Genomic DNA, 144,179 nt, shown 5'->3' on the forward strand with positions numbered 1-144,179 from the left:
TTAACTAAAAGTTCACTAAACTGAATATTCACTAGACCAACATAAGACATGGCATACAGAGTCAAAAGTTTGAAGTGCAATTCATGGAGCAAAAAACATGGCATCCATAGTTTTAGAAATGTGTGAAATATAATTTATACATATCAACAAGTACAAGGTTCATAACAGTTATAATGCTGCCTTTCTCACTTCGAAAAAAAAATTTAATCTTCTTCTGCCCTTGTACATTTAAAGCACAGGAAGAGACAAAACTGCCCAAAGTCAATGTTTTTCTACACTTCTTCTGGAAGTGTACAAACTGGAAGGCTGAACGGAGCCGATGAAAAACACATCATGTGGGTCGTTCGTGTGCATACGCGGAACCGACGAGACTGGAAAGAAAGAGACGACGACTATGCCACGACTAGCCGGTCGGAAAAAAACACACACCACGTGGTTTGTGGTGTGACAGATCGCTGCTTTGCTCTGGCGGCGTTGTAAGCGCCAGCGATGTTACTTTGTTCATGGCCTCCGAGATTACATGCTTGCTCGTTTTGTGCAGGCAATCTCGGAGGCCTCGGAGCGAGTTCGTTAAACTGAAATATTGACTGTTCCGAAATTCATTTAAGTGAAACATTCTTGCATAGAATCTATAAGAAAACTACCAGAGATTTTTAAAAAGTTTGTTATTCTGAAATATTCGATAAACCGGCGTTCGTACAACTGAGAGTTTACTGTATCACCTGATAGTGTCAGCTCTCGCTCGTGCTTGTTTGGTTTGCTTGGTCTGGTATAGTTAGCGCTTGTTTTGATTGTCTGGTTTGTGATTTTTGTAATCTGATTCTATGCGCAACGCAAATTGTTTAGTACTTACTGGAAGCCATGCGGGCACCAGCGATTACACTGGAACCTTCGACAAGTCATGTATAAAAGACTATGCGCTTGACCCACAGATCAGTTTTCCGACGATCGCTGACTCTGCTCACCGCTATCGTTGCGCTTGAGTGTTACTCGTTTTGCTGGGCACAAGGTCGCCCAATAAAGAGTTAAATTTGTAACTCACAGTTTTGACACTGTCATTCTTCACTCTCACTACCATGTGACAATATAATCAAAATACAAAGTAGTGTCCGCCAGTTCTTTCTGAACAGTTAGCGACGCAACCGGTGGAAGTGCTTTGTCTGCTGCACTTGCTAAACTAGCTGCTGGAGCAGAGGCACAGCGCCGCCGCTGAGAGAACCCTCTTATTGAGAACCAAATTCTTTGCCACGATATATCGCGAATTCAAAACAACTAAAGAGCTAGTGAGTGTCATAATCGTCTATGAATTTTTTTTTTTCGTTTTGTTTTTTCACTGGTAAGTTCTCTAACTCCATCCAGTACACTGTTGATAGTGTGTTGAAAAAGGTAAGGCCATATCATTGTCTTGGGCATTGTAGAATATGCAAATTGCTTTTGGGCATCTGCCAAAGCTAAAAATGAATATAGCTAAGGGAAAACAATTCTCAACGAACAGCAAGCCAAGAAATGGAGGGGAGGGGGGAGGGGAGGGACGAAGAAAAGGCAGAGAGAATCATGATGAAAACTACGCTAGTAGGAAAGGAAGATTTCAATATTTGTGATTTAAGTCTGTAAATAAAGCTTGTCTCATCAAATTTGGAGTTGTTCTAGGTGAAGCTTCTTTTGAAGTGAGATTGGGCTGAAAGGCTAGTCTGTTCACGATTACAGGAAAAAAAACTGCACTTCAAAAGGGGGGGGGGGGAGGAGGAAAGGATGCATGAAAGGAACCACAGACCCTGTGCTGTCTTATTTGCTGAACATTCTTTAGCATCCCAGCACTGTGTTGAAGTGCTCGGTGGATGTCGACTCAAAAACAGAAGTTAGCAGAAAAGAGATGAACAAGTGTAAAAGACAAGCCTCAGGGACAATACCTAAAAATAAACCTGCTTTGGTAAAAAGAAAAAAATGCAGTGTGCGTTTGACCACCAAAGCATGTTAACGTGAGCACATGGTATGCAAAACAGTTTCAGTATCGTTGTTCACATATCATTTGTAGTGTTTCACAACAACCGACCACCAAAGCATGTTCACGTGAGCACATGGTATGCAAAACAGTTTCAGTATCGTTGTTCACATATCATTTGTAGTGTTTCACAACAACCTTTTGGGTAGATAAAATTTTTTTTTTCAATTTTGCTTGTTTTTACCTTTTTGCCTGTATCGTATTTGCACATTTTGTTTGGTTGTCGATCCCTTTAAGTGAAGACTTTTCAGTGAAAGAAAGGAACAGAAACAAGGAAGTGCTTCTAAAGTAAAATGGTAGTTATGCTTTTTGTGCAATCTGCATCTTGAGGTGAGGGTGTCCTCTGCCTTTAAAGAAAGCATACTGTTAAACTGTTTGAATGCATCCTTAAGGCTTAGTTCAAGGTATGCTTAACCAGACAGCAGATAAAGGTCTTAGAGAGCTTGCACTGACCAGGTGTTGAATTCTAGTATCCTGTTTATAGTTGCCAATGCCAGCTGCTTAGGTTTAATTGGAAAAGAAACCAGTATAAACATGTTGCACAGCTGTTTCTTTCCTTGCCTGTGCTTGATGTGGCTACCTTCAATCAAACTTAAGGCACTAACTTGATTGAACATGGCAGTGCGAGCCCCTGCACATCTGTTTTGTCATGCCAGTTGTGTGCAGTTTTCTCATTATTACGCGGTACATTTGAGAGTTCGAAAATGCAGTGGCATTTCAAAGCTGGGTAAAACAGCTGCCTCTGTGCAGCATGCTGTGTGATGTGGCATTGCTGTTAGCATGGAAAGTTCCTTTGCAAATTACCAATGTTATGCATCACCTCTAAAATGATGAGCAGTGATTTGTTTGGCAAAGCTTTTTTGAAGATGTGCTCGTACTTATGCAATCTGTGCTGTACAAGAATGCTTGCAAGAGTGAATGACTATCATTTAATTATGTAATAAATTCAGTTCTCATAAAACTTTCACTATATGGTGTAAGTGCAACCGATAGGGTTACCTTTTAAAGCTGTTGTGCAAATTGGCAATCAACAGCAGCCAGAAGCTGTTCACTTAATTCAACTAGTTCTGTGTATTTTATGTATTTCTACTGACATATAGCAACTTTTATGTTTGGTAATCTCAATTATGCAAGTGTCCCTGAAATTTTCAGCACACCATATACAGGGAGTTTCATTTCAAATATATGCCAAACTTTAAATATATGCGTAGTGCGCGCCGATGGACGCGCCACTGGTGGTGGCCTTGCGCAGAACACGCGGGAGAGGAGCCAGGCGCGCGCGCTGTAGTTGTCATTCATTCATTGTCAATGTCAATCATTCCCCGCAAAGCCTCATCAGCGGGAGCAACGGTAGCAAAAATGGATTGTCGCTTCGGCGGGAAATTTGTTGTTCTCATCCTTTCCTGTGTCTCGTCGGTGTTTTTTTTTTTTTTTTTTTTTTTTTTTTCACTCGATCATAGTCAGACGCGTAAGCGACGAAGTTCGTCTGCAGTGCAGCATGCGGTTTAAAGGCATTTCGATAAAGTTCGGAATGCCGTTTGCCGCTTATATTGTTTTCCGCTTCTTTAACGCGTTGCGCTAGCTAGGCAGCACGACTGCACGAGCGCATTGTGTTGTATGTTAAAGCTACTCAAGACTCAAGTTTGCAAGAACTGAAATTTTTGGTTTTATGTGGCCCGGTAAATCCTCGCACCAGCTGTCGCGCACTTCATGTTTTTACATCTATTTTATGCGTGGCTTTGCACATGTTTAACTGTTGCTAGTTGCTCCATGCATAACTCTTGTCGATACTTTTGAGCTGCGAAGTTTTCACCCTGCCTTGTTTGTAAAGGGTATACCAAGATCGCAGTGCTTCTTTCCCGAGGGCATTTTCGATATTGTGTGTGTGTGTTTGGAAATGTGTTTAGAAAATAGGTAGTTCGGGGCGAGAATTGCTAATAGTTGCTGCATATGGTATTTTTGTTCCATTTTTCGCTGAAAACTTCGCGCCACGTTTGGGAAGTCATCACACCTCGATGCTGCTTGAGCAGACTTAACACGCCGAGCGATTTGTTTCACAACATAGTCCTTTCTTGCATGTGAACTTTGTACTCAACTGAATTCTTTCTTATTATGGTTACGCTCCAGAGGACTAAACCCTGCCTTTAAATATATCATGTGGCACCTCTCTCTATTAATATAAAAAAAAGGGTACTGAAAAGTTGGTCAGACTGTAGCTTTGTACGTTTCCAAGCAGCTCCCTTGGGGAATTTAAAATTGCAAAAACTGCAGCGGGAACGGCTGTTCATCAGCGTATGCAGCAGAATTGCATCGGCGGTACATCACTATAACACGCGCCCCTTTTATTAACCCATGCGTTTGGTGACTTTGCTGACTAGTGTACGCGTTTCCATCAATAAATTCGCAATTACTCTTCTTGAGGCGGCTTCGACTGGACTCATTCGGCGATGTCACGTGTATTCATCGGCAGAAAAATCACATTGGCATATGCAGACATCGCACCGTGCGGATTTGTTTGATAGAAGTCTGCACTGACGACGGGTGCTGATTATTGAGGTACAGAAGCAGCATTACGGCAAGGGTAGAATAAAAAAACAAACGCTCGAGAGATCGCATTACTCAACAAAATTTATCGGCTATAGTTAACATGAGCTCCACTTCATGTAAATGGGGTTCATGGCGTTTGGCTGCATGTGGGACGCACCTGGCACGTATGTGGACCATGTTGTCCCAAACACCGGTTACATCGTGTGCATACCCGCTCCCACAGAGGTCAGCGTCTTCCCTACAGCTGTCACCGCAAAAGCAGAAATCGCAGAGAAATCGCAGCCGCGAACTCCAGCCATCCTTGCTGCAAAGGGTTGTCGTCTGCTACTGCTCCTGCGCGTAGTGTTGGAAGCGCCCGCTAGGTGGCTATCAGTGGCGCCTCTATAGGCGCCACTGATAGTCACTTAGCGGCTTTTTTTATTGTTTTTTTTTTCATTGGTTAACCTAGGTAGGATATTAGGCAGCATAGTAGCAAGAGCTTGGTGGCGCAACCCATCGCCCCGTTCCAAAGGGGACGCTCATAACATCCATCCATCCATCCATCCATCCATAGGCGGTGCACGAAGCCTATATGCATGCCTATATGCAATATAGCTAATATGCAAATGTTACGTAGCTGGACGGAACCAAGGTAATGTTTGCCGTCTCTTGGAGATACTCGGATTATTTTTTTTTCATTCTGCCTAATTACATAATTAGTCTTATAATCAACTTCTCAATTATAATTAAATGAATAATGTCTAGAAAACTGTCGAGCAACATGGGGAAACTCCCGATACAGCTTTCTGTTGCTCAATACCTGCTACATAAAGGTGTTTTTCCCAGAAAGAAGCCCATGCCTCGAGTGGCCAGTTGCTCGTCAATTTTGCATGTTTTCGTGGGCTTCTTTGACGCTCGGAAAAACACTTCTGTAGCACATATTTAGCACATATTTTTAACGTTGCTCCACAATTTTCTCATTGACACTTTCCGTCTATATATAATAATTGAGAAGTTGATTAAGAATAATTATGTAATCAGGCAAAATGGAAAAAATAATCCATGCATCTCCAAGCGACAGCAAACAAGATAACCTTGGTTTGGTCCAGCTATGTGGCATTTGCATATTTTTAAAGTTTGGCTCAGGTTACGTGAAACGCCCTGTAGAATGATTTAGTGCACATGCAAAAAGATGCCTAAACTTGGTTTGTGGACAGCACCTTGAGACAATTACAGATTCCTTGTTTTATACATGGTTTACAAATGATTTACGCAGTCATACAACAGGGTAAGCACCATTTATTAACAATATAGGCAAAAGTTACATATTGTAAAGTTGTACATTGGGGTTGAGGTAAAAATCAGGTATATTAAAAGGATCTGCTCTGGAATTAGAGCAACATAGGAACATTTGTTGCTGGAAAACAAAAGTGTGACATATCCTTCATCATTGGAGAAAAAGTCTTTGCAAGTTACCGACATATTAGGGAAAGTTTGCAGCACTTTCCCAAGTAACCTCGGATAACCACGGGATGTACAATACACATTCCTTTAGGATATATAGCAGATTTATGAATGCCTGGCAAGACCATGGGAAATTCTGGTACAATGATGTTGAAATGTCAATTGGAAAAGTGTCGAGTGGAAACGTGCTGTTCGATTTGGTACTGTGACTATGTGATCCATAACCAGTCGTGTTTCAAAACCAGTACTTGCACACCCTTATCATATAGTGAGTAATGTGTCCTCCGGAACAATTAATTTTACACAGTTAAAAACAGTGCACAACATGACAAGAAACTGAGACAAACTCTCACTTTCTTGTCCTGTTATGTGTGCTGTTCCAGTGCCATGTATAAACTATAGATGTTGAGCGCAATTGTATGCACTTGTGCTCCACTATGTGTCCACTACGTAATGCAAGACCACTACGTGTGTCATGCATTAAGTGAGGCATTATATTTTTAAGAAAAGGATGTCAAAGCCATTATATTTTTGATACAAGGATTTGGTCACGGTGTCCACTCTTATGTGTTTTAAGATGAGGTATAAGACTGCCTTTATATGCCCAGAGAAGTATATATAGTTACGATTTAATGTGACGAAGTTTCCATTCCACAGTTTGTACTTGATGCGATGTATCCTTAGTGAGAATTTTCTTTTCCGGGTACAAAAGAAGATCCTCCAGACAAGCACGGTTCGCACTTTTCCTGAGCCTAGCCTATGTCCTGTACGTCTCGCAAAATGCACAGGATAAGTGTTTAGGAAGGGCAGAGTGAAGCTGCCATGACGCTCGAGGTCTGCTCGGAGCATTCACAAATCTGTCTAAATATTTTAAAAGACATTTATCGATGCCATTCACATATTCAGTTGAAGTTCAATGCAAATGTTCACTGATGGATAGCCCCATGCATTCTGTCTTGACACTGGATGTTTGGACTTTATAGAATATGCCGTGGATACCTGTGGTTACTTGGGTGTGAAAACTCCAAATCCCTGTACAAAATGTAAACATTTTCTATCCAATAGGCAAAATTAAGTTAGGTCAACCAAGCTGACATTGTGTGTTGGTAAACCTGCTGTTCAATGCATCATTGGCAACACATTTGTCATACATTGCTTACAGGTAGTAAGCTGCAAGACAAAATAGTTTTGGCAAACATGGTTTGTATGATCTGTAAACATGTTTCAATGAAAAAGGCCTGCAAGCCATTGTACTACTGTAAATGCAGAGATAATTCTGAGAATTCTTGTACAGACTAGGGATTTAGCTGCTGCAGTAGCAGGAGTCAAACATCTATAGTAACTTATGTTTTCAACAGCTTGTAAAAAAGTGTGATTGGCCATTTGGAACATTTTGGAAGAGTTCAAACTTATTAATATGCTAATAGTACATGCTATAGAAAAATATGAAGTTCAAGAAACGCTGCCAGCTAGTAAAGGCAAAGAAAACTATGCAAAGCAGCTAGGGCTACTCTTATGTCCGTATCGTCCAATTTCTGCAGTTTTCCAAATAGGACAGCCTTTAAATGAGCTCTGCACATTGGGCTGCATCACAGTGCCAGTCTGTTTTTGTGTGGTTCAATCACGTGAAAAATCCTTAGCAGTTGTAACCATATCTCATTAGCTACTGTAGCTCCCAGTTCTAATTTACTGCAATCAACTACTAGCTTTGTGGTCAGAGACCAGATGTTTAGTGTGCTCACACTGATTTATGAAAACCATGTGTGAACTGGTAGTGATTACTTAACAGATTTGTCAAACCTATAATAAACTTAATGTGAAAGCAGAAAAGTAAAATTATTAGAGCAGTACTGACTAGTTACTGTTTACTTAGTATATAAACAGATTAAAGTTATGTTTTTAATAAAAGACATTCAGGCAACAATCGCAATTATTTGGCATGTCAGCCAGGCTAGAGCTCTCGTTTTACCGAGATGCAAACGACACAATCCAGAATGGAAAGATGTTACCTGCAAGTTAAATATGACAAGAGCACTTTAGCGTTTTGCAGTATCGTTAGACCTGAACGCCCCTTAGCTTATTTAAAGCCATAACCAGCTGTTATATTATAAAACCAAGAGCAAGAAGATAGGCATTAAGAAAGGGATGATGCAATAGTCTGTCATTGCTAATTATAAATTTATAAAAGTGTTCAATAATCTAAGTGCAGCAATCGCTATACAGTGCTGTATCCTCTGTTTTATTTGCATTTAACAACAAAAAGAGGCAAAATAAGATTTTGTAGCAGCCTTCAACCACTGATACAATATTTTTCACACATTTAATTGTCATGTCAGATGGACACTATGGAAAATCAAAAACAATAATTATGCTAAATAAATATTCTCTTCTTCAAAGCCATGTAAAAGTGATTCCCCCACTTAGAACAACAGAAAGCCGAGCAAGTTAGTAGGGATTCGTGGTTCAGAAAGGCAGGCCTACAAAAAATGGACACATTGGTGCATTGTACTTTTAATGTTTCTCACGTCCCTGTTTTGCATCTGTGCCTATTTAAAAAAAAATAATAAATCCCCTCATTCTTAATGTCACAAAGAATTGAGATAACCATCCAGGAACATTTTTCATCGAGGCAGTGCTGAAGTTACATGCCTCTGAGGAATTTGCTCGACTTTTGATCTTCACTAACCCATCAACACAGCAGTGCTTACATAGCGAGTTTTCAGCGATGAATGTTTTCAGTTATTAAATTAGTACTGACATCACATTTTAGACTTTACATTTACATTTTTTTTTTGTGTTAAGTGAAGGTCCTGGGCCTTGAACCTGCAGAAAAAGTACAGGAAAGCCTGAACCCTAAATAACTTACTGTGCCAGGTGTTCCTGGGAATACATTATGCAATTGTTAAATATCGCCTGTTGCAGATAGCACAGTTCTAGTCCTTGAGCTGGTTTACTCTAAGAGGTGTACATTACTTGCACGAGAAATTGAAATGTGTAATCGACTAACAAAATTCACAAATAAAGCTTTTAACAAATTACCGTACGGCACATATTGCAATTTACAGATTGTAGCCGGTGCGACTGCTAGGCATATCCATTTAAAAAGAATTTTGTGGATGACACCATTTTCGAGATATGTGCCATCAAATTTGCAGCAAGAATACACTGTTGTTCCACCTACCATTTTACCAGAACACTATTTCATGCATTGAAGCAGAAAAGTAACAGGACTGCCAATTTATTTCTTTGCAAAGTTCAGGAATTAGTGTCTCGAAACTAGTGTAATCCTGAGAATTCATTCCAAGTGGCTCTGCCTTGTGAACCCCCCTGGCTACAATTTGTCAAATGCAAGATGTGCCTTGATATGTACCGGTAATTAGCTAAAAACTTAGTCAAATTTTGTTAATTAGTCCATTATCTATTTTGACTTCTTAGGCAAGTAATGTCTGCATTTTCTAGTAGACCAGCTCAAGAACTAGAGTTGTGCTGTTTGCCACAGGCAATTTTTTAAAAATTGCTTAAAGTCTTTGCATAAACACCTGGTATAATAGCTTTGTATGAACAAGTTTCAGTTTCCTTTCATAGGGGGTGTATGCATCATGATGCATATACACCTGATACCTTGGGCTGTGCATTGAGTAGCAGCATAACAGGCTGCTGAGTGAGCCGGTGCCAAAATGTTGTGATGTCACCCTTCCATGTGACCACATTCTGTGTCATGACATCATGATACAGTCGCCTCCTGGGAAAAGAAACTGAAAGTGGTTTTAGAAAACTATTATAGTGAATTATTTAGGTTGCTCTGAGGCTTGCCACTTTTCAGTTTAGTTTAGAGGTCAAAGACCTTCATTCAACAAAAGAAGTTGAAAATATTGTGTCAGTACTCCTTTTAAAAAATAGAGGATTGAACACAAAATTCCCAGAATTCCCAGCAGTGATGGACATTATAAAGTGTGCACTAATTGCCAGCAAGCTCTTTTGTTAAATTCCACTATCTGTTCATTACTAACTTTAGCACACATATTACAACTGTAAAATTGAAGCTGTTCAGTGCCACCTAGTAGGAATGCAAAGACCAGCACGAGTGTAAAGATTTTCATCTACAAACAGTGAAATGTGCTGGCAGTTTACATACTTTCCTACAAAGCCTTTCATAAGCACTGCGACACCAAGCTATGTTGAAAACCTATCAATTTCAAGGTTGGTTTTGGAGGGCAACATCTAGAAATCAGTGCAACGCCTTGTGCACTAAATGGCTGCAATTTCGTAAGTGCAACATATATGGCAAAGTTAGTAAAAGTAAAAGCAAGCTTTAGTTAATTCAAGAGCTTACAGGTCGTTATTGCATAATTTCTGATAACTGCCAGTGCTATGAATAATGACCAGTGATCATTACCACTCAGTCTCGAATTCACTATTTTTATTCATTAGAGACAGTTGCTGCTGAAACATCTGCTATGGCATTTGACTATGGGCCCACTGACAGTGGCATACATTGCCATGAAGCCACATCAAGCTGAAAATCCGCATATATCCTGTAATTACCACTGAAATTGTGTTTCTGGCATGGCTAATATGTGCAAAAATATGGCATTTGAATATGTTGTTGAAGATAATATGGTAGTTTTATAAATGAGTAAATGTGTTTTATGTAGTGGACCAACAATTTTAGCTTTAAGTATGCATTTGTATTTCATTTCTTCTTTCTTGGCCTTAGTGCTGTTCGGTTGTGGGGTAGGCTCTTCTAAATCTATCTTCAATCCCATGTGCTAAAATTCACTTACACAAGATTAATTATGCTTAGAAGTTCTGGCACAATGAAAAAATAGACATTCAAATAAAAATTCAGTCTCTGCTAGTGTCATACGAAACCAGTCTGGACTTGTAAGGTTTCAACAGGATAACAACAAGTGCAATCTTGAAATGGAAGGCATTGGTTTCTTTTGGCACAGGGTTATGCTACTGTTTAGTATTGTAATTGTAAAACTCTCACAGTTTCCACTCTCACAGTTTCCTCTATTAAGCTAGGTACTCTAAGCTTCTCTGCAGTGCTCTTATAATATGCTTCAAGCTTGACTATTACACTGAAGCTAAACATAAAAAAAAAGAAGTATTGGTATATAGTTTCCAGTAATAGGAAAGCTATGGCAATGATTGCAGTGACTTGAGCATGTTTTTTCAGATGATTGAAATGTAGGATATATGACAAAAATATGAAGGTGGGATATTTTAAAATTTTACATGGTTGCGTAGGTTATAACACCCTTCTAAAGATTGCAGTGATTCGTGTGTGTACAAATACAAAATTATACCTCATACAATGAAACTCATGCAAACTCTGTGTTCTGCAGGTACAGGCATAATGCATAATTTTGGGGAAGTAGATAGAAAAAAATACAACTACACAGCTAGAATTAGTTATACATGAGGTAATCTACATGGTGAAAACAAATGTGACTAGTGTATCTACAGGAATTAAAGGTAATCAACAATTCTAACAAACAATTTGCATAATTCATAAATATAAAAACAAAACAGCGGATGAACAGCAGCTTCCAATTAGTGTTCAGGATGATGTAGTCTCCTGTGGTTCAACAAAAAGAATATAGTAGTACAGGATGATATAGTTGTCACCTGTGGTTAAAAAAACACATTTTGAGAGCACGTGATTTCTCTGTAGTAGGGAATTAAAAAAAGAGAAAGAACTAACAATTCCACTAGGCAAACGGGAGCACTATTGCGGTGTTCAAAAACTTCCCTTGGAGGACATGTACCAGCCTGAGAAATGCTGCCATGACGTGTGTGTGCCCTAGGAGGAACACTTTTTTAACACTTAAATGTGATCCTGTTGACCCAGTGAAACTTTATGTTAGTCGCAACAGTACCGTTTGTAAAAAGAACATGTGCATTTGAGCGTCTGCACAAGAGCAATCGTTCATTGCTTCCGTGAGACCACCGCTGCAATTGGAGCACTACCACTCCTTATGAGACTTATGAGCACATTGTAGAGATGCAAGAACTTGTACACATGCAACATAACACTTGTAACTATTGAATACTTTTGTTTATACATTATGCTTGATCATAATTAAAGCCCATCATCTATGCCTGCACGTCCACTTGGACTAAGTTAAGGTAGCCGTAGTAGCTGTAATGTTGCATCATGCCTCAGTATTTTGGCACACTCATCTCAAGAAAATTGTACTAAACCATTAGCACAAATGCGGTACCGATGCATTCGAAAACAATTAGCGATGCTAACTGGTTGCTTACGGTAAACAGAACACACCTACCACTTTTTTTTTCATCTGCCAGCATTTTTGAAGAATCGGCCCTGACAAATAACACGAATCTTGCTTTTCAGATCGGTTATTCAAAAAGGTGGATGTTAATAGCACAGCAAATAACAATGTGCAGTTAACGGCTTACTTACACAACTGCTCTAATTACATTTTTGATCAGTGAGCTTAGGGCACACATTACAGTTGTGCAACTGAGACCAGTCAATTATCATGGCATGACCATTCAGTAGGAATCATCAGGACAGTACCACGTTTGAGATATAAACCCTCAATATGTAACAAAATATATTGGTGTGTCATGCAACTTTGTCTCGCAATGCATAACAAAGGCCTTGTAAGCAAATAACTGAAACGCTGGCACATTTCGCTGCAGTATTGGGAATTCACACCTCAACACTCTCGCTAGTCTCGAAATTCACATAAAACAGACAAGCTTTGAGCACTGGTTGGCTCAAATCCTGCAAATGTAATATGTGCATTAATGTAATTAAACATAAGTTGATTAGTAGAATTTGTTGATTAGCTTATTGCAGATTGTCAATTCAAGGGGCGTGCAAATATTCAAAATTCTAAATATAAATCAAATATCAATCAAATCTTTGCAGTTCAATTCATATTTAGATTTGTATTCAATTCGATTTGTATTCAAGAAATCACCATTCGAATTTGCCGAATATTCATTTCATTTAAATACTTTAAGGGACAACAACAGTTTTTGCAGTCTACAGGCAGAAAGACTGATAGAAATGGAGACTTGTCTGAATGATTCTGGTCCGTGAGAGCCACGGTTCTTTTGCAGATGATCCAGTTCCTGAACATGGAGGAGGTCACTTATGCACAACAGTTACCAGCCATTAAGTAAGCATGTCTCGCCTTAAGCAGTCTACGATTTTGCTGTCTCTACTTAGACAAAGCTATTTAATATTTGGCCAATTTCGCCATGCTTGGATTCCTTCAAAACAATACGCAGTGCAGTACTATTGTACTTTAATGAGCACTACACTCTACTGCATGCATCTGTGATGTACAGCTGCTTCCTTTCTTTTTTTTATTACTGTCATTGTCATCGTGCCCCAGATACAATCATACTTTCCTTTTTTTCCCATTTACAAGCTTTACAGGTGACCTGACATCCTGTTGTTAATGACATTAAACATCAAATAATGTAAGCAAGCCTTTTGTTGCCAAATAGACTCCATGGGACTTTTCATTCCACTTATTTTTTTAGAAATTTGGAATATTTGATATTTCAAGATCATTTTTCTCAAATATTTGTACTCGATTTGATTTGAAATTTTTGCTATTCAAACACCCCTAGTGAATTGTGGTACAACTAATTTCTGCCCCTTCAAGTAATGCAGCTGTGTAATATATTCAGAACTGTGTTATCTGCCGAAGGTGATTTCTTAAGATGTGTAAAAAACTGGTGGTATTTATTACTTTTGGCACTGGAGGCTATGAACCATGGGCATAAACAGCTACTATATTGCGCTCTTTAAACTGTATAATGAAGCTCTACTGTGATCAATCACACTACATAGGAAGACCTCATATATTAGTTACTGAGATAAAAAAAAATACTATGTTAATATCACCATTCAGTGAGATCTGTATAGTCATATATATATATATATATATATATATACAGGAATTGAAATATACACAATATTTCAAATAGCATGAATAAACCATTAAAATTAAAAGATTCTATGCCGGTACATTCACAGTTGTGGTGCCAACTTAGAACAACCTCTAGCTTCATATTCAGAACTATTTTCTAATTGGGAGAGTGGATTTGAGCTAAGCTGAATGCTGTAATCTACATTTCTTCTGTGTGAACAAATGTGCAAATGCCTATGTGCCTAGATGTACTTATTAGCTACATTGAACAATTAATACCTTAAGAACAGATACATTGCAATGTTATAAATTATCTTCACTATACAGAGCCAGTGTTTCTACATAATGGTAGAACAGCTCATTTTGTGCAGCTGTGGTTAGCTGCAGTGGCAGCATTCCAGTGCTTGGCAGGTATGTGGGAGTGGGACAGAGGCTATGGGGGTACGTGCCATCTACTAACAAACATATACACAGTTCTGAAATTCTCCAAGATATAAAGCAAGACCTTGCTGCATGCTACAGCTACAGTTTGAAATAACAGTCGCAGCTCAAAGACCAAGATTTTTGCAAAGCAAGAGCAAAGCTGCTGACAGCAGTCTTGTCTAAAATTAAAAGGACATGTGAACATAACTTTCTATCACACTGCTAGAAAATTGTTTCTAGTAAAACAGAAACAGTCCTACTAAGTATAAATGTAGACTAACATATGATATTAACTCCTTCCGTGCCTTGAACGAGCTGGCTTCATCCATGTATTTCTGGTAAAAACAGCCAAGGACGAGCTCAACTTCTCAGTGGTACTTTGCATTGTCTAGCAATGCCATGAGCAAGCCTAGTTTTGTCTCAGTGATTAGTCGTGCTTTTGTCAGATGGCAACATACAATTCGTGAGGTGGTGCAAGGAAAAGCAACATTATCTTTTCTGGGGGAATTAAAACATGTTGACAACTGGTTTTTTTTTAAATAATCTGGCCATCTTTGGTCAGAATTCGGGGCAATAACGTGGCATGGGAGGGGTTAATCCACTGTAATATTTCCTTTCTTGAAGATAACGCACACGTGGTTTATACAGAAAAAATTACACCCAATATGTAAATGGTATGTGAATAAAAGATGCCTTTTAATTATATTCATTGTTTATGTGCAGCACTGCAAGGTTTCCAGATTTGAACTACAGGAAAGAAACCTTGTGTATATGCATAAGTAAAAAAACCTGGAGATGAAACAAATTAAAAAATGAATGGCTGTGACAGGTTATAAAAACACCTACAAAAAATTACTCCGTGTTTTACCAGCATTACACGTAACTTTCGTGTAAGCACAAATTGGAAAACAATTTAGTTATAAATAGTTTCAGTACAATATTACCGATGAAATCAAATTTATTCAAGGCTTCATCATGTTCTGCACTGTATAACTGTTTTTTATTCTCCAGCTGCCAAAAAATTCCTTTTGAATTTATGCAAACTATGAGATCTCGGTGCCAAATCTGCATAACTACCATCCTTAAATAAACCTTTCCTACTATACTCCTATTTGCATTCGTGTACTTAATATTAATGCATATCTCTTTTCGTCACTGTGACATAGGCATTCTTACAAAGGATTTATGGGTGCAAACACAGCTACTTTGAAGATAGTATATTGCCATTGTGTATAGCACTGACAAAACTGCCTTTACCACTTTTCTTGCGACTTTACATAGGGCACTACCTCATACCTTTCTTGATCATTCCCTTGCGTAAAGTTTGAGGAATTAATTAGAAGTACCATACTTTTAACTTCTATATATGCAATGGTTAGGCTGCTGTAGGCACTATGAACTTCATCCAGAGAGCAACAGACCTGAAATCTCAATATCTAAGTATAATAGTTCCTAAATACTACAAGAAAAGAAAAATAGTGCTACATAAAAGAGAATGCCAATCTAGCATCACATTTCAAGGTTATGGTTAAATACTAGTGACTTGACAGCAGCTTAATGATAGCCAGGCACTGATAGTGCTTTCTGTATTTCCAACTGACAAAACACTGAATGGAGAGCTGGTGCAAAAATTTGCATAGTGCCACAAACCAGTTCCACAAATACAAGGACAACTCTGTAAAACTGCGACTGCAACTTTTTTTTTTTTTCAAAACAAATCGTGACAATTGAAGTGAACTTTGATAGATAACCTAAGCTTTCCTGTTTGTGAACATAACAGTGTAGCAGAACTCTGCTATAGTAAGATGGCTGGTACCACACATTTATTTTCCTAGATCAGTAATTTTGTTGCAACAGGAGTATCTTTAGATGCTCCTTACAACCTACCAAAATGAAAGAAGTGCGAAAAATGTTTGTAGAATTGAAAGTAGGAATTATTGGGGCTTTTTATCCCAAAGCTACACCTCGAATATGGACAGGCGTGTGGCAGTGCAGTGTTTATTTTTGCCAAATATCAGCAGATCTGTATCTCTTCAGAAATTAGGAAATTATGATGCAGTAATGAAACAAAATGTCAAATTACTCAAAAAGAGAAAACAAAGCTTTGAAGGTAGCCATTATGACTATATGGCACTCACAATGTACTGTGAACTGAATTTCTTATAGGAGATTGTTGCACACACAAGCCAAATATGCGTAGCATAACGTCTCATAAATAGCTAACAGAGCTGCATCAGTTAATTAAACATAATAAAACAAAATGCACGAGTGTTTCCTCCCACATTGCCTACCTGCAATGCAAAAGGTGCCCGAGATAGTGTAAGCTTTCGTGCTGCAACATCCTTTTCCAGCTCTCGTGAGCATGTTTGAGGGTGCTGCTTTCTAGTGTGAACGGGTGTGTAGCCACGGGGTATTTCTCATGTTTCACAAGCTTTCTTTTTCAGCCAGACAGAAATAAGCATTCAAATAGTATCTTGCTGAAAACATCCCAGCTTGATGTTACTTATAGTTTCCTATAACTCTTTTTAATTGACACCTTGGCAATTAGGATGGTAACTAATGAGCTAGATAATTTATAATGAAGTCATGGAACGTCAGGAACAATATTACTGGTGGCTGCTCAGCTCATCCGTGAACAATATCCAATTAGATTTGTTCATGCAAAGTGATCAATCTTTTTTTTAAAGCTCGGTGCATGATAGGGGATGCATGGTATCTATATTTTATTTTATCAGCTGTAAAAAGTATACTTCTTCACATTTATTTGTTCAGATAGGATGTTTTTTTTTTTGACCTGCAACTTATGCAGTTTTTCAGAGAACAGTAACTGAGGAGCCATAACAGTGGTTTACTTTGTCTTGATACCTGCTTTTCTCAAACAAACATTGATTTTCAGGCTAATTGTTCTGACGCATTGAGGGTGCAAAGAAGTAAGACTTTCATAGACAGGAAAGCAAAAATGTCATATCTAGCTGCCTTTCTTTTTCATCTCCATCATTTTGGCTCTTCAAACCCTCAGCCTGCTTCTGTAAAAGCATTGAATAAGCTATATTACATCTAAAGGTGCCCTGAAACACTTTTCTAATCAATCATAAAATGGCGTCACTGTTAAAGGACATTGCCTTACAAATGTCCTGCCGCAAAATTATTTTGAATCCTTCAAGTGTAAGCGGAGTTAGACGTACTTATCACACCGATGAGTGGCTTTCTCTCTCCTTTCGTCTCCACTAGGGCACTGGAAGCTACACAGGGGAGAAACCAAGGGGGTAAAGCCCCACCCAAAAGTTGGGCATCTTGGTGGCGAGAAGGCTCATTGTGGCATCCCATGGCAGCTGCGGTAAACTGCGCTGCACAGCATGCTGCTGCTACCTTGGAGGCCGCAGCAGCAGACGCAGCTACGTGCAAATGTCGTGTGTAGACTGGCAGTGCAAAGATGAAATGATATTCGTCTTTTTGAGATCGTAGACATACATATTTTTGATCTATTTAACTCAAAATTAGCAATATAGTATTACTGATAATGTTCTCACAATCATGAAGTCAGCCAATTGCTGTTGGTAGGCATCGCTGCTCGCAATGACACTGCATGATGACATTGTGGAGGCAAGAGAAAGTGATTTTTCACTGTTTTTGACACGAGGTTGAAAATTCGCTTCCGCATGCACTGTAATAATATTTGGCACACATTTCCTCAGGAGCCTATTCTACACATCGGCAATGCTTTCTTACTATCTTTAAAAAGCATTTCAGGGCACCTTTAAGAATCAGTCCTGCTACATGGAATCCAGATTTTAAGATTATGTGCAGCATTCAGTTGACAACTGCATAAAATGGAAACCTTTGAAACCTCCCTATGCACTGCACCTAAGCAATGATAAACATGGCAGTTCTGGTGACACAGAACTGCAGCATCAGAAGAGCTGCCAGTGAGAATTACCACCATACATTTATTTATTATTTTAGAAAATAATGCAAAGAATAATGTTAGACTATCAGATAACATGAAAGGTATTAGAAATAGAACTCCTTTCTGTAACATTTAGTTTATCCAGACCAGCATAAAGTGCTGTATGGCTCACGCTGTCACAATATTGTTCCTGTGGGGGAATGACAATTCAAATGAATCAGTGCCTTCTTGAACTGTAATGAGAGTTCAACTATGGGCACAGTTACAACAGTGTGGTTCTACTGCCTAACACTAATTACTATACAGTTACTAACCTTAAATATTTGTTAATGTCTAATTAGCCTACTTTGCATGTCATTTTCATTAATGACCTGTAACTACTACTACTGTACTTCATCTTTACACAGTAATACTAAAACTGTGCTGTACACTAATGAGCTGCTATACGCTGTTTGAACAAACAGATGACAGTCATGGGAAGTGAAACAATATCATAAAGAAGCCTCAAACGTAACTGACATGCCATTAGTGAATATGAGAGTGTTAAGTGGCAAATGTTCTTGGCATCTATATTTTCCATCCTGAAGTATCATGAAATAATGAAATCAAATTAACTAACTGCTCAAATGTCTGGCGTCCTAAATACAGTTGCTGTAGAGGTGACATTACAGAGCTAGTAAGCCCAAATCTCACATATGGCAAAATAAAGTGAGAGGCTCATCACCATTAGTATTGGCAATTTCCAGAATATGAAAACTCACCCATTATTCAGACATTCCTTCTTACCCTGCACTAATTCTTTTTGAAGAAGCTGTTCTATTGCATTCCTTTTGCTATTTCCTTTACACTCATTATCGCAAATGTGCTTGATCAGCCCCAGTGTAGCACACGCAACACCTGCAATACTCAGCCAGACATGCAAAACTACACGCATATTTTTTTAAACGTTATTATTTATGATCTACCTGTGAGTATGCTCGATTCCCCCTTTAGGTAAAACCTTCCAATGCAGATTTTCATATTCAACAAAGTGTCTGCATGCATTGTAGCACAAACGTAACAACAAATGATTATGGAGCAGTGAAATGCAGGAAAGGATGAACTGAGATACTGCTGAGAATCTTTAAAAGAGCTTTTTACAATACACCTTGCTCACTACAGTTAGTGTGGCTATCGACTTTTTTCACCCTCACATTTCATGCTGTACACATTTCCCAATAATGCCCTTTCCGGCTTCCTAGACTGGTTTAATTTCGTTTTAGCCATTTGTTTGTGCATTTATTTCAGTCACCAGCACAACAATTGTAAATTTCTGAATACTACATTGTTTATGAATTCCAGCAGGGCCGCTGTCACTGTCAGTTGGTAATTTCTGGAAGAGCATGTAAAAGTCAGCATTGCCATTTGTTGGGCATGTTGGTAAACTGACTTGGAAAGCATATTTAGCGTCAGCACTCCCAGCACGTTACGAATATGTTTACGTTTGGCAACTCAAGCCATTGTTCGCTGGCGCTAAATATGCTTTCTATGTAAAAGTGTGCTGTAATTCGTGCAGAATGTTAAACCAATTTTTAAGGCCTAACAGCAAGAAATATCTCATATGTAAATTATGCTTGCAATCTGTAAAACAGTGCATAATTCTGTAAAACATGAGCCACTCAGGCCTCTATGGCTACTTAAACAATGAAATTGCTGCATTTCTGTGTTGCATATTGCTATGTGAGCGCTGAACACAGTGCAAGAAGGACAGCTGCTCCAATGACACCGTGGCTCTCTAGAGAGATGTCTCTCACAAGCAATGGCATTTTGCATGAACACCACTGCATAACTGCACACATAAAGGGGCTGATGGTCGAGAACTTGAACATGCAAATGACCATAGTTGGATGTGAAATGTGTTGAAAGAAATAAAAGCAGTGATGTATCCTTCCTTTCCTGCACCGTAATTATTCAAGTCACTCAGGTGCCATAACAGATGATAATGCCGCCAACTGTGTGGTTATGGTGCTCGTTTGAGCAGATGGCATGTGACAATGCTTGAAAGGGGTTGCAAAAATGACAACCTGCTTTTAGAACTTTTGTTTTGCTGTTGAAAACTCAGTCATACTCATTCTTGATGACCATTCACTAACGCCCCTATCTACAACAAATGGTAAACAACGAAGATTCTAAAGTGCAAGTGAGAGAGAGGAAGAGAAGTTTTGCCATTCGCTCGAGTGGCGACACTGCCTGGCAGAGAGAGACTATGAACAAGAAGTTCTTCATACTGATGAGCAACAGGAGGTATGACTGATGCAAAAACAAATTTTCTATATTTGCTGTTTCTAAACAGAGGACCCAACTGCAAGTGTAGTGTGGCAGATTGCCATTGAAGTGCATATAAAGAAATGTGCAAGAGGCAAAAAAAAAAAAAAAAGAGGGGGAGGAAAACAAAAAAAAGCAGCAAGCAGAGTGACTCATGAGTGAGTTATCGCAGCTGGTAACTAATATTTCGGGAGAAAACAGCTATAAACATATCAAAATTGCCAACACTGAATGCACTTCATGTAATGGCAAGCACAAACTGAAGGCAGTGAACCACAAGAATAACAAAGTATTATACATTTGGTATGAAACTCTATGACAAGAACTTGCCCATAAATGATTCCATCATTCAATAAACAAAAACTCTTGAGACGTCTAAAGTAGCTGATGAAACAAAACAACAGCTCAGGTGCCTACCAGCAGCAATTAAACATCATTCCTGAAACTTTCATGAAATTAAATAACACAAGTGTGGCATTATAGACACTAGCAAGGGCTCTGAATAATGCAGGCTGTAATGCATGTCCAGTGTTTGCCTGCCCCAAAGCCTCCTAGTCATGTGTGCCATCCTACGGCACCCAGCATTAATGGGACATGCCAAGTGTCGTCATCGGAGCACCTGTCCTTACACCATGGTGCAGGTTTACTTATCCCATTGAAATCCTGTATAACAGTGCTGGATGTCTTGTACTTCCCGAGACTACAGCTTTTTCTCCAATTATCGGGCAGTTGTATTACTGGAAAAACATTTGTAGTATGCCAAACAAAACAGACACCATTTAATGAATGGGTACACACACAAAGCACTGTTCTGAAGTGCAGCCATACACATAAGACTGGTGAATCTTGGTAGTACAAGCTAATAAAATCAACAACTAGCAGCTGGTATTATGCTTAAGAATGAAGTTCATTTTATATATGTCTGAATCACCCATAATCCCATTTTACCAGCACTTTACAAATATATTTATGTTTGGCAGCTCAATGCTATGAAAGGGGCTGTCTCCCAGAAGATCATTGAGCAAGAAAACCAGGGGTTTCTCCTGGCAAAAAGACAATGAAAGCAAAACTTTTTTGAATTCATCAGTATAGTGTTGTTTAAATTAGTTGAATTCAATATATGCATCAAATGTGGTGGGCCAGCCAAAGTTACACAGGGTTTGAATTTAGAGCAAGTTAAAATCCTTGCAAGCCTACAGCATTCTGCAAACTGAAAAACAACCTTAAGTTTTTCACTGAGTTTACCAGATGTCCTGGCATTCAGTTCTATTTGTATAAAGTAAGGAATATCCTAGTTAGTAAAAATTATTACCCATTCTATTTTGCAACAGAATTCAAAAAGAGTGCCTTTGAAGGTTTCAGTTGGATAATATTACTGTCAAATAAATGTTCTAAGAACTGGACAGCTAAGTAAAGTGACTTGTCTGTTTTGTCTAATGGTCATGATGCACACAACAGCCAACTGCCATTAATTTGGCAGTTTTTCATTTTTTCATTGATTTGATTAGGTATGTTTAAAAGTTTGCAAACGTGCCCAGTGCTTCTTAGAAAAAGATTTCTTATTTCAAATTAGAATGCTGCAAAGTGATTGTCAGTTATCACTCTCTTGCCAAAAAAATTGAACTAGCTCGAGCAAGTGTGGAAATGCTCTCAAGCTGTCAAACTGTGAAACAGCAGCTATAACAGAAAGTGCAGCCTAACTCTTGCGAATGACAATGCCGACAAAGAAGGCATGATTCAGTTCTCAGCTGCAGAAATTAAGCCATTTCTGGGCACCATCAACATGGAAGCACGTATTAACAACGATAGTAGAGCAGAAGTGTGCAAGCCAGAAACCAATGAAGACAGTGCAAATTTCTGCCATGCCACACCATAGGTGAGGCTTCCACAAACTAGCAGGGGTGATAACAAAGAGGCCAAGAAGCTGTGACTGAAACATGCCTGAAGTGCAAATGCCAGGCTCTGCAGTTCATTGCAAGACTATTTATGCAACACTTGCTTGGTGCATGGAAAAAGTCTAACACACAAGACACCTCAGAAAATGAATGTTCACTTTGGTGCAACTTTTGAATATTTCAATTTGAATTTTGAGTATTATTCAAACTTCAGTAATTCAAACCAATTTTGCCTGTCATGCCAAGGCTGAATTAACATAAATTGAAAGTATACTTTAGCTGACAACCATAACTGTGCTCATGGTGTCAGAAAATCCATCTTGAGTAACCTAAGCAGCCAAATATGCATTTTGCTGTTTTGCAAAGCCAAACATACATGTTGACTAGTTTGCTCACAAGACAGAATAAAGTTCACCCTTTGTGGCACATCACGCATGTCATAAACAGAACATGCATGCTAGAGATATAAGTCTCATTTGAAGACTTGCATTATCGCTACTTCTAAATGCATACATTTTGCTTGGCATTGAAACATGAATTTCAATGTATACGTATGTGTAGTAGAACATTAAAACACTTGAAACCAACTTTTATGTAGCCGTTGAAATATTAAAACATACACAAAGATTTATACATATATTTTCACCTTTCTGCTGTGAGCTGCTAGGCATAAATAACTTCAGTGGCAATATTAAGCAGAGAAACAACATGAACAAAGGCACTGACTGGTGGGTTTATATATACAGCACTGTCTCCTCTAGTCTGTGCCTTTGTCCGTGCAGTATCCTTCATTAACATCTATGTGCATAACTAATTAGCCAAAAATCGTCACTTAGTTATCTAGTGGAGACTATCGTAGTGAACCTCGCATATTTGCTGCTTTCTATTCCAAGGCAAACATACTACCGTAGCCTTTTTTTTTCCTGTAGAGAGAATGCAGTGGTGCCGCAACATATGTTATATGGATGTTGCAATGGCCTTTGAATTTGTGTAAATTGGGAACTCAAAGCAAATCAGACACTTGAAGCAAGATGGCACCTCTCTGTAGAGTCCTGGAGGCAGTGGCACCAAGGGGCTGGTGGTTCGCTTGTACCGCTGGTACTCCTCCATGCTGGACAAAATAGCAATGTTACATGTTATGATACTTATCAGTGTTTTGAGAACAAGAAATCATTCGCTTTACAACAGCGAAAAGCTGGTGTTCAAAGGTAATGCTAAACTTTTTTGAGGAGGTATGAAAGTCCATAGCACACCTTTGCACAGTTATATGAAGATGGAAATAAGTCATTATTTTAAATGTTGTCTAAACGTAACAATTCAATGGCTACACAAATAACAAAATCAAGGTAGTAAGATACAGTGAAGAAATCAAACTGCATTACTCTGGAGGTAGATGCACTGCACTGCTGATGCAACTACCATACCACTTCTCACAATCTTTTCCTATGTTTCTAAGTGAATGCTTTTCAGCCAATAGTTCAGAAGGGCTCTGGGATGACATGCATATGTGTGTACCAATCTGCAAACACAAATTTCTTGACATTTCACTTTGAAAGCCTGATGAATCGTTAATGACTCACATGCCAACATAAAGGTATTGGCAGAGTAAAACAAAAGTAAAATTGTGAAAAGAACAAAATGTAAGCTGACTGAAAACAGCAAGCTGCGCTTATTTGTAGCCTTCAAGTAAAAAAAAAAAAAAGTCAGAGAAGCGCACACAGAAAATTTATATGCCCTTAAGGGGGGACATGGTGCGACATGGGCCAGAAAAGATTTGTTCCAAGTTTCTTGCAGTTTTGGGTTTCCCAATTATTCAAGAAAGTGCCAGCAAAATTTCAGCCACATTGGCACAATAATAAAGTGAGAATTTGTGGTGGTGCCTTGGATAAAAGAAATGTGCCCAGGATAACTGTTTTGGAAGCGCATTCGTAGTGAGAAGAAAAGGCATAGCACGAAATGGCTACTATCATTGTAAAGGCCTTTTCCTCTCTTTTTTTATAAGCTCAAGCAGCGGCATCAAGGTGCAATAAGATGAGTGCAAAAGCTGATGAATGAAGCCAAAACTAAAAAAATGTGGGCAGTAAATGCAAAGTAAGGAAAACTCGAATGGTGCCAACGGTGTCACTTCACTACAATTTGCCACTACATGAGGCTTCACACCATCACCCCAATTTCCTGGGACATGCATCTTCACACATATCAACCGTTTCGGTGCATGCTGTGCTTTTGGTCCCTTTGCCATTTGCACATTTGCATGTGTAAAATGGCCCTCAAGTTTGGCATATGCTACAGCTTTGGAAAGCTACATTGTTTCACAAAGCTGAACGAGACATCCTGAGGTGGCCGAGTGACAGTGTGGAAAATTAGCTTGTGTTCTGGGCTTTTTCAGGTCACAGTGAGAGATTGACGCAGCGGCTTCTTCTGCAACACTGTCCATGTCTGTTCTGGTGTTTCAAATGGCCACAGCCCTGACAGTCATAAAAATAAGTGCTGGACAAAACTGATTCAGAGAATGCTTGAGAAGTTGGGCACTATTTGTGGCATACACATGGCATAACATTTGGAAAAAAATTAAAAATTATGGGGTTTACATGCAGAAACCACTTTCTGATTATGAGGCACACCGTAGTGGGAGACTCCGGAAATTTCAACCACCTGGGCTTCTTTAACGTGCACCTAAATCCAAGTACATGGGTGTTTTCACATTTCGCCCCCATCGAAATGTGGCCGCCGTGGCCGGGATTCGATCCTGCGACCTCGTGCTTAGCAGCCCAACACCATAGCCACTAAGCAACCACGGTGGGTACATTCAGAAATGAGCTTCAAGTAATGTATGCCCAAGGTGACAGTGAAAGCAACAGTGTGTGCAAAAGTTGCAAAAAAAAAAAAATGGAAGTCATTTTCATACAAGATTGCAGAATACAAGAAGGCCTCACATATGTTCCAGAGGTTTCCTAGGTATACTTTGTGGCGCAAAATACATTTCTGGAATAGGGACAGAAGAAAGGGAGACAGTGAAGCGTCTCCCTTTCTTCTGTCCCTTTTCCAGAAATGTATTTTGTGCCACAAAGTATACCTAGGAAATCTAAGCACCAACTTGCCCAAGAAGAAGTCCTTTTGGAACATGTTCCAGAGGGTTTTATAGGCCACATGTGAAGTACAAATAAAATGGCACAATTCTGAATCTTTTAAGGCATTTTTCTCATTTTGCATTTTTTAGCTATGTTTGCATTTTCAAAAGTTGACAGTCACTTAAAGTATCCTTATATGATTTGAAGGCAAAAGCATGAGGTCATGTCCAAGTTATCACCTTAAATTAAAACTGCACCTTAATCCACCTTGCTCTAATTTGTACCAACTTTAATCCACCTTAATGCAATTTTGGGAGTGGGCCAGGTTGGACGCTGTGGCTGTTCATCGTGGAATTTTGCAGTGCGAGCTGCAGCAGGTCCAGCACCGGGAACGTGACGTCATCACTTGGTCTTGTGGGTTTTGGTACTGTCAGATGATAATGCCGGATGCCAAATTTTTCACTTCATGGCAAATATAAGGCTTTCACCTTAAAGGGCCCCGCACCAGGTCTGGCCATTTTGAGCTGACAAGCGCAGAGCATACATTGTGTGATAACGATCGTGTCTGCAAAGTATTACATCGCTACGCGCTGCGGAAAGATCTGAAATTTCAAACTGAATGCCCCTTTTCCTTCTCCTCGCGGCCGCCGCGCTCCAAGCGTGAGGATGACGTACTCGCGTCCCTGCGCCTATGTACTCAAGTCCGCAGTGTGACGTCGCTCATGGTGACACGTGACTTTGAGAATTATTCATGGCACCATCTGTTACTTGTGTGATCTGTTGCTTGAATTGACGAATTGAAGTTTAGAGAAATAATAAAACACACAAACGGAATGTCTGCATGTTTCTCGCTTTACTTCGCATCGAAGCAAGAGAGATGTACTTCCGCTTCGTCTGCTTGTTCCCACGGTTGTGCAGTCACGTGCGCAGGTACCGAAACTATGCCATTTTTCACCGTGTTCCAGCGCATGATCATGCTCCGAGATCCACTTGTTCTGCCTCAGTATTTGTGTAGCACTGAATTATACCGCTAGTCATGTTTCCTTGTGCACAGCACGCAAAATTGTGCACTGCGCGAATGAAGCAACAGCTTGCGCGCGACACCGGCAACGAAAATGTGCAGCACCAGAAAAAAGAAAAAAGATAGCGCGACGTATGCGTCACGCGATCCTCGAGGTCTGGTATGGGAGAACGCAGGGAAGGAATTTCGTTTGCGAAGGCTAGATGGGGCGAGTGGAAAGAGCGTCTTGCTTGGCAGTGGAGCCCGCCTACTGAAATCATGGGTTTGCGGCACTGAAATATTTCTATCTCGGCTATTAATGAGCCAATTTGAAAAATTTTTTGTGGCAGAATGCTCCCTAGAGGACACGTAACAACTTCCACCATATAACCAAAATCTTCTATGGGGCCTGGTGAGGGGCCCTTTAAGAACTCTAGTTTCTACATTACATTATACAGAGTAATTAGCTTCAGACAATTTTCTGGGGTTAAATTTTATGCAGAATGGTATACTGTGGATGTTTCGCCTTCCTTAAAATAGAGAAATTCAAATATTGAATGCAAGGTGAAAATGCAATTTTAGTGGTGCCAATGATATATATATATATATATATATATATATATTTCCAAGACAACTACTGGAATATAAAAAAAGTGGCTCCACATTAGAATAGTTTGGGTCTTCCTAATATTATATAAGGCACAAAAATACTGAACTTTCTTGTCATTTTAGAACAGTAGCTTTTGCAACTAACCATAATCATTTGGAACGTTTAAAGGGCCATAACATTGACAAAATATTCTAGAGCAATAAAATTTACCACCTGGTACTGTACTATTGCTCTAAACATGCCTTCCAATTTTTATTAAAATGAGCCAGCAATTCAAAAGTTTACTTTCCTGGGCTGTGTATCTCGTTACAACTGAGGCCTGTTTCTACACTTGTAATGTAGAAAAAGAAATTGAAAAGTCTGCATGGAAAATCACTTTCCTGATGGCGTAATGATGACAGCATTAGGTGGAGAGAGATTTGTGTTAGCTACAGATATCACCCTGTCCGCTCCTTTTGCTCACACAATGATAATTTTCACAATTCTTTTTAGAAGTGAGTGAGAAAACAAGGAAAAGCAAGGGAATGAGGAGTGTACTAATTGGCTTTGTTTAACCTGCATTTTTTAGAAACATTTAATCAGCATAGAACCAATGAAACACAGCAGGAGGAACCTGGATTGAAATTCTCAAAAGCAAATAAATGAAGTATAACATCATCTTTATGGTCCATTTAAGAAAGCATGGCACCCTGTTATATATGGCATCCATGCTACTGTTCTACTTGGGTGCACAGCATTCACTGTGCACCCAAGTTGAGTATGATAAACGCTGGCAAGCCACAAGCCATATCAAATATGCGGCACACACCAGCCATAGCGTATGTCGGCGCTGTTCTCCAGCAGGGGTACTCCACTGAGGAAAAGGATGATGGCTGTGATGAAAAGGGGGCTGAGTACAGCCACCCATTCGGCCCCCCTGAGCACATTGGTAGAGATCAGGAAGATTCCCCACCATAGCGTGATTTCCCCAAAGTAGTTGGGGTGCCGCGAGTACTTCCACAACCCTGCACCAAGCGTAATTTAAAAAAAATTCACTTAATTTTGTACATAAAACACAGCTTCAGATTTTTTTTTGGCAAATGGCAATAATGTAATGTGCCTAATAATAATAAATAATAAAGGTAGTATCTTGCACTGAGTGCAAGATACTTTTGCACTCAGTGAGACAAAAACACAGTAGAAACAGACTAATGAAACAGTAAATTGAACAGGCAACATAAGCATTAATTGACTGATTGCATGCACAGTATAACAAAATAATAAAAAGCATTGGTTACATCTATGCGGACACAGAAAAGCTGTATATTTATGCAACAGACATGTCACTGGAGTGACTTATTTGTTAACAGCTCGGCTTTTCAGCTGTGTTTCATACGTGCTCTGCACAGATTGTTCTGCAGTAGGTGAGAACAGCAGCAAAAGCACATAATTAAAGTTGCAGGGAGAGCAATTACTGAAAAATAACAGTGTGTGAAAAGTTACAGAGAAGCTGTATAACATACATGGTTGTGTGATACTAAAAAAACAGAAAAGCTGTCTGCTATAGAGAAATTAGCTAAGCTCCTTTGGATAAGAATTCAAAACAAAATATATCACTACGTACTCTTGTCTGCTTTGTACAAATATTGAAATGAAAAGCTCCCAATATAAACTTCAGAAAAACATTACACTGGCTTTTGTATCCTTCTGCAATGCTCAAAACATGGCAGTGTCATTAGAGAAGAATACTGAAGTGAAGTTTCTGTACTGACAAGTGCAGGCAAAGTTATTTCAAGTGCCACACAGACACACAGTACACAATTAATTTAAGAGAACAAACTGCACAGATAAACACAGCTGTATTAGTGTGTTTGCTGAGATAATTCAAGCAGTGATGCTTTGTGGAAAGCCTACTTAGCTATTCTAGAAAAGGTTCCTTTATCTAAGCATGGGCTTTGTCGAAAGTATACAGACCATACAGTGTTTGACCAAAGCTGTCTCTGGGCCATGCAATACAGGACAGTAATTGTCACCTCGGCACAATGACAAGGTCAAGTTGATGTACTGCCAATAACTTTAAAGCACCAAGAATAGCGCAGGAGCCTCACAACATAGCCCAGAGACAGCCTTTTTCACCTGCATGGTGGCCTTCATATTTTTGTTAACTCTGTGCATAACTGTCACATATAAACACACTAAGCTCTGCACATAGGTCAGCTGCTGCCACTGTACTCACCAACGTCGCACCAGTGCCTGGCATTGGACGTGTTTTGCCGGTAGCTGTACTTTTGGGCATCTGCCATGGCCTCACAGAGGAAGCCAATGACAAACACAATGGTACCGGCCATGTCAAGCCGGGTCATGGTGGCATCCGTCAGGGGCTCGGCCTTGCGCGGTGAGTTTACAAAGATGACAGGCAGGCTGACAGTGTACACCCACACCGCCTGCATGGCACCATGCATAAGCTCATACAGTGTTTGATGTTCCTATATATGCTCTTCAGACACACATGCACAATACCTTTCACATCTTCACTTCCACATTAAAGCATTTTCCAGGGTATCTACTAACTGGGAAAATCGAGAATTCTCAAGGATTTTGAGTAGTTTGGAAATACTCGGGGAAAACTCGGAGAATTTCGTGTTCCTATCAGGGAACATTTGCTGTAATTTTATTGAAAGGGAACAAAAGTTGCGGTGATGTTGGCTCGAGTAATAGAGCGGAATCGCAACGAATCTTCTTTGACGCCATGTCGCCGGCTGGAGGAGTTGCCAGTGTACAGTCAACGACCAACTTTCCGGATGCTTCGCGGCGCCACCACGTACCCCATAAAGTCAATGTATAAGAAAGTCTCTGAAAATGTATATGAAATTTCGGTCGCAGGAACCGTTCGCCGTCCCATTTTCTTGACCTTTCGCCGTGACCGCAGGTCCCACACGGCATTAATCAAAGCCACCACTGTTGCCGTTTTGATTATCTCGCCGCCTCGAACCGGCGCTCTCGCACGCAGATATGCTGGCAGCCGTAGCCACCGCTAGGCCTAACGCTAGGCCTAGCTGCTTCGACGTTCGCTATTATGCTTCTTGCCATTGGGGGCCGTGTTTTTCATTGAAAGAATTCGCCGCTGTCGGCAACTGCACAGACTCCGCCTTTGTGGTCCTTGCGATTGGCTTTGAAGCTCGGAAAGCACGTTGCTTTGCATAATGCCGGTTCCCGAAAGTCAGCTTCGCCTCCATACAGAAGTGTTAGGCTGTGAAGCATACTCGAAATTATTGCGGTGAAGCAGAACAAGCGTGGGAAGGGGCAATTGTCACGGGACCCAGTATGTATTCCTTAATTATACACGCGTGCACCCGCCATCTCCTGTCCCAGTACGAGCACCGATATGCCTAATAAGTGTATTGGCAGGCCTTCAGTGCTTCTTCAGATGTGCCTGTGGCGATTTGAACCTTTAAGAGCAGTAAAAGACACGCATTCATTTTTCCAAACTGCCCGATTTTTCGCATGTTTTCGCAGTCCCTAGGGAGTCCCAAAAATCGGACGAGAACACAAAGGACGTACGCATTGAGGAATAAACGGGAACGGAAGCACGCCGCCCGCTTCTTTGAAGGAGCTTGAGCTCCAAGAACAAAATGTTGGCTGAAGCCGAGATGCAGATATCCCTCATCCAAACCAAAGTAAACTCTTTAAAGCAGTGAAACGCAACACTGTGGCGGTTGTGCGCGGGCTTAGTATGTCAGGACAGTTGAGGTCGACTTACCAGCTCTTGCGAGAGAATCTCATTCGTGACAATTTAAGTTCCGGCCTCATACCTATGAGCTTGCTATCAGTTGATTTAAATATATAGCTCATATTCGAAAATATTTGCTTCTGTATGCATCTCCTTTTTATTCGTATTTGAGAATGTTCGACTCGATTTGCAATGAGTTATCATTTCTTTTGAAGATATTTTATTTGCTGTGAAATTTACTAGCCCCTCCCTTCTGTTTTCCTTTGGAATAAAATAAACGCTACTTATTACTATACAAACTCGATTATGTCGTTTATTTTTTTTTTAATGTTTTAACCTGCTTGCTTGAGAGTGACGTCATCAGGCGACATGGTGTCAACCCGTCTCGACATAGAACAAATTTTTGGGTCACTCAGGGAATTTTGCAAAGGCACCCAGGGAAAACCTGGAAAAATCAGGGAATTTGGAAATGTCAACTTGGTAGACACCCTGGTTTTCTGCACAGCCCTTAAGAAGCAGCTTACAACACTGGCAATAATAGAGGAATTTCTACTTACGCACACTGTACCATGTTGGACATAAAGTGCAATAAAATGGCATAAATTATGCACAAAACAATGACAGCAAGTAAATGTGGCAATTGTACATTTCCCTGGAAATCCTTAGACATAAGTTGTTCTAAGAACACTTAGAAACACAATAGCTGTTTTGGGGCCACACACTGGCATGTTATTTTTCCATAATGATCCCTATGTACAGACCTTGGGACCTTAACATGGACATAATTTGTAACAATTGTGATTTTCATAAGCAGCTTTCTGAAATTCACTGCATGCATTTAGTACACAATGGTTACTTTAGAATACGACTCAATAGCACTAAATAGACGAAAGCAGCCCACAGTAGTCAAGACTTAACAGTGAGTAGAGACCGGATCTTGAGGCATTAAAAAGATGTAGGTTATAGGCAGCTAAAACAGGCACTTAGAGCCTGACTTTAGGCACTGATAGGGGCCCGAAATAAGCACTGTAAACTCCTCGCAAACCATGGCCTGGTTTATGTATTGAATATATGCATAGTCAATTTTCATGGTAAGAAATTGACGTAGAGTTCATGTGTGAGGTCTGAAAGGCAGGAACCATATTGTGCAAGCCATCGCTTCACAGGGCTTAGCTGCCCCATGAGTTTTTTTTTTTTGTAAATCCACTTACTGTAGCCACACATTATAACACCAAGAGCAAGTAGTATGTATTTAATAGCCAATTCTCTTTTTTTTAGGAGTACACACACATACTGTATTCAAGAAACCAAAAGAAATGTACAGAACTCTGGACCAATATCTTAAAAGCTAGTAGCTGGTCCAATATAGACTATACATTCAGGTTATATGATGAGACAAGGAGAAAACGCTAAGCAAGATTCAGATTCAACATGTCTTCACTTGTAAACACGATGTACCACGTAAAAAGATACTAGAACAAATTTTGAAGAAAGGGGGTTAATCGAGGGGCCTGATTTTTTTATTAGTCATATCATAAGAAGCCAACAAACACTGACACCAAGGACAACACAGGGGAAATTACTTGTGCTTAATAAATGAAATAAAGAAACGCTAAATTAATGGAAATGAAAGTGGATGAAAAAACAACTTGCCGCAGGTGGGGAAAGATCCCACAACCTTCGCATTGATGTGGCAACATTGACCCGTTCAGGTAGCATGTATTGGTTTATTGACAGGCTGCCTTCACCCAAAAAGGTCACATTCTCGTGATGCCTGCGGCAAAAAGGATGTTCCACATCCGCCGCCAAGGTCTGTGAGTGGTGGCGCTGGCTAACACTCCTAGGGTTCTACTAGGAAACGTAAATACCCAAGAAAGTGGATGGGGAAATGGCGCCGCGGTAGCTCAATTGGTAGAGCATCGCACGCGAAATGCGAAGATTGTGGGAGCATTCCCCACCTGCGGCAAGTTCTTTTTTCATCCACTTTCATTTCCATTTATTTATCATTTATTTATTTCATTTATTAAGCACAAGTAATTTCCCCTATGTTGTCCTTGGTGTCAGTGTTTGCTGGCTTCTTACGATAGAACAAATTTTAAGTCTTGAGTTCATACCTGTTGCACTTGAATGTACAATACTCTGGCAACACAAAACATTCCTGCTTACAATGATGCATAAAGTGAAGCAAGCACAAAAACACAAAATACACCAGGAAAGCTGCTTCCTGACATGCAAGAAGAGATAAGCATTTGCCTATAATCCGGTCTCTAACAATGAAGCATGTTGTTAATAAGGTCTTGCTGACAGACTGTGTTGTTAACCAAGTCTGACACATGACAATACATGACAACACATGACGTGTGAGAACATGAACTTGCATATAGCAGGTTCGTGTTTCCACACGTCATGCCTGCCTGTGAGAGACACTGCTTTTAGAGATAGCAGTAACATCAGCACCGATTCAAGAGTGCGACATTAAAGAAAAAAATAATTTCACCTGTATTAGTAAATTACTCGACTACAATATCAAAAATGCCACTCTTACCGCTAGAAGCAGATCAGTAAGCCAGAAAAGCCATAAAGAAGAGAGACAGGCAGCGACACTACCTTGAAGTTCCCTCACCACCTACATGTGACATCATGAATTTTGACAGCGTCTGCTAGTGCCTAGTTAATTGTTTATCGGTAAAAATGGACTATATTATGTTTTAAAGCAGCCAAATATTAAACATGGCAATTTTCAGAATCTTGTACTGAGCCAACAAGGCCCAAATAAAAAAAAATACTTTGAAATCTGTTACATCACACTGACCTACCACCACTGGAGTTTTTGTGATAAATTAAAGAAATTGAGCTTTCATCTTCATTTTCTTTTCAACATTCAACCTATTATTGCAAAATAATGAAAATATAGTTTTCGAATAACTTTTTGTTGGCCGAAGCTGATTTAATGTTTCTCGTTACTGGTCCCTTTAAGAAAGAAAAAAAAATGAAAGGCATGCTTTAATGACATATTTGTTGATATGAATGGCTGAAACTTTAGTTTTGTTGAAGCTAACCTTAAAAATTTCATGCCATTCAAATTGCTTTCAGTGTTCTTCATGTGTTTTTGATATCATTCTGCTTCACAACTTTGGCAGTTTGCAATACAAGTGAATCAAATGCTACATCTCAGATAACTGAGAAATATAAAAAATAATACTCTAAATTACATCCCGCTGACATCACCAAAACTGAGCACCAGAATCATGGAACCTTAATTATATAGCATCATCAAATAAGCAGCCATGAACAGCTTATTAACCCTGCAACTTATCAATTCTTTCCAGAAAATTCTTTTTTACAAACTGCCCCAAATATTATTTATAATGTGTCAACAGTTTGTAGATAATACACAGACCTGAGTGATACATATCAACAGCTCTGTTAAAGATATTCATTTAAACAATTAAAAATGAAAAGAAGAAAAGCTGTTCTTAAAGAACAACAGGCTTTTGCTAATTGTGTATATAGATTTTTAGATGCAACATTCTGAACACATGATAATGAAAGAAATATAAACCGTCAAGTACAGCTAAACCTCGATATAACGATGTCGCTAAAATCGGCACTTTGCTTCGTTATATCAGAATTTCGTTGTATTGAAATTTGACCTTTTATACAAATAAGTACCGTCGCCGATAGATTTTTATTACACGGAAAGGGGCCGCAGAATTTCGAGAACTATCGGTGCAATCAAGAAAAAAGCAAATTTGAATGAGAAAACAATTCATTTCGACAAATTTGGGAGTCGGCAACGAATGATACGGTTTCATGTCACGTACGTCAATATCTTCTCGGCGCTGCGAAGTAAGCGAAGCCAGCCATCCTTTCGCGTGCACTGCGCCCCCGCGGCTGATAGCGTCGCCCGCACTGGGACGACGTTAACGGGAAAAGCGCCGGCAGCGAGGAGCAAATGCTTCGTCTGCCTCTCGCTCCAACCGGTCACCGAAACTCGAAATACTAAACGTGCGGTAAGACAGCTTACATGGTGCCACGCCGTCTCGGCACGAGCAGCAGATTACCTTTAAAGCAGGGTGCGCGGCTACGTACGCGCTCAGCCGCGCTTACAGACATGCGCAGCCACGGCCGAGTTGCATGCCACAAATCGAGACGCGCGTCAGCTACCTCCCACTCCGCCACTTCGCGCACGCTCTCCTCCCCCTCTTTCCCTGTGCTCGCGCGGGAAGGCGGCACTCGTGAAGCCACCATCTTTCTTGTCTCACCCTCGCACACTTTCAGTCGCACCTAAAGCACACAGCGCGCGGCGCACGATAGGATCTTATCGCACTTGGCCTTTAAGCGGAACATGATGCGGCTTCACTTCGGGGTCGCTCTTGATTTGAGAGGTGTTTGCAAGCAGCCGCTTGTGATTCAATCATTTGACCGTCTGCGTCCGCGGAAGTTTCCATTTATTGTTCCGGCATTCTTTTGCGGCGGCAGTGAAATTTCGTTATATTGAAATCGCATACAAACACACTTCGTTATATTGAGATTCTAAATACATGGTGTTCTATGGACAAGTGGTTATGAAAAGTAAAATACTTCGTTATATCGAGACTTTCGTTATATTTAAGTTCGTTATATCGAGGTTTAACTGTTTAATAAATGAGCACCCAAACTCAAACGGTTTGAAATGAGTTGATAAGTATGGTTTGTCTCTATTGAAGCATAAAGTAATGATTGGGAAGGGTTGGAAAAGGGAAACATTTCCTGTAACATATGTTGTGTCTGGCACACATGGGCACTATTCAGCAGCAAAGGCGGAGCCACAGGACTCGGTGGCTTTCCCATGTGGCCTCTTTCCCAAAGACCGAACAAGCGCAATAGTGCTTAACTCAAGTAAGAGTTAAAGCATCACATATTTGAATAAATACTCTGGTTATGTACAGATGTCCCGATGTCATATGTCTGTGGATCAAGTTAAACAAGAGCTTAGTGTAACAGCTGCTCAAGCAACTCAAGCCTCTAAAATGTGCAAACCATTCTCAATTCAGTTCAGCTTAAATAAAGTAAATAAACCATCAGTAAAAAAACTCTTTGTTAGTGTTTCACACAGAATTAATTGAACCAAACACCTAAGCAAAGCCTAATAACTGCAATTTTTGAACAACAAAATTTCAAAAATTAAGAGCACTCTGCTCCTTGGACCCATTATAAAAACAGCACAACAGCAAATGGAGGACTGAAAGAACAAATTAATGAACACAAGGGCACAGCCCACAGTGCTTGTGTTCATTGGTTTGTTCTTTGTGCCCTCCGTCCGCTGTTGCGCTGTTTCTTATAATGGATTACCAACTAGTCCGGTCACACACATTTGCTTCTTGTGACCGCTGGAGAAAGAAGCAGCGCAATGAATGCAAGGGAAGTAATGACAGTTTTACATAACCATATATGACAACGAAGTGGCTTGTTTATTGTTGCAGAAACACTACGAATTAGCCTAATTATAAATGAAGCCACTGCTGTTATCACAGCCTGCTAACATGCAAGAAATGCTGGAAAAGTCTGATTGCCATATGGAACAGCTCCCAGTCCGTGGCTTATGATACCCATGCTGCACTGACATAAATAAGGCTGCTCTGTTTTGAAAACTATGCAGCACTTTTCATTGCTATTGCTGAATTGTCAACCGACCTGAAAAGTCCAGAAGATGGCGAAACGTACAATATTCTTGCTAGCTTCTTGAAATCTCTCATCTCTACCAATTTTGATAATCCGGAAAAGGAGGAATGTTGATAGGCGCACACCCCACAAGCAGACAAGACCAGTGGTGAGGCACTGCCTTGGGCTATAAGTCTGAAAAAGACAATCATGACTTAGTATTAGTATTTCCAGCCAGCAATGTGTCTTGTGTTTAGGGTATTTATCATTTTTTCAGATAACAGTAAATACTTGTAGGCTGCTTAGATAACTTTATTTTACAGCAAGAAAAAATGTTTTTGTTTTCACATTGAATGATGAAAAGGAGGTCCAGTCCAGTCAAATGTGCCTTGTACAAAAAAAAGAAAGTTTTACAAAAAAGTTTAGAGCTATGTACACCACGCAGTGTGTTAATAACTTTAACAGTGGTATTTTTCATATTTTGCACCAAGGTTTAAATAAGCACTGACAGCATCTTTTTGTAACTTTAATACTTCAATGAATTTATCTGTGTCTAGTAATCATGGAATGAAAGCGTAATGTTCCACTGTGACAAATAATTAATTATAGCATTGTTAATTGTGATGCGCTCTGACGTCACTTGAGAACAAGTGATAATGACTGTAGATAGCTGAGGTGCCACACTGCAGCAGTTGCAACTGACTGGATGTGTGATCACATGGGCTCACACACTAGTGACGGTGAAGAATAGGTTTGAGAATTTTTGCACTACAGTCAAACCTCCTTTGTAACAACTTCAAACTCAAAAGTGAAATCCACCTGACAAGCATGGACAGCTGTATAATGATGGAGTTTTGTTGGCTTGCAAATTTCTTCAGTGAAGCTGCATATCTGATCTTGGAAAGGTATTAATTTTAGTCCCTCCCCCACTTCCTGATAAAGTTGAAGATAAGCAGGATAAGCAGATAAGCAGGAACATATGAAAAAAAAAAAAGAAGAAGAAGAGCCTGCCTGACCTATTTCACATGTTCCTCTTCCCAATATTACTGAACCCAAAAAACATCTAATGAACTATTCAGTTCCTCAGTAGTATTCATATAGCCCAGCACTTCTGCAATATTGAAACCACAGAATCACAGTCACAGCTATTAAGTAGGCTGCCTTGTGTACTGAGGCACTGTGTTTTGTTTTACAAAGGTGCATGCAATATTGCAGTCATGAAGCAGTCAATAGTTGTAAACTACTTCAAGCACGTCATTTGAACTGAATGAAACAGGATCTTGGTCCATGAGCCTTATAGAACCAGAGCACCACAAATAATTGCAGCACTTTTTATACAACTCGACCAAAATGTGCGCCAAGCACAGCACGGGTTCAGACGTGAAAAAGAAGATTTAACACATCACCGAAATCGGAGGTGGTGGTCATGCGGCATCCCAAACAACGCAAGAGCCTGTAAGTCAGCCTGGATTGGTGGCTGAAGGCCCAATGACTGTGTCGCTCAAAGCAGCCAAACTGGCCCTTACAACTGTTCACTTATCTTGTAAACGCAGGGGGACAGTCTAGTGATGAATGGACTCTGCTTCTGGCAGCACGGTCATAGTGTGCATGTGTACGCGTCAATGATATCTGGTACCACCAGACCGGCACAGCAGGTTTCAATGATGTGACATGTCTCCGTTTTCATGTCGAGAGGTGCACTGCACTTGGTGCGCATTTTTGACTGGTCACATTAAAAGGTAATGTAATTAATTATTTGTTATGCTCTCGGTGAATTGAGGCACTATAGCAAAATTACTGCTTTGATGGCTATCTTAAAGAAGCAATAAAAATGAGACAAACATTTTCTGTCAGTACTCCTTGAAGATGCTGCCCAAAGTAGCTCTGACGTATGCAGCACTGTTTAAAGCTGTGGGCCGGTGAAGGTTAACTTGGGTGTGTGCTCATGCAAGCTGTGTAAGATATAAATTTTTATATTGCAGGTGCAAGAAGCAGTGTGTTCCAACACAACTAGTGCAATTCTATATATCTAAACCTGCTATAAGCTCACTAAATGTGGAGATTTTAATTCAGTTACTACTGGTAATGGCCATTACATTGGTTTCGCATCACAACAATTTTTCACTAACTCTAAGAGAAAAAAATCTGAGGAAGATGTTGTGCATGTGTTTGGCTGCAATTAATAGTAATTGAACTGAAATTCTGCACTTTGTGTTCTTTTCATGGTTCTATTTTTAAATTGCAGCATTTGTTCTTCAATGATTTGTGCAGCAGTGATGATGAGTAGGTGCCGCAATACAAAGAATTCAGCGCTTTTTGTTTTGATTTATATAACACTGCTACAGGCATGGCTGCAGGAAACCTTACACAACCTGTTTGAATAGGCATGCAAGTTAGCCTCCTTGGCTGCAAGCTAGTTAAGCTATATGTCTAATAGCTTTGTGACCAGGAAACAAAATATATAAAGATACCTAAAGATTAGTGACTTAATCCAGAGAAGTTGCTCAGCAATGATGTTTCTACAATCTCACTACGATGACTCCTATACAAACTCATCTATAATGACTATTCGAGTATTCAAATAGCTGAAATGCGTCATGTATGAGGCATGTACTGTAGCCAGACTCCTCTCTCGCACTTCCCTCTGGGGCTGCTGCACCTTCCGGTGGTGTCACCGTGAAGTTCGCACATACCCAGTGGCACAGCACACAATGACCCAAGTTGGTGTCAAAGAGGTTCATTGAAGAGCAGCACATGCCCAGTGGCCCACATACCTAGTGACACACACCCAAGTTGGCTTCAAAGAGGGTTCATTGAAGAGTGACACATACCTAGTGCTACATACCCATGCGAACGGCTCATATTTATAGACTGCACTATCTTTAGTGGGCCAATCTTTAGAATTGGCCCACATTTTTGGTAGGAATAGCTAGCTAGGTGGAAAGAAAACTAGTCTGACAATGCCAGGAATGCTATCAACATTAAAAATTTAGTATAGTATGAGTAATGTGAACATGTTGCTATTTTACCGTGTTGAAAGCACTGCATTTTGAAAAAATTCTCATAAAATTTCTTCATGAAGTTCATTTCAGGCAGCTTTACCAGAACAACTTCCTGCGATTGGTTGACCTCTGCGTAAGATAAAAAATTCTATGGCTACCTTCTCATCAGTCAGAGACATTATTCGCAACTTCCACGGCCTACAGGTGTCGTGGCTGTACATCCAACATGACGGACGTTGAGATGATCGCGACATGCTGCTGGAATGGTACGTTTGGAGAAGAGCAGAGTTCTTTGTGCTGTAATGTATGTTATTGCACAGGTAGGGAAGCAGTAAGATTTTGTTATAACTGAAGAAAGGTTGGGTACACGAATGCACCCACATTAAGCACATAACTACACAAAATTGTAAATGCTGCAAATGCAGCAGCCTGTTGCATCAGTAGCATGAAATCATTGATGGGAGCTTGTCACTAAGCATAGAATGATTAAATATTTACCTCAGTAAAGTGAGGAAAATTCCCAGAGACGCAGTTTATATTGTTTTTATCTGCACTATACTCCACAGCATAACATTTGGTTCACTTCAGTTTCTGTCAAAGGCTGTCAAATTTGGCATGTTCTGCAACAGTGAACTGATGATGAAAAAGACGAAGTGGAGTTTGTGCTTGAGTGAGCAAACAAAGTAGCCAAAGAATTGTTTTTTGCACTGTGTGACCAAACAGGAAAAGCAACTCTGGAGGCATATCCAATTGCCAGTAATGTGCTTTTATTCCGTTCCCTTGATCAGCAAACAGTAGAGGATTCGGACAGGAAGTCAGCCAACAGTGAACAAATTTAGCATAAAGTAAAAATAGCCAATTTCGAGAAATATTGTGTCTCTTTTTGACTGTGTGTTTGCAATCTTTGAAAATGTGAGGAAAAATAAGAAGAAAAAAAGTGTGGGTGAAGGTTAAGAGTTGTTGGAAAAGTACTTTCTGGGAACTTGAGACTTGAAATAATCTGACAGACATATTGAATGCTGTCATTCTCTATCTCTTTTTCTCTTTTTTCCACACTTCTCCTACTTTGGAAAAGCATTGATAGGCAAGTTGCCTGTACTTCTTTCTGTGTCTGAAAATGCAGCAGTCACCTGTTCCACCAAGGTCAATCACTCCTTCACTGGTTCGCAAACAAACCACATGGTGCCACCACCACCTCTGAAAGTTGCGAATACCATTGGCTTTGACTGAATGTACTATTCATGAACAGTTATCTATGTCGCAAAGGGTGAGCAATCAATCCCTACTGTGATAACTGTGACAGTTTAGAGACAGTGGAAAATACAGTACTTGAATGGGGCCCCACTTATTGTTACGAGAGATTTTAGAATGACAAGAAGCTAGGCAAGTTGGAACAGATTCATTATAAATGCTGAGCAAAGGAACAAGGACAGAGACAAAAAAAAAAAAAAATCAGAGCTAGTGACCTTGTTGTTCTTTGCTTTGTGTCCTCATTCCTTTGCACACGGTTATAATATGAATGATATTTTGTGTTGAGCATGAAATGAACATGATCTGTCACGCTTTGCTGACATTATGTGACATATGACTTACATATACTATGCCCTGCCCTTCAAAACAGCAGTGGGTCTTAGATCTAGATTAATTGTTTAATTACCTTTCAGAAGTTGACCTTAGGATGCTTTCGCCAAAGTTCGCTTCGTGATAATGAAAGGCCTGAATTTTTTTGCGATCTTCTCACCCATAAATAAAATTATCAGGTTTACTGGCCTATTTTTACATTCACGCCCCCTCCCCCCCTTTTTTTTTCTTACACTCACCCACTGAACTCTTTGAATTCCTTTCACCGTCCCTATGCATGCAGAGTAGCATGTCAGTGGTCATATGTACGTCGGGGGGCGGGGGGAAGAAAGGAAAAAAAAAATGAAAAAGAAAACCTCTGCCTTTTAACAAGGAGCATACCCTTCTCCCGTTGCTACTTTGCATGGTGCACACATGAATGCATGCCGCGAGGATAATACAGCTGTTACAAATTAAAGAGAACAGTAGGAAGGGGGCAGAAAAAGCACACAAAAGATACCTACCTGGGATAAAACAAATACAGTCAAGGCCAGTATAATAAAGTTGGCACCACCAGCGAAATCTGTTAATTTGTCGAAATGAAATGTTGCTGCGATGACAAAGAAAATGAATTGCAGTCCAACGGTAACGATGGCAGATATGGCCAAATGGTCGGCGTCAAATATTTCTACTGCCATTCGTCAGTATCAATAAATTCTGAAAAAAAAGGAGAAGGAAACGGCAGTGGTGTGCCGCACTTAGCATATATAAAGAACCAACTATATCATTGTTAAAGTTTTAAATGCAATACTTAAAACCGAGGGGCTCGATTTTGTTAATCATGACCACATAAAGCCAACAGACAATACTTGGGTCATATAGCTTCCTAGCAGTGCTCTTCTGTAATGCAGGAAAGTAAGTACAAACGATTCTAGTTTAATTTAATCTTTTACGAGTAGTGATGGCTTACCTCTCAGTATTCATATCCGTGACAGTACGAAAACGTCATCATGTTCGTATGATGAAGCTACTCTGCTTCCAGAATGATGGTGCATAGTTTTCGGCCGAAAATAGCTTCTACTATCGGAAGACATGTCGTCTTACAATGCGCTGGAAATGTGCGCCGCAACTAACTCTATGGTGCGCCGTATGCGCAACGGTGCGCGCAAGCAATGCGCAAGGCGAATGAAGCATCCGCAGAACTGCATCGCAATAAATTTGATCGAATAGCATGCAAGAACTTTGATAGATAAATATTATTTTAAAAATTTGGTGTGTTAAAACCATTTTCCCGTTCTGTAGCGGCTGCGTTATACCCGATTAGTAATCAATATCATTCAAAGGAGAGGAACTCTGGCTCAATGCTGGGTCAACTGTCATCGTCATTGTAAGATTTTGGTTTCGTTATTCTGACACACGCAACTTATTCAGTTATCTGATCGTCAATCGCTTATACCACTACAATTAGCGGATACCTTTATTCGTACAGTACTTACACATGTCGAATAGCTTATGATATTTAACGGCATCTGTCAATTAGCTTCGATGCCCATTGGTCAACGACGACGACAGCGCCCTATCGTACACTGTGACAGCGCCAATGCCCCCAATTGATCAAAATTCGTTATAAAGACGGCAGTGTGGAGAGTCCGATACCGAGACAACAACTAGAATTTTCTCGGACTGTGAGACGACGGCAGTGAAACTCGCTGGGAGGTCGAACGGTTGTTTTTGGTAAATAATCATTGCACTCGTTGCTTGGTTGGCTGTGTCAGAGGCGTGTGCCCTTGCAGCTGCGCTGGCTGCGCCTCGCACAAGGCTGGCTGCGGTAGTAGTGACTGCGGAGGTGTCACGGTGATGATTTCAGATCGACGAGTTACCACGCGTGTTCGTAGTACTGTGTAGTTATGAGCTCCGAGGAACTGAACTCTTCTCTTTCTGATGACGTGGACGAACTGCGTTGTTCCCAAGTGGTGGGAACACTTTGCTTTTCTGACGCTGCAGATGACACGGGGGAGTGTTTCGTCTCGTCGACATCGAGAACCATTCGTGAGTTTTTCGCGTTCTTGTACTGACCTGTTTTGAATCGGGAGATCCGTAATACGTTGCCTTCAACGGTAAATAGTTAATTACGTAAGGGCTTGCGAAAGCCACTACGGACATATCAACACTATCAATGCACTCTCAACTTAAGCCATATATAAGCATGTGTTCTCGCCCTTAATATCTGCTCTGCTCGAGAATTCTTTTTGGTTAGCTAAGTAACCAATCCATTGTGCAAGCGAAAGGAAGCCGTTAAAGGAAGCCGACCTATCTACGTAACGAGCTGTCCTTCGTTTTCAATCCTTTCGTTCTCTTTAAGCTCGCCTTGACAGATGCAACTGCTTTCCCATACTTGCTCGCCTGCCTTTTTCTTTGCGCTTGCGTATGACTTGCACGGGCAAACTTTTTTTCTGTTATTTTATCTTTACGTCTGATCATTAACCAATAAGTACTTTTCACATGTTAATTCTTCGTAAACGTTTTTCAGCCAAGGAAATATCTTCTGTTGGGTTATGACGTGTGGTTGTTGCATAGATGGTCATTGTTCGACGTATATATACATTTGAGAAAATCTGCCTTCTTGATGTGCGCAAGCGTTTAACTTGTCAGAAAATTAATGTTTTTGTATGTGCGAATATAAATGCACTCATTTTTTCTTAGCATATTTGTGTGAAAACCATTCGAAAATAAGCTTAATAACAATAGTGATTTAAAAAATAAGCGCGAGGACGGGGGCACAGAGTGAAGGCGTGACACAACGAAGTACTTTGTGTCGTTCCTTCACTCTTGTGTCTTCGGGATTAGTGAGCCATGTACCAACCACGTCCTTGTTCAGTCGCGCTTACCCATTCTGTCACGGATTCAAACCAACTAGCCCGCCAACGTGTTTTGATCAACCCATGTAAACACAATCTTGTGAAGATGAGCGTTTGAAGGGAAATGAAAGTGATCCTGCTTTTACGAAGAAAAGCTCAAATGTAGAAACACACACACTCTCTGGCTGCAGTGTTTGTGTGTTTCTGAAAAAGTGCACTCCAATGCCTCTAATATTCAAGTTTATTTACTCATATGTTCTTTCATTGCCTATGTTGTCAGGTGGTCTCTCAAGAGCAGTGAAGTGCACAGATCTTGTGCTTTTATCTTTTTTTCCCATTTCGTTTAGTAATAAACATGTTCCTCGTCTGAAAGATAAGATAAACCAGCTGTTTCCAACTAATAAAAATTGCAACCTTTAAATTCGATAAATAGCAAACATAGAAAAAAAAAAGAATTTTTCGCTTAAGAAGTAGGGAAGCAGGGTGTCATAGATTAGTAAAAATTGTGTAAAATAAACAACAATTGTGCAAGAATAAACAGATTTAACTGACTCTGAAATTGTATATAGTGTCCATTAAAACATGATGCTTATTTTCAGAGGATTCTAGGATTGCATTGGTGTATTGTTTATCCTTTGTGTGTATTTGAATGATTGTCCAGAGAACATGTGCATGTTGCTCTCTTAGGTCTTCTGGTAATGATGTTGCACAAGTGGAAGTACTTTCTAGTTTATATCTTAGTACCAACAAAAAGCTGCCTGGTGTTTATAACCAGGGCTGGCTCATGCAGCTGAAGAGACCCTAGCTAACACAATATTTTTTTGTTGCATGTGCATGAGAGCCTCCAAAAAGTGCAAAGCCTTTGAGACAGATATTGCAGTGTTTGCTACACTTTTTCCTTGTGTGTGTTGTAAGAATGGAGAACTTGAACTGCACCTATGTTTTTAGATTTCAAATACTGCGATTATTTGTGCTATGTAGCATTATTTGCTGTAGTATCTTTCATTGTTATGTCTTGTAAGAGATATGTACGTCACTGACCAGATAAGGTTCTGTAGAAATGTTATGGTGTTTAGTGATGTAATAAATGTTTACTTATGCCATCAGTGGATGAAGCTAAGTGATCTTGCTTGAGAAGATTTCTTCTTCATTTGTGAAGCAGCTTTTTAACATAGCTCTGATTGTTATATTCCTGGGTGTGTGCATAACATATTGGATATTTGCATTTAGTGTGTTGCAGTTGTGTGACTGTTGTCCAAATGAGTTCTCTGAAAACGTGTTAAGTGGTGGTAAACCTTCCTAAGCTAGGACACATCTTTCATTGACAATGAAGCATTCTTTCCGAGGATCCGCTTTGGGTTTCCTTTGTAAAATTGAACTACAATCGCATAATTAGAGGACCATTTCCTAACATAGCAGTTTAATGCTTGCTAGTTAGGGTACTTTTTTACAAATATTCGTCAAGTGTATGGTAGACTAATAACATTAGTGTTAGATGCACTAATTCTTGAGCTGTGTTATTTACAAGTGTTGTGGTTGCTAAGTACAACCTTACAATACAATGGAGAGGCAGTTTTCTTTAATAGCTGTGCATATGGTCATGCAGGCTTTGGTTGCTTTCTAACTAAGCCTGTTCATTATGGCATGGTTCTCCTGTTTGCAATGACCTTGAAAATTAAGATTGTGGTGTGGCCTTAGAAGTATGAACCTTGTACTTGCAGTTTGATGTTTTTTTGGACTGTGCTCATTGGGCAAGCTCACAACTGCGATTATGCTTATTGATCTTGCTAGAAGCTTATAGCTGCAAAGGTACAAAACCATTTGCAAGTCTCCAAGTACATTTGGCCTGTGACCTGTAATTGTTACAAACTAGCAGATTATTAATCAGGACTGACCTGACCTTTCTTAAACATTCTAAATAATGGTACGAAAATTTCAGAGGTTGAAGTGCTCACAGTTGTCATTCCCCTTTTTGTATTTGCATTTCCCTTTCATTCTTGTCATAATTGCCTAGTAACATTTCAATAAAAATATCAAAACCAATGCTCATGTGCTTTAGGGCATTTGTTTGCTCACTGGAGTTAATGGAGAGAGGCACAATTGTGTAGGACCATTTTCTGCACAACTTGTGAGGCAGACCTGCCATGGTGTTGTGCTACCAAGCCTGAGGGCACGGGATCAAATCCCGGCCATGGAGGCCGCATTTGGTGGGGGTGAACTGTAAAAATGTCCGTGCAGTGTGCATTGTCAGCATGTTAAAGAACCCCAAGTGGTCAAAAAGGATCCAGAGTCTCTCACTACGGTGTGCCTCATAATCAAATCATAGTTTTGGCACATAAACCCCTAGAAATTAATTAATTTTATTTGGGAGGCAGGTGCTTTAATTAGTGCTAAGGGAACTCTTCATGCCAGTCTGCCATATAAAAGAAGCACTAATACAAAAAAGAAGTGCACCCTATAAGTCGCAGTGCATTCTAAAAGCACTGACACAAATTTTCAAAGTTGAAATATTCATGTTGCCCAGTTCCTGTGTAAGCACGGGCACCTGAGACCAGTTTTCAATGGTGGTTAGGTATTCAAATTACACATTGCAGTACGAAATGTTGCAATCAACATGCCATGAAGTGAGGCTTTGAAATATTGCTTTGCACGCTATAGTTGACCTTCGCGACATTTTCTAAGTGCTGCTTTTGTCATAAGCTGGCAGGGGCAGCAGACTGTTGGGAGTCCCATCCCAAATAGTCTATTTATGTGATTAGTCAACATAAGGAGGAATACAAGCCAAGCCGAAGGCAGCCCTATAATGTGGTTGTAATCATAAAGTTTCTCACTATAACACCTAAAGGGAAATCTGGTGCCACCGTCTATGGGAGCTTCCTAAGGGGCGCTGTGCCATCATGGGAATGACGCTATATGTGTCTGCGAGGCTTGTGTTGGCTGTTGTTGTAAGAGGCTTCGTCTAAAACGTGGATATGGCTACATAAATAACACATTCTTCAAGTAAAATCTTAAAATGTTTCCATTCACGTATATTACATCTTCCAGTGAAGTTTACTCACTTACAATGCATAACCAAGCGAAGAAAAGCAAGAACAGACGACAAACTGTTCCAAAGCGAGCACGAATCTTGTCATCTGTCCTCCAACTTTAGCGGCCCGCTGATACTTTTTACGTTTCATATACTTGTACATGCAATAACAAGTTTTCATAGTTAAACAGAACATGTTTATGTGTAATAATAAAGCTAAAGCAGCTTTTTACGTGCTGTTTTAGCAGAAAATTAATCATTGTGACAGACGGAATGGTGCTTGCCTGGCTCTCCGAGAACGATGCCTATCCGAAGTCGCAATATACCGGCATTCCCATGCATACCACAGCGCAGCAGCGCCAGATTTCCCTCTAGGTAATGTAGTGAGAAACTCTATGGTTGTAATCACTGTATTGAGTACTGCAAGCATTTTGCTCACATTTGACTTTTATCTCTAGGTCATTGGAAGTGGGAGAGTATAAACTGGCTTTTTTTTTTTCAACCCACTTCTAGAATTATGTTCAGAGCATAGAACCCACAGAATGTAGTACAGGGAATCTGAATTTGAATTTTCGAAAACAAATTAAGTATAAAATTGTCTTTAGTGACTTTTTAAACCTCCTTGATACTTATTTAAAAGGCCCCAGACCAGTCGTTAAAAATTTTGGCTTTGGCTCTACATTAGAAGTTGTAAAGAACTGTTTAAGGAGTGTTCTACTGCAAGAATGTTTAGTATAGAATTTCTTGTAATAGTGGAAGTACAAACAAGTGAAAGATTAGAGTTTCAAGCTGCCTTCCCCACAACATAGGCTCTCTCTCCTTGATGTGACTGTTGTTGCAAGCAACATTCCTTCCCTGCCTTCTCCTGATATGCTGCAGTTTTTTGTCAGTACTTCTTTAAAAGGACCCTGTTACTTTCCATGGTAGTTCAGCATCTATGGCGCTCTACTGCTGAGCACAAGATTGCAGGATTGATTCCTTGCCGTAGTATCGGCATTGAGATGAGAGACTACTGATAAGCTGAGATTTGGCAGCCAGCACATGTACTGCTTAGGAACTGCTTTGATCGGTAATGAAAGGAGAGCAATTTGATAACTCATTTGGTCTCATATCTGGGAAACTTGAGAACTGGATGTTTCACAAAAAGAGAAAAAAGGAAAAACGGGGAACCAAGTGATAAGTCCACACAGCCGAAGTTGGAAAAAAAGAAAACAGATTACCGTATTACTTGCTATATTCTGTGTACAAATAAAGAGCAGATTTCTGGTCTGAAGTAATTCTACAGTTATATAGATTTCATGAACTTTGTTTTATTGTATCAAGGGTCATTACTGCAAGTTTAGTAAATACTTAAGTAATGTATCCTGTGCTAAAGCAGTTGACAACATTCTTATTCCTGGGTGTACTTGTTAAGTGTCACCAATGTGGACTATATTGCTTGTCGGTGTGCAATATTGTTGGTTGAGTTATTGTATTATGGCATTTTAGATGTTTTGCTTATCATGTAGCATTTTTGCCTATTGTTCATTGCAAGAAAAGCAATGTTCTTTGCTGATACTATGTTTGAAAGGTGCATCACACCATGGGTTATGTCAAAATATTTTCTGTTTGAGAGGCGATTGGTGATTTCATTAATAAACACTGTTATTTGGTTTCTAGGCTCGTGGTCAAAGACTTCACAGCCAAACACCTTGATGGCCTCAGCAGGTGATCCTCCATCCAGAGTAGGACCTCAACAGGTGGTCTTTGAGATTGTGTCTGCCAAAACAGTCGTTGAAGGACGTAAGAAGTTTGTGGTGGGTATACCATTTTATTGTTGCTATGCTTTCATTTTACAGCAAAGCTCTATATGGCTAGCCAATTCGTTTGTCCATCCGTCTGTCCATCCGTCTGTTGGTCACCTGTATGCCAAAAACTCCTCCGGCGCAACTCCATGCGCATGCGCGAAAAAAAAAGAGAGAAAGTGAGGTGCGCGATGAGCCAGCACCACCTAGATAGCACAAGGTCTGTTTACTCCAATCCATGACGTCATGCTACCTGGCCCAAAATTTCCATTTACAAGGCTGGAGTGATGAAAGCGGTGACGTCAAATTGCCTACTCAGTAGCATCCTCATTCAATTCTATGGCAGTCATGCCAGGTAACATGGATCGGAGTGAAAAGGCCTTGTGCTATCTAGATTGTGTTGGATTAGCTGTGCCAGTAGTGACGTCGTTGCTCTCCGTCGCAGCCGAGTGCATGTGCAACAGTTTCTCCCCGGCTCCAAAATGGGTAGGCCAAGCGTCATATGTACTTCTGAGGAGCAGGCAGCTTTCGATCAGCAACGCTGCGAGCAGAAGCGGGAGCAAGCTAGTCTACGCCGTGCCGATGCTGCAGCTCTGACTCAATAACAGGCTCGTGCAGCTGAGCGCAAGCAGCAACTGCATACTGAGCCGTTCTTTAATGAGCCATTGGGATTAACCCAGTGATAAACACTGGGGCTGCACGTTTCAGCTTTGCTAGTTAACCATCTGTACGGAGTGCTTGGGTGGTGATATTTAAATTTTGTTTATCCATCACTGTGGCTATAAAACTACAATAACATTTCATTCAATATGCAACAGTACATAACCAAAACACATACTTCGTCAGTATGTTGTTATTTAGATTTTTTATACATAGTAGCACATGTGGATACAACACAGCAGATAAAGTGGTGCTGTGAAACTATGTTTATGGCCATTAAATTTTGAAGGATTTATGCTAACGCTGTTGCACAAATAGGTCCCTTAACTTTGTTAGTAGCAGTATAGTTTCCTGTGTTGCCAGAACTATGCCGATGACACAAGAACTTACAGGAACTTTCTCTACATGTTCATGCCAAGCCATTTACGCACGTCACACTCTAAATTTACGGCTGTTTGTTTTCATGTTTCGTGTTCTTAAAAGTTGGGTGTGATTGGGTGATATCTTTTTTTGCTGATAATTAAGAAGCTATTTAGCATTTCTTTCACATTATAGTACATTGGGATACAATGCAGCAAAAAGTAGTGCTTTGAAGATATTGTGAGTGCGACACATGCCTGACTTTCATCTTCGTCACCTCGGCATGTCATCCATTGTACATCTTCCTGATTTGTATATATCATCAGCTGCAAAGCTTCATCCTTGTGTGACAGCACGGGCTTGGCTGGAATAAAGCAGTTCCTTATAGGTGGTGGAAGGTGCTTTTCGTTCCCCAAGACCTCTCGCACGTCCTCACTGGAGCTTCGCTGGGGTCACTGCGTAATACCACCGGCCATGCTCGCTGACCAGCAAATGCAGGCACATCCAATGCCGCCGCTCCACTGCAGCCTTCGCCATCCTGACCAACAACAATCACCAGCGTGGCCCACAAGTCTTCGCTGGTCTACAAGGGGATGATGTTGAGGACTGTCTTCGAAACTACAACCTTGTAAGCGGCTTCGACAATTGGGACAGTTTACAGAAGTTGTGGAACGGCCCGTTCTACCTGTCTGTTGCCATGAAAACCTGGTTTTGGAACCATGAGCCAGATCTTCCTGACTGGGCGACGTTCACGCAGCATTTTTCACAGATTTTCGGCACTCCTGCTTTTCCCGCTAAGGTCGCCAAGAAGAAGCTCCGTGAGCACATCCACTTCCCTGGGGAATCGTAGACCTCATACATTAAGGATGTGCTTGCATTGTGCAGGCGTGTGAACGCCACTATGTCCCAGAGCGACCAAATACGCCACATCATTAAAGGAATAAACACCCTCGCCTTCAGCGCCCTTGCTACGCAAAATCCTGCTGTCATCCAGGATCTGATCACTGCCAGCAGCTTGAGAAATTCCAGTCCCTTCAGCTATGCACCGATACCTCGGACATTCGTCTTTCTTCGTCCATGGACTTGCGCATGCTGATCTGTGACATTGTTTGTTAAGAGCTTCATGGGCGGGGCTCTTCCTACGCTCCACAAAATACCCTCCCTTCTTCACCGACCGACTTGCGTGACATTATTAGTCAAGAGATCAGGTCCGCTTTGCGTCTACCGTGCTTTAACAGCCCCTGCACTCATCAGGTACCAAAGTATGCTGACGTTGCGGCGCACTCTTCAGCCTGTACGGCCCTTCTGCCTACACCAGGAGACCATGCTTCAGTGGCTTCATTGTCACCACTAATGCGTGTACAGCGTTACTACTCCGCTCCGTGTCTTGCCTGACTTATTTGCTATTACTGTGGCTATCAAGGGCACCTCTCCTAGTTTTGTCGAAAGCGTCAACAGGATGAGCAACGTAGCTATGCTCCTGAGGAACATACAGGCGTACATCCAGCAATGGGCTATCAGCGCACGTCATTACCGCTCTATCTACCACCTGTTACCTTCTCCTCCGTAGCCTACTCATATGCCTGTGAATTCTCGTGACTCTTGCCGCAGGTCTCCTTCTCCACATTGTCGTTCAGTCTCGCATGTCCAGCCCGCTTTTCACGTCACGAACGCCTACTCGGAAAACTCCCCGTTGCAGTTTTAGGAGGGAAAACTGCATCCACTTGACAGCCTACAATTCCCCCAGAGTGACGGCTGAACTTGTTGTCAGTGTTTGTAAAAGGTGTACGTGTCAAAGCTCTTGTTGACATAGGCCCTGCCATTTCAATTATTTGTGCCGACTTTTATTCCTGCCTCCGAAAAGTGACAACGCCTTACTCTGGCCCTTCTCTCTATGGAGTGACCAACACTATTATTCGTTCAATCGCACAGTGTATTGTTCATGTCTTCGTAGATGGAATTCGTCACCACATTGCTTTTGCAGTCTTTCTGGAGTGAATCCACGAACTCATTCTTGGGTGGGACTTCTTATCTTCTGCGTCCGCTGCTATTGTCATCAGCGCCTCATACAACTGGATGCCACCGGCTATTCTCTTCCTAACCATGAAGAATGCATTCGCCTCATCACCTCCCCAGATTAGGTTCTTTGGCCATCTAGAGAAGAGATAAGTGTCAACTCCAACAACATCATGAATGGCGATGTACTCATTCTACCCTACAGCCAGACCCTATCTCGAGGGATTCTGATTATCCCTGGCCTTATTCACTTCTCTCAGGGGTCTGCATTGCTTACTGCCTTAAATCAAACTCCCGAACCCCACCTGTTGTCCCGTGGATCAACTGTCACTTGTGCATTTGACACTGATCCAGTTGCAATTGTCGCTCTTTCAAGAGTGCCACCAGAGTAAAGATCGCTGCCAAGCAACGCCTCTTCCACACCATTGTTGGCAACCATAAGCCCTGAGCTGCCCCCTGCCCAGAGTCAAGGTCTCCTCACCCTATTGAACAAACACCGTTCCTTGTTCGACGTCAATTTGCCGTTCCTCAGTATGACTACTGCCACTACTCACTGCATACAGACTGACAGCTCCCGCATTGTTCATTGGCGCCCATATCACATGCCTCTTACAGAGCGCAAAATCATGGAGGAAAACGTATCGGACATGCTTCAGTGAAATATCATATGTCCTTCAAGTCCCTAGTCCTCCCCAGTTCTAGAGCAGAAGGAAAATGGTTCAGTGCGTTTTTGCATAGATTACCATGCACTGAACAAAATCACTCGCAAATATGTTTATCCCTTGCCATGGATCGACAATGCACAAGATTCGCTACATGGCGCCGAAAATTTTTCTAGCCTTGATCTTAGATCAGGCTATGGCAAATACCGATGTCTGAGTCCAACAAGGAAAAAACTGCATTAGCCACCCCAGATTGGCTCTACTAGTTTAATGGGATACCTTTTGGACTGCAATGCACTTGCCACCTTTGAACATGTGATTGATAATGTCTTTCATGGTTTGTAATGGAAAGCCTGTCTGTGCTATCTTGATCACATTGTAGTGTTTTCAACCACGTTCTCACAACATTTGCATCGTCTTGATGAAGTTCTCACCTGTCTTGAAAATGCTGGCTTGCAGTTCAATGCGAAAAAATAGTTTTGCCAGCAAGACCATCAAGGTTCTGGGGCACTTGGTCAGCAAAGAAGGTATTCGAACATACCCTGAGAAGCTTGCCGCTATCCTTGAATTTCGCTGTCAGCTGCGTCAAAAAGACCTGCGCAGTTTTCTTGTACTTGCTTCTTACTTCCGGCGCTTCATACGCAACTTCGCTGTGCTTGCGTTCCTGCTTCATCAACTCCTCGCAATTAATGTGCTCTTTGTTTGGCCTGACAAATGTGAACATGCTTTCCTGGCTTTGAAACATGCCCTGACGTCGGACCCGTTTCTGTGCCACTTTGATCCGAGTGCGCCCACCAGCCTTCACATTGACGCTAGCACTCATGGTCTCGGTGCCGTTCTACTGCAAGGTGACACCTTCTGCAAACGAGTAATTGCTTACGGTAGTCATACTCTAACTGGTGCAGAGAAGAATTAAACCATAACTGAGCAGAAGTGCCTTGCTGTTGTTTGGGCAGTGCAATAATTTACCCAATATTGCCACGGTTGCCATTTTACTGTCTTTGTCGACCATATTTCACTGTGCTGGCTGGCTTTCATCTCTAAAGAACTTTTCGGGTCGCCTTGGTCGCTGGGTGCTTCGCTCACAGGAGTACGATTGCGATGTCACCTACAGGTCTAGCAAGAAGCATCAGGACACTGATGCTCTGTCTCACTACCCTCCACTGAATTATGATGACTCACCATCGACTCTTCATACTAGTGTACATCCCGAGTCCTCTTCATCGGCTTTACCCATCGTAACGCTAGATTGGCTAAGACCTGACCGCCCATCTGTCCTTGTGTTCCAGCAACGTGCCGACCCATACTGCCAAACTATTCTGAAACGCATGGAAAGTTCATCTTCACCTCTGAACGCCCGACTTCGTCAAAAATTTAATCAATTCAAGCTGCACGGTGGGGCTTTACATAGTTATGTTTATCACGTTGATGGCAACAAATGGGTGCTAATGACACCACATTCTCTGCAATGTGAAGTGCTGGAAGCCTTTCATGAACATCCGACGGCCGGTCATCTAGGTTACTACAAGATTTGCGACAAAATACGAAGTCAATACTTCTAGCCTGGCCTCTGTTAGGCCGTTGCGAAGTACATCGCATCCAGTGTTCATTGTCAAAGCTGCAAAAAAACCAGCAACAGCTCCTTCTGGCTTTTTGCAATGTCTTTCTTGTCTTGCTTTGCCTTTTCAGGTTGTTGGAATAGGCTTGTACGGCCCTCTTCCCACGACTTCAAATGGCAATCGTTGAATTGTAATGGCCATTGACCATCTAACATGCTACGTGGAGACAGCCTCTCTACAATCGGGGACTGCTGCTGAAGTTGCCGATTTCTTTTTACGCAAAATTTTTTTACACTATGAAGCTTTGTGTGTACTCCTCGGCGACCACGGCAAAGTCTTCCTCTCTTCTATACTTAGCAAAGTTCTGCACGCCTCAAACACCATTCGCAAGACGACTTCAAGTTGCCATCCGTAGACCAGCGGCTTGACGGAGCGTTTTCATCGTACCCTCTCAGACATGATTGCAGTGTACATCAATCCGCCCCAACCACACGAACTGGGATGCAATCCTGCAGTTTGTGACATTCGCTTATAACACTGCTATGCTACGTACCACTGGCTTTTGTCCCTTTTTCCTCATCTATGGCCGTTCGCCAAGTTTCGTTCTGGATGCATGTTTCCTTTTGACTTTTATACTCCCAGCAGCTCCTTTCTCAGAACAATTTTTGTAGAACAATTTTTGTCTCGCCTCATGAACTGCGTCACCTCGCCTACATTAACGCCGGCATCTCCCAGGACGCTTGGAAGACTCTCTATGACTCGACTCGCCATGCTGTGACTTTTTCTCCTGGCGACAAAGTTCTTCTTTCAACTCCTGTGAGTGTTCCCGGCTTATGCGAAAAATTTCTCACTTGATTTATTGGACCTTACATGGTTATTGACCCGATATCCCCTGTTAATTACCGCTTCTTGCCCCTTAGGACGCCATCTGATCACCGTTGCTGTGGGACAGAGATAGTGCATGTCTCTCGTTTGAAAGCATGTACTTGTTGCATTTTATAATACTTTCACGGGGCCAGGCGGCCGCTTCCACAATGAAAGGGAATTAGTGTGAGCGCAACACATACCTGACTTTCATCTTCACCACCTCTACATATCATCATCCATTGTACATCTTCCTCATTTGTATATATCATCATCAGCAGCAAAGCTTCATCTTCGTGTGACAGCACGAGCATGGCTGGAATAAAGTGGTTCCTTATAATATTTTTTGGGCTATTCATTCTTTAAGAATATATCTTATTTCACTTGCACAAATAGGTCCCCAAGCTCTGTCAGTAGCAGTATAAATCTTGTGTTGAGAATTATGCTGCTGACAACAACTTCAGGAAGGGCTCTTTGTTTTCATGATCCATTTTTTCAGAGTTGGGCATGATTAGGTGATATTTTTTGTGCTGGTAATTAAGACATCAGATTTATTTTTGAATAACTCCTTCTAAAATTAATGTTTATAACAAATATTTTTACCCATGAAAATAGCAAACAGTAAGCATACATCTTTTACCAGGCATAATGTAGTTTGCTTTCACAAACACATTTTAAAAAGGTTCCCCCAGGAGAGGGTTCTTCCATGGAGTTCTTTTTGCGTAGGTAAATGATGCAAGTTGTGGAAGTTCTCACTAATTCTCACTAACCTATTTTAACGCGACAGCATTAAGGAGCCCGTGCTGCAGAAAATTCGGCGTCCCTCGTTGGCATCCCTCGGTGGCGGCCAGCATCTGTCATCAGATATCGCATCGGCAAAATGATTTTCAAACCACACATGCCCAGGCCGTTCATGTGATGCAAGGAATTCACTGAAATAATTGAATTTCTCAAGCTAAAATTTGTGGAAAAATCGTAAACTATGACTTGCACACAACCTACAGACATGATAGCTCTCTGATTGCAATTTGAATATATGAGAAAACATAATTTTGTTGCGCGAAAACTTAAACAAACCCCTTTTCCAGTGTTTCTACAATGCACAGACTGTAGACGGCATCCGCCATTTGCGCACGCCAGCGTGTAAATATCTCGGGAGTCCAAGGAGCAGCGCGCTTGCTTCCTTGAAAGACTTCCAGATGGCGCTCGCCTCCACCGCATTGCGGCCCCTGCAAGAGGCTGTGTTTCGACCAGAAAGCCCGCCTTTGTGCATAGTGTTCACCACGAGTGTGTCCCGGTAAACATTACGGTTACGTACACTGCAGTTGCATGGAAGTGCTCTGAGAAGCAGTCAGTGATCTTTTAATGCTATCGCATTCCACTCTTAAAGGCGAAGCTTAAGCATCCTCCAAATTTTTTGGAAGAGGGTTCAGAATTGTCCAAGGCTTGGAGATCTAGTTGACGTGAATTTAGGGTAGATTATTCATTGATGCCTGTGCTGTTCACCTAGTACATTTCTTTACAAAGTGGCAGCCACCTATCCGACAGAGGAGATAAAGTGTCATGACATGACCTTAGCCACTGACTGCAATGACTTGCATATTGTGACTTTTCTGATTGTATAGGTGGCAGCATGTATTCAGTGCTATAGAAAACATTGACTTCAGTGTTAACTTTAGTGGCATATTGATGGAAACAGCTGCATATGAGAACAGGGTTATAAGGGGTAGTTTATAAGGAGCAGTACTTTGGTATCTCATCCTGTATACTACAATTTTGTTTATAACATTGTGCTTCTAACAATCAACAGTTCTAAAATGTTGTTGTTGGCCCTGAAGTTTAGTGTGAAAAGCAGTGGAGTATGCATGGAGCTTTGACTGACATGGCGCTTTCATTTCATTTTTCATTCAGTATTGATGAACTTGGATGCTACATCTTGATAGAAATTGCTTGGCACATGTTCACTATGTTTACTCACATATTCCATTCTCATTCATGTCCCTCATGCAAGAACAGTGACTTGGGAGCAGCAAGTTGTACTTTTTGACTGAAGACACTTAAGCACAGCATGGGCAATAGTGAATGCACTGTTGTCATTGGCTAGCGATAATCTTTGACCCTGGTGGATGACTTGTGAGCTGTATGCTTGTCCCCACAGGAGCAATGGTAGCTGATGCATGAGTACATAGTGAGGCAGGAAGTTTTACCTCTGACCTCACGTGCGCAGTATTGTATTTATTTTTGCCAAGCTAGTGACGCTTTGCAGAGTTTATTCTCAGAAACCAAGTGGTTCTTAGCAAAGAAGAAAGACTAAAGGCATTCATGCATTCAGGCTTAAGAACCCATTTTTGGCATCTCTTCAAGCAGAATGGCCACTTCTTCTCGTGGCTCTTTGAAAATGTCATTTCTTATGACCCCTGCCATAATAGCAGTCTTCAACTTTTGTCTGTTAGCAGACATTCTTCATAGGACTTACTTCTTTGTGCTTTTTCCTTCCAGTGCTACACAGTGCTTGTGAAAAAGAGTCCTGGACTGGAGAGACTTCCAGGGGTCCTGGAGCGTCGCTACTCTGATTTTTCAGCCCTGTTTGCGGGTCTGCGTCGCCGTCACCCATCATGCGTGGCTCTGCGTGACTTCCCTTTCCCCCGCAAAGCCCTGCTGGGAAACTTTACTACTGAGGTGATAACAGAACGTAGTTTGGCCTTTCGCCACCTGCTGTCCCGTGTCCATGCATCGCCGGAGTTACGTCGGTCACCAGAGTTTGCAGAATTCACATGGCGCCGGGAAGTGTGCCGTGCTCATCGGCTGATGACTGCTGGCCAGTTTGAAGATGCCTCTGTCTTGCTTGAAAATGCTTACTCCGTGCAAGAGAAAGTTCTTGGTAAGTGGTACATAATTTTTAAATTGTTTTTCTTTTTGATGAGAAGTAAAAGTTCTACACTTGCTAATTTGAACCCTCAGCAGTTAGTATTTCTTTCAGGAGCATTGGATCATTGAGCTAAGATGAGTTGATTCTGCACATGTTTAGAAATGGGGTGTAAGCACTTACCATAAGAGTTATAACAAATTAAATATGTTACGAATATAGTGTAAGGCAGTGAATGAATTGCAGAAGGGTTAAAATTGATCTTGTTGGTACATTGGAACTTTTGGAGGAGTGCTATATGATGGGACAAAGAAAAACACATGGGTACACCCATGTGTTGTCTTTCTTTGTCCCATCATTAATGCTCCTCCAAAAGTTTCAGTGATGAAGTTTTTCTTATGGGTATTAGTAAAACAAATTTGAAGGCATAAATATGGGAAGGAAACACTGTCATTATGCTTTTGTAACAGAATTGCCCTGGGATGCAGTCATTATTCTATCGCACTATTGAGGAGGCATGTAGCCATATATTAGTTGCTGTGTATGGTTCCCTTTAGGGAGCCAGAGTTGCATTTGTTTTCCATTTGTCACTCACACCACCATCCGTCAAGTGCAGTCACATTCCAAAAGCAATCATGTGATATGGAGAAACCAACACTACGGCACTGATAAACAGTTTGCGATGGCAGTACCACAACAGTTCAGTGCTTTATTCGATGACCAACATCCAGACTACTGCATTAGAAATTAGTCTATCGCATTTTTCTTCTAAGTGCATAAATCATATGATAACTACTTTTTTTTCATGTTTTTACACTTGTTTAGGGTTGCTGGGTGGCATGTGTTTTGACAGATGGTGCCACTAGGCTGCGCAGAACAATCAATCCAGCGCTAGGCAATTTCTCGGCACCAGCAATAGCATATTTTTATTAATTCAGAAGAAATCAGACAACTACCATAGCTAATATGTGCAAGTTTGTAATAAGTGGTCCAAGATTGTCCCAGATAAAGCGGACAGACCATGCAGTAGTTGAGGTAGACGGCAGTTGTTCATGGCGCGACGAGCTTGGCTCCTGCAAATGTGATCTGTGGGTTTCCCTCAACACCTTGGTTCACCTTGCAGACAAGATGGTGAACCATTGCACAACTTTGTTCCTGTACGAAGTATATGTAGTAACTCTACTATATTTTAGCTTTGTGCGCATTCAGTGGTGCTCTAACATGCTTGAGAGCTTGTGCAGCATCATCGATGTTACAGTATACTATACTCAGTGCCAACCTAAGACTTCAGTAAAGTTTTGCCCCAAAGACTGCACTGCGCCTGCCCTTTATGCTTCTGCACTCGAAAACAGCTGGTTCCTAAGATACGTACACCAATACTGAAAGAAGTTTGTTTCCACTGTGACATCACGAAAATGAGTGAACATCGTAGGCCGGTGCACCTACACAAATTTTCTTTTGAGTTAGGCACCGGTGAATTTGCCATTGCATTCTTGGTTTGTCACGAGCTGTAGTATTTATGGAGTGCCATGAATTCGTGTAGTGCTATTAGGTTTAAGTCTCTTTGTGGAGTCTTGGTGATGTAGAATATAGGGTAACACAGACGTAGAGCAGGTTTCACAGCTCGCATGCATGATAAGATTATGTACATATGACCCTCTCATGTCATCAAATGACAATGTTGATGTTGGGCCCCAGTCAATCAGAATACTATCAGGCCATGTCATTCTAGCTTTATGACAAGTGCGTACTATTGCACTCAATATGAGCTACGATGCAAAAGCATGTGGCAATGTGGTCACGTGTTGCAGCTTATATCCAGCACAGTAGTGTATTGAATCTCATGCAGATGGTGCTTAACCTCTTCCCTTACCGCTAGAAATGTGCTCATTTTCAGTGCTTCCATGTTTTAACGTCTCATTTTAAGACAGTAGTTGCAATGTATACTGTGATGCATAAGATTGTTGCCTGTTCACTGGTATTTTGAATGGAAGTAAAGCAGAAATAATTGCTCTGAGAAGTTTTGAGAATTATGTGAAACTTCAAAGAAGCACCTCAAGAAACCTGAATGAAAGTAATAATTTGCTATTTTTAGTATAATTATTGAGTAGAAAAGAATTTGGAATGTACAAGATCTTCACCGGGCCCAACTTCTGTAAGTTGGATCAAGCAAAAAGCCATGTTATGCAGATTTGTTCGCGTGAATACTAGCCATAGTAATGCCCATGTTGTGCGTGAAAGCTGTGGCTTCACAAGTGTGAAAATGGGTAAGTGCCTATTGTGCAGAGAGCATTTGCTTTTACTGATTGCAGCAGGCACCTTTTTTTTTTACTACATTATTTAGGCTTGTGGGGCAGTGGTTGTCAGGTTGGGGAGCATGCAGAAGCCTCCTCATATTTGATTTTGTGTTCGATCAGCTTTTCTGTGCAAGCAAGCTTGTCTAGTGGTGTGCGTTCAAATGTGCTGGATTCTCTTCTCCACATATTTTGAATAGTACCTGTACAGTACTGTGCAGTAATGTGCAGTGTTACAAAATATTCTAGAGTAATCAATGAGGGGCTTGCGAAGGCTTGAAAAGTGAGAATTTAGCCTGATGGTAAAGCTGAGGTCCAAGGTCGATCTGAAATCGACTGTAGTGCTCTTGTGTGTATGAAAACCCCACATGATGGGAAGGATTGTTCATAATAATTCATACATACGCCGTTGAAACACTCATGGATAAAACCAAACCACGCGGGGAAAATCAAATGGCACTTGATATTAGTCGAACACAATTATGAAAGTAACATGCACTCATGAGCATCGATAAATCGATGCTCGTTAAAACAGCCTAGGCATTGGATTGGAAAATTGGACAACATTACCAAAGCTAATAAATCTTCACTGTCATTTAATCCTTTGAGGGTTGAATTTTTTTCTGAAAAACAGTGCCGTCGTGGTTAACTTTCTTTATTACAGTTTCCAGTGTTAGGAAATGATTGAAAACTCATGAATACAACAGAAATCTATTGCTAGTGTAATGAAGCAGACGCGCCCCTGCGTATGTGCCGTCTGAAGAGGAAGACGAAGGGCCATGCCGTGATCGCGAGCGAGCCCCGTGCTACGGACAGCCCTTGCAGGGCCTTGATTGATCTAGCGTTCCACACCGTTGTGAACGACAATAAACCTCATCGCATTTGGTGGAGGTTGCTGAGATCCTTCGCCTCGTCCTGGAGCTCCGCACTCGAACCCTGCCAACAAGATCGCCCAGCACAATGCCTGATCCCGCCACCTCGTTGCCTGCGCCCCCGGCTGCCACTGTCATCTGCGCCGGCGTCCCTCGTCAACGCGACCCACCCATTTTCAGTGGGACCGCCGAACACGACGTGGAAGACTGGCTGTCATCGTACGAACGTGTAAGTGCCCATAACAGATGGGATGACCAGTCTAAGCTGACCCACGTGCCTTTCTGCCTAGCTGACGTAGCCAAACTTTGGTTTTTCAACCACGAATCAGACTTTACGAGCTGGTCCGCGTTTAAGACTGTTTGCTGAAGTCTTTGATCGCCCAGCTGTGCGTAAGCTACGCGCTGAACAGCGTCTACGCCAGCGCGCACAACAGCCTGGAGAGACATTCCCCATCTACATCGAGGATGTTCTCGATTTGTGCAAGCTGGTAAATCCCAGCATGTCAGAGGATGACAAGATTAAACACATCCTCAAGGGCATCGAGGACAGCGCATTCCAGATGTTGCTGGCCAAAAGCCCAACTAGCGTATCAGTCCTCATTAACCTCTGCCAGAGCTTTGACGAGCTGCGCCGCCAACGTTCTATCGCCCGCCAGAACATTCAGCACGCCGATTCCGTCTCGAGCATCGCGGTTTCTACCGAAATAACCAACTCGACCCTCTCGCAGCATATTAAAGATTTTATTCGTGAAGAGGTGGCCAGGCAGCTCTCGTTGCTCCCTCACAGCGACGCACCTACGGCAGCTTTGCCTCCAACGCTGCAGCAAGCCATCCGAACTCAGATATCTGAAGCGCTTCCTGCAGCTCCTACAACACCCCTACCCAATCCTGTGAGTGTGCCGCTGGCCCATACCAACTTTGCCACTCACCCTACGTCGCTGCCGCTCAGTTATGCAGCCGTGGTTGCGCGGCCACCTGCACAGACAGCATCCTTTTCATCGCCCATGCACCCGGCTTCATTTCCAGTTGCCCGACCGTCGCCACAGTTTTTGCGTCCCACCGAGACGTGGCGCACTCAAGACAACCGGCCTATCTGCTTCGCCTGCGGCATTGCTGGTCATGTAGCGCGCTTCTGTCGCCGCCGCGCCCCAACTGAGCGTACCAGCTTTGACACGCCCAGCTACGCGCCGCAATACGCCGCCCCACCTCCATTTTCACCGCGACGTCTCGACACTGATCGCCGGTCGGAAACTCGGCGCTCTCCTTCCCCTCGTCGGCGTTCGATTTCGCCCCTGCATCGTCGAGTTCCCACTGAAGAGGGAAACTGACTACTGCAGTTCCTGAGGCAAGAACTGCAAATACATCGACGTTCTCAAGACCTCAATCTTTGCCGCAAAATGTTATTAGCGTTTTTGTAGAGGGAGTACCCGCAGTCGCACTAGTCAATACCGGAGCAGCCGTTTCCGTCATTCACGAGAGCCTTTGCCGCAAGCTACGAAAAGTGACTACAGTTCGCTCTGGTCTGGTGCTCGCCACTGCCAGCGCGCTGCGAATTTACCCTTCAGCTGTATGCACGGCCCGTGTCGTCATCAACGACGTTCTGTACATTATCGAGTGTTTCGTGCTATCATCTTGCTCTCACGACCTCATCCTTGGTTGCGATTTCCTGTCACGTCATCATGCTGTCATTGACTGTTCACGGGCAGAAGTGTCGCTTTTACCACTATGTGAATCACTGTCGACCAGCTCTCCTCACTTTGCCGACAAACTCACTGTTGATGCCGACACAACCATACCTCCTGAGTCGTCGATGGCTGTTGTCTTGTCGTCTGATGCCACATCTGATGCCACTGTGGTGTTCACGCCGTCTGATGTGTTTGCTCAACGCAAGTTCATTGTTCTTCCGTTTGCCGTCCTTACTGTAACATCTGGGTCAACTGTGATGCTGGTCACAAACTACTACCAGTACCCGATCAGCCTACTGCGTGGAGAGACCGTAGGATACTTCCAGGCGGTCGACTACGTCGACGACCTCGACGTTCCTACAGACTCCCTTCGTCATGTTGACGCCATCGCTTCGGTGTCCGGCTCATCACCTTCAGTGGTTTTTGACAATGCCATCGACCCTGCTCTTTCCCCACCTCATCGCCGCCAACTTCTCGCTCTCCTTCACCAGTTTGTCAACTCCTTCGACTGTAATCAGACGTCACTGGGCTGTGCCACCGATGTTTCTCACACCATCGAAACCGGTTCCCACTCCCCCTTGCGACGGCGCCCGTATCGTGTCTCCGCCGAAGAGCGCAGACTCATCACGGAGCAAGTGGACGACATGCTCAAACGTAGAGTCATCCGTCCCTCTCAAAGTCCTTGGTCTTCACCTGTCGTATTGGTGAGAAAAAAAGATGGCTCCATTCGCTTTTGTGTCGACTACAGACGCCTAAACAAGATAATGAGAAAAGACGTTTATCCACTGCCTCGAATCGATGACGCTCTCGATTGTTTACAAGGCGCAGAATACTTCAGTTCCTTGGATCTGCGCTCCCGGTACTGGCAAGTTCCAATGGCCGAGCCTGACCGTCCGAAAACCGCATTCGTTACACCCGATGGCCTCTACGAGTTTAACGTCATGCCCTTCGGGTTATGCAACGCGCCTGCTACTTTTGAGCGTATGATCGACACCATCCTTCGCGGTCACAAATGGAAGACCTGTTTATGTTACCTAGACGACATCGTCGTTTTCTCAACCGATTTTCCGACACACCTCGCTCGCCTGAATGACATTCTGACCTGTCTCGCATCTGCCGGCCTACAGCTTAACCTCAAGAAGTGCCGTTTTGCTGCAAGAAAACTAACCATATTGGGTCACGTTATCTCAAAAGACTGCGTCCTCCCGGACCCAGACAAGCTCCGCGCCGTTGCTGACTTTCCAACGCCCACGTCTATCAAAACCCTCAGAAGTTTTATTGGATTATGTTCCTATTTTCGTCGCTTCGTACGCAATTTCGCATCCATCATGTCACCTTTGACAAGTTTACTTTCCGCCAGTAACGGCATAGCAGCGTGGTCACCTGAATGTGATGCAGCGTTTCGGCAGTTACGCCACTTGTTGACCTCACCACCGATTCTTCGTCACTACGACCCTGATGCTCCCACGGAAGTCCATACTGACGCCAGCGGAGTTGGCCTTGGCGCTGTCTTAGCGCAACGGAAAGCTGGCTATGATGAATACGTTGTCACTTATGCGAGCCGTACTCTAAAGAAAGCAGAATTAAATTACTCCGTCACAGAAAAGGAGTGCCTAGCGATCATCTGGGCACTAAGCAAGTTTCACCCATACCTTTACGGCCGTTTTTTCGTAGTTGTTACTGACCACCATGCCCTTTGTTGGCTTTCTTCCTTGAAAGACCCGACTGGACGCTTGGGACGTTGGGCGCTTCGCTTGCAAGAGTACGACATCCGCGTCATGTACCGCTCCGGTCGCAAGCACTCCGACGCTGATGCGCTCTCTCGCTCTCCACTGACGCCTGATTTGGCGTCTTTGTCAGCTTCCTCGTCCAACCTGTCACCGTTCACCATCACTGACATGCTCACAGAGCAGCGCAAGGACCCAACCCTTGCAAAGTTACTTGACTACCTTGCCGCTCCGTCTGACGTCCCTTCAACACGAGCACTGCGTCGCCAAGCAACCCACTTTTCCGTGCGGGACAACATTCTATATCGTCGCAACTACATGCCCGACGGACGCAAATGGCTCCTCGCTATACCTCGTCATATGCGCTCTGACGTCTGCACGTCTTTTCACTCTGATCCCCTAAGCGCCCATGCCGGCGTCCTCAAAACTTACCCAAGGTTGCGTCAGCGTTATTATTGGAGAGGCATGTACAACTTGGTGCAAAAGTTCATTCAGTCTTTCACTACATGCCAACAAGGCAAGACACCTACCCAGCGTTTCACAGGACCGTTGCAGCCGCTACCATGCCCGTTTCGTCCGTTCGACCGCGTCGGCATCGACCTCTATGGCCCGTTTCCATGCAGCGGGCGTGGAAATCGGTGGATTATTGTCGGCGTAGATCACCTTACTCGCTACGCTGAGACTGCAGCTCTGCCAGCAGCGACCGCCCGTGACGTTGGTTTTTTCATTCTTCGCAATTTTGTTCTTCGCCACGGTGCTCCCCGAGAATTACTGAGTGATAGGGGCCGTGTCTTCCTGTCGGAGGGTATCCAAGCCCTTCTCGCTGAGTGCAGGATAATTCATCGCAAATCGACCGCGTACCATCCCCAGACCAACGGTCTGACCGAGCGCTTCAATCGCACACTTGGCGACATGTTGCGGATGTATGTTTCATCCGACCACTCCAACTGGGACACCGTACTTCCCTTTGTTACGTTCGCGTACAACACCGCGACGCAAGCGACCACCGGCTTTTCCCCCTTTTTCCTTGTGTATGGCCGTGAGCCATCATGCCCTTTGGACACCATACTGCCGTACCAACCTGACGCTACAGAGTATACTCCGCTTTCCGAAGTCGCCAAATATGCTGAAGATTGCCGTCAGCTGGCACGTACCCTGACTAGTGAAACTCAAGAATGTCAAAAGACAAGACATGACCGTGATCATCAACCACCGCACAACTTTGCTCCTGGTTCGTTTGTGTGGCTTTGGATACCAGCCCACATTCCTGGCCTTTCTTCCAAACTCCTGGCCCGTTATCACGGTCCGTACCGTATCGTCAAGGCCACTTCACCGGTAAACTACATCGTCGAGCCGCTCACCGTGTCACCAGACCTGCGTCGTCGTGGGCGCGAGACAGTACATGTCAACCGCCTGAAACCGTATTACGACCCGCTCATCTTTTCCGCGCCCTGAGTCGCCAGGATGGCTACGCTTCGCTCCCGGGGCATTGTAATGAAACAGACCGCGCCCCTGCGTATGTGCCGTCTGAAGAGGAAGACGAAGGGCCGTGCCGTAATCGCGAGCGAGCCCCGTGCTACGGACAGCCCTTGCAGTGCCTTGGTTGATCTAGCGTTCCACACCGTTGTGAACGACAATAAACCTCATCGCACTAGCAATATTTCGTCTCGAGACATTTTAGTTGTACCAACAGTATACATGCATATATGCTGTACAGTAAGAGATTGAGAAAAATACCTAGCAAAATTTATGGCTATCAATTTGTTGTCCCAAAAATACATTTAATCGCAAGAAGGAATGCATCAGAAATAAACGCTTGAGCAGTCGCTGTGTGAAGAGGCACAGTGCGTAGCCATACCGAAATCATGACTGCGCATACCCAGTGAACAAGAATACGCAAACTGCAATTTAAAGAGGAAATGCAACCGAAGACAAAAAAAAAAAAAAAAAACTTTTTAGTATCTCTGAATTGCGGCTGGGCAGAGCTATTAAGGTACCGCAAACACGATAGTGGCACCCATAAAAACAATAGCATCCCCTCCACACACTCCTTGGAAGTAGCAGACACGCGTGCAAGCGAATGCTTAAAGGTAAACAAGTTGAGTTGAGTGCCCCGGTGAGCAGAAACACAATTTCAAATTACTTTGGGCTACTCTATAGAGATGGCAGCGCCTCTCAAGAACCAGTGATGTCAAATACTCTCGAAATATCAAACATAATATCGGTGCAGTACATGTACAGCAAAAACATTTAAAGGGTTAAAAGTTATGTGGCCGAGTCGACCAAAGTGCGAATTTTGTCATTTGACTGAGCAGGTGCTAGGAGCACTGGAGGCTATTTTCCACGATCCCTCCAGTCGAAATTTGTTTTTCAGACTCTCCAATCTGCCAGAAAGTGTCGTTTCGTATGGTGCATGCTGTTGCTGGTGGAAGAATTCCAACGAAAATGTTTAATATGCCGAAAAACTGTTGATCAAATTTATTGGTTTCTTTGGGCCCAGGAAGGGGAAAGAGTTGGTGCCACAGTAACAGTGAAACTCAACCCCTTAACCATAGTGGATGACAGAAAACTCAAAACGGCCATGTGGGCCTTTCATGCAAGGGTTTCACTGGCTACATGTGGACTATGCACCCCTGCCAACTCTCAAATTTTATCTAAGGTTTTTAAATTTTGGCTTGTTCTACAATTTTACAAATGCTATGATGAGTTTTATGACAAATAATTTGTTCGCGAAAATGTTTTGCTTGTCGAGTTTCCAGCCCTACTGTTGGAAGTCTTCCGATTGGGAAAAGACGTCGGAGGGGTATTTGCTCTAAGCAAACTTATTTAAAGGCATTCCTGAAGCAGGCTAAATTGGAAACAGCAGTCACTGAAACAGTCACTAGGACGTAAAAATATTGTGTTCCTTGTCAATGTTTGCTGTTCTAAGTTTGCTGCTGCTTCTATGTTGTCTACAAGCAGTGTCACACAGTCACTTTCAGTAGTGGTCAAGCCCGATCCGGATTGAAATTCTCAACTGCAATTGATTCCCTCCTGTAGCTTGTGCAAAAAAGTCGGTTGCGACTGAGAAATTAAATCCCGATTGGGCTCTATTGCATTTGAAAGCATCCCGTGTGGCATCTGTGTAAAGGTTAATAATTATTAATAAATTGCTTATTTATCCTACAAAAGGCTGTGTGCTCAAGGCAAATGTGAAAAAGAAATGCATGCTATTCCCCTTTTCCACTTAGTCTGTGGGATTTCTAAGAATTTTAAAGCTTGCAGGATTGCAGCTATGCCTATGGGTAGTGTTTGAGTTTCCTAACCAGTAACAGCATTTTTGGTGGTGTTGTCCGAAGGGACAGTCATAGTTGTCGGTTTCTTGTCTAATTTATTAAAGGTACCCTGAAATGGTTTTGGCAATTCTGTACAAAAGTAATAAGTCAGTAAAGTAGGTCCTTCTGATCATTAAGAAACAGATTTAAGTGCTCCACATAAAGTGTGTAATTTATAACAAAGTGTTAAATATGTGCATTGCTACCGATTGCTGTGGCGCTGCTCCCCTGAGTTTTCAGCCTCCCCTTCCTATGCTACGTAGTGTGGGTGAGTGATGCTACTCGGGCAAACGATCTGATTGGCTACCCACACAATGTCACTGGGAATGCTAGAAACATGTCTCTTCATGAAGCTTATTTTTAATAGCATACGTATGCATAGAAATTTGCATGCTCTTGAAAATAAATATACAGATGCAATAAATGTACATGTTTCTTCAAACCAGTGGCCTAATTCCATCGTGAAGATCATCTGCTAAAGTCGTGGTGACGGCAGCTGATGGTGCGCAGAGGGGTTCTCATTGAACATAGGTGCAGCGATTTTGTCTTTGGTGTCAGGAACATGAATGGTACCAGCACTGTATTATGCTTGTACCACACTGAAGGTGTGTGCAGGGAGTAGCATCAAGCAGCAAGTAGCCATGACAAGAAATGTTTACTGCAGTATAACATATAGAATAATTTTGTTCCAGGAAAAAGAGTAACCTCTTCTAGCCTGTTGTCATGATTTCGTGACATACCAAATATGACCTCATAAATCCTAATGGGACACTTAAACGAGAGAAGTTCTGATTTTGATGTCGTGTGGTGATACAGCAAAAAAACATGTCACCGTGTTGCCATCTCTGACTTAAACATTGTGTGTATGGTGCTTCCAAGGGTGAACACTCCCAAGAAACTTGTGCGGTTGCATCCGTTCAGGTGCATAAATTGAAGTTGCCACTTCTACAATACCGACTGTTTTACTGACTGCCATAAGATGTGAAATGGTTCACTTACGAAGTTTTGGTTTGTTCAATGGGAAAACATGCAAATATAAAGGCATTGTTTTGGGCTGGATTCCCATTTCACTTCTTTTTAAGCGAGTTGACAAATCTCACTAGAGGTAGCAATTGGTGTGAGAGTAATTTTGGGTGTTTTTATCTCGCATACAATCATTTATATATGTAACTGTAATGTTCTTTGTTTTCCCAACAAAAATAATTCTGGCTGTGTCACAAAATTATTTTCATTCAATGTAATCTTGTTAAGGAAATGCTTGCTCAAATTTTGCTGCAATACTCTTCTAAGGTTGTTGGGTAAAGTTTACATGCCACACTGTAGCCTATCTTATCTGCGATTTGTTTTTTGAAAACTGTACTGTTCAAGATCCGCTGCCCCAAATATCATGCATGCTGCACATAACTTGGCTTAGTTAAAATCAGAGATAAAGAAATCCTGTGTGAAAAAATTTCCGACTGTTTCGATATTTTGGTGAGATGAAATTTGTAAAGTTGGTCCAGTGAGATCGTGGGATGCTGAAGGTAGTACTGAATAGGCATTCTATGAAATGCAAGCGATGTGGTGCAGGGCTTTCTCTTGTAGGAGGTTGTTGTAACATTTTTAGTATGATTAGCATACTCTGCAAACTTCACCCAGTTTTTGGTATGTCTGTCCATTTGCCTGCGTCGACCTCTTTTCTGCCAACTTTGGTCACTAGGTAGACCCTTGTCTAATGGGTAGAGCATCGGGCAGATTTGCTGAAGGAACTGTGTTCGAAACCAACTGTTGGACCAACTTTGGTCACTGAGTATGTGCTGCCCTTCAATGAAGCTCTTTCACGCCAACTGGTTCACTGGGTACATGCTATTGGGTATGTGTCGCCCTTCAGTGAACCTCTGTGACACGAGTTTGGGCCCTGGGTATCTGCCTCATTTCAATAGACCTCTGATGCTGACTTGGGTCACTGGATATGCGCCACTCTTCAAAGAAAAAAAAAAATGTTACAAGCGATTAGATACAAGCATGCATACATACAAACAAACATAGTAGATAGATAACCCCCGGAAAGTGTGAGAAGTACCCTAAGAATGCTAATGTGTTAAAATCTTAAAATTTCTCTGGTGCAGGGTGAAATCGAATCCACGTCGTATATATTCGGGCAAGCTTGTCTAAATATATATTCACATATGCACCATGCATGGACTTCGCAGCGGAGTTGCTAGATGGTGCAGCGTGTTCACAGGGATGCGTGAGAGCAGAGCCTGACGGCCTCGTACATGATGTGATTCAGTGCTAATTGCATAAATGTGTGCATTAATTGAGAGATGGGTTCTGCTAGAATTTTAATGCGTTTAGCATTCTTGGGGTACTTCACACACATTCCGGGGGCTATCTGTCTCTCCCTCTAACCATTTTCACATAAACCAAGGATGTCAGGTAGCCCATGGCCGAATGGGTATGGCATCGGGCTGCTGTGCTCAGGGAACAGGGTTCGAAACCAAGTGTCTGACCAACTTGGGCCACTGGGTATGAGGCACTGTGTACCTATGTGCCATTCTTCAACGAACCTTTTTGATGCCGACATAAATCACTGGCGTTGCGGCAGACTAGGTATGGGCCACTGACCCAAGATACCAACTTGGGTCGGTGACTGTGTGCCAGTAGATGTGTTCCGCTCTTCACTGACCATCTTTGATGCTAACTTAAATACCTAGGTAATTGCCACTGGGAATGTGCCACTCTGTAATGAAAAAAAAAACAAAAAAAAACAGACACTTTCCTGATCGGGGCTACTGGGTGCTGCTGCTGTCTTGCCAAATTACTTGCACATAAAAAAAAAATCGAATTACAGGTGTGATGCTGGTATCGAACCTTGCTCCCCCAGCACAGCAGCCTAATGCTGTGACCATTTGGCCACTATCGCAGACATACTTACATTGTGCTAAGGCCAACTAGCTCAACTAGAGATTATCACCACGTGTGTCGCATTGCATAGCACGAGTGCGTGAGAGCAGATGCATGCCCACCATCTCCCTTAACACTAAAGATGCAGGAATGGAATGGCCAAATTTATAGCATTTGGTTAACCGCCTTGGAAAAGCTTCGCTTCTCATAGATTTTAAGGTTTGCATTGGAATTGCATAATTTTTTTTACTTTTTGGAAGTTCTATCATTCTAGACCTAATAAAAAATGGTGAAATCATGAACTGATGTTTTTGTATTGGTGTTGAGAAAAATGCATTTGTGTTAAACAACTTGGGTTGCTAAAAAAGAAAAAGCTGCTTGATTAGCATGGTACAACTGGAAGAAAAGGCTGATGTCATATGTATATAAATGCCGATTTGATCTTGTTTGTTTGGGTAAACTGTGTATTGAAATTCAAGAGAAACAAGGGAGCCAGTAGTCGCCATAATAAGCAAGTTTACATGGTGCTGCGATTATAAAAGACAATAAATGCAGTGTGCAGCTGAGGAATCGCTTGCAGATTTTTTGCAAATAGTTATACCTTAAACATGATTTGAATAAAGAGAAAAGTTTGGTAATTGTCCTGCACTTGTTCATTACTGGACCTTTATTGTTGAATAAGTTGTGCTTTTTTGCCTTTAGAAACATAATACTGGTGCCACAAAAGCCATGAGTAGATGATTTTGATACAGCAAGAAATGCAGGAGAGTGACACTGAATTTAGCAGTGTCAGATATTTTTCACAAGACATATTGCACCATTATTGCTGGTGCACTGTAACAATTACTTAAGGGAAACATCTACCACTCATTCATGTTATTCTGGAGACTGTATGCAATCCTGGTATGAGTGAGGTTCTTCACTGGGGATTATTGTACTATGTATGCCTGGAATGCACAAGACATGTTCATGGCATTAAAAGTGATAATCCATGAAGAGTTATTCTCTAGTAAGAAAAACTTCAATCTGTCTTTCTTTTTTTAGTTTTAGTCTATGTATCGTGAAATGTTTTCTCTTCATCAGGGCTCAGTGAGTGCATGTTCAAAATTCCGGCAGAAACCATCTTACGATGAATGTCAACTTTAATGTAATTAGCAGTGAAGCAATGTAGTAACACACCGTATTGCCGTTGCTGAAATGCGTCATGTAGGAGGCATGCATGTAACTGTGCTCCTTTCTTGCGCATTCCTTTGGACATGCTGCACGATCTAGTGGTGCCGCCGCGAAGTTTGCATGTGGCGCATGCATCAATATATATTTAGACAAGATTGTCTGAATACATATGACGCTGTTTATATTCTGCCCAGCACTGGAGGAATTTCGAAGAATATTTTTTTTTTCATTAAAGAGCGGCACATACCCAGTGATTCAAGTTGGTGTTGAAGAGGTTCATCGAAATGCGCAACACACCCAGTGGCATATACCCAGTGACCCAAATTCACATCAAAGAGGTTCATTGTAGAGCGAGACATAGCCGATGTCACATGCTCAGTGACCCAAGTTGGTTCAACAGTTGGTTTTGAACACAGTTCCCTCAGTACAGCAGCTCGATGCTCTACCCATTAGGCCATGAAATACCCATTGACACATGTTGGCGTGAAGATAGTTAGGGTACAGGAGCTAACAAAATGGAAAGTGCATGAAGTATAATGAGAATGCTAAGTGCATCAGAAATGTTTTTGAGGAAGTTTTAGAGCTACACTGTTGTAGACTGGTGACATGGGTCATTGCTGGATGACCTCTTTTTTGCAGGAGATGGCGACCCAGACACGTTCACCACTTTGGCGGTGCTCACAGCTTGCCTGAATGCAGTGGACAATGTGGCTGAGGCACAGAAGTATGCCGAGCTGGCCCTGTCCAAGTGGCTGCCTGGCAGCACTGTGTCAAATCCCAGCGACCTAGAGGTGCCATTACTTGTGCTGGCAATTCGACTTTGGTGGGCGGTGGGAAAGGAGAAGCGTGAGCTGGAGGAGCGACTGCGCCAGGTGAAGGACACGGGAGTCAATGTGGATGCTCTGCCGACACTGCTTGAGCTGGTACTCAAGAAGGATAGTGCTACCTTGTATTCATCCTAACGTGATAGACTACCAGCACTTGCTCCTCGCAGGCTGTGTTGCCCACCACTCTGTGCGGCTGCAGGCCTTTGGGATGTTGCAGCTCTTCTTTTTTCGTCTGTGGATGAGGTCAGTAATTCATTTTCCGTGCGCAAAAGGTTTTGATGACAGTAGCTACAGTCTTTGTAGGCTAAGTAGATGCAACTGGACATCACTTACTTCATGTGACTTTTGTGACCTGGAATCTTGAAGCCTGCGACAATGGGAGGCTTTGGAACTTTTAACAGCCTTTAATTTTGCGGGAGTTTCAAGAAGCATCTGCAGTTACATCTTGTGTGAAAGTTAAAATGTGAAGTGTGAATTCAACAAGGATTTGTGAAGTTTGAATTATTGCTTCAATTTTCTCTCATTGAATCTTTCAGCTACATTTTTAGTCATTGCCTTGAAGGGGTTCTGCTGTACCTCTCAGTGGTACAGCTTTCCTTGCTTTTTTCTGCTCTCCTATTTTGTCATGGCATAATCGTGCCTGATGCAGCACATTACATGCCCGTTATACTTGGCCAGTTGTGCACAACTGTGCGACACCTTTTGTTTCATTCTGATTTGTCTGCATGTGAATGTTTTTTGCTCAACCATTCAAAGAAACCTTCGAGTGCTGGTGCCGTGGTGGTTGACTAAATCATGGATAAGGTGAATCGGGGTGTTTCAGAGCACTGTTAGGAGCACTAAATGCCATTGCATTTGCAAGAAGAATATGGCGCACTAAACAAGGCTTGGGTTGGAAAATTGGGATAGAGCAAATATCTGTGTCTCAGATGCACCTGTGTCCAGCTGACCTTCCATATGTGGCAGGTAAGTGCACTTTTAGTAGGCACTTAAATGCACGTCACAGGCTTTTCCTTATTGACAATCCTGAAATTGATTGTGCTATTGTTTTCAGATGGCCATTTGAATGTGAAATTTAAGGTGTCTTCAATGTTTTTAATTTCGAGGCTTACATGAAGTGCAAGTTCAGGCAGTATGCTTTATATTGGTATGCAATGCATATGTTGAGATGCAAATATTAAAAAATGCTTTTCCTGTTGGAGCAAGGTTATTCATTCAGTTATGAACATTGTTTCGTGCTGCAGTGAAGAAGCTGCAATGCTGTGCACATTACTTTCTGCTTCTCAAGCTGCACGTTTGCCAGATACATTTGTTATATAGTCTTGTGGTTGGCACATGCATGCACGGAAAAAAAGAAAGCACAGAAAGATGTCTCGCTAGTATGGTTGTTCACATGCGATGACACAGTGAAATAAATTAGAATTGTGTTGAAGGTAGTTGCAAAGTTTTGCAATATGTGTCTGTGGGGCACAACTTCACTGCTGAAGGCAAAATGTAGCTTTAGTTTGCTGAATGTTTAATTTTGCAGGCTCTCTTTAGAAGCATTCACTGTTAATCAGTATGAAGTAAATAATTCTTTTCTAGTGGGGTATGTGTCAGCAGTAAGATAAGGTTAATATTGTATGTCTACTTTAGGCACTTATATCATCCTCCTTAAATATATGTTTGGCCAAGTCGTGAGGTACAGACCCATTGTATATCTGGATGTGTAAGTTCACTGTGTTTGACAGAGTGTCTGAACTGCCTGATTTATAGCCTACCCTTTATACAGCTCGGGTCATTAATGCCAATGAATGAATTCTGCATTCTTTTTCTGAAGAGCAATTCCAATCATTCTATTTTTGCACATTTTATATTTATCTTATTTATATTATGTAGTTATATATAGGAATCATTCATAGCTTGGGCTTTCATAAAATGAAACCACTGGCACAGTGAACTATGTGTTTAATAAATGATGACCATAATGGGCAATGCAGTGATCACAAGTCACCAGCAACCTGCTTTCTTTCCTTGAGTTATGGTTAGCCTTCAGCACTTTTGGTTCAAACCTAAAAAAAAAAAAAAAAAAAAAAAAAAAAAAAAAAAAAAAATACTAATATCCATTTAGTGCAAATATGTACCAAATACCAAGTCCATTTTTAAACAAAAGAAAAAGAAAATTTTAGGTGAATAAAGTGTAAAGTGCAAACATGCTGGCATTTATGCATGAGAGTTGCCATTCAGCTTCTTCATATGGTAGGAATGCAGATCTAATGTAGAGTTGACATGTGTAATTTAGAAATATAGGTGAAAGAATTAGAACTTTTTTTCAAACTTAGTGATACCTCGTAAATGTAACAGTTCACTGCATTTTGTACATATATATTGTGGAAATTGGGTACACTTCTTTCCTTGTTTAGCTCTCCCTCTTTGCCATTGCATGTCACTGCATTTTTGGGTGAACTCTTAGTTGCATAGGCATTGCATTGTCAGTGCATGTGATGGTTGCAGCTGCCTCATAACTGCTGTGCAGCTGTTGGTGCATTGTTGACTTTTGAGCTATTGTTTACTAGTGAGAAGGAGCAAATGGGGCCCATAATGTATTAGGTATGCTAATTGGAAAAACAATGTTGATCACTTAGCAGCATGTTTTAATGGTGGGTTCTAATAGATTGTATGTGAAAGCTGTGTAAGATTGGCCCTCATACATAATGCACATTTACAAAAATTTGATTTTCAGGCATGCTAAGCACATTTCACTGTTTCCACATGCTAGCTAAAAATAACTAAACATATATGTAGCAAAACTTGTAGGCTTCCATGTGAATAAAATAGTGAGTGAAAAAGAAGAATGGTCGATAAAAATGAAAGGGCAGGCTCAAATTTTTAAAGATAAAAAACCATGAGCTGAACCTTGATGATAAAAGGACACTAGAGGCAAATGTGAAGCTTAGATAGAGTGATAAGATGGGGCTTAAAACCTCCAACATTTGTTAAGTACATGTTAAGCAAATCATGGTTGAAGATTGGTCATGGTTGAATCATGGTCTTTTCCTCAGTTTAAATCTCCTCAGCAAATGTGGACCTTGCTCATGTTTCTGTGTTGAAACTGTTTCTGTGTTGAAACTACATTGTGTTTGCAATGTGGGAGGTCAAATTCTGTTAAACGCTACACTTTTGGTGACTAAGAGGGCTGCACAGAGGGGGCACCAAATACTGCTTCCTGGTGTTAACAGCACAAAATGTAGACGGGGACAGAGACACGAGACGAGAAGATGACACCACAAGTATAGACTTTCAACATTTATTTGAAAGAAACACGGCTTCTTATACATTTGGCCACAGGAATCACACATGTTACAGACACGTCATTGTACATCACGTGATGCACACACTTCTGTGCACTCAAGAAAATGATTGCAAGTGCAAAAGCTGAAATTTCTTTTGTTAGCAACAAGGACGGCGTGCTAACACATTGGTCACGAAGTCTGGCAATGTCGTCTGCCTCAATAATCTCCCGAGCCAGCTGGTCGTGTTTTTCCAGCACAGTGTCTGCTGTTAATACCAGGATGGAAAACCAACAAGCTGTTCTAGCAAATACTGCTGTCAAGGCAGTGAAAAGAGTTAGCATGGATTAGCTGTTATGTGGAAAAATTCAACAAAATTGGACAAACTGCATTTTCTTTGATGACCAATTGCAGTGTAATTTCCTTTATGTTATCTGTCATTGACCACTCATGACACATTGTTGTCAGAATGATATACATAACTGGGAGCTGGTTGCGCATTTTAGTGCTAGCAGTCAGGAACAAATGGGAGACGTAGACAACACTATGTGCTTACTTCAACCATTTTGAAATTAGTGCATTGTGGTGTCTGCCTCCCTTTTGCATTGAATGTCCCTTTAAGAGCCTGAAACATCAGGCATTTTTGATTGCTGTTTATATTGCTGATGAGTTGTTTTGTCGTATTTTCTTGTTTGGTGTTTTGTAGCTCTTGTGAGCATTAGCCAATTTCTGCCCCATATTTTTGCAGAAGGAAAATCTTTCGATGACATCAATAGTTGATCATTCTCATTTTATTTTATTTGCTTTGTATGATTTAAGAGGACTGTAAGCTTCAAAAACCTTTTTAACAGCTATGTTTGGTACATGGCTGCAAAAATCATGTCAGACTTCGAATTAATTAAAATTGGCAGACATTTCGGGCATAGGAATCGGTAGATTTGTTAAGAACCTTAAGTAGCTCCTTGCTATGTTAGGTGCTTTGCTCCTTCTATAGAAGCTGCATGTCTCTCGTATTCCAGAGCAGAACTGTAGCACCACTGCCCTGGTGAAGCTGTGTGCTGGTGCAGGGTGCTGTGGGACACATTGCAATGTTAATGCTGCAGGAGGCAGGTTACATTGCTACAGCAGTGATGTATCTAGTAAGTTACTAATATGCTGTGATGCTCTTTCCTCTTCTTTTTTTTCTTTTTTCTTTTTTGCTTGCCTTGTCCAGCCGTGGCAAGGCTTGAGCATAGGACTTGCCGTGCTCTCTCGCTCAATTTACTTTCTTTGCTGCCCTTTGAGTATTGGTTTTGCTTTGCTTGTCTTTATTTGTTTTGGCTCCTGTCCTTTGTCACCTTGAAGGAGTCAAGACAGCAGCAATCATTAATTTCTTGAAATACCACAGAACATTCGTAGCCGCTGTTAGAAAACGGTCAGGTGAGGGCAGGGAATCAGTAGTGTGGGATCATTGTATGGATAGAGCAGCAATGTGTAGTTAAATTTTGTCCATGATTGCATGGCTGAATTATTGGGTGCATTTACTTACCCCTGAAAAAAAAAAAAAAAAAAGAAAGTGTTTCAAGGTCTCTTGTAAATCTGACTGTAAAAAAGCGAGTTTTGGAAACTTCGTGTAAAGCTGGTTTTAGTGTCCTATTCTAAGCTTGACTGGGAAAGACCTTTTTTTCGTATATATCTGTTGCAGACATTGAAATCTGAAGTAAGGACAGTCTATGCCAAAGCCTTCTGAGAAAATGCTGGCAGTTATGCTTCTGCTTGCCAATCTGTTTAACATAATTTGAAAGAAATTCATTCACGCTGCCACTGAGTAGAAAAAGACATTTAATTTCTGTATGCTTTATATCAGCTTAAGTTGCACTGTTGGAGCATTAAGTTGAGGATGGTCTTAGTAGTCATGAGGTACAATTTTCATTATGGGAAAATGTGACTGTGAAGGATGGCTTGTAAAACTTGGCTCATTATAGTGAGTACATTTAATTTTCAGAATTAGTCCATGGCAATGTGCTTTTTCACTTGCTGTTGTGGCTTAGTGGCTATGCCAAGCATAAGGCTGTGGTTTCAATTTCGGTTCATAATGGTTGCATGTAGGTGCCAGTGGAATTGAAGAATAGTTGTGTGCCAAGCAATCGGTATAGTTGGAAGCAAAAGTCTAGAGAAAACTGCATCAGCAAAAAATTCAAATGTTTTTGAGCACAGCTGTTTAATGTGGCATTGTCCGAGTGTCAAACCGAAACATTTTTTGTTCCTGTTTTCGTTCCAATTCAGTAAAGACAGTTCAGTTTCACTTCAACTTCTGAGTGAAAAAATAATGGTTCAAACCAGTTTGAGCACGTTCATGTTCAAATAGAAAAATAATTACAGGAAAACAGCATAAATTTATTTTGTAAAAAAGCTCGATGCTGCTGCTAAGCTGCACAAAAATATCACATATGTTGTTCTTCAAGCCACATGTAGTTAGTAGCTAAAAATTAAGCAGATCTAATGCCAGTGCTGGAATCTTATGTGAAGTGAAGCTATAGTGAGAAAGATATACATGTAGAGAGAGAGAGAAGGAATTGCAGTCCTCTAGCCAGTGACGCTTCTCTGCAGAGGGAAGGGAAAGAAAAAGAGCTAAGGGTATTTGGAGTGATAATAAAGATAAGCAGTAGGATGCGACTATATACGCATTCTTGTCTGGATGGCTCGTTCAGAGCCTTCGCTCTTAGTCGGCATTAACTGAAAATTCTGAAAAAGCCTTGATACCTTGCTTCATTGTTCTGTCCTGCCAAGGGCCCAGTGAAATCTTTTTGCTAACGAAGAGGCTTTGCGAATATAGCCTCTGGGCTCATATTCACAAAGGCTCTTATGCTTGAACTGTTTGTCAAAAAATTCCAGCCAATCCTGATGCTTGACATATTAGTGTTAGTGAGGACAGCCAGCCAATGGCAAAGAGCACTTATGAATGAAACACTTTGCGAATTCGGCCCCTGGATCCTCTTTGGCACGAACATGGACGGGCGGCCAAAATTTGCTTAAGGAGAGTAAGGACGAGCACGACTGTGACTTTTGCGGCTGCCACTCTTTTCCAAAGGGAAGGCTTGTTGTCATAGCCGACCAGACACATCTACAGATCGCTGTTTGAGGTGCAACATTGTAAAGCGTGCCAACGTCTTCCATCTTGTATAGGAGTCAGCACTGATGCAAGATTATAAAGTCTACTCGCAGCTCTCCATTGCGCAAGTTTTCAGCAATGGAAGAGGTCAAGAGGGGAGCCACAGCGCAGAAAGGGGATACTGGACTGTCGTAGAATTTTTGTGCGAGATGTCTTTGTCCACACAATTTTAACTTGCCCTATGCTAGTTCCCCTTCCCTCTCCCATTTTTCCCCAGATTGTCACCACCAAGAGGGCAGGTCATACCCGTTTATTATAATACATTTGCAACAACCCAAGGTAGCAGCCAAAGAAAGCTTTGTTTTAAAAATCGTGTTGGGGAAGCAGATGTAAAAGCATTATGTCATTTTTATTGCACCTGCTTCAACTTGTGTGATTAAAAGCAACCACCTGGTTAAGAAGTGCTTCTTTATTTCAACGATCATATGTAGGTCTCTGACTAACGGAAAGCTATTTAACAGTCACCAATTTCAAATGCTTACGAGTGTGCATTGCTAACATGTCTGCCTCCCTACGCGATACATTGAAAACTGTACTGATGGTGCTGCTACATTTAAAATCAAGGGGGGGGGGGGACATGGTGTGTATTTAAAAATGAGGTAGCATATTTGAGCTGCAAGTGCAGGCAGTGCATGGATAAAAAGCTCCAGAGAAGGTGGCCAGCCTGAACTGAAAACCATTATTTTTTCTTTTCTGTTTCACTCTGGAGGGAAAAAAATAACATTCAGATTCAGTTCAGTTCGGTACCCTGGTTTCAGTGCATTACATTTGAACAGACGCAAGTAAGCTGTACTACTTATTTTCAGCTAGCATGCCTAGGCTAGAAGAAACAATTTTCTTGTAGCATCTCTGCTTTTAGATTTTTGCTCGCTACTTTAAATGGTAAGGAACTGCAGGTAGTTGAGATGCATCTGGAACCCACCAGTATGGTATCTCACGTAGCCTGTGAGTTCACACCCAATCAATCAGTCAGTCAGTGTGCTTTCTAAAAGTTCAAATGAATCCTACAAGTGTAGGCTACCACATATGAACATATACTTAGTTGCTGGGTAACATATTCCTTGCAATTCTTTGTTTTTAGGCAGTTGTATGTTTTTGTCAAGAAATATTAGTGCAGCAGCTATTATGATTCTAGCTTATCTGTTGGCCTGTTGACAGAACAATGAAGAACACTGCAGAAATAATTATTGAAAAAGACTATACGCTTTCTGGGTTCTGCTGATATTCACTGTAATTAACACAACCTGAAATGTAAAAATGTGTGCAATGCCCATGGTTTTCACACTAGAAATATGTCTTCTGTTGATGAAGTTAGCCATTTTGGCACCTATGCTGTGCAGAGAAGCAATCCTCCATAAAGCAGAATGCAGTAGTGTCCTAGTCACAAATTTTTTTGACTGCATTGTAATTTATTCATTGCATGGGGTCTATTTTATTTTGTCATGGGTTTCTTTAGGCATGTGACAGCTGATAACTGTGCTGGAAAATGTGCATAGCTTGTCTTCATATTGATCTGCTGGTTAGCACTTCTCGGTGAAAGGAACCTGGTATAGTTGGACACTTGAAGCTGACTTTAGAGCTGAAAGATGATTGCTCTGGCATGCATAATGATGGGTAAGATGGTTGACTGCAGTGTCATGTTGGTGCAGTGAAATCATTAGTTAGCCACTACAAAAGGTGGAATTGTGATTCTGGCCAGGTTTTTGGGTTAGTGAAGGCTTCACATGCTTGTGTGCATTGTGCATAATATCTTGCATAATATCTTTAAGCCTGGAAAATTAATGTAATGATTGTGATTTTGCCAGATCTAGTCTCTGCTGTTGCTGCTGCTGGAAAAAACTGTTGGCAAAGCAGATAAAAGAGCATGATCTATGCCATTCATAAGATGAAGTGAATCACTCATTTTAGGATATGTTTGATAGTTCCGCTAGCTGAAGGTTTACTTCAGAATATGCATCAGAGTGCTGGAGGACTGCGGATATATCCTAATGAAAAAGTAGTCCTTAAGCAATGCAGTGGCCACTGATGCTTGTTGAAAAATGCTGAAATCCATGTTTGACAGTATATCCAAAATCTGTCTATGTTGATTGATTTCCTATGAGATGGTATTAACTGCTTGATGTGTGCTCAAAAATTCTGCCTAGTTTCCTGTTTCAATCTGTAAAGTAGAAGCCAGAAGTTAATAGATTTTTAAATGAGTGAGATCTGTTTACTAACTTGCACTCTGTACTGTCCTTCATACCAACTGCTTTTCTCTTAGCAGTAGCAAAGGTGAGATGAAAAATTGGGTCTATTAATGTATTTTATGTTTTGTATTATTTTATACTTCATACTTTGTCCCAAGGAGGCAGTAACAAAGCTTGAAATTGGGATATCTGAAGTTCCATCTTTCTTGCAGCAGCGTGAAAAAACAACTTGGACAAGGGCGAACGCAAAGGAATGGGACTGAAAACATGAAGTTCAAGCCTGTTCACTCCTGTTCCAAATTAAGTTTCAATCCTGTTCCAGGTTGGACGGGTTGCGCTTCACCTGTTCAATCCCATTCCTTTGTGTTTGTCCTTGTTGAGTTGTTCCCTCGTGCTAGCACTAAAAAGGCACCAACACTAAAATACTTCCTAACGACTTGAAATTACAGTAAGGCTACTACTAAACAATGTGAAATGAAAGGATCCCAGTGGTTTAGTGTGTCTATGATATGCTGTAAACCATTTAGATATCTTCATTTTCAGTGGTGTTTTCCTTACCCCTGTTCATTAGTTCACACTTTGATGACCATTTCACCACATATCATAAAATTTACTGCTCTTCTGCTCTTGTACATTGCTGCTTTAAAAAAAAAAAAAAAAACTGTCTTGATTTTGTTGTTATGGCTATGCAATTGCAGAGCTTCGAGTCTATAACATTCAGACAGCCTTGTTGTGTGCTGCAACTTATTGATCATGAACAAACTAATCCAACATTCTATTCTTGTGGGCTTTGTTGGAGTAACGTGAAAGTTTTCATGCATTGTTTCGTGTTGCCATTGCATTCTTTGAGGCACATGATTAGAACACACTCGTAATATCCAGAAATGTGTGCATATAACCATGTGGTCTGCACAATTTGAAAGTTGCACAGTGACAAGGTTTTGTTTGGGGTTGCTTGCACAACGTTTGGAGAACGAGAGTACACAATCCTTCTGCCACTTTTAAAACTGAACACGTCCCATAGGTGGTGGTTGTTACCTCACTGTTGTTTCATTGAGCACTTCGTGCAAATGACCCATCAATGTATATAACTTTTGTAAAAAAGGTTAATGGACTACAGTAGCAACTACAATGTTGTGCACTTGCTGTTAACACTGAAAACAGTGTTTCTTGGGAATACCACTATTTCGCATTTGGATAGGTGCCAGCCATACACTGCTGCTTGTATTTTTAATCATTTGATGCGTAAATACAGCCAATCCTAGACAACCTATTGTTTCCAGCTTTGCAGTTACAGCAGCCATTAGCTACTAAATAGATATTAAGGTATGCTTTTATCTATTGAGATGCACATGTGAACAATCCTTTTATTTATTTATTTTTTTCAATATAATGGATCGGGATTCTTTTCAACTCTGATCTTCGTTTCATGCAAACGGCAATCCAACACTCGGGACCCTGTACATTCCATGTGTTTCTTTTTTGTTGTTGCTGTTTTGTGTATTTCTTATGTCCTTGTCCATATATATTGTGAATGTTTATTTACTTTTGCTGAAATGCAGTAGAAGTCTTCAATGGCATTGTTAATGTTGCATATATATTTACACATCTGTATTTTAACGAACAGCTGTTGTGTAGTGCTGTTATCTGATACTTCAGAATAAGCAATCATAACTTGGCATTTTGACAGTGACACTTAAAAACACATTCTTGTCATTTGCTGTACCAAAAAATTTCTAACCAAAGTCTGATCTCTCATCTGTTATTTACCATAAAAGTGTGTTGAAATTGATCTTTATGTTATTATGAAATAATGTGCAGTAATCACCTGAGCACTATGCAGTGAATGGGACAGGTTAAACGAGTACTGACATGACATTATTGACTGTTCATCTTCTGTGTGAAATGGAGGTCTTAGACCATGAAACCCTAGAAAAAGCACTTCAAAGCCTCAGAGTGCCGTAAATAATTTATTATGGTAGCTTTAGAAGAACTTCTTGCTGGGCTAGTTCGTGCATTGCTTTGAAGAATCAAGTTGCGCATTAAAAAAGAAAGAAGCTTTTTTTACAGGCAGTTTTGTTTCCATTTCCCAAGAACTACTAACAGTGTCATGACATCACGATCACATGGTCACATGGGAGCAGGACATCCAAGATGCTTTGGTGCTTGCTCCAGCTTGCTCTGTCACCTCCTACGCTGCTGCTCATTGTAAGGCCCGATGTAGCAGCATAGCAGACGACAGAGCAAGCCGGAGTGAGTGCCAAATATTGAGGTGTCCTGCTTCCATGTGACCACCTTCTGCATCGTGATGTCAGAACACAGTTAACTTTTGGGAACTGAAACCGAAATTGGCTGTAGAAAAGCTCTTAAATTATATAGGGCCCTATGCATTTTTATAGGGTTTAGAAGTTCAGGACAATTAAAAAAAGCGAACAGTCGAAAGTGTTATGTCAGTGCACCATCAAATACCGTATTTACTTGCATAATGATCGCACTCGCGTAATGATCGTACCCCTGAATTTTGTCGTGAAAATTCAAATTTTTTTTCTTCCCTATGTAATGATCGCACCCAGAACTTGCTGCAGTGATATGTCGTGTGCCAAGTCTAGCTAATGATGATTGTGCTTACCATCTGTCGAATGCTGTCGAATGTTACACGAACGGCTCTTCAAGACATACCAAGCGGTTTGCACGCACCAAACATTCTTAAGCAGATGCCCCATTTCATTCCTTTCATCACTTTCCGCACTTTCACGAAAAAAAAAAAGCTACAACCAAAATTGCTTTGGTTTTATTATTTGTAGGCTTTATAATGGTTGTATAATGGTCATAATAATGTATAATCGACAACAACAACAAAAGGCTCCTTTCTTCTCATCTGCACTCGTGGGCAGGCAACAAATCGCGAGCGGCAATGATAGTAGCCACGTTTACACTCGTATGTTAGAAGTGTACCCTATTCATACGCTGACGCTTGTAACACAGCTAAGATATTTGTCCATCCTTAGCGGAAACGTGCCGTATTAGGATAGTAGTGAAGACAAATGCTGCAGTTTCCGCAGCATGCCCGCCGTGTGTTTCTATGTCACTGGCAGCTAAGCACGCCCATCTCTGTTTCTGTCCCCTCAAAGTGGACATGGCTACGTTATTGTCGCAAACTTGCCGATATTAATGATATTCGTTACTGATATGGAAAAAACTGTTTCAATGCGCGTAATGTACTCGCGAGAAGAAAAAAAAAAAAAAAAACGCGTTAGGCGCGTTTGGCTTGCTCGGCCAGCCGCCATTTTTGTTTTGGTGTCCCGCACTGTTGTAGCGGCAGCCGCCTGTTTGTTGACCTGTTGTCATCCTGCAGCAAATGCGGGATGACAAAAAAAAAAAAAAATCTTTTCGCAGGAAATTTAACCCGCGTAATGATCGCATCCCTGAATTTGCGTCAATTTTTTTGGCTAAAAAGTGATCTCATTATGCGAGTAAATACAGTACCCTTTGGTTGCTACAAGAGCAGTGACACATTGTTTTTTGAGGACTTTAAACAAGTCATCTACAGATTAAAATCAAACGGGACCAGATTACAATAATATTTTATGGTTTGAAATGCACTTGCAGGCATGGGCTAATATGTAGCCTAAAGAACTGGACAACATGTGAATAGGAAGCATGAGGAGCAAAGCCAGAATAAAGGTGTGGTGGGGACTGGGGCTAATATAGCTGCACTGCTTCAGACAGAGGGATTCTATGGGACCTGAAAGATCTATTCTAAACATTTGTTTTATATAACATCATCCATGTTGCTTTCATTCTTGTAGCTGTCTATTCAGTTTTCTAAGAATTTTTTCAGATAGATTTCTGTAAGAGGTGGGACCGAGGACTCTTATCCCTGAAGTTCCCACCTTAATTCATTGCTGTTAAGGGTAGGGAGATGAGTTAAGATGACACACCCAAAAGAAAGGTTTTCCTGAAAGTAGCCATGTATGAGAAGCCATCTTATTTGAAGTTCACTCATCCCTGTTTGTCATCACATTGCAGCATAAAAGCCGGTTCACTTCAATGACATGATGAAAGAAATTTTGGGCTGCAGGAGTCCTACATCCCAGTTGTGAATGTAGGACGGACTACAGAACTTCTTGTGAAAAGGTGTAATCAAAAGCTCCTGCACATGGCATATGGTTTTCAAGCAACAAGCACTAAAAGTTTGTCTAGTTCTTTCTCAACAGTGCATGCATTGAGCACCAATTGTCTGTGGCATATGTGCATTGTCTTTATATGATGATGTGGCACTGTTCAGCCAACATTCAGAAGAAAAAAAAACTTTAGGGTAGACTGAATGCATTGTTCTTGCAATACTGCAGAAAAATAGGAGGAACATGAGCAAGTGATGGAAAGCACTTCAAAATGTGTAATCACAGATCAGTGTTAGCTTGTAATGTGTCTGTGGCAAAGGTGGAAGGTGTCACGAGTTGCATTGTTGTACCTATATTCTTTCACAGATGATTAATAAAGCTCTTTAGACAAGAGAAACAATTTCTTGTATTAAATTTTTCTTGTTATAAGTGGCTTCCCCATATCTAAGTTAGGTCATGGCAAAAAAAAAAGATTGGCTGTTCTGAACTTTGTGCAATAGCTCAAAGGCAAGGAGATTTAGCATGAGGTGTCATGCCTTTGGTAATAAGTGCACTTTATTTTAACTTTTTGTTCTGTTTTGTTCTGTGAAACAGCCTCTTTTCTTTTTTTTGTGTGTGCCACATTTAAGTGTACTACATTTGTGTTCATTTCCTCTGACTTGACGAGGGAGGGGGGAGAGCACAAATGAGCCTCTTGATTCTATATAGTATATCTGTTTTGTGATAGAGAAAAATTTACAGTTTTTAAAGACGCATAAGAGAACCCCTTAAAGTTTTATTCCTAGCTCAAGGTTACTTGATATGAACAGGTTTTCCAGCACTTTTCCTGAGATTGTATTTAACATCTACCCACGTGCATCGGAGCATGTCTGGGCGAAAGCTAGCTACTGTGGCTGTGATCTATGACTTACATTTATCAATATTATGTGGAAGCAGCTATAAGACCTGACTTTGAATATAAGATTTTTTATCTTCACTTTTTATTTCTTATGATTTGTCACTCTTATGTGGCTGATCCCAGCAACAGCAGTGGTGTGGCAGGCTGTGAGCCAGTGATGTAGGGTCAAAAGAGTGAAAAAGAAGCAATGTTACAAAATATGACTCAATATACACAGATGGTGAGAAAGAAATAGTAAGTTCAATATAGTGATTGTTGAGCCTAAAGAGTACGCACTAATCAACTTAAGTGTTCCCAATCTAAAGCTTAGGCACTTACTCATTTACAGTATTGATGCATTTCATTTTGGGAAATTCATTGTGGCATTTTCCTATTTTGTATAATAAATGTGCAATAACTTTACGTTTACACACTAAGGAAGCTAATGTCTGTTATTCTTCATACATGCAATTCAGAAGGGCTCGTACACTTTCTACAGATACAGGGGGCAGGAAATAGTACTAGTGTTTAGAAAATTTGCATGTTTAAAATTGCATAAGGGTTAGCAGTCTTTGCACACAGATGTGAAACTTGTATTTATTAACATAGTTACATTTCTATAGTGCACCAACTAAATCGGTGAGATCGTTAGTGTTTATTCGTATATTTGTTGCACTGAGGCTCTGTTAACTCAGGTGCTCAGTGCACAATTACACTTGTGCATTGGCAAAATGTTTGTCTCTTCCCAAACAGATACAAAGTTCAAAGTTAAGGCTGGCAGTTGTGTTCATCTTATTTTATGTAAAAGCAGGTCGACCTGGCAATTCTTTAAAGGGCCCCTCAACAGATTTGAGCATTGAAAACAGGCAAACGTGGTGTCTAAGTCAAGCAGTGGTGATAATGTCGGCAAAGTATTACGTGGATTTGCACTGTGTAAAGAGTTAAAAATTAAATAAGAAAGCCAATGCACCCTTTCCTTGAAGGAGTGACTCAGCCCACCAATGAGAAGATGTCGCACTTCCGTGTCACATGCACTGTGCCAGCAGCAGCGTGAACAAAGTGGGGATTCCTGCTAAATGCAAGGTGTGCCAAAGTGTTTCTGAAGATGTGCTGCACGGCAAGAAAAAGGCGACAAAAGAAAGGAGACAGAGGACACAGGCTCAGGGTTTGTAACAAAAAAGGAAGTGGGACTTTGGCTTCAGTATGGGAGAAGGCAGGAGAGGAATGTTGCTTGTGGGTGCTGGTTGAGGCAATGGGAGCTAACTTCTGCTGTGGGGTGAGTAGCCCGCTTTGACACTCCATGGCCTTCCAAATTTTCACTTGCTTCTATCTCGGCTACTACTGAACCCTTGCCAAAAATTAATTCGGTAGAATGCTCGCTGGATGGTGCTTTACGACCAACAGTGTATAACCAAAATTTCTGACGGCATGGTGAGGGGGCCTCTAATGCAAAAATTTTTATTGCGATAGCAATTATATAGCTACTCCAGGTGCATTTCTGCCATCACCGTCGCCGTGAGGTACCGTATAAAGTACAAGGGCGATAGAATGGTCACCGCGCGCTGTATGCGGTATGTACGAATGAAATCGTGCGAGGGTGAGCCAGTGACCGGGGCTCTCTATCTCACGAGACGTTCATTTGAGGGATCGCCAGCTGTTTGTGTGCAGGCGCGAGTAAGAGCGGTCGCGAGAGAGTCTGGAGGCTTTTGTTCCTTGAATATATATTTCTTAAGCCCGTGTTGTATGCGTTTGTCCTCTAGACATGCCGGCATTGCTGAGTGCGGTCAAGTTTGTTCCGCCGCTGGCTGCCCGCGCGGTGAGGCAGTAGGCACGGACACAGGTTCTGACTGGTGTTGTATAAGTCACGGGTCGCTTTTTTTCGTCACGCTGATAGATTGGATTTTTTTACAATGCTCCAGGAGGGCACAAGTAAACGGCAAACAGAGGCCTCAGGAGAGCACCTGAGGTTATATTAAAGCAGGCGGCGCAGGATCTCCAGGGCACCCAAGGAGTAGCGGGGGGATCAAAGCTGGAAGCAGGGATGCCCGTGGGTTGGGGCACGCATAGGCCTCGGCGAGCCACAACCCACGGACCAGTCCGGGTTCTAGCTTTGGTGTCCTGGAGGCACCGCCACTAATGTGAAATAATGACACGTTGTTACAATTAGTAAAAAAGACGATTGAGTAAATATAATTACGTCCAGCCGCCAACTTGTGACGCTAAGTTCAGCACTACCGCGCCCTGCAACTTCTGCAACACCACTCAGAACTTGGCCTCTAAAGGTATGTCGGACAGACTAGAAAGTTTTAGAATAGGAGCCCCAAACGTTTTGGGGCCCCCAAAAAATAGCATCGAAGCCACTGCGCATGCGCGAGACGCAGACTGCGTTTGGGTTTTGTGTTGGGCATGCTATTTCACTGATATTGCAAGAGCCCCAAAAGTTTCCTCAAAAGATTTGCAAAACAAACATGGCAACACCCATCAAAGCGACGGCTCTAACCTAGCACCAAACTGGGTTCGATTCGTGGTAACACGCGAAGTTCGCAAGCTAGGAGAAGTGGCTGCGGTTGTCGCTTTCTCTCAACTAGCATGTGTTATGAAGACTGATTGATTAGACACCGCTGATTCCGAATTCAATTGTGGATTTTATGGCTCGTAGGCCTAACACGGCCTAGCTTGGCTGGTGAAGGCACGTAAAGTTGGTTATTCAAAACTAAGCGCAACTAATTGTTTGCTGCTTACAATATAACCTCTAAATTGTAATTAGACGCGAATACACGAAAGGCAAAATTGCTATTATCATAAAATGGTATATTTTATTTATTTCTAATAGCTTTTCTTTGACACCGTGGTGGCGCTGTCAGCTCAAGGCGCTATGGTATTTTGGAAGGGGAAGGCTTAGGTGACGATTGTCTGCAGCTTTTGAGAGATTTACCTAGAAAATACCGTTTGCGTTGAATGGGAAGGGATGAGGAGCGAGGAGGAAGTTCACATCAAGGGACTGAGGCAGGGGTGCCCTTTATCCCCACTGCTGTTTATGATGTACATGGTGAGGATGGAGAGGGCGCTAGAAGAAAGTAATATCGGGTTTAATCTCTCATACAAACAGGCAGGTACAGCAGTAGAGCAGCAGCTTCCAGGTTTATTTTATGCGGACGACATTGTGTTGCTAGATAACAAGCAAAGTGATTTGCAACGTCTGGCTTATATCTGTGGACAGGAACGCAAGAATTTAGGTTTGAAATTTAGTGTTAAAAAATCAGGTGTGATGGTAATTCAATGATAACAGTGAACACACAGTGGCGATGCAGGGCCAGGAAATACCTCAGGTAAGAGAATATAAATACCTTGGTATAAGGATAAACGAAGGCAATAGATATACGGAAACACAGGCAAAACAATAACAGTAAAGGAGAAGAGAAATGCAGCCATAATGAAGCACTGAGCGCTATAGGGATACAATAGGTACGAGGTGCTCCAGGGTATGTGGAAAGGTGTAATGGTTCCAGGACTTACTTTTGGAAATGCGGTTGTTTGCTTTAAATCAGGGGTACAATCGGGACTCGACGGGAACCAAAGGTCAATGAGTCGCCTCGCTGCGCTCACGGGAAGACTACGAATGAAGCTGTGCAGGGTGATTGGGCTGGACTAGTGTTGAAATGAGGGAAGCTCGCAGTAAAATTGAGTGTGAAGAACGGCTGAGGAATATGGAAGAAAGTAAATGAGCTGGTAGAGTGTTCAGGTATCTGTACAGGAAAAAACATTGATTCACAGTGGAGGAAAAGAACTAGGAAGCTTACCAGCAAGTGTGTGGCCTGTAGGGTGGGCAACACAGCAACAAACAAGGTCAAGCGGAAAGTCGGAGAGGCTGAAATAATCTCATGGGTGGCGGCAATGGAAAAGAAACCTGCCATGAGTAACTACTTAAGAGGAAAAAATGAAATCGGGAAAGAAACCATTTATGATAACGGGAAGCTCATTACTTTTCGAAGCGAGATCGGGATGCCTTAGAAACACGCACCTATAAAGCGAGATATAACAAGGAAGAAGAAGCATGTGCTTGCTGAAGTAAAGCTAGGGAAACTATGGAGCATGTTTTATTAGAATGGGAAGACTTCTACCCAGCGATCGATTTCGGCACCACTGGCCTCGGAGCCTTTCGGTTCAGCGGTAGCAGTGGTAAAGTAAACATGTCCGCAATAGGCATTAGTAAGAGGCGATTGGAGGATTGGTGGAAGAAAAGTAGGAAAACGACATAAGACGGAGACGTAAAAATGCACAGTTCGCAATAGGGGATCAGAAAATTTGGGTGTGGTAGTTCATAGTGTTGTTTTTTTATTGTTTAACCTAGGTAGGACATTAGGCAGTATAATAGCAAGAGCTTGGTGGCGCGACCCACCGCCCCGTTCCAAAGGGGACGCTGATAACATCCATCCAACTATCCTGAAACGCAAGGCCCTATTCTAAAACTTCACTCCTGCTTGCCCCAACGCTAACACCCGCAAAGCTCTTTGGGGCCCCTATTCTAAAACTCTCTACTTTATCGTGCCTGTGGCGCTGGTGCTGAGTCAATCATCGTCACCGGCGGCCTTTCAGCCACTTGCGTTCAACCGCGGTTGCAAAGCTCTTGCCTTCTAGATTGCTGTAAGGCGAGAGAAAGTTATGATCCGCCACCACTGACTTAGCACGAGTGCCGCAAGTGCGAGACAGTCTGTCCGACATAGCAGTCGCCAAATCGGGCGTCAGTGCGCACTGGTTCACCTGTTTCACCGCACTAGCAGCCAGCGTCCGAGCGTAAACAAACTCGACCCCACTCCGCAATGCCGGCACATAATACGCGCAAACAAACTTCTACACCGTAGTGCCTAGGCATAGCCGGATATTCAAGGGGCAAAGGCCCCCAGATTTTCTCTCTCGCACCCGCTTTCACTCGCGCCTGCGCAGAAATGTCGATCGCCTCGAGAAACGCCATACCCCGCTGCATGCACCCACTAGCAATTGTAATAATCTGCTCGGGCCGCTGTATCTTCAAAGCCATCTACGACGGGGACAGAGTCTGCTGTGTGCTGTGTTTTCGCGGCTTAATTCGCGTTGGTGTGAGAGGCAGCGCGAAGATAAATTTGCTCGCTGCTGCTGCCGCGCTTCCTCACTTCAGCATTTTGACAGCGAGTTTCCGCGGTCATCGAGTGAGATGTGTTCATGTTTGCTTGTGCGCGCGTGACACCATACTTGTTAATTTAGTTAGTATGCCTATATTTACAAGTTTATATGACCGGTAAAACTACTATCCTTACTTCGTATAGCTGTCCACTAATTTGCTATGGCAATCGATGCTTCGCCTTTCGGACGAAGCTGCGGCTTTCTTTAACGTAGTCATCTCCTGCCCAAACTACAGTATGGTTTCTTCATGCTGTGAGTGGCTACGTTGCCTTTGTGTTTCAACACATATCTAAAATTAGCAGGTGGACTTGATTTTCTGCATAATGAGCCAGACAAAATACGTATGCTATATTCACAGACATTTTACTGTGTCGTTGCTCTTTCTGTGGCCCTATACATAAGTCTTCCCTCAGTGTCATTGATTTATTTGGTTTAATGCCCCAGTGCAATGCGCAGGATATAAGAGAAGTTGTAATGGATGGTTCCAGGTTAATGTTGACCACCTGGAACTCTTTCCTGTCCCTTTTTTGTTTAGGGCGGTATTTAGCCTACCTGCTACTATGACAAGGTTGCCTCCGTGGACATTTTCCGCGAGCTTTGCTTTTGCTCGCTCCATGACAGAACAGTGTTCGCCTTGGAAATCTCCCTACCGCCACTCTTTTATCGCCTTTCACCTTCTCCACTATTGCGTCTGAGCACCTAGCGAGGTTTGAGTCGCCGGCGATAATCATCCTTTCACTCTCTCCTACTGCCGAGGCCTCTCCCCGCCTCCCTATGCGGGAACATGGCGCTTTTGAGGCCTTTGCATGGAGGGATGGATGGATGTTATGAGCGTCCCCTTTGGAACGGGGCGGTGGGTTGCGCCACCAAGCTCTTGCTATTTACTGACTAATGTCCTACCTAAGTTAAGAAAGAAAAAAAGAAAGAAAAAGAAACCACTATGAACTCCCACAAACAAATTTTATGACCCCTATTGTGAACTTTGCTTTTGTACGTCTCTGTTTTTTGTCGTTTCCCTACTTCCACCAATCTTCCAATCGCCTCATACTAATCTTTATTGCGGACATGTTTACTTTTCTCCTGCTCTCACTGAACCCAAGGGCTTCAAGGAGGCCAGTGGTGCCTAAATCGACCACTGGGAAGATGTCTTCACATTCTAATCAAACATTCTCCATCATTTCCCTAGCTTCACCGCAGCAAGCACATGCTTCTTCTTCCTTCTTATATCTCGCTTTATAGGTGCGTGTTCTAAGGCATCCTGATCTTGCTTCGAAAAGTAATGAGCTTCCCTTTGAGTTATCATAAATTGTTTCTTTCCTGATTTCGTTTTTTCCTCTTAAGTAGTTACTCATGACAGGTTTCTTTTCCATTGCCGCCACCCATGAGATTATTTCAGCCTCTCTGACTTTCCGCTTGACTTTCTTTGTTACTGTGTTGCCCACCTTACAGGCCACATACTTGCTGGTAAGCTCCCTGGTTCTTTTCCTCCACCGTGAATCAGTGTTTTTCCTGTACAGATACCTGAACACTCTCCCAGCCCATTTACTTTCTTCCATATTCCTCAGTCGTTCAGCATAATCAATTTTACTGCGAGCTTCCCTCACTTCAAAACTAGTCCAGCCGATATTACCCTGCATGGTTTCATTTGTAGTCTTCCCGTGAGCGCCCAATGCGAGGCGACCCACTGACCTTTGGTTCCCATCGAGTCCTGATTGTGCCCCTGATTTCAAGCAAACAACCACATTTCCAAAAGTAAGTCCTGGAACCATTACACCTTTCCACATACCCTGGAGCACCTCGTACCTATTGTATCCCTATAGCGCTCTGTGCTTCATTATGGCTGCATTTCTCTTCTCCTTTACTGTTATTGTTTTTCCTGTGTTTCCGTATATCTATTGCCTTCATTTATCCTTATACCAAGGTATTTATATTCTCTTACCTGAGGTATTTCCTGGCCCTGCATCGCCACTGTGTGTTCACTGTTATCACTGAATTACCATCACACCTGATTTTTTAACACTAAATTTCAAACCTAAATTCTTGCCTTCCTGTCCACAGATATAAGCCATACGTTGCAAATCACTTTGCTTGTTAGCTAGCAACACAATGTCGTCCGCATAAAATAAGCCTGGAAGCTGCTGCTCCAGTACTGTACCCGCCCGTCTGCATGAGAGATTAAACCCCATATTACTTCCTTCTAGCACCTTCTCCATCCTCGCCATGTACATCATAAACAGCAGTGGGGATAAAGGGCACCCCTGCCTCAGTCCCTTGATGTGAACTTCCTCCTCGCTCCTCATCCCTTCCCATTCAACGCAAACGGTACTTTCTAGGTAAATCTCTCTCAAAAGCTGTAGACAATCATCACCTTAGCCTTCCCCTTCCAGAATATCCCACAAAATGTTGCGGTCTACGTTGTCATAGGCTCCTGTAATGTCTGAAAAGGCCACATATGACGGTCTGCTTTCTACTATTGATATTGCAGTACACTGAGTAAGAACAGATAAGCTATCATCCATACGCCTACCTATTCCGAAGCCATTCTGAAGTACTCGCAAAATGTCATTATTCTCTGTCCATGCTTGAAGCTTTAATTTGATTGCCTGCATTGCTAGCCTGTATATTACCGATGTAGTGGTCAAAGGTCTATACGAGTCAATTCTGTTTCTCCCCCTTACCTTTATAAATTAAATTAATTCTACTTTGTCGCCAACTGTCTGTTATTCTTCTATCTCTTAATGTTTTTTGCACCGTTTTCACCAGAGCTTCCTTACTTTTTGGTCCTAGTTCATTAATCAGCCTAACGAGAACCTCATCTAGGCCTGTGGCTGTGCGCTTAGGAATTTTCTCTTCGGCTTCCTTCCAGTTGAAATTTGTCAGCACCAGATCCTTTTCCTTCTGGTTCTCTTTCATGCCCCCTTTTTCCTCAACTACAGCCTGGTGATTGCTTTGGAAAGATTCGGCTGTTATTTTTCGGATGTAATTTAATACTGTGTCCTCTTCCAGTTTGTTTCCATCTTCGTCTAGGATATGTTGTTGTATTGTTCCAGAATTCCTGCCTAATAATTTTATGTGGTTCCAAAATATTTTAGGTGGCCTTTTTCTCACGTATTTCAGACAACCAACGTTCACTTTCGCCTTTTATCTTTGCTTGCAACAGTATTTGAACCATATATTTTTTCGGCCCGTATATTTCCCATTTTCTGGCCACTTCATCCTGTGACAACTGCACCTTCTTTGCCTGCCTGTGCTCTCGGGATGCTTTCTGTTGTTTGGCGACCGCGTCCCGTATCTCCCGGTTCCACCAGCTTTTCGTTTTTTTTCCTTTCCAACAAACATGTTTCTCTTTCCGTATCTCTGTCATTATTACGCTTAGAAGCTCGCTATATTCACACTCTTTACTTGGCCATTTGCAAAGTTCTTTCTTGACTCTAGTGACTATATTTGTTACTTGTTCAGCGTTCAAATTTGGACTGGCCATTTTGCACTCCTTGCTTTCTTTCCCAACGACATATCCCAGTTTCAAAATGATACGTTTATGGTCACTCTCTATGCTGCTATACCCTTCCTCATCAATGACCATTTCTCTCAACTTATCATGAATTCTTTCTGTCATCAAACAGTAATCAATGGTTGATTGCCGGTTTCCCAATTCCCACGTGATCTGCCCTTCACACTTAAGCCCTGTATTCACGTTAACGACGTTATGTTGCTCACAAAGGTCTAGCATTGACTTCCCGTTGTTGTCGGTATAGCCATCTAAATCCTGTATGTGGCCATTCATGTCACCTAATAGGATAATTTCAGCATCATTCCTGAAACCCTTAATATCAGCACTTCTGAATTCCACTAACTCTTTATTCTTCTCTTCAGTTATTTCCGGTCCACAAATACGTAACGCCCAGCCAAGTTTTCTTCCCACTCTTTGTACCTGATAACCAAAGATGCTCTTGACAATTTGAATTTACTCTTTTCCATTTGGCTCCTTGATGGATGAGCATTCAGACTCCCCCTCCCTTTCTTTATGACTTAGTTCTGTTACACCCTTCCCAAACATAATTCTGAATCACTGGCAGCTCTTCCGAGTCTCTAAGGTGCGTTTCTGTAACCGCATACACCCCTACTTGTTCTCTATTTAACTACTCCTTAATCTCTGCCCACTTTTCCTTTCTGATCTGCCGCCTTGCATGTTTATGTAGCCTATTGCATGGCGAGCTCTCTTTGCTTTCCTCCTTTTTCTCTTATTGAGGGCGATGCTAGTCTGAGGTTCCCTTAGGGGACCTTCTTCATTACTACGTACTATGGCCTCCTGAGCGCCCGTGGGCCCCCTAAAAAAGTAACAGCGCGACCAGCAAGTCCCCAGCCCACTTCTCGTGCAAGCCTGTAATTGAACTGGATCCTGTCTCGTTGAAAACCACCGCACCCTCTCACTTCCGTTTACTTCGACAACCTCGAAGCCTTTCTTTCGGCTCATTTTCTATATTGCCTCATTAGCAGCCACTACGGCTCTTGGTACGTGACTGTCACGTACAGGCACCTCTGGCACCGTGCACACCACGATCTGCACCTGACGGGATAGCTCTCGCAAGTCGTCCACCCCCTTCATCAAGCGCTTGGCTAGTCCTGTCCCTTTCCTGTTTAGGACGTCATTTAGCCCACCTGCTATAGTGACAAGGTTGCGCACGCGGGAATTTTCCGCGAGCTTTCCTTTTGCTCGCTCCATGACAGAACCCAGTGTCCGCCCTGGAAATGTCCCTACCGCCACTCTTTTATCGCCTTTCACCGTCTCCACAATTGCTTCTGAGCACTTAGCCAGGTTTGAGTCGCCGGCGATAATCACCCTGTCACTCTCTCCTATCTCTCCCTGCTTCCCTTTGTCCTTTTCCGCATGATTCGGATTCGACAAGGGCGATTGACCCCTGCGCTCCTGTTTTTTTCCCGTGGCGGCCTCAAGGTAGGTGCCGCTCTTTCCAGCTAACCCCTTACCACGTTGCACGCATTCCAAGTACTTTGCTAGCACTCCCTCTTACGTCGGGCACGGGCGTAGCCGGGGGGGGGGTATAGGGCTCCAGCCCCCCCCCCCCGATATTTTCTCATGCTGTCATACTCCGCCGACCAAAACAACCCCGCCGCCGGAAATCACTAGATTTTGTCTAGAATGTATTTTTCAAGCTCGAAAAGACATTTCGGCGCGAAGATTGTGAACTCGGGTTGGATTTCGTGGCAACGCCTCTGCACCTGGAGTCACATAATGCAAAGAGCCCCATCCGAGCACAAAATTTCAAGGGCGTTTTGATGGCAATGGGGCTCGCTGCGGCATCTCGCGGAATCTACGGAGAGCATGGATTTCAATTCCGGACTTCATGGGTATGAAGGTCACTTAAACTTTTGATGTGAAAGGTGCACTGACATTTCCAAAGTGGTGCTTTAGATTTCATTAATTATTAAATTATGGGGTTTTACGTGCCAAAACTACTTTCTGATTATGAGGCAAGCCGTAGTGGTCTCCAGAAATTTTGACCACCTGGGGTTCTTTAACGTGCACCTAAATCTGTACAATGGTGTTCTTTTTAGATTTTCAATTCCGGATCTTTGTGGGTACCCGCCGTGGTTGCTCAGTGGCTGTGGTGTTAGGCTCCTGAGCACGAGGTCGCGGGATCGAATCCCGGCCGCGGCGGCCGCATTTCGATGGGGGCGAAATGAAAAAAATACCCGTGTACTTAGATTTAGGTGCACGGTAAAGAACCCCAGGTGGTCGAAATTTCCGGAGTCCTCCACTACGGCGTGCCTCATAATCAGAAAGTGATTTAGGCACGTAAAACCCCATAATTTAATTTAATCTTTGTGGGTTTAATATCATAAACATTTGACGCCAAAGGTGCATTGACTTTTCTAAAGTCGTACATCGAACCGTACAATGAGACAAGCCAAATCAACACACTATCAGACAAGTTGGCAAAACACGCAGCGAGGTCCGATGAGCCCGAAGCGTTGTGATGGTTCATTTGTGCCCTCATGTCACAGAAAAGAATAACAACATTTTTTTCACCTGCGCCAAAGCATCCGTCTCGAGACACTATATAAAGCCAGCAAAGGTACCTACGTTCTTATTTTTTCTACTTTGTCTTTTATTCACGAGGACACATTGAGCCTCTTCAATTTTCTTGTTCTCACTAACCGCGGGCTGCCAGAGCCAGCCAGAGGTCGTGCGTTTTTCACGTGTTGTCCTGACAACCACGCGGCGCACTTCGGTGTGCGATCGTTTTCTCTGGCTGAGTGGATTCTGGCCTTAGAGAGTTTTGGACGCTTTCTGGCTAGCTGACGAGAAAAAGAAGCAATGGTCGCGCGCTGCCACCGGGGTCTCGACGGATTGCAACATGTTCGCTTGAGGGCACCACTTTCATTTCGATGTTATCGCATCCTCTCCGGAAAGTATTTTTCTCACCAGTGTAGGATAACAAACAGCATGCATATGACCCGCCGTGGTTGCTCAGTGGCTATGGTGTTAGGCTGCTGAGCACGAGGTCGCGAGATCGAATCCCGGCCATGGCGGCCGCATTTCGATGGGGGCGAAATGCGAAAACACCCGTGTAATTAGATTTAGGTGCACGTTAAAGAACCCCAGATGGTCGAAATTTCCGGAGTCCCCCACTACGGCGTGCCTCATAATCAGAAAGTGGTTTTGGCACGTAAAACCCCATAAGTTAAGTTAAGCATGCATATGGTTCTCTGTGGACCAAGCGCCTCACGTTTTCTTCGATATTTCTTTGGTAGCCACATTAGGTGTAACCAAGTAGGTACTCGATTGTAGCCAACATGCTTTCCTTTGCGTTTTTTCATTTCGGTGCCCCCGCCGCACAAAAGGAAAAAAAAAAAAATAGATGTTTGGCGCAACGAATCGTCGCATGGTGAAAGTTCGATTTTGTTACTTCTTTTGTGGAAAAGAATGGGCCACGGCAATCTTCAGTACCAGGATACTCTATATTATTGCGATGGCAATTATATGGACACTTAAGACGCATTCCTGTCGTCGCCGTCATGTTCCGTATGAAGTCCAAGGGCTATAACATCGTCACCGCGCGCCGCATGCTTCATGTGCGAGTAAAAGCGTAGGTGAAGGGGGGGGGGGGGATGGGGTGAACCGACGATGGTGGGTAGGTCTTGTGTGCGCAACGGACAAAAGCGGGGAGGAAGCGCGCCGCATCGGAACGAGTGGAGGGAGGTGGCGGGGGGGGGGGGGGCTTAGTATTCAGTGATCTGGGAATGATTGCGCAACATGTTTATTTGCTTTGTTTGACGCACTATACAGGGTGCTTCAGCGAACTTTAGCCAGAGTTTAAAATATGCCGATGCACTTTAAGACGACGCGATCAAATTCATGTTGATCCTTTTTGTATGCAGTGTGTCATGTTATTTCTATATTTTGTTTAATTGGATAGTTAGTCAAGATTAATTAACCTGTTTCTGAAGCAACGAAGCTAGGAAAACAATTCCAATTAGAAAGTTAGTTGCAGAGCGGTTTGCAAAACGTTCGAATAAACAGTTTCTGCCTTTTTATTAGGTTTAGTGTTTTTCAGCTTTGTGCGGATGCCCGCGAAATACAAAAAAAAAAAAAAAAAGGAAAGACACAACGTGACATGCCCGCTTGCGCGTCGTGATTTCACTGCTCCCAAGCGTTCTGCGCACAAATAGCCATAGGTACGCTGCCGCTTAATAAGCGACAGGGCAGTGACGCAAGCGTTGGCTGTTCGATTTAAGCTAGCAACCGTTAGCGCTTGCGCTGCGTAAAGCGAATGACGGACGTTGTGGTGGGGGTAGGTGGTAGTTCCAGACAGCGATAAACAAACTATCGTGCATCGGCTGTTAGAGCGCGAGCAATTTCGTGATGCCCTTTTCCAACGAAGAAAAAGCAGACATGATCCTTGTCCTAGGAGCTGCAAGCGGACAGAGACGGCAGGCTGCAAGAATACTTCAAAGCTGGCTCCGGGGTACGCGACCGAGCCGGATGACAATATTCAACACCTACGAGTCGCTGAAGCAAACCAGAAGCTTCACAAGAAAGAGGCAGAGAGCTTCAGTCATAAATAACGAGGTTCGCGCCAACGTTTTGTCTTTCATGGCGGTTAATCCACACGCTAGCACGCGCAGCGTGGCGCACAGCTCGGTGTGTCCAACTCAACTACCCGGAGGATTTTTAAAACAGCTCGACTGCACCCCAATCATCTGCATGCCTGGAGTCGAGGGATGTCCAAAAGAGACTCGACTTTGCGAATTGGATTTTGATTCAGCAGGAGCAGGATTTTGACTTTTTCACCAAGGTACTCGGACTGACGAGGCGAACTTTTCCCGAAATTGCCAACTAAATATCCACAACGCACAATATTGGAGTGAGCGAAATCCCCACTGGCTAGGAATATCCCGCCACCAATATCAGTGGTCTTTTAACGTTTGGTGTGGAATATATGACAGCACAGTCATTGGCCCAGTGTTTTTTAACAACACGGACTCGCAATAGGTATGTGAGCTCCTCAAAGGGGCGGTTGAAGACTTCTGCTGCAACATGCCACTAGCCCGGCTTGACGCAATGTGGTATCAGCGCGACAGGGCCCCAGCCCACACCTGCAGTCAAGCACGAGCATAACTTGATGTTACTTGAGGGAGAAACGGGCCTGGTCCTGTGCCCAGCAAGGTCACCCGGCCTCAACCCTCTTGACTTTTTCTTGTGGGGCTATATTAAGGATCACGTATACACGACGGCAATGACGACTCCAGAAGCCTTGTAGGAGAAGATAATTGAAGTCTGCCACATCATTTCACCGACGGTGCTCAAGGCAGCGACAGCAAGCCTTCTCAGAAGATCCCGGTGTTGTATCGCTGCAGAAGGTGACCTCTTCGAGCGCTTGCTGTGAAAGCGCATGAAAAATAAACGTAAATTCACTGAAAGACGGCGTGTGTGGTCGTTTAAGATACTTTTATTCTACCATTTTCAGCCTTCTGAAAACTGAGTTTTTTTTATTTAGGGATGTTCAATTTCCGTACAGCTATGCGAAGTGACGGACTTGTTGCTTCCGGAAGCACAAGCGATAACCGCTTCGTTTGCTTATTGCTATAACGAACTTTCGCGAGGGGAGCACATCGCTGGCGTGAATGGGACAGTCAACACCTACGTCGCTGCCCTGTCGCCTTTTAAGCGGCAGCGCGCCTATGGCTGTTCGTGCGCGGAACGTTTGGGAGTAGTGCAATCACGACGTGCAAGCGGGCATGTCACGTGGTGTTTTGTATTTCGCGGGCATCATCAGTAAGCTAAAATACACTAATACTAAATGGATATAAATACAGAAACTGTTTATTCGGACGTTTTTCAAACCACTCTGCAACTTTCTAATTTGAATTTTTTTCCTAGCTTCGTTACTTGAGAAGTTGGTTAATTAATCTTGACTAAAAATATAATTAAGCAAAAATACAAAAATATAGCGTGGCACACTACATACAAAAGCAAGCAACATGCATTTGGTCGCGTCCCCTTAGAGTGCATCTGCATATTTTTAAACTCTGGCTAAAGTTAGCTGAGACATCCTGTATACAGTGACTTTTGCTTAGATACGTAGATTTATTGGAGACTTATACGTATATTTAAATATCTTGTTGCGAGGTTTTGTGGATACATGCAGTGAACTTTGTTTTCAGTGACACTTTTTTCCCTTTATCAGGCTTTATCTTCGCATTTGTGTATTCCATCGTATCTTCGCATTTCTAATGTATATTTTGCAGAACTCCTGCTTTCTATATTTGATCTTTGTTGCGACTTTAATTTCGGCGCAATTACAATACACGACTGGTCACAGCTGCTCCTGCGCAATACATTGGAACGAAGGACAGCGTCATTGAGATTTTTCCCTGGCTGTTGCATATGTACAAAAATGTAAACAAGCTTTTTTAATGAAAAAGTTTCATTAAAATATTTGTCCTCAACTCGTTCATTTCAAGGCCCTTACATTTATCATATCAGCGGCATGCACTGGGGGGATATAACGTGAAACTATACCAAAATTTTCTATTCCAATTCTGTAATCAGCGCTCCGCGATTGGTCAAAAACTTTCTTAGACCACCCCCACTTCACCTGTTTGTCACCCGACGTCACGAAAACCGCGATAGCTCCCCATCTGATATGACGTGTACACACTGATTATGCATGATTTGACCGAAAAAAAGAAAAAAAAATAGTTATTTCTGATTGGACGCCTTTTCCCCATTAGCCCCCGGCTATTGGTCAAAAGTTTTCGGGCTGCACCCACTTCACCTACCTGTCACGCGAGTCACAAAACCGCAAAAATTCACCGCGTGAAAGTGACGTGTACGCAGTAAAGATGCATTAATATGCCGAACAAAACTGAACTTTCTTCTGAATAGCCGCAGGCTGCCCCGTTCCGAAAGGAATAAAAAATGGCTGCCGCCGATCGCTCAGGCGCTGGGTACTCGCACTTGCCGGAGAGCATGGATTTATTTGCGTATAATAAACCTTTTTGCGTGGCCGTGTAACGTTTTCGAGCACTTTCGGCACGTTTACGACCTCATTCTGCCAACTCTTCTTTGCTGAGGATCCGTTTTAGCGTCATTCTTATGCTTCCGTTGCCTGCTGCCGCCGCGATTTTCGACTAGCCACCGCAAGCTATGTAAAGGAAAGCTGACCAATTACAGACGCCGGCACCACCTTCATCCGGTTATCGACTTTCAGTGCAGTGGCTCGGCCCCATCGAATCCTTCTCCAGTTGAGCGTGCTCCTCGCGTCTTGTCAACCAATTATATAAGACAAGCCGCTCAGTGTAGGCAATGTTATTCGTTTTTCAAGCAAACAAAAACGAGGAGAGCGCTTGATTGGTCTGTTCAGACAACCATGCGGGTGACCGCCCGGTGCTTGCGTCGGCGGTTACGCACATTTGACGTCAGGAGCTTGGAATAAAAACATGTTGGAATAGTTTTACGTTATAGGGCCTCTGCTTTGCCGATTTCGAACTGATATAGTTCTAACGTTCGTGTGATATTTTCTGTACTTATTAAATAGATAAAAACACGTGGAAGTATTGATATCAGTTAATGACGCAATTTTTGGGACATACCAATATATTCTTTAATGAAAAAATACATATTGTGACACGCTGACGAAGAAGATGTCAGCTTGGTCGGAAGAAGACGACGCTCTGGACTTCGCGCGCTGTCTACCATCTTGTCAGCTGCTACGATTATTGTAAATATACCGTATTTACTCGGTTCTAAGCACCCCCCTTTTTTTCACGATCGCGATGCCCAAAGTGAGGGGGGGTGCTTAGCACCCCCCTCCCCCTTAGCACCCCCTCTCCCCCTTTTCGCTGCGACATCACGACGAGACGGGTGCAAGAAATAACATTTTATTTTGCAAACATCCAAAAGAAAAATCGGTGCAGACAGTGAGCCCACCGCTTGTGTCGGATGCTTAGTCACTATCACTGCCACTCACGAGTCCGCGCGGCTCTGCAGTCCGGCTGTGCGGCAAGATCGCGCCGCGGACGCCATCCTACCTCGGGACTCACACGGCTCCGGCTCGATGACAGAGCGAGCAAGCGCGCTTCCTAACAAATAGGGGGGTGCTTAAATTCGCGTGCAAACTTTTTTCCCAATTTTTTCGCGAAAATAGAGGGGGGTGCTTAGAATCGGGGGGTGCTTAGAATCGCGAAAATACGGTACGTCTGACTGTTTTTAACCGCTTAACATTTTTGGTGGAGATAGCGGGATCATTATCAAGACGGATTTACGCAGCGGGCGCTCCTTGGCTGCATCTACAATGCCAGCACAAGGCGAGGATGCTTCGGGCCCGTCGGCACCCACGCCCACTGTCATTCTAGCAGAACCCCGCGACCCAGGAACCTTTTCTTTCATTGACGACACTGATGTTGAAGAATGGCTTCAACTATATGAGCGGGTGAGCACCAGCAACCACTGGGATCAGACCATCATGCTCGCTAATTTGATATTTTACCTCGCGGGCGCGGCACGCGTCTGGTTTCAGACCCACGAGGAGGAACTTACCAGCTGGGACATTTGTAAACAGAAGCTCAAGGATTTGTTTGGCAAGCCTGTTGGACGTCAGCGCGCCGCCCAAAAAGACCTCGCTTCGCGTGTCCAGACGTGCACTGAATCCTACCTCACGTACATCCAGGACGTGCTCGCTCTGTGCCGCTAAGTGGATCCGAAGACGTCCGAATCTGATAAAATTACACATGTCATTAAGGGCATAGCAGATGATGCCTTCCACCTCCTTGTGTTCAAGAATTCTTCCACTGTGCAAGCCATTATTACCGAATGCCTGCGGTTTGAAGAAGCAAGAGTCGCCGCATTTCACAGCCATTTTCCCGCCTTCCCAACACGGCTGCTACGTCCACCTGCGAATACCTCCGCAGTCCGCCCACGCCCAATCGGTCTGATGACGTCCTACATATCATCTGACGTGAAATAGAAGCCACATCTCCTGTCAGAACCCCAACCCATGGCCCCGACAATTGCCAGGCGACCGTCTCACTGGTACAGGCCGTCGTACGCCAAGAATTGGCCAACGTTGACTTGACCAACGTCTGCTCAGTTAATCGACCTGACTATACTCCGTCCAGCACTGTCATACGCACCTGCAGCCTGAATGCCCCAACGCGGTATCGCAATCCGGCCGAATGGCGCACTCTAGACGACGAGCCTATATGCTTCACTTGTGGCCGTATCGGCGATATTTCCCGTCACTGCCGGTCTTCGTGGATTTCGACCCCCTGGCCCTATCTCTCATCCCACGGCCCTCATGCTGCTCCTCGGTTCCATCCGCAAACATAGCCAGTACATTCCGGCGACACTTCTCTGCCTACCCGCTCTAGCCGCTCTCCTTCGCCACGTCGCCGCTTCTCCTGATCGCCCCCATCTCGTCGATCACCGTCCCCTCGCTCCTTCCGGCGCACCCTTTCGGAAAACTAACGGGTGCAGCACCTGGAGGGGATGCGGCCAAATAGACCCGACGCAGAAATCCTCTTCTGACCTTTCTCACACATCGGAAACTCATTCAAGTGAATGGGGATGGTGTACCTGTTACGGCTCTGATTGACAATGGCGCTCACGTATCTGTGATGACTGCTCAGCTTCGGAATCGTCTCAAGAAAGTCCTCACTGCTGCCCCGTCGCCTGTGGTCCGAGTCGCCGACGGTGGAACACCAGCCGTTATTGGCATGTGTCCGGCTCGCGTGAGTGTCGCCGGACATCATACTTCTGTTTTATTTTATGTTCTAGAGCACTGGGCCCTCACGACCTCATCCTGGGCCTTGACTTTCTATCTACACATTCCGCTTTGATATACTGTTCTGCTGGTGTTGTGCACCTCGCTCTACCTGCTGCTATTGACCCTCCCGATAGGGCTCCGATACGGCTATGTTCCACAGAGCATATTCGCCTCCCTCACCGTGCCGTTACCTACATAGGTGTCTCCCCCGTTCCACCTATACCAGACGGTGACTACATCGTATCCCGTAATCCGGATGTCCTGCCCTCGCATAACGTCGCTTTTCCTCACACCGTCATTACCATTTCGGACAACACGTCCTGCCTTCCAGTTGTGAACTTTGGACTTTGTACACAAGTACTCCCGCGCGGAGTATCCCTGGCGCAAATAACGCCGGCCAGACTACCACATTTCGGCTTTAACTTGTAACAGCTCTTCGTGTTCAACTCTTGCTTCGCCCTTTGCCTATTCAGACTTGAATGCCCTAACAAAAGTGATTGCTCCCGACCTTCCTCCCCAGCGTGCTAAAGAACTACGTTGCCTCTTTGCCTCCTACTGGGACATATTCGACCTTGGAGAGCGCCATCTAGGACAAACAACTGTCGTAAAAAATCGAATAAACACCGGTGGTGCGAGCCCCATCCATCGGCGACCCTACCGCGTCTCGCCTACTGAGCGACAAATCATCCAACATGAAGTTGACAAGATGCTTTCTCGAGACATCATCGAACCTTCTGCAGCCCATGGACATCCCCTGTTGTACTAGTTAAAAAGGACAACAGTTGGCGATCTTGCGTGGATTATCGACACCTCAACAAGGTAACAAAGAGGGACGTCTATCCGCTACCACGCATTGACGATGCCCTGGATTGCCTGCATGGGGCACAATATTTTTCGTCCATCGACCTTCGCTCCGGCTACTGGCAAATTGCCGTCGATGACATGGACCGCGAGAAGACAGCTTTTATTACTCCCGATGCCCTGTATCAGCTCAAAGTGATGCCTTTCGGTTTATGTAATGCCCCGGCCACATTTGAACGAATGATGGACGCCCTCCTACATAGTTTCAAGTGGTCCATCTGCCTCTGTTACCTGGACGACGTGATCGTTTTTTCTCCGACTTTTGTGACACACCTCGAACGCCTATCGACGGTCCTATCTGTTTTCCGTCAGGCGGGGCTATAACTAAGTTCGTCCAAGTGCTACTTCGGTCGTCGTGAAATTTCTGTTCTCGGTCATCTCGTCGATTCTTCTGGTGTACGCCCTGATCACGATAAAATACGTGCAGTGAAAGACTTTCCCGCGCCAACATGTGCCAAGGATGTTCGCAGCTTCTTGGGCCTTTGCTCCTACTACCGTCGGTTTGTCCGAAATTTTGCGATTGTTGCGCTCACTCTCAATCAGCTCCCCAAGAAAGACGCTCCATTCATTTGGGGCCCTGAGCAAGCTGGTGCTTTCACCGAGCTGATTAGGCTGCTTATGTCCCCGCCCATTCTCGCTCACTTTGATGCGTCTGCTGCAACAGAAGTCCGTACCGATGCCAGTGGCCACGGTGTTGGCGCTATCTTGGCACAGAAACAACAAGGGCGAGAACGTGTTATTGCCTACGCCAGCCGCCTTCTATCCTCTGCTGAGCGCAATTATTCCATCACCGAACGCGAGTGTCTGGCTCTCGTTTGGGCTGTGGGTAAATTCTGCCCCTATTTGTACGGCCGCCAATTCACAGTCATCACTGATCACCACGCTCTGTGTTGGCTTTCGTCCCTCAAAGATCCTTCGGGACGCCTTGGTCGCTGGGCTCTGCGCCTTCAAGAATACAACTATTCAGTTGTGTACAAGACCGGCCGGTTACATCAAGATGCGGACTGCTTGTCGCGCCATCCTGTCGACCCTCCTGAGGTTTCTGCGGCCGGCATACCTGTCACCGTTCTCTCTCTGGCTGTTTTTCGCGATATTGGAGCCGAACAACGTCGGGACGCCTCCTTACAAGACCTTATTCAACAACTCACTTCAACGACGCCCGATCCTTCCCTTCGCATGTTTGAACTCTAAGATGGTATATTGTACCGCTCTAACATGCGCCCGGACGGCCCTGCCCGACTCTTCGTTGTGCCTGAGCATCTGAAGGGATTACGGTCACTGACCAAGTCTGATGAATAATCTGACGTTTCGGAATCGCGTACGGCATGTCCAATTCAGTGAACAAGGAACCCGTACGCGGTTCCGAAACGTCAGATTATTCATCAGACTTGGTCAGTGACCGTAATCCCTTCATTTCCATGCCTGACCAGACGAACTTTCGTCGAACTCTTAATTATGTTACCTGAGCATCTGCGTCAGACTGTTCTCGCCCAGCTTCATGATGTACCGACTATAGCCGGTTACCTTGGCGTGTCACGGACTTATGACCGCGTTCGTCGGCGCTTCTGTTGGCCTGGTCTATACCGTGACGTCTGCCGTTATGTCGCTGCATGTGACCTTTGTCAACGACGCAAAAAGCCGACCACACTCTTTGCTGGTCGCCTTTAACCACTTGACGTACCATCAGAACCATTGTTTCGTCTAGGTGTTGATCTTTTAGGCCCTTTTCCTACGTCTGCTTCGGGAAACAAGTGGATTGCTGTAGCAACAGACTACGCCACCCGATAAGCAATCACGCGGGCTCTTCCGACAAGCTGTGCAACTGATGTCGCCGACTTCCTCCTAGAGAACGTCATCCTTCACCACGGCGCCCCTCGACAGCTCCTCACCGACCGAGGCCGCTACTTTCTTTCTAAAGTTGTCAATGACATTCTACACTCGTGCGCGACTAAACACAAACTTGCTACTGCTTACCATCCACAAACGAATGGTCTAACCGAGCGCCTTATCCGTACCCTTACTGACATGCTGTTCTCCGCTGACCACCGCGACTGGGACGTTGAGCTGCCGTTCGTTACTTTCGCCTATAATTCGTCTCGCCATGATACCGCAGGCTTCATTCTTCATCTTGTTTGGCCGCGACCCTACGCTACCTTTCGACACCATTCTGCCTGCTAGCCTGAACTCCACGTCCGAGTACGCCCGTGAAGCCATACTCAAAGCACAAGAAGCACGCCATATTGCCCGACGTCGACTTGTGGAGTCGCAGGACAATCAGCGGCGCTTATATGACGCCCGTCATCGTGACGTCCATTACACACCGGGCGCCCTGGTTCTCCTTTGGTCGCCCTCGCGACGCGTTGGCCTCTCGGAGAAGTTACTTTCACGCTACTCTGGCCCTTACCGTGTCTTGCGCCAAGTAACTGACGTCACGTACGAAATCGCCCCTCTTGAGCCAACCGTGGCTCAGCATCGCTCCGACGCGGTCCACGTCGCGCGTCTTAAGTTGTATCACTCGCCCGCCTCCTAACCAGCACCTAGCCGGTGCTTCAGCCGCCGGGGGTCATGTGACACGCTGACGAAGAAGATGTCAGCTTGGTCGGAAGACGACGACGCTCTGGACTTCGCACGCTGTCTACCATCTTGTCAGCTGCTACGATTATTGTAAATATCCTGTAAATGTACGTCTGACTGTTTTTAACCCCGTAACAATATTTTACTTGTCAGTGCGCAGCGTCGAAGAATTGGTTTGCAGCATCTTCGGCAATGGCAATGCAGTTATTATTCGTGTATTTGATCCCTCGACAAATTCTGTAAGGAGCAGGCCGAGCGCCAACGAGGCCCACAGTACTTAGCCCGAGGTTTCGTCAACCGGGCAGTGGGCGAGTCGGTCCTGAGGTCGGCCTGCGAGACCTTGACCACCTACCACGAGATTACATTATATAGAAACAACAGAAGGACGCTCTCACCAACGGGCAAAAGCCTCAATTAATAAACCTCAACAAGTGGCATGGCGGAAGCTACAAACTAACACCGTCCCCAAGCCCTATATATAGTCCAAGGCCTACCAAGGTGTCCACACCCCCGAATGTAAGCTCTGCGGGGTCACAAAGGCAGATTTAAATCATATTTTTCTTCGAATGCAACAATCTAAAACCGAAAAGAGAATGGCAACTCTCTAACGAGCAAGAGTGGGAGGATGCGGTGTCCAGCTCGGACCCGGCTGTTCAACTGCAGGCTGTCAGCTGGGCTTTGGAAGTCGCCGACAGACAGGGCCTCACCACCATAACAGGTGGCACTAGAGGAACTGATCGGACGGCCACCTCACGCACCCTGGAAGCCCACTAATGTCAACCAAATCCTTTCTGTTGACGAAATAAAGTTACCACCACCACTTCCGAACCACAACCATGCAGGCCCTTCGCGTGGCGCTGAGGCGTTACTCCTTAAAGTAAGATGCGTCAGAAAAATCGTAAAGTCGAACTTAAACACAACCTATAGACATAATAGTGTCGGATTGTAATTTGAATATACCCGAAAACATAATTCTGTTACGCGAAAACTCAAACATAAACCCCTTTTCCAGCGGCAATTTTGTGTGTATTTGCGGGCTTCTTTCATGCTCGGAAACACAGTTTTATGTAGAACGTATTGAGCAACAGAAAGCTGTATCGGGAGTTTTTCATGTTGCTCTGCAATTTTGTCATTGACACTTTTTATCTAATTATAATATTTAAGAAGTTCATTAATTAAGACAAATTATGCATTTAAGCGTAATGCGAAAAATAAACTGAGTATGTTCAAGCGATGGCGAACAACATTACTTTAGTTCTGTCCAGCTACGTGGCATTGGAATATTTTTAAGCTTTGGCTCAAGTTACGTGGGACACCCTGTATATTGATGTATTAACTCCATAAATTACATTTCACACTTCTGAGTCTATGTCTGCTGTTCTATGCCCTATGCTGTTCCATATTCTAGGGAATATTCAGTTTAGTGAACTTTCAGTTCAGTAAACTACTTCCTTGGGTCGCTTGAAGTTCACTCAAGTGAGAGTTCACTGTATATCGCTTTTCCGACGCCGCGTGCCCCCCCTCCCCCCAAAAAGAAAGAAAAAATATTGCAGCCATTTTACTCTGTGAATGTGGGCTACCAGCAGAGCTGTAAAATAGACAAAGCACACCACTGAGTGTAAAAGTTTACTTATTTTGGGGCTTTTCCCTTTCGCGTCTGTAGAACACTCACGCACAGTCGCTACTAATAGCTGCTCAACCTATCGAGTTGTCGAAATTAAAACGCGCCAAGTGTGTGAAGACGCTGGCTTGCCCGCAAGAAATTCACAAGGGCGTTCTACGCCGCTTTTCGAAGCAAGAGACCAATGAAAAAAAAAAAAAAAGATCTGCGCTATTTAGGTGTACCTCTCTCACATTATAAAAATAGCAACACTCATTGGCCGGGAGAAGTTGGGAAAAAGTCAACGTAAAGCGAATTCAGGGCGAGGGCGGAATTTGTCAATGTTCAGTCGTGCTGATGGTGTGCAACGTGTTCTTGGTTTCCCGTCTTATGTATGTGCTGCAAGTACTGCACTGCTCACGACTTCGCATTCGGGGACAGCATCGCGTATTTGCAACATTTATTTGGAACTCGAGTTGTGTATCGTCAGGCAAATTGTTTCTCACCTGTTTTTCTTTCGAGACAGTCACCATCCATTTTTGTGTGAAATGTTGCTACTCCGATTAGTTCATTATCTTCCTAATATAGTAGTGTCATCAGATGCCAAAGATGTCGCACAGGCTGCTTGGGGCTTTCTCAAGGAGGTCGTTGACTCATTTTTCTTGACATTTAGATTCAGCGTAGAGTACATGTTCAATGCTTGTCGAAAAGCAATTTCTGCGGCACTGGTGGACTAGATTTTCCCAGATCCTTTGCATCGTGCACCTTAGTTAAGTCGACTTTATCAGGATGTACTTAGGCGGGTCCATAATATGTGTACACCCCCTGGAGTAAAAATATTTTTCTTTAAATTGCATTCGTAAACACTCCCTGTTAAAACTTGGTTAAATTCGAGGGCCTGCTTTGTGCCGTGGTCAACGAATTGTCGACTCTGTCCACATGCCGAGACCATAGATCACTGTTTCATAGATTGTAGGGATGCTGTATTTTTAGGGGACATTGTACAACGGACACTTAAAAAGAACATTGACATCACTCCATACTCAATTAGATTTCTACCGTTTAAGGTTACTGGCGGTCCTCCCTATAACATGTTCATAGCATTTGGTTTATACAGCCTAGGGAAATGTACAGTCGCAATAAAAAATACGCGGCCCACGGCTTTGGGCGCAGGAGCAGCTGCGGGGCCACACCGTGGCGCTGCTATCTCCATCTTTACATCTGGCGCCTGCTTTGAGGGTGCACCGAGTGACGCCCTCACTCTCGTGTAGCCAAGTCACGCGCTTGATAAATTTCAAGTGCCGCGTTCGGCTGTTTCGCAGCTGATGGTCAGTGTACAGGAGGGCGCTTCCATTTTGTTTCGTTTAAAGCCCCTTAAACTTAGGGCTTTAGTTTCGTTTGTCGTGCTGCCGTAGTTCTTGGCACGGCGGCGCCGGAGGGCTTCCGGGCACGGCTGGCAGGTTCGGACGGTTTCTGCAATGTGAGCATAGTAACGCTTTCACCAGGCAAGTACGCAGGATTTTATTTCGGGGGCGGGGGGGTAACCTAAGGTAACTTCTTTATGCAAATCAGGGGGAGGGTACTTTTACTAGTACAAATGTGAATAATGCCCACCATTTGCCATAAAGACGCGTAAAGCTGCAAAAGAGAACTGAAATAACGTGTATCTCACAGGTACGCCTTTGTGATGCACCTCTTCCTTACTTATCAAACAAATAACCATATCAAATGGACTCGCGCATGAAAGATGCGCAGGAATAACCTTGCCCAGAATAAGTTAACAAGCGAAAGTGCAAAATAAGGATTTCTAGTAACGTTTTTTGAATTAGCTCTGGAAGAATTATAGAGAAATGTATATTTGCGGAACAATCGCAGTTTTTTTAGATGCCTCGTTTACTGCTCTACCAAGTAGCAAAACCGACTCGTGTTATTTGGGAAGTTGCGTAACGATGCGTGGTCAGCAGTCCCGTACACCCGCGTATAGTGCAGGACGCTGAGGTTCTAGACGTACTGCGCCCACCGCGGAAGTTTAGAACCCCCCCGCCCCCATTAGCACAGTAGGGAAGTGGCTACGTCAGGTGGCTCAACTGATAACTGTAGAAGCGTCATCAAACCACGGAATTATTCTCCACTTCCGGCGGCGTTTCCTCTACTTCCTTCTTAAATAAAAATATGTTGATCAATAAATATTTTCACAAACAATTTTCGCTTTCCCTCCCTTTTTGGCTGTTGCCTTGGCTTTCTCCTTTAGTAGATCGCTTAATTTCTCATCGCCTTGCGACTTTTGTTTCCAGTTGCCAGTTTTGCACGAAAAATGCTGTACAATAAGGGGAAAACAAGACGAGGTCACGGGTGACAATCATATCGCAGATATATGGTTCCGAGGATCTGCCAGCGTCGCGGCGAGCCGTCGCTCGACGAAATAATGAAGCAAAAGGAAAAGTTAAACGCAACTGCAGTTTTCTCCGGCCACAACTAGATCCACGAGCATGCAGACTAGCCGACTATAATCCGAATCTCTTTCCTGGCCCCTGGATCAGTCTAAACAAAGAAGGTTGAACTAACGAAGCAACAGGGATGCGCGTGGTCGTTAAATAGAGGGTGACATAAAAATTCTGTTGGGCATTATAAATAAAATAAAATATAATTAAAACAATAAACTACGCCCTGCCTGCTGCAATAGATGGTGACAACTGAATTCATCTTGAGTTAATCGCGCAGGCACCGAATCGATGAGAAAACTGGCGTCCACACCCCAGGAGATGCCGATAACTACCGCCATCCAAAAGGAGCGCAAAAATTGACAACCATTTCACTCTGTGAAGATGGAATGGCAGCGAAAGCTGACGACAGTCAAAGCCGTCAAACGAAAAGCAAAGTGTTTCACCTCCGCTGCGGGTCGGCCTGAAGATAATGCAATATCGGGCCGACCCGCGGCGGAGGTGAAGCAGGCGTTAAGCACCCCGCATACGTGGGCCGATCCCGAAAGTAGTGCAATATCGGGCCGACCCGCGGCGGAGGAGAAACAGGCGTTAAGCACCCCCCATACGTGGGCCGCTCCTGAAGATAGTGCAACATCGACCGACCCTCGGCGGAGGTGAATCAGGCGTTAAGCACCCCGCATACTGTGCCGATCCCGAAAGTAGTGCAACACCGGGCCGACCCCCGGTGGAGGTGAAGCGGCCATTAAGAACTCCCCATACGTAGGCCAATCGCGAAGATGTTGCAACACCGGGTCCACCCTCGGCGGAGGTGAATCAGGCGTTAAGCACCCCGCATACGTGGGCCGATCCCGAAAGTAGTGCAACACCGGGCCGACCCGCGGCGGAGGTGAAGCAGGCGTTAAGCACCCCCCATACGTGGGCCGCTCCCGAAGATAGTGCAACATCGGCCGACCCTCGGCGGAGGTGAATCAGGCGTTAAGCACCGCGCATACTGTGCCCATCCCGAAAGTAGTGCAACACCGGGCCGACCCGCGGCGGAGGTGAAGCAGGCGTTAAGCACCCTCCATACGTGGGCCGCTGCCGAAGATAGTGCAACATCGGCCGACCCTCGGCGGAGGTGAATCAGGCGTTAAGCACCGCGCATACTGTGCCGATCCCGAAAGTAGTGCAACACCGGGCCGACCCGCGGCGGAGGTGAAGCAGGCGTTAAGCACCCCGCATACATGGGCCGATCCCGAAAGTAGTGCAATATCGGGCCGACCCGCGGCGGAGGTGAAGCAGGCGCTAAGCACCCCCCATACGTGGGCCGCTCCCGAAGATAGTGCAACATCGGCCGACCCTCGGCGGAGGTGAATCAGGCGTTAAGCACCCCGCGTACGTGGGCCGATCCCGAAAGTAGTGCAATATCGGGCCGACCCGCGGCGGAGGTGAAGCAGGCGTTAAGCACCCCCCATACGTGGGCCGCTCCCGAAGATAGTGCAACATCGGCCGACCCTCGGCGGAAGTGAATCAGACGTTAAGCACCCCGCATGCGTGGGCCGATCCCGAAAGTAGTGCAACACCGGGCCGACCCGCGGCGGAGGTGAAGCAGGCATTAAGCACCCCCCATACGTGGGCCGCTGCCGAAGATAGTGCAACATCGGCCGACCCTCGGCGGAGGTGAATCAGGCGTTAAGCACCGCGCATACTGTGCCGATCCCGAAAGTAGTGCAACACCGGGCCGACCCGCGGCGGAGGTGAAGCAGGCGTTAAGCACCCCCCATACGTGGGCCGCTCCCGAAGATAGTGCAACATCGGCCGACCCTCGGCAGAGGTGAATCAGGCGTTAAGCACCCCGCATACGTGGGCCGATCCCGAAAGTAGTGCAATATCGGGCCGACCCGCGGCGGAGGTGAAGCAGGCGTTAAGGACCCCCCATACGTGGGCCGCTGCCGAAGATAGTGCAACATCGGCCGACCCTCGGCGGAGGTGAATCAGGCGTTAAGCACCGCGCATACTGTGCCGATCCCGAAAGTAGTGCAATATCGGGCCGACCCGCGGCGGAGGTGAAGCAGGCGCTAAGCACCCCCCATACGTGGGCCGCTCCCGAAGATAGTGCAATATCGGGCCGACCCGCGGCGGAGGTGAAGCAGGCGTTAAGCACCCCGCATACGTGGACCGATCCCGAAAGTAGTGCAATATCGGGCCGACCCGCGGCGGAGGAGAAACAGGCGTTAAGCACCCCCCATACGTGGGCCGCTCCTGAAGATAGTGCAACATCGACCGACCCTCGGCGGAGGTGAATCAGGCGTTAAGCACCCCGCATACTGTGCCGATCCCGAAAGTAGTGCAACACCGGGCCGACCCCCGGTGGAGGTGAAGCGGCCATTAAGAACTCCCCATACGTAGGCCAATCGCGAAGATGTTGCAACACCGGGTCCACCCTCGGCGGAGGTGAATCAGGCGTTAAGCACCCCGCATACGTGGGCCGATCCCGAAAGTAGTGCAACACCGGGCCGACCCGCGGCGGAGGTGAAGCAGGCGTTAAGCACCCCCCATACGTGGGCCGCTGCCGAAGATAGTGCAACATCGGCCGACCCTCGGCGGAGGTGAATCAGGCGTTAAGCACCGCGCATACTGTGCCCATCCCGAAAGTAGTGCAACACCGGGCCGACCCGCGGCGGAGGTGAAGCAGGCGTTAAGCACCCTCCATACGTGGGCCGCTGCCGAAGATAGTGCAACATCGGCCGACCCTCGGCGGAGGTGAATCAGGCGTTAAGCACCGCGCATACTGTGCCGATCCCGAAAGTAGTGCAACACCGGGCCGACCCGCGGCGGAGGTGAAGCAGGCGTTAAGCACCCCGCATACATGGGCCGATCCCGAAAGTAGTGCAATATCGGGCCGACCCGCGGCGGAGGTGAAGCAGGCGCTAAGCACCCCCCATACGTGGGCCGCTCCCGAAGATAGTGCAACATCGGCCGACCCTCGGCGGAGGTGAATCAGGCGTTAAGCACCCCGCGTACGTGGGCCGATCCCGAAAGTAGTGCAATATCGGGCCGACCCGCGGCGGAGGTGAAGCAGGCGTTAAGCACCCCCCATACGTGGGCCGCTCCCGAAGATAGTGCAACATCGGCCGACCCTCGGCGGAAGTGAATCAGACGTTAAGCACCCCGCATGCGTGGGCCGATCCCGAAAGTAGTGCAACACCGGGCCGACCCGCGGCGGAGGTGAAGCAGGCATTAAGCACCCCCCATACGTGGGCCGCTGCCGAAGATAGTGCAACATCGGCCGACCCTCGGCGGAGGTGAATCAGGCGTTAAGCACCGCGCATACTGTGCCGATCCCGAAAGTAGTGCAACACCGGGCCGACCCGCGGCGGAGGTGAAGCAGGCGTTAAGCACCCCCCATACGTGGGCCGCTCCCGAAGATAGTGCAACATCGGCCGACCCTCGGCAGAGGTGAATCAGGCGTTAAGCACCCCGCATACGTGGGCCGATCCCGAAAGTAGTGCAATATCGGGCCGACCCGCGGCGGAGGTGAAGCAGGCGTTAAGGACCCCCCATACGTGGGCCGCTGCCGAAGATAGTGCAACATCGGCCGACCCTCGGCGGAGGTGAATCAGGCGTTAAGCACCGCGCATACTGTGCCGATCCCGAAAGTAGTGCAATATCGGGCCGACCCGCGGCGGAGGTGAAGCAGGCGCTAAGCACCCCCCATACGTGGGCCGCTCCCGAAGATAGTGCAACATCGGCCGACCCTCGGCGGAGGTGAATCAGGCGTTAAGCACCCCGCATACGTGGGCCGATCCCGAAAGTAGTGCAATATCGGGCCGACCCGCGGCGGAGGTGAAGCAGGCGTTAAGCACCCCCCATACGTGGGCCGATCCCGAAGATAGTGCAACATCGGCCGACCCTCGGCAGAGGTGAATCAGGCGTTAAGCACCCCGCATACGTGGGCCGATCCCGAAAGTAGTGCAATATCGGGCCGACCCGCGGCGGAGGTGAAGCAGGCGTTAAGCACCCCCCATACGTGGGCCGCTCCCGAAGATAGTGCAACATCGGCCGACCCTCGGCGGAGGTGAATCAGGCGTTAAGCACCCCGCATACGTGGGCCGATCCCGAAAGTAGTGCAATATCGGGCCGACCCGCGGCGGAGGTGAAGCAGGCGTTAAGCACCCCCCATACGTGGGCCGCTCCCGAAGATAGTGCAACATCGGCCGACCCTCGGCAGAGGTGAATCAGGCGTTAAGCACCCCGCATACGTGGGCCGATCCCGAAAGTAGTGCAATATCGGGCCGACCCGCGGTGGAGGTGAAGCAGGCGTTAAGCACCCCCCATACGTGGGCCGCTGCCGAAGATAGTGCAACATCGGCCGACCCTCGGCGGAGGTGAATCAGGCGTTAAGCACTGCGCATACTGTGCCGATCCCGAAAGTAGTGCAACACCGGGCTGCACCGCGGCGGAGGTGAAGCAGGCATTAAGAAATCCCTATACGTAGGCCGATCCCGAAGATGTTGCAATACCGGGCCCAACCGCGGCGGAGGTGAAGCAGGTGTTAAGCGCTCCCCACACGTGGTTCCATCCCGAAGGTAATGCAATGCCGGGCCGACCCTCGGCGGAGGTGAAGCAGGCATTAAGTACCCCGCATATGCGGGCCGATCCGGAAAGTAGTCCAATACCGGGCCGACCCGTGGTGGAGGCGAAGCAGGCGTTAAGCACTCCCCATATGTGGGCACATCCCGAAGATTCCCAAGGGCGCGTTATAGGTTCCCGGGTCCACAGGGGTATGCGTCATTGATCTTGGACCATTTTTGCACTATCACCAGGATCGGCCCACATGATGATTTTTTCTGTTAACGGACGCCGAAAAATAATACGGAAGTTAGTCATACACTGTTTTCGCTGTAAAAGGCAGCAGGATGTTGACCACCGAGTAGATTGATTTGTCGACGCTGTAGGAATGTGCCTGAGGAGTGGTGCCTTGGGGGCGGATAGCGGGGGGGGGGGGGGGGGGGGGGCGTGCCCCTCCTGGGTACGTGCCTGGCTTTCACCTTAAACGAGAATGGAACATTAGTCCGTACGGGCGTTGACACCAACAAAGTGGTGGCTCTTTGCTTGCTACTTATGCACCAATGCCTTGCCATGGCGCCCTTCATTGAGAGCCTGCATGCACGTGCGCCGTCTGTTCAAACGCCAAGCACGGAAGAGCGGCACGCACGGGCGCGAGGCGCACGTTAACATGAAACGTGAAACCAAATTGGACACTGCCAGGCGTACACTCTAAAAAAAAGTTTACGCCCTTTGGGGTGTATATCTGCCACACAGCAATAATCGTCTGCCTTGGTTGCGTTTCCCTTCTTGAAAACGCCGCGCCCGCTACTGTCCTGTCAGCAATGCTATGTCATGCTGATAACGCGCATGCCGTTCGTTACTGGGAAGTACCGGGCTCGCAGCGTTGAAGAAAGGAAATGCGGACAAGACTCAGAGGGTGTAAACCATAGGGTTTCATATTAGTTTAGAAACTCTATGGTGTAAACTTTTTTTAAAGCGTACGTTCCGTGCGCTTAGCCGAACGCGAGCTGGCGTGGGGAGGAAGGCAAGCGCGCACTGAGGAACCCTCTTTCCAACTGACTGTCAGCTGTGAAACAGCCGAACGCCGCACTTGAAATTTATCAAGCGCGTGACTTGGCCGCACGAGAGTGAGGGCGAAGTATGGCGTCACTCGGTGCATCCTCAAAGCAGGCGCGCACGGAGGAAGGAAACTAAGGAGAGGCCCTGACGTCACTCTTTGTGAAGCAAAAGTGAAGCCGGAAGTTGGCGTTGCTCATGGCGTTACTCATGGCGATGCACCCTCCTCTCTTGTTTACATCTTTCGCGAAACCACGCCGCGCTGCGCGTGGTATCGCACGCGGAGCGCGCGCGCTCGCGCAACATCCGGCCGAGCACGGTGCAGGTAACACAGCGCAACAAGACACGGTGACTAACGCAAACCCGCCCACACAGCGCCTTTGCCACGGCACGAAACCTACCAGAGCAACACGTGTGCGCGCTCAAAAAATCAGAACAACGCCGCCATTGTGGCCCAAAAGGCGTGGCCATGCAGCAAAAAAAAATAAAAAAGCAGCAAAAGAAGTGAGAACCTATACGTCATTTCCGCCACACTTTTTTCCTAGCGCGCGGAGGGGGTAGGGCCTCTCCTTAGTTTCCTTCCTCCGTGCAGGCGCGCGATGTTGGGGGCTTTAGCCCGATGTAGTGTTCCTGTATATGCTCCCGCAGGGAGCAGAGTTGCGCATACCTTTTCCGGCGCCGCTCGCACCGCTATTGGCCGAGCGCGAAAAATGACGTCAAATGATCCGCACCGCCGCGAATCCAACTTTACGGGCGCATCGCCGACTCATGCGAACTCGTCGTTTCCGTCAGTACCATCGCCATTGCAATCAGTGGACCGTCGATCGTGCGTTCAGAGGAGCAGCTAGAAGCTCTTGCATCTTGAATCTTTTTCTATTTGCAGATTTGCTGCTACTAAATAGTAAGCACTACTAAATAGTAAGTACTACTAAATAGTAATAGTAAATAAAAGTAAGCTTTGCTTAAAATGTGCACATGTCAACATTTGAAATGCGCTTAAATCTGTGTCTGCACCGCATGTATCGAAAACGTGCAGCTGTTGTGAACGATGGCTAGTGATAAATGGCGCTCTGTTAACGGTCACTGACATAACTGCAGGCACGATAGCTCTCTTGGCGACGGTCATTAATCGGCTGGTTTCGGCAGCCAAAATGCGCTAAGTGTCCACCTTACGTGTGTGAAGTTTTAAACACTCTTTAAAACATTTCTTGCTTTCTGGCCATGATAAGACAACTTCATATGCATGCTGAAAATCATTGCACCGCTGTTTGTGGCAACGTACTGCGCGTTTGCGAGCGAACTTTGGAGCTGTTCGAGCCACGGGAGTATATTATTTTGGGGAATCGAAGGCGGTCCCACCCCATATTTGTACGTTCGTGTGTGTGTTTGTATATGCGTGTTTACATAGGTACGTACAAAGTTTCGGTTGGTTGGAAGCCCACCCCCTCCGGCTGCACGAATGACTCGTTCGAGCGTAGCCTGTATTAACAAGTGCCCTTTGCTAAGCGCCTGCGAAGAATTGGCGCTTGTAGCTCGCGACCACCAGAGAAAAAGGCGGAACACCGCGCGGCATTTGGCTCCTGCGCGCGCGAGGAGTGGCTTTGCTGCAGAGCTGGATCACGGCGGCGGAACTATGCGCAACTCTGCTCCCTGCGGGAGCATGGACGACCGCACGCCAAGTTTCATCCTAGACGCCAGCGCTCGTTTCTCCCCTGGCGGAACGATTTCATCTCCAACGGGTGTAGGTTTCCGCCGCCGCTTACCTTAGCGGTCGCGCCCGCGTTCAGTTCGCGCTGCGCGCGAAACGTCTCTTGTTTGCGACGGCGCCTCTTCGGATGACCGGAAATTATTACTGTGTTGTTAACTGTCACGACAGCAATGTAAACACGAAATGGTTGATGCCACCAGTGAAATTCTGCCGATTCACAAGAAAATGGTACGAAAAAAGCAGACGACACGCATGGATTACTGCGGTGCGCCGAGCGAAGTAAACAACTGGCAAACGAAGCGAGCTCGTTCATTGATCACTCCTGAGTGTATGACGGTTTTTATATGTAACCCACATGAATTTAATAATTACTCGGTACATAATCCTTTTATTCATATAAAAACTTTTGTTCGACGAGCGCTTGTCCCGTCTTCTTTCTCGTGTTTCGTTTATGTGTGCGCTGCCCAAGAATGGAAACCACTTCTGTTGTATGCGCTAGCAGTGGCCGAAGTTCACGCGTGCCGAGAAATTGAATATGTGCACGATGCATTGAACATGACCGGAGTTCATTCCCGCTTCACCACTGCACCGATCGATCGAGTTACTGGACGATACGCGGCCCGCGTCTTGGTCGCGCCGGCATTGCTGAAGCAGGAATGATTATTAATACTTTCAACTTCCGTCTCTTGAGCACTGTTAAAAAATGGCCAAGCTGTCTACACTGCTGCTTCTATTCCATATTGTATGGGACGCACTAGTTAAAGTTGTGTGCGCATGTCGTACTTGTGCTATGCAGCGATATATTTTGTTTATTTCCGCACAGTGTCGATGGAAGACCGTTGTCGCCATCAGAGACCACACGGATTTGTAGCAAACATATTGTGAGAAACTGCAAAAATGACTTTAGCTCGTATGTGCCGTATGTATGTGCCACATCGTATGTGCTGACGATATTTCCGGCTGTACATACGATGTCGTTTCCAATCACCTGCTCAGCGTCACTTACATGGTTAAGCAGACGCTGCCCTTTCGCCGCATTGCAGGCATAGAAATAATCAAGCCTACCGATCTTCTTAAAGGCAAATAGAAGCGTGTACAGTCTGTTTCACACTTAGGGGAAAACTGGGAACGTATTGCATCTCGATGCGGCAAGCAATGCAGTCGTGCGGTGGCAGCAGCTCGAGCAGGCGCAGACGCTCGAGGGGCGGAGTCGTGATCTGCGTCGTCTGCTACGGCGGCGCGCGCTGGCCGCATTGTCGGGAAGCGTGCTACTGTCAGGGGCAGTGTACGTATATTTCTTCACTGTGTATGCTACCGTAATAAGCAGCGACAAGACGCACCAAGATGTGCGCGCAACGTGTTCAGTCTTTGTTTGACTCGAAAGGAAAACAAAGCACTCAACAATGATAACTATGGGAGTCGAACACGATGAAACAAACGGATACGATTAAATGAATGTTTTAGGTTCAGACAATGAGCTGGAAATGGTTTTTCTCGACAATCATTCGCTACACCAGACAGACTCTGCCCGCCGGCGGGGAATTGGACACGTCACGCTCGGAACTTCAGTTAGTATCTCGTCATGTAACCAGCGGCAGCGATGACAGCGCTCATCCTGGAAGGCAGTGAAGTGCAGAATGACTTGATCAGGGATGTGTTCATTCGCAGCACGTCTCAGTCACTGACGATGGTGGATCGAAGCCTATCCTCGGGCGACTGATAGAGTGGACGCTGCGCCAGCGATACTTTCAACGAGCCCCAGACATTTTAAATGACGTTGGCGCCCGGGGATTGAGGCGGCCACTCCAAGAGAGTGACTGCGCGCTCTTCTAGCAGTTGTTGCACCACACGAGCAGTGTGGATCGGCGACTTATCGCGTTAGAATATATAGTCGCCTTCCAGAAACGGGCCATGAATGTATGGAATCAGTACGTCGTCTATGACTGCCCTGCAGCGATGAACTTACCTTCGAGGCGTATCAGTTGGCGTCGCACAACGCATAGTAAAGAATACCGGCTCATTTCACGCCGTAGCGATGAGATCGGCGCCCTGCAACTGATAGTAGAACGTTTCCCGACAATGCGGCCAGCGCGCGCCGCCGTAGCAGACGACGCCGTTCAAGATCCCGCCCCTCGAGCACCTGCGCGAGCTGCTGCCGCCGCCTGACTCAAGCGCTCGCCGCATCGCGATGCAATGCGCTGCGAGTTTTCCCCTAAATGTGAAACAGACTGTACACCGCCCTTCGAACGAAATCTCCACGCGCACACACGTAGGCACACACCGCGCGCGGCGCGAAACGTGCCAAAACACGCGCAGTGCAGGAGGCAATCAAGGCGGCACGAACGAGAGATGGGAGAGGGGTACCACCCGCTAATAGAATTTCGCTTCGCATGCGGCGCTCTCAACGCCGGCGCAGCAGCGCCGCTCTCGGTGCCGTGACAGGAACACTAGCCCGATGCAGATTTCAGCGCCGCGGTGTGGCCCCGCAGTCGCTCCTGCGCCCGGAGCCGTGGGCCGCGTATCTTTGATTGCGACTGTACTGTGTGATTGCCACGCCGAAAGCCCGCGATCTACAATATCATTATTTCGCGAAAGTTCTGCTTACGTGAGAAGTGTGTACACTGCGCAGCAACCTCCGCCAGACAGGATGCACTTGTTGGACGCATGTGTGTGTTTGCCCGAGTTTTGAGTGTATAGCTGTGTCCGCTTGGTAATCTCTCTTCAATTTTGTTTTCCATGCAGTGATAATAAATAAAAAAAAGCGTCCGTGGCGTAATGGTTTCAATGTCGGGCTTCTCTGTTAGAGGTCCTCTGTACGATTTCTGCCGGTGGATGATTTTATAAAGGTATGTCACCGCCTTCAAGAAAAAAACAAACAAAAAAACTTACAATTGTAGTCGCAAAGCTACAGTTACATATTTAGCTGGTAAGGCCCTGAACCGAAATTCCGCTTCGACAGTCACTGTAGCTTAAGTTTCTATCTCGAATGCAACAAATTTCATTAAAATCGGTGCAGGGGTTATCTCAGAAAAACGTTTTTGCGTTTTACATGTATTTGAATAGGCCGCGTCGGAGTTGGGCCCGAGTTAAAGCTTCCTCTTAATAATCTGAACCACACTTCAGCTTTCGGTTTTGGGCGCGCGCATTTTGAATGCTAGCTGGAACGCGTTACGCCGTGTTGGGGTCTCGGTGCTGACGCCCGTTATTGCGAATGGGTCGCAAGCCCCAAGGGTAGCGTTGGCCTGGCGGCCTGGGGCACTGGAAGCATCCGAAGGTCCCGGCAAAGCAAGAGTAGACTGGTAACAGAACAACTTGTTTATTCTAACATAGCAAAAGAGTGGCCGGTCAGGTCGACCGAAGTGGAGAGACGGGAGAGCACGTAACTCAACAGAAGAAATCGGAGCCTCTCCCCTGGCGTCCGGGGGCAGCTGCTCTTATACTCTCGGCGTCGCGGGCCAGAAGGAAGGTCACGGGATGAGCCCACGACAACGCGCACGGTCGAGCCGAGAGACCTGCTGAACCGAGTGTAGTGACGCATCGCCAACCCGCCGACGGACAGACCGCCTGGCTCCTCACTTGGGGAGCTCCGCTCCCCGGCTGCCGCGGTTTGACAAGCGTGGGCACACACACACACACGCACACACGAAGACACGTGGCACTGAAACACGCCTGGACACGCTTGGCGGGGAGGCGTTTCGGCGGCGTCGAACGGGCCAAAATGTCCGCCGCTTTGAACGAAGCCCCGGCGTCCGTTGCATCCGCGCCGGCATTACCGCGCGTTGTAGGCGAAACGTAACAGACCGCCCCGCCGGGGGAAGGAGATCCCGATGGTCAGGGGACTGCATCCGCTGTCCGGAGGGATGTCGCTCGATGATGCTCATAACCGAAGTCGGGCGTCCTTTGGCGTTTCTTGAGCGCAGCGCACAGAGAAGGCCTCGTTTTCACGTTCAGGTTCACACAGGACACTGCAAAGTGACTTCGGGAGAGTTGACATTTTTGTTCTCGTTTCCGGCAAGCGTTAGAACTACGCCGAAAGTCAACCGCTCAGTCAGCAAGCACGGCACAACCCTCACTAAGCCCTGCCAGGCTCTTTCCCCTTTTATACTGCTGCCTAGTTCCTTACAGTAGTTTAGCAGCACTCAGAACGCGTCCACAAATCGGAAAATTGCACTAGAAAGCACATCATCACTTTGAAACACTACACAAAAGCAATAGGTTAAAAATCCTGCCTCAGGAAGAAAAACATCAGTAACAAGCAATTTTGAGGCTGATTCCCACGTTAGGGGCTTCGACTTAAGCCATCGGCGTTACCGTTGAGACTCCCCTTTTTGTAACGCACCTCAAAGGAATATTGTTGCAAAGCGAGGCTCCAGCGCAGGAGGCGGCCATTTTTGGGAGAGATGGTCTGCAGCCATTGGAGAGGGCAGTGATCCGTTTCAATGATAAACCTCGAGCCGGCTAGGTAACATGACAATTTCTGAACGGCCCACACGATACACGCACACTCTTTCTCGGTGGCGCTATACGCCTGCTCACGACTCGTCAGCTTACGACTAGCATACAGGACGGGGTGTTCTACTTCTCCATTTTCCCGTTGGCACAGTACAACGCTCATGCCTCGCTCACTAGCATCACACTGAACAACGAACCCTTTTGTGTAGTCGGGCGATCGTAGCACAGGCTGGCTTGTTAGGGCGCTCTTTAGGGCGCTAAAAGCTCTTTCCTTTGTCTCATCCCAGACGACTGTTTGCGGCTCTGTCTTTCTTAGAGCATCCGTCAAGGGAGCCGCGATATCAGAGTACCTGGGGATGTACCTCTGATAGTAGCCGGCGACACCTAAGAACGACCGAATATCGGTCTTCGTGCGCGGTTGCGGGAAGTCTCGCACAGCGGCCACCTTTATTTCAGAGGGGCGGCGACGACCCCGACCAATCACGTGTCCGAGGTAGACAACCTCGGCCTGTGCTAACTGGCACTTGGGAGCCTTGACTGTCAAGCCCGCATCGCGCAGGCGGGTTAGCACTGCCCGCAAGTGCGCCATATGCTCAGGCCAGGATGCGGAGAATATCGCTACGTCGTCTAGATACGGTAAAGCGAATTCTTGCTGTCCCCGCAACACTTTATCCATGAGGCTTGAAAAGCAGTATGGCGCGTTCTTCAAACCAAAACTCAAAACTTTAGGACGGAATGTCCCCATTGGTGAAATGAACGCCGCATACCTACTAGCCTCTTCTGTAAGTGGAACCTGCCAATAACCCCTGACAAGATCTAGGGTGGAAATAAACTGAGCGCTACTCACTCTCTCAAGGCGCTCCTCGATGTTAGGGATCGGATAAATTTGATCCTTAGTGATGGAATTAAGCCTGCGGTAGTCGACGCAAGGACGAGGTTCCTTGCCCGGTACCTCAACTAAAATCAAAGGGGAGGTATAATCACTCTCACCCGCCTCAATAACACCGAGCTGTAGCATTTTCTTTACCTCAGCCTCCATAATATCGCTCTGGCGGGGTGACACCCGGTACGCCTTGGATCGTACTGGCTCTGGGGAGGTAAGTTCTATGTCATGAGTAAGGACAGAAGTCCTACCAGGCCTCTCAGAGAACAGACCTTGAAACTCTTGTAAGAGCTGGTGTAGTTCGGTTTTCTGCTCAGGCGACAGCGATGCTTTACTTATTAAGTCACTAATGACTTGATCGGTGTCTTTCCTGTTCGTCACTGAGCCTAGTCCCGGAAGCTCGAGCGGAAGCTCTTCTAACTTTCCCGCATCGGGAATTTCCTCTCCAGTATCTGGTGCCTTTAACGCTACAGGCTCAATTTTATTCAGTTCGGGCGTGCTCTGAATACCAGCTTGCTGCGCCTCTGACCCTTTCTCATCGTTCAACAACGTCGGCCCCGCAACTACCGCCTTTGCAGCGAGCTCCCGAACCTTCGATCTGGTTAAGGCCTGAACGCTAGCCTCACCAAACAAAAGCCCCTTCTCGCGCAGGAGGTGATCGGACCTGTTCGAAAATAGGTACGGGTACTGGGGGGGCAGCATAGATGACACTGCCGCCTCCGTCTCAAGTGCTCCGAAAGGTCCTTCAATAAGCACTTTTGCTACGGGCAGACACACGCTATGAGCTTCCACTGCTTGCTTGATCCATGCGCACTCGCCCGTGAACATATCGGGTTCTACGTAAGAGGGGTGAACTACATCCATTGTAGCTGCGGTATCGCGAAGCACTCGGCACTCTTTCCCGTTCACGAGGAGGTCTCGCATGTAAGGCTCGAGAAGCTTCATGTTCTCGTCAGTGCTGCCTAATGACAAAAACACGACTTTTGGTTTTGTTTCTGGGCACTGCGCCGAAAAGTGTCCCGGCTTCTGGCACGTATAACACACGCGCACTTGCCTCATCTCGAACCGCTTTCTGCGTTCGGCTTCGGCTGCCGCCGTCTCCTCACGTTCGGTCGGACACTGCGCCGAAAAGTGACCCGGCTTCTGGCACGTATAACACACGCGCGCTCGCCTCGTCTCGAACCGCTTTCTCATGGGCGTGAACTTCGGCCTCTCAAACTTGGAGCCAAATTCACCCCTTTGACCGTCCTTAGCTCCGCGAGCCCGACGCGTCACAAACTCCTCGGCTAGCTCAGCGGCTCGAGCCACCGTACTAACGTCTGGCCTATCCAAGACCCAGTACCGCACGTTCTCAGGTAACCGACTATAAAACTGTTCTAGCCCGAAACACTGCAGAACTTTCTCGTGGTCACCAAACGCTTTCTCTTCTTTGAGCCACTCCTGCATGTTTGACATAAGCCTGTAGGCAAACTCTGTATATGACTCACTTTTGCCTTTCTCATTTTCCCGAAACTTCCGACGGAACGCCTCCGCTGACAGCCGGTACTTTTTTAGCAGACTCGATTTCACTTTGTCGAAATCCTCTGCCTCCTCTCTATTCAAGCGAGCGACTACGTCGGCCGCCTCGCCGGGTAGCAAAGTGAGCAAGCGCTGTGGCCACGTTACCCGAGAGAACCCCTGCTTCTCGCACGTTCGCTCAAAGTTAACCAGGAACAAACCAATGTCCTCTCCAAGCTTAAACGGCCGCATCAGGTCAGTCATTTTGAACAATACTCGTTCTCCTGCACCGTGTGCCTGACTTCCATTACGAGCGCGTTCCATCTCTACCTCGAGACGCTTCATTTCCAAAGCGTGTTGACGGTCGCGCTCTTCTTTTTCTTTCTCTTTTTGTTCTTTAAGTTCACGCTCCTGTTTCTCTTTCTGTTCTTTAAGTTCACGCTCCTGTTTCTCTTTTTGCTCTTTAAGTTCACGCTCCCTCTCCTCAATGGTCTCAAGGCATTCCGACAGCTCGTCATCCTCAGCTTCTAACTCAAGAATAGCCCTTAGCAGTTCTGGTTTTCTGAGTTTGTCTGAGACATCCAGACCCAACTCTCTTGCAAGCTCCAGCAATTTCGGTTTGCGCAACGACTTCAAATCCATGGCTGCTCTGAATGCTGCTTTCTCTACTGCCTACTATTGTCTTGCCGCAAACTAACCCGGCAGCAACGACAACCACAATTACCAGCTCTGTTTCTGACACTAACAAAAGCCTGGCAAAACTCAGAAGAAGAAAGTCCCGCACTCACCAAACCTCGCAGCCAAGACTTCAGCGCAGTCGTTCCGCTGCAGGCAACCAGTCATCACACAGGGCTCGTTGCACTGCTCCCGGATGGTCGTTGTGCTGCTCAGCATACATTCAACCGCATCTCTTCGCTGCTGGCCTCCGTTGTCGCGATCTCACCGCTGGCAACCAGTTATTGGGGTCTCGGTGCTGACGCCCGTTATTGCGAATGGGTCGCAAGCCCCAAGGGTAGCGTTGGCCTGGCGGCCTGGGGCACTGGAAGCATCCGAAGGTCCCGGCAAAGCAAGAGTAGACTGGTAACAGAACAACTTGTTTAGTCTAACATAGCAAAAGAGTGGCCGGTCAGGTCGACCGAAGTGGAGAGACGGGAGAGCACGTAACTCAACAGAAGAAATCGGAGCCTCTCCCCTGGCGTCCGGGGGCAGCTGCTCTTATACTCTCGGCGTCGCGGGCCAGAAGGAAGGTCACGGGATGAGCCCACGACAACGCGCACGGTCGAGCCGAGAGACCTGCTGAACCGAGTGTAGTGACGCATCGCCAACCCGCCGACGGACAGACCGCCTGGCTCCTCACTTGGGGAGCTCCGCTCCCCGGCTGCCGCGGTTTGACAAGCGTGGGCACACACACACACACGCACACACGAAGACACGTGGCACTGAAACACGCCTGGACACGCTTGGCGGGGAGGCGTTTCGGCGGCGTCGAACGGGCCAAAATGTCCGCCGCTTTGAACGAAGCCCCGGCGTCCGTTGCATCCGCGCCGGCATTACCGCGCGTTGTAGGCGAAACGTAACAGCCGGGAGTGCTGATCGGCGCGGCATTTTTTCTTCTACTGCTCAACCCCGCGCGGTCTTGGTGCGGAATCGTCTTATAATTAAGTAAAAATGATTGCGAACGATCCTTCCATAAACGCAATTTCATAAAGACGCAAGACGCCTTGTGAAATAAGCAAGTGTTTATTTTTACTCTATATAAATGCTCGTTCCGGGCTTTCCGTGCATTCATCCACCGTTCTGGCACCGGGTAAGCTGCAGTAGCTCCCGTACGAAGCCCCACCGGACGACTTCAGCTGAAAATTACAAGCATCTGTCATTTTGGTATTAACACATTATAGGAATAATGCGTGTAGAGATGAAACGTGCGAAAGTGGTGTTTGGGCGGCATTACAAACAAATGCAATTAGCTTTTACATACATGGCGTAAAAATACCTGACTCATCCCAAACAATACTGTACATAACATATGACGAAAACAACCGATTTGCAAGCGTTCTCCCATTCCCGGGCCTTATTTCCTGCACTTTAAGAGCACAAATACACGGGCGACTGCGCGTTTCCAAAAGAACTTGGCTTCAACCGACGCGATAGTACTCTAAGTATACACAGAGGTGGCCACAACACACGCTTTCAACCAGACCATGCTAGACGCTCGCAGAATTCCTTCTACTCGCGCTCAACACAAATGCGTGGGTGCAAAGCCTGTTTTCAGCCGTTCAGAAGACAGAATTTTCGAGTCACAACTTCCTGGTGTTTGAGCTCCTTGGTGTTTTGCGCGTTCTGCCGGCGCAATCACCAAGTCTTGGCAATCACTCGTCGGTATTTCAACAGCGTGAGTAAGAAGGTATATGTTGTTGCGGGGCCATAAAAAGCGTCACAAACTTGTCCCAGTGAGACTCAGTACACGCCAAACTTTGTCACCACGGCTGAGCTGCTTTTCGCTAACTGCGTCACGACGCCAAGCGCGGCGAGCGTGTCTCAAAGGTATCCCAAAAAGTAACGAAATTCATTACAATAATGCTCGGGGTCAGAGGAGACTTCACGAACTTGTCCCGGTAAGGTTCTGTACACGCGAAACTAACTGCGTCACACGACAGAACTGGTTTTCGCGAACTGCGTCATAACACCAGGCGCGGCGAACGCGCCCAAGAACTACCGAAATTTGTTACGATAATGCGGGTCTCACAGAAAGCGTCGCAAACATCTCCCAGTACGAGTCATTAACTCAGATTAGCTGCGCCAGAACGGCTGCGCCGTTTTTCGCTAACTGCGTCACAAGTCTAGGTTCCGTGCCGTAAGCTATATAACTGCTTGAAATGCGTCATAGACTGTCAAGCAAAAACTCAGTGCCCTTCTACTCTATAAAGAAGCATGACCAGCGAAGCTGTGTATGTGGGCTCTTTAATGGCGAACTGCACCTCCGCCGCGGGTCGTCCCGGCATTGCACTATTTTAAGGTTTTTTTTGTCATAACACCAGGCGCGGACACGATCCACACAAGGACACGATCCTGGGGTAACCAGCCCTTCATAGCTTCGCTGTAAAAACAATTCTCACCTAGCTGTAGTCCAATAGGGCAGTGGTGCCGTGTCAAAGTGCAGAGAAAAACGGGAGAATACGTCGGAAGCACAATGAACCAGGCTAGATTAAGAAAAAAAAAACGGAAAAAAAAACAGGCACACAGGTCGCCGAAAAGGCCAACGCTCACGTGCGCAGCCGGCCTTGCTCGCTTCGGCGGCGCGTCTGACGCATGGCGCATGCATCCGGCGCGCCACTGGCCTGTCGCTAGGTGACGCAAGAAAAGTAAGTCGCAAAGTAGAACTTAATTTACGCACAGATATTTTCAGTTTTGCCGGGAAAGAATAAAAGAAGTAAAACAATGTTAACTTCATTTTACTTTTTTTTTTCGATGCTCGCGACAGCAAACGGTCGCCATTAATACTAGCGTGACGTATTTCTTGTTGCCAGTTTTAGCCCAGTGTCCTCTCTAGTTGAATTTCTTTCTCTATGCGATAGCCTTCAAATCGCGCTGGATCGAATCCCGGCCACGGCGGCCGCATTTCGATGGGGGCGAAATGTGAAAACACCCGTGTACTTAGATTTAGGTGCACGTTAAAGAACCCCAGGTGGTCAAAATTTCAGGAGTCCTCCGCTACGGCGTGCCTCATAATCAGAAAGTGGTTTTGGCACGTAAAACCCCATAATTTAATTTTTTAAATCGCGCTGGACTGTACTGCTGTACAAGCCGAACATTGCACACCAGTAATATCGTTGCCGCAGCCTTCTGAAGGTTTTTAGGACGCTGGCGTGGGCGCTTTGAGGGTCGGCATGGAAGTACGCGCAGATATCGGAGCGCATGTGATGAGGGATAGCCAGAAGTCATTTCCGGCCATCAGGCATATAGATGCGGCGGTAGAGGGCGTTGTCTCGCACGGCTGCTTACCTGAGCAGCATTGGCCTTGCCATCTCGGCAAGTAAGACGGAGGCCATGCTGCTCCACCCAAGAGCAGCCACCCGCAGCACAGCTGCCCGGCTGCACCTGGAAGGCGTCGAGTTACCCTGGAGCACGGCAGTGACGTACCTGGGGCTGCGCATTGATCAACGGCTGTACTGGCTACCTGCTGCCAGGACCCTGCACGCCCAGATTCTCTGGGTCCGCAAGGCAGTCTCCCAGCTTCTTGCCCGAGGACTGGGCTGTACCACCAGGTGAGCTCTGCGGCTTTTCGATGCAGCAATCAGTCAGTCAGCCAGTCAGTGTTTTATTTTCACCAAACAAAAACATCTGGGAAAAAGGGGAGACGGCGAAAAAGCTGCGGATACAGCAGCTTGACTAAACACCGTCTACCCTGTAGGCGCAATGACCGTGTAAATATACAAGCAAAAAGTGAATAATTAAAGTGATAGTGTAAACACACAAGCGAAAGCAAATAATTATTATACACCAGTACCAAAATAATACTACATATAGGGTCATATTTGCACATAATAAAGCAAGAGAAGACAGATGGCATCGTAGTTCTATGCTTAGTGAAAACATGATGACATAAAACAATACAATTTAATGAATGCGCAGTTACAAAAACAAACTAACTACATTGGTGGGGTTTAGTGTTTTGATTTCATTGTCTTGCTGCTCATATGCGTTAAGAGTGCTTGGTAATGTGTGACCAAGCCTCTGTGTTCCGTAAATAGTGCGTGAGGATGGAGTTTTCCAGGGGGTTTATACCGATGAAAGTAAATACTTTGAGTAGGTTCAAGATTTGCAAGTGTGAGAAAAGTGTCAAGCTTCCCGCGATTTACACTAATGTAGGATTGTAGCTGCCTTCATTTGTAATATCGTTCGCCATAACAATTTTGAGCTTACCAAAAAGATGTCTGGTGTGTTGAAGGTATGGTATGTTCTCTATTGCCCTAACAGCTCTTTTCTGAAGTATTTCTAGCTTATTCAAATTGGTTAATGTAGTGTTTCCCCATATTAAAGAACGGTAGTTCAAGTGAGCATGGAAGAGAGCTTGATAAATAAGTCGCTTTATGGTAAGAGGCAATAGATATCGACAACGTTTTAAAGCACCAACCACGCGTCTCAGCTTTAAGCTAATTTGATCTACTTGCTCATTCCAGGATACATGTTCATTAAAAATTACTCCAAACGTCTTAATTGATTTGGTTACAGCAATTTTGTATGGGCCTAGGGTAACATCGTAAGGTAACTGTAGGGATGTGCCAAGGGCACGAAAAAGGACACATTTTGTTTTTGTTTCATATAGCGTTAAATTGTTTTTAGTACACCAATCGCGAAGCTTATAACAGGTGTTTGCTGCTAGCGCCTCGAGAGTACCTAACTTTTTTCCAGTAAAAATAGTGTGCTATCATCAGCATAAATTATAAATTTGCAATATTCGTCGATGTTGATTATGTCATTGATGTAATATAAAGATAATACAGGCCCTAGACTGCTGCCTTGTGGCACCCCGGTTTTAATTGGTTGTGTGCGTGATTTAAAGCCATTTATTTGAACGTACTCAGACCGCGCACTCAAATACGACTGAATAAATTTGAGTGAGATTCCTCTAAATCTATGGCATTTTAATTTATTTAATAATAATTCATGACTTACGCGATCAAAGGCCTTACTGAAATCCAAATATAATGCAAGTGTCAAAAGCCTCGTTTCGATGTTGTATAATATGATTTCTTTCTGTGCTAATTGTGCGCTTTCAGTTGAACGTTTCTTTCTGAAACCATATTGACATTCGGTAATAAGATTGTACTTTCTCGAGAAGATATCGATTCTATCGTTTATTATTTTTTCAAAGCATTTCGAGAAAATGGGATATTATAGATATTGGGCGATAATTGCTTAAATTGTTTTTATCTCCTGTTTTGTATATCGCAGTAACTTTTGCTAGTTGCATGAGCGTTGGAAAAATACCTGTTGACAACACCAAGTTGTAGATATGTGTTAGTACTTCTGCTATGATGTCTAATACATACTTTATTGGTCGCATTTCTATGCCATGAGGATCACAGCTGCGGCTATTTTTTATTCTACTGAATAGTGTAATTACTTCGGAACTGGAAGTTGGTTTAGGAAAAAGCGTGTTTGGTATCGGATTTATGCCGATTGTTGTTTGTGCGCTGTGGCTGGCATTTCCTGTTTTCACGAAGAAATAATTGAATTGTTCTGCAAGCTCAAATCCGTTTAACGTTTTCCCGTCTATTTCCAGATTATCGATTTTAGTGGGAGTGGCTCCTTTATGCAGCACTTCATTTAGTTTTTTCCACATGGTTTTTTCGTCGCTCTGGACGTTGTGCATCGAAGATATGGTAGTAATAGTCCCTTTTCGCCCTTTTCTTTATTCAACCTATTTCTAACAGGCTTGTATTCAGCCCATAAGTCCGCATTACGTGTTTTAACGAACTGCTGGTAAAGTTTATTTTTATGGTTTATTAGTCGCTTTAGATAGTTTCTTATCCATGGTTTCCGCGATTGGTTTGGTCTGTGATATGTCTTAAGAGGAAACGATTCAAAGTAAAGTTCTTTAAATGTTGTTATAAAGTTATTATACGAGTTGTTTGCATCTACATCGGCCAAAATATCATTCCAATCCAATTGCTTGATACGGTGCCTAAAGTGCTCCAATGTTGCAGGTGTCACTGAGCGGTACGTGAATTCCTCTGGTGTCACGTAGGCCGGGCCGGGTTGGTGTGCATTTTTAGGAAAATAAATATAGGCAAGTGATCGCTTATGTCGCAACTTAGCACCCCTGAAATTATTTCTTCTGGTATAGAATGGGTAACAAACATGTCCAGCAATGACATTGTTGATTCAGTAACTCGTGTTGGCATAGTGATGACATTTTCAAAAGAGTTGCACTCAAGCACTGATAAAAATTTATTACTTGTAACTGAGTTCTTCAAGACATCTATATTAAAATCCCCACCGACAGTAAGCATATAATTCATAGCATTTGCGTGTGACAAAAGACGATCAATAAATGTTAGGAAATCAGCCATAGAACCGCTAGGAGGGCGATACAGAACAGCGAATACATTTGTACCCTTCTTGATACATAAGGATTTGTAATTTTTTGTGATAAGGCTATATTCTTCAATTACTTCCCAAAACTCAAGTGTTGTTAGAATGGCAACGCCACCCCCTCTACTCTCCGTGCGGTTTAAAAAGAAATGGTTGAACCCCGGCAGCATGAAATGTTCTGACTCACTAGTATACCACGTTTCTGTGAACATTAAAAGGTCAAAGATTATGCCACGTTATTCCAACAGCAAAGTGATATCTTCTTTTTTTGGTTCAAGTGACCGTGCGTTTACGTGCATCACTTTGAACAACTTACTGCCGTTTTTTCTCGATTTCACAACGTGCTGAATGTCCTCAGGGGCGATATAACTAGCCGACATAACGTTGCGAATAGACATCATCGAATGCTTTTAACACTACAACTGTTAAGTGCTGCTAATCTTTTCCACATCACTTCCGCGAGAGATAGCAATGATAGGTGACGTCTCCGTGCGAAGGGCAAATATGCTCCCATTTCTTGTCCAAACGAACTTCCAAATGTTTTCGCGCTTTCGGGAAATTGCCATCCCCAGGATTCTTTTCATCGTTGGGCACAAGTGCTCAGTTATATAGATTGGAGCGTCGTTTTGCATTCAGCGACGTTGAGAACCTTGTCGCGTTTTTCGCGGCGTTGAAACCGGACAATGATGTTCGGTTTATCTTTATCTTTAGTCTGCCCCCTGTGGCACATATCGACGTCACAGGCTGATATGGGTTCCCCGATAGCTTCGCCAACTTTCGTCAGGAGCTGTGCAAGGTTCTCATCATCTGCTTTAACTATTCACTTGATTTCAATATTTCGATTTCGCGAGTATTGCTCCGATTTTAGGATGTTTATTTGACAGTCGGCAAGTACTTTTTCGAGAACGTGGATCCTGAGTTTGAGAGCATTATTTTCCTTCTTTATACCTTTGTTCTCGTTCAGAACAAAGTCAAGTCGACGGCTCGCATCATCGAGACTTGTACTAACATAATTCAAGCTAGATTTTATTTCTTCAAGTTCTGCAGGCATTTTTCGCTCGTCTGTGCGCACGCTTCGTTCGACAGCATCCTTTGTGCTTTTCCACTCGGCTCTCATTTCTTCTTTAAAATCTTGCAACAGCTTTGCGAACTCTTTTGACATGATAGGTACAACAAGCACACACAGGAAAGAAAGAGCACAGGGCAGCAGCGACAGCGGCTAAGTATTATACTAGCTATGCCAGATCAATGCAAAAACATGTGCACCAGCCTGGAAAATGCAATTGACGCTTGTAAAACGTGCGTACACCACTGTCACTGCTGCCAAAATGCCGATCCGTGGGGCGGTGCCGGATATATGAGGCCCAGTTGCCGTGACCAGTTGAGGCCTCGTCCGCCAGTCGTCGCTTGTGGTCCGTCGTCGTGTTCTTTCGCATGCGTCGATAAGATAGTGGTTTCCGCAGCCGTTCAGCAGTGCTCGGGAGTTCTCGATATCCCTCGGTGCTACGCTCTGGAAAATGCAATGGACACTTGTAAAAACGTGCGTACAGCGCTGTCACTGCTGCCAAAAAGCCACCTCACGCCTGCGGTACGCCCTCCCACTCGTAGCACTACCAACCCGTCTCAAGAAGCTGGAGCTGCAGCATCGGGCCGCGATTAGGCTCTGCCTGGGCGCTCCCCGCAGCTTTCAAGTCGCTGCCACCTTGGCCGAGGTGGGAGCATGGCCCCTGTCACTGCTCCTCCTGCAACAGGGGCTACGCCATGTTGACCGCCTCTACCATGCCCCAGACGGCAGTGCCCTGCTGACCCGCGTGCGCTCGCGGCCCCACTCACAGATGGGGAGACAATGCCGGTTGTACGAGGAGGTGATTGGGAGGCCTCCAGTGAACACAGCGCAGCCGCCTCCTCCCCAGAGACCACCCATACCCATCCCCACATAGCTGCCCGGCGTTTGCAAATGGCGCTTCCCGACCTGTGCTCTGCAGCAGACGGCTGCCTTCCTCCTGTGCGAAGACCACACAGGCCACCTGCAGGTCTATGTTGACGGTTCGATGATGCCGGACACGGGCTCTTCGACTGCTGCCTGCGTGGTTCCTACCCTGCGGAAGAGCCGGCAGTGTCGCCTCCCCGAGCCCGCGACGTCAACAGCGGCAGAGGTGGCAGGCCTCCACCTGTGTATAGACGTACTTGTGGAGGAGCTGCCAGCGACCACTGTGGCCATCTACTACGACTCCAAGGCGGCAGTTCTCAGCCTACAGAGGCCAGAAAGGGCCAGCCTTGGGGTCGCCGTGCTCTCGACCAGGCTGATGGCGCTCCAGGAGGCGGGCTGCTCGGTGTCCCTGCGCTGGCTTCCAACGCATATGGGGATACCGGGCAATGAGGAGGCCGATGCACTGGAAAAGCGTGCCCACCACTGCGTGGTTCCGCCCAGCCTGGCAGTGATAGCAGCTATTGACTTCACAAGCCACAGACTGCGACGTCATCTGCTGGCCTGCCATCCGGACAAGCGGATGTCCTTGGGCCGCCCTCCACGACCACCCCCGCAACGTGGCATCGCACGCAGAGATACCTCCCTGCTGCTGCGACTGAGGATTGACTGCTGCTGCATGGGGGCTCGCCGCCACCGGCACGGCCTCATCGCCTCTCTAGCCTGCGCTTCCAGTGGGGAGCCCGAGACCCTGGAGCACCTCCTGCTGGCCTGCCCTGCTTACCTGCAGCAGCGTGACCGCCTCCTGCCGGAGTTCCGACACCTGGGGCTTCCTTCTGCACGGCAGGATGACACCCTCTTCCCTGGTCGCACCCCTGCAGGGGCGTCTGCACAAGCAGGCGTTTGGTGTGTTGCGACACCACGTACCCGAGCACACGAGGGTTGGACCCTCCCGCGTGTAGCCGTGCGCGGCTTAGCCGTGTCTGGGGAAAAGGGGATCCTGGGGGTTGATCCGAAGCTGGGTGTTTGGACCTTTAAGGCCCTCCGGCGGAGGCAACACACCTCTTTGGCCTCAGCTTCACATAGACGGCACCTCCAGACTGACCCACCTGGAGGAAACCGGCAGTCGCCTTTTCCTGTCTCTTTCTACCCTCATCTTCGTCTTTCTCTTCAACTTCTGATCTTTCCTGTCTTCTCATCTTTTCCATTCACTTCGACTTTTCCTGGCGGCAAGGGTTAACCTGGTGTGGCTGTCCTACCTTGGGTATACCATATTGGGTTATAGTAACGGCATACTGCTGGCGCTGTGCAGACTTGTTTACATGTTCTGCCACGTCCCCTTGTTGGGCTCCGCGGTGGGTGGCAGACGCCGTTGCTGAACAACTCACTTTTTTCCATGGGATCCTCCAACCCGTTTTCAACCGATCGTGCCCCGAAAAGGGTACGCACCGACGCAACCTCGCTGTTCTTACCCAAAAACAAAGAAACATTTCCGAAATTCCACGTCCTTCACTGTGAACAAACATCCACAAAGGCTAGAGCAATTTCCCCATTCCTTGTGGCCAAGTGCCTAAAAGAGACCATTGGAGCTGATTATAAAGTAACAAAGATGGCAAGTGGGGATTTGCTCCTCGAACTAAAAGACAAAGAACAGTACAACAGACTCGCACATCTCGTAGCTTTTGGTAACATCCCCGTTTCTGTGAGCGCACATCGAACCATGAATACAGTAAAAGGCGTAGTATCAGATAAAGACCTAATGACACTGAATGAAGAAGAACTCCTGGATGGATGGAAGGACCAAGGCGTAATCCATGTGCAGCGCATCAGAATCAGACGAAATGACAATGAAATCCCAACAAAGCATTTAATACTCACTTTCAGCTCAACTACTCTACCCGAAACACTTGAAACCGGCTATGTAAAACTTCATGTTCGACCCTACATTCCGAACCCGCGACGTTGCTTCAAATGTCAGAGATTTGGTCACGCATCCCAGAGCTGCCGAGGACAACTTATGTGTACAAAGTGCGCCACAACCGGTCACTCTGCTGACGACTGCAATAATGAGGTACATTGTGCGAACTGCGACGGCAGTCACCCTGCATACTTAAGAGCTTGTCCAGCCTGGAAGAAAGAAAAGGAAATAATTACTGTAAAATTTAAGGAGAACATAACATTCCGTGAAGCACGACAAAGGGTTTCCTCGCTATTTTCACTAAAAACAACTTTTGCTGAAGTTGTGCAACGGGGGGCGGCACCACAACAGCCTCTGGCGGCAGCCCGGACCACGCCTAGCGTGCCGAGGCTAGCGCCACCCGCCCCTACGGTGGGAGCAGCCAGCGCTGCCCTGCCATCTCTCAAACTGTCCACACCAGTGGCCTCTTCAAGCTCCGGCAGCAGCCAGGGCACCGCAGAGGCCACAGGGGTCTTGTCGACCTCTGCTCCGGTGGGGACGAAGACTTCATCGCTTGAGATGAAATCTACGCGACGCACACATCGCTCTCTGGAGCGGGTGTCCAGTGCCTCGCAAGAGGCTATGGACACCGGTCCAAGCCCAACGGCGCAAGTAGCGTCGAAGGAGCGGCGAGGTTCTCTTGACCGCTCCAAAAAAGACAAAACACCAAATACAGGGCCTAACAAAGGCTCTGTAAAGTAATGTCACTTCTGAGACACACAGCACAATTTCTTTTTAAACATGGATGACGTCATACAGTGGAATGTCAGAGGACTATTAAGAAACCTAGATGACGTCCAAGAAATCCTCTGTAAGTTTAAACCTAAAGTGCTGTGTGTTCAAGAAACCCACCTAACTTCCAAGCACACTAACTTCCTCCGGCAATACATGATTTTCAGGAAAGACCGCGAGGATACTGTCGCATCATCCGGCGGTGTAGCCATCATTGCTGATAGAAGTGTAGCGTGTCAGCATCTGAAGCTCCAAACGGCCCTTGAGGCCGTGGCCATCCGAGCCGTACTTTTAAATAAACTCATTACCATCTGCTGTTTGTACATACCACCACATTATCAGCTTCACAGACGCGACCTAGAATCATTAATAGATAAGCTTCCAGAGCCCTATATGATTCTCGGTGATTTTAATGCACACAGTAGTTTGTGGGGTGATTCACGCTGTGATGCGCGAGGTCGCGTCATTGAACAGGTACTTTTTTCCTCTGGAACATGTCTCTTGAACACGAAGGAGCCAGATATTTTAACCTGGCCAACAAGTCATACTCTGCCGTAGATCTTAGCATTTTATCGCCGACGCTTTTACCCTATTTTAAATGGCATGTGCTTAACAACCCGTATGGGAGTGACCACTTCCCAATAATCCTAACTACGCCGAAACAAGATCAACTTCCCCCGCAGGTCCCTCGGTGGAAGGTTGACTCAGCCGATTGGGAACAGTACCGAACTCTTACACACATGACCTGGTCTGAGATGTCCGGTATAACCATAGATGACGCTGTTGCATATTTTACAGCTTTTGTACTTGATGCCGCATGTAAATGTATTACTCAAGCGAGCGGCATGGGTTCCAAACGGCGTGTTCCCTGGTGGAACGATGTATGTAGGCAAGCACGGAGGGACCAGAACAAAGCGTGGGCGAGGCTTCGCGATTCTCCAACAGTAGAAAACCTGGAAAACTTTAAACATGTCAAATCCCAAGCGAGGAGAACGCGCCGACAAGCAAGACGAGAGAGTTGGGCGAAGTATATATCGAGCATCAACTCGTACACAGATGAGAGGAAAGTATGGAATAGAGTGAAAAAAGTCAATGGGCAACAAACATATTCCCTGCCTTTAGTAAATAGCCACGGAGAAAGCCTGGAAGATCAAGCCAACTTTCTTGGTACACACTTTGAACACATATCCAGCTCCTCACACTACTCCGAAACATTCCTAAATTACAAAACACGAATAGAGAAGCAAAAGTTAGAAAGAAAATGTGCAAGAAGTACGGCGTACAACGAACCATTCTGCATAGCAGAACTGCAGGCAGCTCTGAACTGTTGCAATACATCCGCCCCAGGTTCAGACCGCGTAATATATGAGATGTTAAAACTACCGTCCGAAACACAGAAAACCCTCCTTTCTCTTTACAACGTTATATGGTTTTCCGGCGAGATCCCCTCTGCTTGGAAGGAGGCTATAATAATTCCAATTCTGAAGCACGGAAACGATCCTTCCTCTGTAACAAGTTACAGACCTATAGCACTAACAAGTTGTCTCTGCAAAGTATTCGAAAAAATGATTAACTGTCGCCTACTACACTTCCTAGAATCAAACAAATTGCTCGACCCATACCAGTGCGGGTTTCGGGAGGGTCGATCCACCACTGACCATCTCATACGTATCGAGGCACGTATCCGTGAAGCTTTTGTCCATAAGCAGTTTTTCTTATCAGTATTCTTAGATGTCGAGAAGGCCTATGATACAACGTGGCGGTTTGGGATATTGAGAGACCTCTCACAGTTAGGTATACACGGAAATATGTTCAATGTTATCGAAAGTTATTTGTCGAATCGAACATTCAGTGTTCGAGTGGGCAATATTCTGTCACGGAAATTTGTACAGGAAACTGGAGTGCCGCAGGGTGGGGTGCTTAGCTGCACGCTCTTTATTGTAAAAATGAATTCTCTTCGTCTACACATACCACATAACATCTATTCAACATATGTTGACGACGTGCAGATAGGATTTCAATCAAGTTCTCTTGCAATCTGTGAGCGACAGGTCCAGCTAGGTCTTAACAAGGTCTCCAAATGGGCTGATGAGAAGGGGTTCAGATTGAACCCACAAAAAAGCACATGTGTGATTTTCTCCGGAAAAAGAGGCCTGCACCCTGATCCTGAAATTGTGTTGCATGGTGAGCGTCTGCCTGTAAACAGGGAACATAACTTTTTAGGCGTAATTTTAGACACGAAATTAACCTTTGTACAACACATTAAGTATCTTAAAAACAAATGTATGAAAACAATGAATATCTTAAAGGTGCTCTCACGCACAACCTGGGGCAGTGATAGAAAATGTCTCATGAACTTGTGTAAAAGCCTAATACGCACACGATTAGACTATGGAGCCATAGTCTACCAGTCGGCTACTCCAACTGCTCTAAAGATGCTAGACCCTGCCCACCACTTAGGAATTCGCCTGTCCACAGGTGCCTTTAGAACAAGCCCAGTGGAAAGTCTGTACGCTGAATCGGATGAATGGTCACTTCAGCTGCAGAGAACATATTCATCTTTCATGTATTTTCTTAGAGTGAACGGAAACAGTCAGCACCCCGCGTATTACACCATAAACGATTTGTCCAGTTGTCAACTTTTTCGCAACCGGCCCACAGTGGCAAAGCCTTTCTCACTGCGTGTTAGAGACATAGCTGAAGAAACAAGGGTTCCCCTGCTTGAATACCACCTTATGTCCCCTGCTATACGGCCCCCACCGTGGCAGTGGCAACCAATAGAGTGTGATACATCCTTCGTAGCTGTTACAAAGCGCGCGCCACTCGCGCATATACGAATGTACTTCCTGGAATTACAGCACAAATATTCCTGTCCTGAATTCTTTACAGACGCATCAAAGTCTAATTCTGGCGTATCTTACGCAGCAGTCGGTCCATCCTTTTCGGATACCGGTGTTCTGCACACGAGCACAAGTATCTTTACAGCAGAGGCCTACGCCATATTGGCTGCCGTTAAACACATTAAAGAATTGAATATCCCAAAGGCAGTTATATATACACTCTTTGAGCGTCGTAAACGCACTGAAAACTGTGAAGAAATATAAAAATCCTATAATTGTATCTCTCTATTCAGCATTATGCACCACCTATGCGTCCAAGCAGCATATAGTATGCTGGGTGCCGGGGCAGCGCGAGATTGAAGGATACGTGTTGGCTGACCAGCTAGCCACATCCGTCCACGCGAACGCTGCAGACACTTCCACGACTGTCCCTGTAATGGAGCTCAAGCCCTCAATAAGAAAAAAAGCTAAGGGCTTTCTGGCAGCGCTTGTGGGACAAACAAACAGAAAATAAACTACATGTTATCAAGCCGTATCTTGGTAACTGGCCGCCGGTAGCAAAGAACCGCCGCACGGAAGTAACACTTTGCAGACTTAGAATAGGACACACATACAGTACACACGCATACCTCTTGTCAGGTGGTGATCCACCCACGTGTGATAAATGTGGTGAGCCACTTACCGTGCTTCACATCCTGATGCAATGCAGGGAATTATACGCAAATAGGAAAAAGCATTTTCCATTACCTCACCGGCAACAAATTCCACTTCATCCTCAAATGATTATAGGTATGGAACCTCTCTTTAAACATCAATCACTGTTTCAATTTTTAAAAGCTGTACATAGTTTTAATATTATAGCCCCAGGAAATCTGTAGCACAGCCTCTTAACAGAGGTTTCTGCTGCGGTAGCTGCATTAAAAGAAAGCACCTGCCTCCCAGCCTTTGGGCTCAAAGGCTTTAAGGAGACATATGTGCTATTTCCATATTCATGCATTTTAGCCCCATGATCACTTGTCACTCATACTATACCCAGAGACCACTCCACGTATCACTGTCATAATTTTATACCTATATATCGTTTTATGCTTCTACGATAGCGATTAATTTTAGGCCACTTTACAGCCATGTTACACCCCATCATCGTGACTCACCAATCAGCGCTTAACACATCATTATCAGTCATGGCGCTCTTTGGCTACACCTGGCCCTTGCGCCACTAAACAACACACATCCATCCATCCCTGGTCGCTACTAGCTACCAGCCCTCCTAAATGTCGTCGAGTGCATCAACTCGTCGGGGTTCTCGGCAAGACTCTAGGACTTTCTGCAAAGACGGATAGCCGTGACCCACTCAAGGCTACCTGACCTGCCCCAACCATCTGGCTCCTGCTGGATCACGGCACCCTGGCCTGTCACCATATTACCCTTCCTGCTGGACCCACTAGGCCCTTCCTGCCGGTCTGCTCGGCCGCTGGTATGGCGACACCTTAACCTCCTACTCTCCTATCTCATTTGCTGCCACTCTCCCCCCACCGCTGTTTGCGCTGAGCCGTGCTCCCGCAAGGGCTGCGGAAGACAGCGTCAACCTTTCTTTTTCCCCTCAAGAACCACTTCTCTCAGGGGCTTTACTTCTCTCTGCTTGACGGCGTAGCGTCTGCGTTGAAGTAACGACTGATGGAGCGGCAAGGTAATCGAGCAGCAGGGCAAACGATGGGTCGTTGCGTTGCTCGGAGGGCGTATCAATGGCGGTCAGTAGTGACGGGTCCGAGGTCGTAGAAGGAACAAAAAGAGAAGCCACATCAGGTGTCATCGGCGCGCGGGGGAGCGCGTCAGCGTCGGAATTGTTTCTACCGGAGCGGTATACGACACGAATGTCATATTCCTAAAGGCGAAGCGCCCAACGGACGAAGCTTGGACTTGTGGCACCATTTGGCTGCTATGGTCACAGGTACGGCCACACGTCGAAGCAGGAGATCTAGCCTCGAGTTCACGTCGGATGATCTTCACGTGTTCTACGTTGAGCGGCGCCGACGGCTCAGGTACGTCTTCGCCCGACCACGATGCTGCCGTGTTCGGAAGTCTAGGGAAGTGATGGGCAATACGTCGGCTTAAAGGGACACTAAAGATAAAAACTAAATCTGTTTAGGTAAAGATAAAACTAAAACTAAAGCTATATTTTAATTAACCATCGATTGTTCTCGCGCGCAAGTGGCCCTTTCGCCACTATGTGACACACCATCGGTCGGCGCCGACCTCAGTATTCGCAAAGTCTTCGTTGCCGCTGCTACTGATCTAGATCCAGAGACGCTGATGATTAAGACCTTCTCGTGTGCTGGCGTGCCAGACTCAATTGTGGCGTTTACGCAATCTGACATGCTTTCTCACTGCAAGGACTTGTTTCTCCCGTTCGCCGTCCTCACTGTTCGTTCTGAATCCGCCTTGATACCCATATGTAATCTTCACCGGCATCCGCTGACCGTACTACATGGTGAGACTTTAGTATTCGTGCAAGCTGTCACGTGTATTGAAGACCTTGACGTTCACAATGGCGCCACCCGTTTACATCTGGACGCCATAACTTGTATGATCAAAACCGCCTTCAGCCATTTTCGACTGCGCCATCGCCGCAGACCTTTCACCATGTCATCGCACCCAACTTCTTACTCTCCTTAAGAAGTTCGTTTCTTCGTTCGACTGCACCCAACCATCCTTGGGTCGCATGACAAGTGTCTCTCATACTATCGAAACCGGTTCCCATGCGCCCTTGCGACAGCGTGCGTATCGCGTTTCCGCAGAACAGCGCCTAGTTATCGCGGAACAAGTGGACGATACGCTGCAACGCGGCGTCATTCATCCTTCTCAAAGCCCTTGGTCGTCACTTGTCGTTTAGTGCGAAAAAAAGATGGCTGCATTTGATTGTGTGTGGAATATCGCCGCCTAAACAGGATTACGAGAAAATACGCTTACCCACTGCATCAAATCGACGACGCTCTTGATTGTCTGCAAGGTGCCAAATACTTCTCATCCTTATATCTCCGCTCTGGCTATTGGCAGATTTCTATGGCTGAGGCTGAGCGCCGAAAGACGGCTTTCATCACTACCGATGGCCTGTACGAGTTTAACGTTAGGCCGTTTGGGCTATGCAATGCGTCCGCTACCTTCGAGTTCATGATTGATACCATTCTTCGCGGACACAAGTGGAAGACTTGTTTATGCTACCTAGATGACATAATTGTTTTCTCAAATGATTTTTCGACACATCACGTTCGCCTGGATGACATTATAACCTGTCTCACTTCAACTGGCCTACAGCTTAACATGAAGAAGTTCCGTTTCGCTGCCCGAAAATTAACTATCTTGGGTCATGCAGTCTTAAAAGATGGCATCCTTCCCGATCTCGACAAGCTTCGCGCAGTCGCCGAGTTTCCAAAGCCCACATCTCTCAAGGCCCTTCGAAGTTTCATAGG

At 44.8% G+C, this 144,179-nt stretch overlaps 3 protein-coding genes across 3 annotated transcripts; 2 read left to right on the top strand and 1 right to left on the bottom strand.

Annotated features, from left to right (window-relative positions):
* Window positions 1-5,809: 5,809 nt before the first annotated feature.
* Window positions 5,810-42,201, bottom strand: LOC126547082 (uncharacterized). The gene is made up of 6 exons (XM_050194934.3): window positions 42,009-42,201; window positions 41,563-41,755; window positions 36,510-36,671; window positions 29,340-29,547; window positions 27,933-28,128; window positions 5,810-23,554 (listed from the first exon to the last, which is right to left on the bottom strand). Exons 2-6 carry the CDS (start codon window positions 41,734-41,736, stop codon window positions 23,401-23,403), a joined length of 894 nt encoding a protein of 297 aa, XP_050050891.1. The 5' UTR covers window positions 41,737-41,755; window positions 42,009-42,201; the 3' UTR covers window positions 5,810-23,400.
* A 270-nt stretch (window positions 42,202-42,471) lies between these two features.
* Snx21 (Sorting nexin 21) lies at window positions 42,472-73,674 on the top strand. Its single transcript, XM_050194939.3, has 4 exons — window positions 42,472-43,087; window positions 48,584-48,720; window positions 57,329-57,710; window positions 72,286-73,674. The coding sequence occupies exons 1-4, from the start codon at window positions 42,946-42,948 to the stop codon at window positions 72,606-72,608; spliced, it is 984 nt and encodes a 327-aa protein (XP_050050896.1). The 5' UTR covers window positions 42,472-42,945; the 3' UTR covers window positions 72,609-73,674.
* On the top strand, window positions 72,624-85,603 carry LOC140217412 (uncharacterized). Its single transcript, XM_072288005.1, has 4 exons — window positions 72,624-72,716; window positions 73,297-73,439; window positions 76,762-76,881; window positions 85,109-85,603. The coding sequence occupies exons 1-4, from the start codon at window positions 72,682-72,684 to the stop codon at window positions 85,111-85,113; spliced, it is 303 nt and encodes a 100-aa protein (XP_072144106.1). The 5' UTR covers window positions 72,624-72,681; the 3' UTR covers window positions 85,114-85,603.
* Window positions 85,604-144,179: the final 58,576 nt, after the last annotated feature.

This window comes from Dermacentor andersoni, chromosome 1 (assembly GCF_023375885.2).
Source record: "Dermacentor andersoni chromosome 1, qqDerAnde1_hic_scaffold, whole genome shotgun sequence".
NCBI classification, from domain to species: domain Eukaryota; kingdom Metazoa; phylum Arthropoda; class Arachnida; order Ixodida; family Ixodidae; genus Dermacentor; species Dermacentor andersoni.

Excerpts from the sequence above, each read along its gene's own strand:
- LOC126547082 (XM_050194934.3), bottom strand. The coding sequence starts at position 41,736 with ATGGCAGTAGAAATATTTGACGCCGACCATTTGGCCATATCTGCCATC. Across the intron at positions 36,672-41,562 it reads CTGTATTTGTTTTATCCCAG|ACTTATAGCCCAAGGCAGTG; the intron begins GTAGGTATCTTT and ends TGTCTTTTTCAG. Across the intron at positions 29,548-36,509 it reads CCATCTTCTGGACTTTTCAG|GCGGTGTGGGTGTACACTGT; the intron begins GTCGGTTGACAA and ends GGTGCCATGCAG.
- Snx21 (XM_050194939.3), top strand. The coding sequence starts at position 42,946 with ATGAGCTCCGAGGAACTGAACTCTTCTCTTTCTGATGACGTGGACGAA. Across the intron at positions 43,088-48,583 it reads GTCGACATCGAGAACCATTC|GCTCGTGGTCAAAGACTTCA; the intron begins GTGAGTTTTTCG and ends TTTGGTTTCTAG. Across the intron at positions 57,711-72,285 it reads CGTGCAAGAGAAAGTTCTTG|GAGATGGCGACCCAGACACG; the intron begins GTAAGTGGTACA and ends TCTTTTTTGCAG.
- LOC140217412 (XM_072288005.1), top strand. The coding sequence starts at position 72,682 with ATGTTGCAGCTCTTCTTTTTTCGTCTGTGGATGAG. Across the intron at positions 72,717-73,296 it reads TTTTTTCGTCTGTGGATGAG|AGCACTGTTAGGAGCACTAA; the intron begins GTCAGTAATTCA and ends GGGGTGTTTCAG. Across the intron at positions 73,440-76,761 it reads TGACCTTCCATATGTGGCAG|AGCAGAACTGTAGCACCACT; the intron begins GTAAGTGCACTT and ends CTCGTATTCCAG.